At 45.0% G+C, this 144,179-nt stretch overlaps 1 protein-coding gene across 2 annotated transcripts; it reads right to left on the reverse strand.

The window, feature by feature from the left end:
* Window positions 1-47,759: 47,759 nt before the first annotated feature.
* On the reverse strand, window positions 47,760-109,291 carry LOC142803339 (uncharacterized). Of its 2 annotated transcripts, XM_075888454.1 has the most exons (6): window positions 109,206-109,291; window positions 85,087-85,284; window positions 81,535-81,828; window positions 76,634-76,771; window positions 52,643-52,834; window positions 47,760-47,977 (listed from the first exon to the last, which is right to left on the reverse strand). In XM_075888454.1, exons 1-5 carry the CDS (start codon window positions 109,206-109,208, stop codon window positions 52,808-52,810), a joined length of 660 nt encoding a protein of 219 aa, XP_075744569.1. In that variant the 5' UTR covers window positions 109,209-109,291; the 3' UTR covers window positions 47,760-47,977; window positions 52,643-52,807. The 2 variants fall into 2 exon arrangements, with proteins under 2 accessions (XP_075744569.1, XP_075744570.1); XM_075888455.1 differs by lacking the exon at window positions 81,535-81,828.
* Window positions 109,292-144,179: the final 34,888 nt, after the last annotated feature.

The raw sequence follows: 144,179 nt of genomic DNA on the forward strand, positions 1-144,179 counted from the left end.
ACATATACCTAAGCGTAAGCGTATGCACGTTTTCGCATTCCGGCTTTATAAAAATGCTGCGGTGCATGGAACCAGCGAAATTGCGCTCACAATTTCATTTGATTACTGCTGTTATCTATTTTAGCACAATTCGTCTGCAGGTACCAAAGTCGCTCATGTGTCTTGTAATAAGAATATTGTAACAAAGGCTACCTTTGACTATAGGTACAAAACACCCTTACGTTCACCACTATACCGTGCTAGATAGCACCGAATTAGTTAAGTAGCAGCGCAGCTTGAATGAAATGTAAGGTAAGTGGTCGCTTTAAATAAGGGAAGACATTCGAGGCACATTTTCAAACATTGCATGCATCGATTTATGTGTGGTTTCATTTATGTGGTGCACCTGGAGTGTTGTTTACTTGTACTTGGCGAGATAGTGCATGGATTGCTCGGTGGCTTAAGGCCATGAAGCAATTATTTTTTTAGCTACAGTCGTTGATTAAAGGCGAGTGCTTGGCTTTGCACAGTTCACCAAAACGTCTATTACAACGTACGCGGCATCCCGTAAGCGCTGTAGCAGACGCTCGCGGAACTAAAACTTAGATGCAGCAAATCATTGGCTATCATCGTATACTCTCGATGCTAGACGCTTTGCGTGCTACCTTGATATTATCGGCACACACTTCTTTCTTTCCTTGTCGTTTCATCGGCTATCGTCTGTCCTCCTTGCCCTCTTAAGTGCCGAATAAGTTAAATTCATACCCGCGCTATAGTAATCTCTCCAGATAAGAGAATATTTGGCTAAGAAACAGCGTAGCTAAAGAGAAAGCTTTGTGAATTCGGGCCCAGATCTGCTGAAAGATGGAGGACAGATTGTGTTAGAAAAACTAGCCACCCTGTTTACGAGGTGTCTCCTGACGGGAAGGATACCAGAGTCTTGGAAGAACGCTAACATCATCTTAATACATAAGAAAGGAGATGACAAGGACTTGAAGAATTACAGGCCGATCAGCTTGCTCTCAGTAGTGTACAAGCTATTTACAAAGATAATTGCCAACAGAGAAAAGAAGACCTTAGAATTCAATCAACCAAAGGAACAAGCAGGATTTCGAACAGGCTACTCAACAATTGACCACATTCATACTATCAATCAGGTAATAGAGAAATGCTCAGAGTATAACCAACCACTATACATAGCCTTCATAGATTACGAGAAGGCGTTTGATTCAGTAGAAATATCAGCTGTCATGCAGACACTGCGGAATCAGGGCGTAGATTAAGTATATATAAACATTCTCGAAGAAATCTATAGGGGATCAACTGCTACCATAGTGCTACATAAAGAACGCAACAGAATACCAATCAAAAAGGGTGTGAGGCAAGGGGACACAATCTCCCCAATGCTATTTACCGTGTGCTTACAGAAGGTTTTCAGAAGCCTAGAATGGGAACAGTTAGGGATAAGAGTTAATGGAAAATACCTTAGTAACCTGCGCTTCGCCGATGACATTGCATTGATTAGTAACTCAGGGGACGAATTGCAACTCATGATTACGGAGTTACACAGGGAGAGCAGAAAGGTGGGTCTTAAAATTAATTTGCAGAAAACGAAAGTAATGTACAACAACCTCGGAAAGGAACAGCGCTTCGATATAGGTAATAGTGCACTAGAAGTTGTAAAAGACTATGTCTACTTATGGCAGGTAATAACCACAGAGCCTAACCACGAGATTGAAGTAACTAGAAGAATACGAATGGGGTGGAGCACATTCGGCAAGCACTCTCAAATTATGACAGGTAGATTGCCATTATCCCTTAAGAGAAAGATATATAACAGCTGTATCTTGCCGGTACTTAGCTACGGAGCAGAAACCTGGAGACTCACAAAGAGGGTTCAGCTTAAATTGAGGACGACGCAGCGAGCAATGCAAAGAAAATTGGTAGGTGTAACCTTGAGAGATAAGAAGAGAGCGGAGTGGATTAGGGGACAAATGGGGGTTAAGGATATCTTAGTTGAAATAAAGAAGAGGAAATGGACTTGGGCCGGGCCTGTAGCACGTAGACAGGATAACCGCTGGTCATTAAGGGTAACTAACTGGATTGCCAGAGAAGGAAAGCGGGTTAGGGGGAGACAGAAAGTTAGGTAGGCAGATGAAATTAAGAAGTTTACGGGTATAAATTGGCAGCAGCAAGCACAGGACCGGGTTAACTGGCGGAACATGGGAGAGGCCTTTGTCCTGCAGTGGACGTAGCCAGGCTGATGATGATGATGATGATGATGACAATATCGCACTTTCTTAAAAATTTTCGCGTGAGTTCTCCAGTCAAAAGAACGCAGATTAGGCATTTTTCGCGAGTGCGGAGTCCTGAGTTCAACTGTCTCCTGAATTGATGCCCTCCATATACATTCTTATTACCTCCAACTTCACACGCAGATTTTCAAGATTGGTATGCCATAGCCTAACACGTCATAATTTTTGCTCATTATAACATCAGTCAATACGTGAACAATAAAAAAAACTTCATGAGCTGTATTATTTTTAGCTTTAGTGTTACTTCATGTGTGACAATTCTTCCGCCTTCACCTAGAGTGCGTTTAGAAGAAGACAGAGACCTGAGAGTCGCAGAATTTTAGTAAAGAAAAATTGTGTCTCTAAATGAACCCTGAATTGGGTGGTAAGGTACAGCATCAATGGGACGTTTCTCATGATTTCGCTATGTACAAAACAGGCAGTAGTTCTCCATATGTGAGGTCCAACTTCTTTGTATGAGTGGTGTTGTAAAGAGAACGAAGTTCACAGGAAGGTCGAAAAATTAAAGATGTACCAGCACTGGATAACCTAGTTATAGCGATGTCAAGTGTTTTCATCACTAACCAAAATATCCAAAGTGATCGTAACATTTCTTTCTCAAAAGGCACGTGCACTATTTGAACGTTAGCACTATATAAGCAAAACGAAAGAAAAACAAATAGTGTGATCTCACGTGTCTGTTCATATTCCTTTATCCTTGAAGCAAGTTCCTCGTCATGAGGTGGGCTAGCACCAAACAACATAAACAATTTCACATAATTTTGTAGGCTGTGCTCTTCGTCTCCCCACTTCTTTCGCTCTTTACTGAAGTCACGCTGCGGATGAATGAGAATAAATGTATTTCGCTATGGCTCTGAAGTGTACGCACGGAAAAAGTTACATCATAACCCACTAAATGAACCATGTGTGTTAATACGAAGCAGTGGCCGCTAACGCTTACACTGATGGTAGTGCTGACGCTGGCGCTTATCGCGGCTTCACGCAGAATAGAAACCTGGGAAGACGCAAAGCACTCTTGGATCAACCAGTGTTTACTACTGGAACATGGTAATCGCTGCCAATGGGCAATGAAAGATAGAAGACTCTGTTTGGACACAAAGACCCACAGTCCCCTTTTAGTTACCGCACACGCTGCGATATTCAGTGTTCTACAACGCACAAGAGAAATTTCCTACCAGCCCTACCTTGAAGGGTGAGACCCAGTGCCTATATACATACGAGGTGGCCAGTGAGTGGTTGTGCAGCGTGAGCAGTCGGTTTTTTCGACCAAAAAACTCGCTATCATACGCTTCTGTTGGAAAGAATGGCAAACAGCAACTAGTGAAACATTCAAATATTGTTTTAAGATTCGAGAGAGTCTTATGTTCGAGTCAGTGTCCGTTCAGCGGCGTCAGCACCCATGATGCGCAAGTGCAACTCTTCCTCAGTTTCCTCTCCTATGCAAGTGTATGCTCTTTCCTCCTTTCACCTCTTTTCCGCCATAGGTGTGACGCAGTAAATCAATTAATATCATTCTATCTCACACACACACTCTTTCTAAGGGTAAGCCGGTAGGCCGCGCAATAATCGCGGTGCAGTACAAAGTGTGCTTTCACTGTGATAGCGTCATTTTCAATCTGTGCAATGGTGTGCGAAATGCCATGAACAGCGTCAACGTCAGCGCTAATAGCAGCGTCAGCGTCACCATCGTGGAGCACAGGTAGGGTGGGGAAGCCGAACATAAACGTAAACGTCGGCAAGCTGACCCCGTTCTTCGGGCCAGTGAAGCCGAATGCAAGCATCAATGCCGGCTGGAAACTTCTACAGAAGCAACATGAGATCGGTGCACTAAAGTCTGTTAGCAACAACCACCGCGGCGGGGCGTACAATTGCTCCGCAAGTTAACGCTGCTTTTCAATTTTAAGGCCTTCGAACTTAGTGAAAACAAGCATGTTAAAATTCAGCTGTTTGCAGACCACTGCATACTTTACTCAGAAATTCGCAGCGATATAGATCAGGCTGTCCTGAATTGATCTTTATTCGTTATAGCTAAGTGGTGCTTAGAAGGTAATATGAACTTCACCCTAAATAGGCAGCTTCGACGGTTATAATACGCAAAAAGTGTTCGTTACCCTTAGTATATTGTATGAGCGGTCTTAACCTATCATTTGTTACTGAATATAGGCACCATGGCCTAGTGATCACTTCGAACATTCGGTGGAATAGTCATATAGCTCGCATTTAAATAAAGCCATGACAATGCTTGTATATCTGAGTAGAACCATGTTTTATAGCACTAGTAATATAAAATTGTTGGCGTGCGAGACAATCATTATACCAATGTTAGAAGATGTTGCTTCGGTCTGGAGCCCTTGCACCCAGTCAACAGTACGTAAAATTGAGAACGTATAGCAAAAATTAGAGTCATTTTCAATTCTTACCGCCGTCACACTTCTGTTTGTGCTTTCAGGACGCAAGCCCTGAAACTATAAAAATACGACACCATTGAGACGGACTTACAATGTTGTACCAAATTCACTTTGAGCACATCTAAGTAGACAGGGCCTCGTAGATCAAACCGTGTAGCCGGTGCCCTACGCATTCGTACGATTAGGTGAACCTAACTGAATATTCCTGCCCAACCATCTTCTTCAAACAGACTTTTTCTTTCCTCGTGCCATCCACAATTTGAACGCAATGCCTGAATATGTACTGTGGAGCCAATCATATCAATGTTTGTGCACGCTCTCACTAATCTATGATTGAAGGCGTTTCCCTAAATATCGGATGAGTTTCAGATAGCGTTAGATACAACAAAAACCAATAAAGGACATATAGTTTTCGTTACTGAGCGGACCACTGTGTTAGCCTATGCTCTATTACGCACTCTAGTCACTTTTTTGTCATCTATCAGTCGTTATTACTATATACTTATTCTAAAGCAACCTCTATTTGTAATTTCTTATTTTTTGTTACCCGTGTATTTTGTAGCCGGTATCGACGCGTGCAGGGTTTCTTGTGTTTCCAATAATTAATTACTTCTGGTATTTCACATGCTGATAATACTGTTCAAGACAAATCCCACATTCGTTCTTCAGACTTTTTTCTTTTTTTTCAAAGTGTCTTCACAGTTTGTTTCGTTTTCTCTTTTGTGAAACTTGTACCTTTTCTGCAACCCATTCCTGCTTAGGGCTCGCAAATCAAGCTGGCAAAAAGAAATAAATAAATTGACACAATGTGTATTTTCGACCCGAAAGACCATTCCCAATGGGAGCCATGTATTATATACGTTCTCACTTTTACAACTGGGAATTATGAAAGGACTATTCATTTATGTACCTCAATCACCCTTTTCTTGTTCAGAAAGTGCCTCTTGCTGAAAATAATGGAAATCAAAAGCTTCACTCCAAGGTCAATGGAACCACGCACCATCATGTCAACCGCGTTGACTGTGGCCAGTTTTGTCTGATTCAGAAAGTCCAAGTTCAGTAATCTCATCCAATTTGCTAGGTATTGTGTCTGCGAAGAAATTTGGGAAAAATCAAATGTGAATAAATATTGTACAGCGAATTCCCTGTTCTCCCACAAGAGATGTTTCTTCAACATAATAGTAGAGTGAGAGTAAGGAAACGTGCATAATCATTTCACTATCGCAACTACGATGATTTTCAAGAATGCTGCTCGTCTGGAGCTAAAACGTGCATACGTCAGGGAAGCTGCAAAACATTGGTGACCCTCTGGCTTCGCTTTCAAGTGTTCAACCCAATAGCAATATTCTATTACTAGTGCGTACTTCACACACTTAGAGTGCGAAATCTTCTCGAACTTGCTATACACCCACTACGTGGCCTTGAGGGTGTAGCGGCGTGTATGCCACTTGTAGTCCGCGACTGGCTTTAAGCTATGAAGTCATGATAATTCGATGTTCCGACGCCTGATGGAAATGTACGCTTGTCTCAAGCATTATTACGGCAGTGCTTCATGTTGTATTTTGACACATGTACACAGCACGCGTGTGCTTGCAAAGTATGGAAGTTAGGTTCACTGCATTTTTAGGCAGAGAAAGATATGCAGAAGCACTGTATTCACAAGCAAAGACGTGCCTGTGTGGTAGAACACCCGCTTGCCGTACTAACGAACTGAGTTAAGCTCCAACTCAGACCCTGAAATTTTTATTTTTTAGCATCTTTCTCATACTTTCGGTCCCGCGAAAATGGCTGAATTCTAGGTCACGCAAAGATGATGATTTTTCGCTCACAACTAACGACGCCGGCGCAAACATTTCTGCGAAACGAGCTCTTTAACGCTATCGCATTGAAAGTAGCAATGAACATTGGTACCTTTGCAAAGAAGTTACGTGAAAAGCTCTAAACATAAGTTGGAGCATGAAAAGTGTGGCCAACCGCAGTGCCGGAATAATGGTAATGCAGAAAACTGTTAAGCACCGAAGCTCAGTGTTGGGTTCTGAGAGCTGTAACATTTTTCCCAATACGTTATATGGAAGTAAATGTAGTTAGCAACGCACTTCCTCCATCTGTGCTAAATATAACTACAATCATCATAGTGTTACATATCTAACAGGGTATGTAAGAAGCGATTTTGAGGCAAATTGATTAGCACAGCATCAAATGACTTGCCATTGACATGTTCAAAGACTGTCGAGCTCGAGTCGAGACATCGAGTCATAAACCAAACTCGATGTTTACTTCAACAGTTACTTCCACTTTGACGACGTATGGTGTGCTTCCTGGCAGTCGTTTACGTTGTTTGCACTCCTGAAGAAAGTGTTCACACATTAGATGCTAAATCCGGCGTTTCAAAAATTTTCCATTTGCTTTGCTTACGCCCGCTTCACGACAACGACAAGCTTACAGAGGGAGTTGTTATTCTCCCCCAGTAACGCGGAAGCCACTGCGACCGCGCAGATGCTTGCTTTCCCAGCTCTTGGCGCCGTCTGTTCAAGCATTGCGTACAGATGATTGATTGATCGATATGTAAGATTTAACGTCCCAAAACCACCATATGATGAGAGACGCCATAGTGGAGGGCTCCGGAAATTCGGACCACCTAGGGTTTTTTAACGTGCACCCAAATCTGAGCACACGGGCCTACAACATTTCCGCCTCCAACGGAAATGCAGCCGCCGCAGCCGGGATTCGATCCTGTGACCTGTGGGTCAGCCGCCGAGTACCTTGGCCACTAGACCACCGCGGCAGGGCGTTGCGTACAGATGGTCTAAAAAAGTTGTCTATCAACACCACCATTTACGAATGTTAACCTTCGCAAAGCATTAGTACCTAATAATATTACAGTATTCGTGTTCACCTCAGGTTCGTACGACGATGCAAAGTTTAAACAAGCATGGTACATCCCAGCTGCTTTTCGCCACGAATTTTGATTGGATTCTGGTATCAGCGGGACGATGAGACGCATTAGGGTGAAGAGGCGAACGGAATCTTGAGCCTACAAAAACAACCCAAAGTACCAGTTATAGACCCTCTACATAAACTGTTATCCCGCCAACTTTTTGTATTTTATATCGAGAGAGCACAGTAGTATCTCCACGGAAGTGTCTGAATCTGGGGACAACTTTATGCCAGTCGATAAGCTTCTTCACAATGAAGGCAGTACTGATCAATGAACGAACTTTAATCTCGCGCACAGCGAGAGACCGAAATTGGCTTTGTCCGCCTCTTCCTGAGTACTATACGCAACCTGTGGGCTGCTGTGAGCAGCGCTTATAAGACACTCGGTAACCACAGCAGCTGTGTATGACCCACAAGTACACTATCCTTGCAAGAAACCTCACCCGATTAGTGGGCAGCAAGACCATCGCTTTGTTGAGTCGTATACGAAAACATGATAGGCATGTGAACATATTACGTAAGATAAAGGTGCGGCACTAGAAAATTGAACGAAAAGATTATTATGCATTCATTATAGCAGATACATGTTTTGCACTTGTAGAAACGATGAATATAGCCGTCATTCGCGTGAATTTAGGTAAAACATTATTCAGTACAAAAACAGACGCACAGAAGTTGTTGAACCAAACTGGCGTAATGACAGAGTGCTTCTTGGAATTGTCTTCGTCATCATCAGTTGTCTTAAGTGGATTTGATGGTCACCTTTAGAGTCACTACAAAGTCAAACTTTTATTAGGATGTTGGTGTGGGGGCAACCGCTAAGGTCAATTATGATAGAGTAGTAAGTGTACAGAAGTGCGTGCTTCGTATCATAGAAAAATTTAAAAGTCATCATAAGGACCTAGAAACTGAACCGCCTTTTCTCAAGCACGAAATTCTGCCTGTTAGAAAGTACATGATTTTAAACTGATGGAACATGTTCATAAACATAAACTACAGCATCCCTACCCACGAACTATATCAACGAAATATCGTTTCACAAATTTTAGCCGAGAAACCAAGAGAACACGCACAAATTACGGGAAGCAAGACATTCATCACAAAGTTATACAATCGCTAAACTTTCACGAATTGAACATAAAATACACAGTGAAAGCTAGATCACATAAATCTTAAAAAATTGCTTATTTTCTGGACGAACGTAATTGCAGACCCGTAGTCATATACACGTAAAAGTACTTGTAGGCTATGTGTTTATTTTTCTTATTGGTATTCGTTATAAAAATGGGACTGATTTCAACAGTGCTTTTGTTCTCAGTAATGAGTCTATTCCTAATGTATATTATATAAATGCAGAACGAGGTGCGTTTCAAATCGTGTACTTATGTTTTTGTTTGTAGAGGCTGAGAACGCATGTTCTGAATGCATGATGATATTGAATATATAAGATACATGTATTATAGAATGGCTGTATCATGTACCAACGAAATTAGTAAAGTACGTGTGAAATATGTGACCGACGTGTAAGGTGTGTGCCACTCGTGTGTAGTTGTATATGTGACTGATTCAGAGTTCTTTAGATAATAGGGGATGAGACCTCGTTAGAATTTTAGCCTGTGGTTTTTCCTTACCGCTGGGATTGTCTGTATTTTTTCCAGCAAATAAACAATGTTTAATGTTGACAGATGTGAGCTTCCTTTGCCTAAAGAATGTCTATGACCGTCATTCTTTCAACGGGCTGCATATACCTAGTTAAAAGTACTCCGAAGAAGCCGATTCGCCCCACATAAGAAAATATTTAACCGTTTTTCTTGGGTAAAATACTCCAGCATGTACTGCTATAGTTGCACTAGAAAAAAATTTGACAATATAATGTAGAAGAACGGTTTTCAGGCTAAACAGTCCTCTTATTCTCTTTTTCCCGTGCTCGGAGAGTACATATTCTTCTGCAAGCCTGATGTAAGGCAGGCCTTTGAGTGGCCTCTTTTATAAATAGAGCGTCCACAACCGGTTTCGTTCAGTGTCCAGTGACCGACCAACTGACCGACTGACCGACTGGACAAACTTGACTATATATATATATATATATATATATATATATATATATATATATATATATATATATATATATATATAGAGAGAGAGAGAGAGAGAGAGAGAGAGAGAGAGAGAGATCTGGATCCAGAGAAACTGGATCTAAAATGCTAACGCGTAGCGTTCCTGTGAAAAAGGTATAGTGGTGAAAAAAATTCTGCTATTGAATGTGTGCGCCACTTCTTGCGCTTCCGTGTTGGAACATTATGAAGTGCTGTACCCCGTTCTCCAACGAGATAAGCTTTGTTGTAATCAAGCTTCCTCTACCATATCAAGGGCGTATACCAGCGCGAGCACCTAATTGTTGCATGTTGCCAAAATAGTGGCCATGGTAAGTCACCATGAGTATTGAAGGTGACTTTTTTTACAGGAGTTACTAGTAGTTTTGACATTGACAGACAATGCATGAGCACAGAAACAACGTCTTTTATTTGGTCGATAAAGCTTAATTTCACATTTTTTCCTTGAAAACTCCGTCTTGTCATTCATAATGGTAGCGCTAAATTCAGGGGCCAAAGCCAATATGACAAGTAAAATGCTCGTTATGTAATACTTCAAAAGCTGTATATTTTCATTGAAGGATGTAATATTGTGACAGTTGTTTGAAACACTTTCAGCTTTAATGCCAGTGCTTGGGCATATGTGAGCCATGAATTGGGTAAAAATATCATTGTGAGATGCCCACGAGTGTGGATATGTATTTCTTTCCGTATACGACGAGCTAGTGCAAACTCAATCGCATAATACCTGATAGAACTTCGCAACTTTGTTCGAAGTACATTAACATTTTATGGTACGCCGACAGAAATGCACCCGAGCCAGAGGCGTCATTTCTAAAACCCGATATCACGCAGTGGTTATCGAATCCTTCACGCACTGGTATTTTAAGTGCGTTTCTATTGAAGGTGCAGCTAGGTATTACATTTTAGGTTGAAAATATTACCTACAATGCGAACTTGCGCTCATCATAGTTGAACCTTTATGAATCTCTTAATTTTTCCTTCACAAAATCTGAAAACATGTGCTCTGTCGAACCAAATTTTCGACAAGCGCACTTGTCTTACTCGAAGTTAGAACTGTTTTCTTTAATGCTATCTTGTCTACAGTTCGTATCAACTCTTTCATCTTAGCATGAATGAGTTGATAAAAAATGAATTCCTTGCACCTGTCCATCTCCCGCAGCATGTTCTATTTTGCATATGTCGATGACGCCCAGCTTGGCTTTAAGTCATGCAACATGGGATTGTGTGAGAGGCAGGTTCAGTTAGGTTTAAACAAGGTCTCTAAATGGGCAGAAGAAAACAGATTCCGACTGAACCCACAAAAAAGCACGTGTGTCTTGTTCTTCCGAAAGAGAGGCATGCACTCAGAACCCGATATTGAACTGAACGGTCAAAGTCTGTCTGTTAATGCGGAGCATAAATTCTTAGGCTTAATCTTGGACAACAATTTGACCTTCGAACCACACATCAAGAATTAAAAAACAAAATGTTTAAAAGCCATGAATTTTTTAAAAGTGTTGTCACGTATTACGGGGGCTAGTGACAGGTGATATCTCATGAATCTTTATAGAAGCCTCATTCGCACCCGCTTATTTTATGGGGCCGTTGTTTATCAGTCTGCGACTCAAAGTGCTTTGAAGATGCTGGACCCCGTGCACCATTTGGGCATTCGCATTTCTACGGGTGCTTTTCGCAACAGCCCCGTAGAAAGCCTTTACGTTGAGTCAAATGAGTGGTGTCTTCATCTGCAGAGAACTTACATGTCCTTTGTATATTTCCTTAAGATGAAAGCAGAGAAGAAGCACCCCTCATACTCTACTATTATAATTTGTCGAACTCCATTTTGTATCAAAACAGGCCTTCGACGAGGCAGCCCTTCCCTGTTCGCCTGAAGGGTCCAGCTGAGGAAACTAGAGTGTCACTTGAACACAGTTTAATGGCTCCTGTAGCATACCCACCACCATGGCAGTGGCAGACTATAGACTGCGATGTGTCTTTCCTAGAAGTTACAAAACATGCGCCTATTGCCCATATCTGATCATACTTCCTGGAACTTCAACACAAATACACACGTCCTGAGTTCTTTACAGATACCACCAAGTCCAACTCCTCTATGTCCTACGCTGCTGTCTACCCATCCTTTTCGGATGCTGGCCCTCTACATCCAGGCACAAGTATCTTCACAGCGGAAGCTTACGCGATATTTGTGGCGGCTAAACACATCAAACAATTACAAATACAAAAAGCAGTAATTTATGCGGACTCCCTCAGTGTGGTAACGGCTTTGCAAACCCTTTAAAACAAAAAACCCTCTCCTCGTCTCACTTTACTCCATTTTATGCACACTCTACACACTCAAACAACATGTTGTAGTTTGCTGGGTGCCAGGGCCCCGTGAGATCCAATGCAACTTGATGGCGGATAAGCTTGCTGCATTGGTCCACGAAAGCACTGCCACTACACCCATATCGATCCCGGCCCTTGATCTGAAGCCGTCTCTCAAACGAATGCTCAGGGACTACTGAGCATTCAATCGAATGCTCAGGGAAATAGACACAGGCAAAACAAACTACACATTATTCAGCCACACCTTAGCCATTGGCTGCCAGTATCGAAATCACGTCATACAGAGATAATACTAACGAGGCTCAGGATAGGGCACACATACAGGACACACACATATCTTTTGTCCGGTGGCGATCCACCATTGTGTGATAGATGTGGTGAAGCATTAACAATCCTTGACATGTTAATTCAGTGCAAACAGTTAGAAACTCTAAGAAAACAACATTTTCCATTACCCTACCGACAACATATACCGTTACACCCTGCAATTTTCGTCGGTAGGGAACCGCTTTTTAGTCATAAATCATTGTTAGCGTTTTAAAAAAATTCTTAGTTTTCATGTCATATGCCCGGGCATTCCGTAGCACGACCTCTCCAGAGAGGTTTTGGCTGCGGTAGCTGCGCAACAAAGCGCTTGTTTCACGGTCCTTGGACGCAAGGGTATGAACGAGTGAGGCACTTGTGCTAATGCCATACATGTCAATCATCGTTTTTTCTTATCACCAATGTTTATCATCTATTCACACCACACACACCTTTCACGGCGTGGTCATGATTTTATTACTTGTATGTTTTTACCCGCCTTACTGCGAGGAATTTTATGGCCCTTATACAGCTGCTTTTCACAATCATTCTCCATATCCTAATATGATGAACTGGCGCTCTGTGGCCATGAAATAGCCCTTGCGCCACAAAACATCAAACATCATCATCATCGTATGTGGATGGTAGTTATCTGACGGCGTTAGTTGATACGGGAGCTGAAGTGTCCATAATGAGTTCTCATCTGTGCCGCCTGCTCAAAAAAATTGCTCACTCCTGCAGCAACTAAGCCCTCCATGTCGCTGATGGTGGAACTGTGATCATCACTGGAATGTGCACCGCTCGCGTTAGTATTGCCGGCCGCGATGTCCCCGTTTCAATTACGGTGCTTGAAAATCGTCCTCGGCAATCTTCGGCATGGGCTTCCTATCGACGCATTCTGCCCTAATCGATTGTGCCACTGGTACTCTCTCCCTAAAACTTCCTCTTCTCCGGGATTCTCACCCTGAACTCCCGAACAGCCTGCGCACAACTGACTTCTTCCGGATACCACCTAAAGCTCTCACATTCGTTGAATTGGCAACACCCTCTCCAGTTTTCGACGGTGATTATATCTAGACGCCGATTACTGATGTTCTCCTGGCGCGCGACACTACTGTCGCACACTCCGTCGCTACCATGGCCTTTAACCGAACATGTTTACCTGTTATCAATATTGGTTTTATAAAACAAGTGCTACCTCAAGGAATATTGGTCGTCACCCTAAGACCCTTAATTGACGACGACGTCACATGTTTTGCGACAGACGTATGTCCCGATCACCCACGTCCCTCGCAGGATGCCACGTGCCTCGATGCAACCTTAAGCTCCATGATCGCCCTGGACTTCAAAGCTGAGAAGTCGGCCGCGCTCTGCCACCTTCTGGCTTCATACCCCGACATATTTGACATAGAGAGCCGTCCACTCAGCCAGACTTCACTCGTCAAGCACCGCAATAACACAGTTGATTCTCATCCCATTCATCGGCAACCATACCGGGTGTCTGCCACCGAGCGTGAAGTAATTCAACAAGAAGTCATCGAGATGCTAGACAAAGGAAACATTGAAACCTCTTCGAGCATCCCCCATTGTACTCGTTAAAAGAAAGATGGCACCAACATTGTACATGTTGCGCGCTTGAAGCCCTACCACTCTCCTAGTGACGGTGACATTTATATGCGCCGAGACGGCACTTCTGTCGCCGGAGATTATGCTACATGCGTGCATATTCATATTCTAGGTGGTGACGTGCGTGTGTGCTTGACGATGAAGACGAAGGGATGTCTGTGCTTGATCGCTGGTCAACAAGTCATGCCATTACCGCTGGTTTCAAATATATCTAATCCACAACCTAGTCGATATGGCGTCTCTTCTTTTCCGTAACAATAGCAAGATGATGACAAAAACTTCATTTTCGTCCATAAAGTACACAAGGGAGAGCCTGCGCCACCTGGCTAATCCCATAGAGAGACTTCAATGTGCCAGGATTTTTTTTTAGTTTATTTCTCTCCACTTCGATGGGTCTACAAGCTTCTGCTTTGCTTCAAGCTATTCCTTTCTCTTTCTTCCTTTTTAATCCTTTTTTCGCCCCTTTCTACGTCCACGTTTGCTGTAATTAAGTGGAAGAAATTTGAATGAAAGAAATGCCGCCTATAGAAGATGAGCTTGAAACAAAGACTGAAGCATGGGATCTGCAAACGGGAACATGAGTTTAAAAAAAAATGTCGGACAGTTGCACACAGCAAGTGGTACCTTAGTTCAACATGAAAGTGTAGTTCTGGATGCCTAGGTACATGCAGCCATATACAGAATCAGCGACATCGGCTTGGCTTTTATGTTTGAACAGAAGTGCGAGGAACCGTCTTTTGCGTGATTACACATGGTCTCAAAGATAACAACGAGGAAGATTCATTTTTCAGTATTTTTGAGGTTAAAGTGAAATATCGCACACAATCACTGTCACGTCGATGTTGCTTGAATGAGCATTTGAAGGATATTAGCATACAACCAACTCCCTTCAACAAAAGTATTCGAAATGATTGAGTTGTCATTTACACACTAAGGGTAACGTCATCCGTTTGGCACTTGGTTTTTGTATAAAATTAATGCAAATGTGTCGAGGTGCTTTTGATGTGTATTGCACCTCGGGATAATTTTGGTTGTACACTGTTTGTGACAACGTGAAGCAACGATGAGTGTTTAGATGAACTGTGAGGGATTATGCGCTCGGTCACTAGTGCGTTGTTTTTTGCTACGAAGTTGGAATGAGTGTAATTGAAGTGCTCAGGAGAACACATTGTTTTTTTTCCGAGGCGTTAGCGTAGGCAGGTATCTTTCACCTAACGAACATGTTAAAGGCTGGTGTTTGTTCCCCATGTTGCGTTGTCTTCTTTGAAGAAAGATTGAGGGAGTGATAATATGAGCGGATCAATAGGTTTCCCTGACATTGGGGTAGGAGCCACCGTAGTCAATATATATTTAGGTTACAACGTAGACCAAGGTTTCGGGAAATCTAGTGAGCCTAATATCGTAGCACTGGAGGGTGATTGGCGGCCTAAGGCGGCTATTGGTGGCCTATTGGCGGCCTAATATATTGGAAGCATATCTAAATGAACTCAAATATTGGCTGGATGGTTTGATGCTGAACCTGAATAACAAAAACATGTGCTATGTTTGGTTTTACCGCTCAGATCCAGTGCACACATTTGTTAATTATAAGCTCCAAGATAAACCACAAGTACAATAATTCAAATGCCTTGGAGAGCAGATAAAACAAGCTAGGTAGTTCCATGATGTCAAAATCTTGAAAAGCAACACTTGTTTCTTTCGCCAGGTACTAAATTTTGCTCCCAAGATTCGGTCGTGGCAGCGTTGTCACTAATTTTTAGTTTCTGAGTTTCTGCGTTTTATTTATTACTAATTTGGTATAGGTTATGTAGATATCACCCGGCTACACTTTCATGGCTGTGCTAGAACAATATGGGGGCTTTACAGCATGACCAATGCCCGCTCCACTCGCCCAATCACACAAAGTGCATGTTACGATCATAGCTGGCTGGAGCATCAGCAGCTTTGAAAGCACTGCTACTGCGCATGGCAGGCATGTCAGCGCTAGTAACGCTGCACCATATCCGCAGCTATTGTTCACCCTTTAGTCACACTACCTCGCCAAAGTCTATTTCACGACCTAATTCCTCACACGTATGAAGGAGAAAAAAAACCCGTAAAGGCCCTCCCACAAGAATATAAAAAGTAAAGAAATAGCTACATTATATTGGAACTAGAGGTGTGCTAGGGTTGCGGGTGGCCAGAAAGCCCTGGCCCGGCCTGTGGGCCACGCTCGGGTAGGGCAACGTCTTCTCATCTCGGGCCCAGGCTCAGATCAGGCAACTTCATTGAGTGGGCCGCGCCACGTACAAAGCCCATATCAAGTCAATAACCAGGGTAAAAAGCACAAAAGCGTGAATAATAATCTCCAGTGAAGCTGATTTGGGGTGGGCCTCAGCCCCGGTCTAGGCATCAGCCGCAAGCCCATTGACTCAGTCGGCTTCCTCGGCTGGCTGGACGGTCCACAGTTCTAATGCGTGGAAGAGCGGAGACTCAGATAACGTGACAGATGTTCAGTGATAATATGAGCAGGTTTTTTCCTTGAAAACTTGCACAAGGTGGCGAACTTTTTTGTCTTCAGTCATTGAGGAGTCCGCAAGCCTGAAAAGTCAATTTGTAGCGTCATCATCATCGCCATTCATCATCATCGTCATTTTTCTAGCCACCGCGCTGCACCTCTCGTGCAGCTCACGCGACAGCTCGAGGCGCGAGCGGTAGAGAACGAGCACCAGGACTACGCACCGAGAGCTGCGTTCTATTAGCGCCCACGTACAAAGGTTCACCGATGGTGCCAGCCACATGCACAATTTTCGTGACATCAACGGCACGCGACACCTAAGCGACCCCATACTCGACGGCTACCTTGTCACGCACCTCAGAGTCTGGGCACGAGATATTTTCATCCATTACTCGGCACCCGATCCCGGAGCTTCCACAGTCGACATTATCCAATGAACATGATCTTCCGTCAACCTTGGCAATCTGCGCATCCTGCAAGCAGCCACTACCATCTACCTTGACGTCTCCCGAAGATGAAGTTGTTGCCCGCGACATGCTACAGCAGAACTTCCGAGATGCTGCTACAATGACCAAGCACCAGATGACAAATTTGCCAATGCCAGAACAGCAAGCCCACTGCTCCTCGTCAACAGCCATGTCGGTGCCATGTGTGCTGTCGGAGACGCTGCCGCATCCTCTACGTTTCAGTACTCGGTCGTCCTAGTTCCGCTTCAATGCATAGCATCAACTCGCCACCATCACCGACTCGGCCTTTCCGGCGCCCTCCCACGGCTCCACCCGTGGGTACCTTCGTCATACACGCATTCTCGAAGCACCGGGTGCGCTCTCGAGTGATTCCGCCAAGTCATCGTGGGACGCTCGTGTTTATGGCCACAGCGACCCGGCGTTTCCATCTTTGCCCGCTGCGTTTCTCCCAGTGTCGCCCGCCAGAGACCCACTGGCTGCCGATTGTACCTTCCCGTTGACGACCTTGACTGCTCACGGACCCCGTTTCATTTTGCGAACCTAACTCGCTTGTATATACGCTCTCATTATTTTCATTCCGGCTTCATTTCTGCGGGGGGAGTAATCTGTAGCGTCATAATCATCGCCAATCATCAGCATCATCATTTTTCTAGCCACCGCGCTGCGCCTCTCGTGCAGCTCACGCGACAGCTCGAGGCGCGGGCGGTAGAGAACGAGCACCAGGCCTGGCGGTTCGGACGTGGCAACCGCTGCCGCTCCACTCGGCAATCGCCTTTGATAATAAAGTGGCGATAGAACGACACCACCACGTTGGCCGCCGTCCCGTCTTCCTCTCTCGCTACAAATTCATGAGCTCTACTTATCTTGCAGCACTTTCTACTGTACGTTGAACTGTAGCCTCTATCGCAGACTTGTCTCTCTCCTCCCTCATCCACTCGGGCAAAGGTGTTGAGGAAGGGCCAACGAAATTCAGCCCACGACGTTGGCACTGCCTCATGTTGATGAAACCATGTGTCTGCGGAATTTTCAGAACAGCAGTACAAATAGCTCGAATTACGTTTTCAGGTGCAGCCGTCGATAATGGCAACCGTGTTGAAATGCTCCAGCCAGTCGTTGGCATTCTCGTGAAATGCCTTTGCCGTCCTTGTGTGGTTGACGACAAGGTGTGCTGGCACTTGTGCTGTAGTTAGGCATTTGGTTCGCAGTTATCCTGCATTTAGGAAGTCAACCACGCTGTGGCTGGAGGGCCTGTGAACGAAGACCTATGTACATGCTGAGGTTCAAATTCAGTCAAACTACTTGGTGGCTTTGCCCCTTGAAGACCGTATTAGCTACCGTACATAGACCTTTCGACAGAATGTCACTTGGCTAAGGCATAGAAGCATGATGCCAGAGCAACCAGAGTACAAAGTTTGGTCTTTTGTTTGCTCTAAAAAAGTGGCTGACCTTGAGAGCACGCATCCTCCGGCGATGTTTGGAATTTTCTCTCAAGAGGCTAACCTCTGCAGTTGCAAGTCTACTTCACGTCAATAATTTTGAGTATGGTAATTACTGCATCGTGTGAATATTGTGATAGGCAAGTGTGCGTGAAATAAAAAAACGAAAGTGCACATACCATTCCGAGCCCCCCAAAACGTGAGTGCGACTGGCCCGTATGAATACGCGAATGGACGAAGCAAGTCAGTGTACGGTATTTTAAAATCGTTGTAGGCATACGAATAATAAGAGTTGCGGTTAGCCTCGTCGTACAGCGGGGTTGTCTGGTCGGTCCAAATGTACTGTGAATGTAAAGACAGGGCCTTTATCCGTGTTGGGAACAATAGGTCGATCGGCGCATCCGGGTAGGGTTCTGTGGCAGGCGATCAACAAGATTGCGTTACTCAAAGACGGGTCTGTTGCTGTTTACACACTTTAAATACATAGTGAGCAGTGATAGTTGTTTTGTCAAGTCTGCATATTGCAACAATAAAATTGTTCGATAAGCTCTGCAACAGGCCAATAAGTTTTATTATCTGTTACCATTTGCCACATGCAGAAGTTTACATTCAATACACTCCCAGAACGACATGCCGACCTTAGCGTTTGCCCAATTGTGCTGTCTCAGCAGGGCTGCAACGATGGTGGCGGCTTTACTATGAACACGTTTTGCTATCGGCCACAAAAACGGTAACCGCTGTTACTGCTTATCGCTGTCATGACCGGGGCAAGGGAAGCGTGTCGTCCGTGCGCGGAACGTACGGCAGCACTAGAATCATCGTGAACACTGGCATGTAGGCAGGTTTGTCACGTAGTATTCTTGCATTTCGAGGGCGTTTCTAATTAGTAGAAAAACACTATTACCTAAGAGATATAAAGTTCACTACCGTCTATTCGGACGTTTTGCAAATCACTGCACAACTTTGTCATTGAAATTTTTAACCATCTTCGTTTCTTGATTGATTGATTTGTGGGGTTTAACGTCCCAAAACCACCATATGATTATGAGAGACGCCGTAGTGGAGGGCTCCGGAAATTTTGACCACCTGGGGTTCTTTAACGTGCACCCAAATCTGAGCACACGGGCCTCGACATTTCCGCCTCCATCGGAAATGCAGCCGCCGCAGCCGGGATTTGAACCCGCGACCTGCGGGTCAGCAGCCGAGTACCTTAGCCACTAGACCACCGCGGCGGGGTGATCTTCGTTTCTTGAACAATTAGGTAATTAAACATATCTATATAAACAATGGTTGACAGCACAAGAAATAGCAAGATTAACTCAAGGCAACGCTTAGCAACATACTTTTGGTCGCGTCGTGATTGCGTGTGCCGGAATATTTTTAAACTGCGGCTAAATATACCTGCTACACCCTGCACAGCAGCCTACGTGTGGGTTCTGTCATGATCAGCCCCTTCACTTGGAGTACACCAAGTTAGTATGGGAGGGTAAGACGGTTTGACAAATACGATGCGCTGGTCATCACATTAACAATGTCACAATCTCGTCGTGTCCGTTGTCAAACACTTTTTCCAAAAGAGTTACGGCAGGTCCGCAGTTCCTGGGAATCGACGTTTTCCGAAGCATGTGGAGGGATGGTGGCTGTGTTACAATTTTTGATTAAGCTCGCATAGATATATGTTGAAGAGTTCCAGATGTTTATATAACCAGTTGTTTGCACTTGCGCAAAGATGCCCCCTGGAACATGCGTATTAGCAACACCTGGAGCTAATATGAAGCACTGATGCTCGCGAGGATGCTGGCCCTGGACACTGCTACATAAATCAACTTCAGCGCATGGCAACTAACCACAATTGACGTTAACCTGGCGTGACGGCTGTATCAATGAAGTACATATGTAATATTTATGAAATATGGTATCCAGCATCACCACCAGTATTGACGTTTCAGAAACATTTCTATTTGAAAAGAAGTTTCGAGACCTGGCGTAGCTCTGTGGTAAAATGCTTCACTCCCACGCAGAGTACTTGGGTTTGATTCCGGCTGGGACATTGGGTCGACGCTACTGATGTCGGGTAATTGTTAAGACTCACACGTTCAAATTGTCCGTGTGTGTTTTCATCGTTTTTAGGTAGATACCAAGTGTCAATCATCTGCGGCACATACCGCATAACAGCTGCTTGTACCATTGAAGAACCCCAGGTGGTCGAAATTTCCGGAGCCCTCCACTACGGCGTCTCTGATAATCATATGGTGGTTTAGGGACGTTAAACCCTACATATCAATCAAAGCTGCTTATACCCGCATGTGCTTATGTGCCACTGTCTGGCGGGAAGTGTTCGACGATGTGTGCGACGAGATTGGAACATTATTTATATTTTGACCAGGGCGTCATATTCGTCAAACCACCTTACCCTGCCATGCTAATTTAGGTTGACGCCAAGTTAAGGGGGTGAGTACGAGAGCACCCAAACTTAAGCGGCTAGATAGATAGATAGATAGATAGATAGATAGATAGATAGATAGATAGATAGATAGATAGATAGATAGATAGATAGATAGATAGATAGATAGATAGATAGATAGATAGATAGATAGATAGATAGATAGATAGATAGATAGATAGATAGATAGATAGATAGATATGCTCAAAGTCGCCGAAGTTGGCTTATAAATGCTTTACATTTATAGTGGCACATAGCCGGGGCAGCTTTGTGCCACTCGTAAGCGGGTATCGGCTCAAGCTGATAGGCATTTTATATCTATCCAGAAATGGTGAGAACACGAATGGGTGATTTTAACGCTTGAGTTCTCAGAAAAACCTGACAAACTCAGTGTTGACCGGAGGAATACAAATAATTAATTTCAGGGTCCGAGCAAAAATTCAACCCTAGCATTCTGCGTGGAAATCACCTATTCTACCTCAGCGTCATGCCAAGTCTTAGAAACAGACTCTCCTATTTGTGAAACGTCAATTCTGGTTGCAGTGCTGACTATAGATGTTAAAAATGTTACGTATTTACTTTTTAAATACCGCCGTCATCTTGAGTGAACGTCAAAAACAGTGACGCGGCATCCGCTGATGTTGACCTTTGCAGCAGTGTTTGGGTCTGGCCTCCTGGTGAGCCCAAGCCCGTACACCAGTGCTTCCCGTCAGGTGACAAGTTCTGGTGTTGGTAATACCTACGTTGCTGTTGGCAGCGTTGCGCAAGTGCAAACTACTACTAATATAAAGCATATGTGGCTCTTTGTGTATGTGTACGTCCAATTGTGCATATCTGTAGAGCCAATTCATTGCTTCTCGCTAAATAGATGATTTAAACACGTTTACATTGCATCCGATTGCTTCAAATAACATCTACTCCCAAGATGCAGGGAACGTGCCCCCCCCCCCCGTTTTTTTTTTATTTAGGCAACATTGAAAGACAATATAGCTTTTCTGGCATTGCTCCTCAATTCCGTATTCTGTATTCCGCATTCTGTTTGACTTTTATTCTCGTGGAATTTCTCTTCAGAATGTTACTTGGCTTATTCAATAATGCCAAGAAAAAGAGATGTTATGGCCAGAGACGTTGTAATGGTGCCATCTACACTCCTTATACTAAGCACGTCGCACATTTAAACTAATGGTGCGCCTTTAGCAGTGAGCCGAAGACAGGTTTACTGGGGAAAACACAGAGGTAAAGCCGACCAGCTGCCAAGCGGAGTCAACGCGAGAAACAACAACTCTCTTCCTTCTCCTCTTTACCTGGCGTTCCTGCCTGTGTCATATATCAATGCAACAAATTGATCTCTTCTCCCCCACGCACCCCAAAAAAGGAGCCGTCTTAGGGACCTACGGAACGGATAGAACGAGTAGGTCGTAGTGCGGCTTCAATCGATTGACACAACAGCCTCGCAGCCACCACGGCGTCGGTCTGTCGATGGTTTAACCTGCTCAACAAAATAATTAACTGGTGAGGCCTGACGTAAGACTTGGTAGAGGCCATCGTACTTTGGAAGTAGCTTGGTGGAAGGGAACCCGAAGGCATACCAACGTGCCAGGCGAATATGACTGCGAAGACAAGTTTTTGTCGATACGGTCCTTCTGGTACACCTGATCTTGTACGATTAGGGAACGTGCGAGCTGTCTGCATTCTTCCTCATAGATGGCGATTTCAAATAGAGTTGTAGATTGCAAAGAGTCGAGACAATACAAGAAATTGGTGTCCATGATTGAGGAAGGTTCGCGCTCGTAGAGGAAGATGACGGAAATGATCCTTTCTTAGACTGAGTGGCACTGTTGTAAGCGTAAGTTACAAAGGGAAGTATGCGGTCTCAGTTGGTGTGGTCAGCGGACACGTACACGAATAACATGTTGCGCAATGAGCAGTTAAACCTTTCAGTCATTCCACTCATTTACGGTTGGTATGCGCTGGTTGTCCGATGAACAACGTTGATTTAACGAAGAAATACTTGTACGGCTTCGGAAAGGAACGTGTATCCGCGGTAACTGCGTAGTTCACGAGACGTACCATTGCAAAAACAAGATTGCGAAGGATAAATAAGCTAGCTTCACATGATGTGGCCTCTGGCAGTGCAGCAGTTTCAGCATAGCGTGTCAAGTGATCAATGGCGACAATCACACGGCGGTTTCCGTGAGACGTGTAAGAAAGGGGACTATACAAGTCGATACCGATGCGGTCGAAAAGTCGGGAGGAGCAAAGTAATGGCTGCAGTTGTCCATTAACTATGTGCGGTGGGCTTTTGGCTATGTGCGGTGGACGCCTGAATTTCAGCAAAACGAGCACCAACGATATCGCGTTAAAACTGTTTTGTCGCCAAACGTACTCGCCCCGAGACCAAGCGCAGTCGCCGCCTGGTGGCCACAGGCTGAAGCACACCTAGTGTGGATTGCTCCCGGTGTGTTCTGCTATCCACATAGACTAGCACGTGCGTGTACGTCATGCTCGTGCTTAAAAGGCGGTTTGTCCCTCTCTGTTAGCGCAAGAGTAACTGCTTCTTTTTCTCCAGCACTGCCCGCAGAAGCATTTGGCCTTATTCGCCTGTATATGTACCGCAATAAGATGAGGTCCAGCACTTGGTGAGTGACGTGTGTCGTCGTCGTAGCCTCTCTTCGCTTAGGTCATGTAGGTGTAGGTGCCGCTTTTTAGCTCAAGCCCATCGTAAAGTGCACTAGGCGTCGTCCCAAATATGAGAAATAATAAATATTGTGTGAATGCAGCGTTATAGTGACCCAGGAATAAACGAAATTTTTGCATTTTTCTTAAGTGTCTATTTCGAAAAAATTGTGTCATTTTTGCTTATCGGTTATACGAAAAGCTTCAATTGTGCTTCAGATAACCTTGTACTGTACGGTCCTAGTCCCGTTACACTGCTGTATAGTAAATTCTGACACTTTGGTACTTCAATTGAATGACATCGGGCTGATTCAATCTGAGTTGCCGTGCGCATTTTTACCATTGGGCAATATTTACACAGAGACGCCCGCGCTCTTATCAAATTTGAGCACTTGGCAGAAGTCGGCCAGGTTAGAATAGGAATGAGGCAATTAGAAAACTCTAATAAACAATTCTATTCGGAAAACCAACGTTGACTCAAGTATTTTAATACAATTTGTAGTCGGAGTTTTCTAATTGCCTCACACTTGTTCTAAAATTTGGATTCGCATAAAAGAAGCCAGATTGTCAAAATTATTACAGACGGCTTGCCTCACATATGTCGTATGATTTCAAAGAGAGTGTCTCCTTTTTTTTTCACGTTATCTTGAGAACTTTTGTGGCATTGTACTAGACTAATTTGATTGATTTGTGCGTTTTCACGTCCCAAAACCACCATATGATTATGAGCGACGCCGTAGTGGAGGGCTCCAGAAATTTGGACCACCTGGGGTTTTTAACGTGCAGCAAAATCTGAGTTCCTGGGCCCACAACATTTCCGCCTCCATCAAAAATGCAGCCGCCTCAGCCGGGATTCGAACCCGCGACCTGCGGGTCAGCAGCCGATTACCTTAGCCACTAGACCACCGCGGCGGGGCAGACTAACAGAAGGAGAGCACACACATTCGCTTGAAAGAAAAAAAAATTGTTTCATCAATTAATTGAACATTTGCATCACTTTGATGCAGATAATCAGTATAAGAAAGCTGCGGGCAGAACAGTCACCTTTTTATATTGTTATAGGAATAAGAACAAGCACGCTTAAGCACTGTAAATGACGCAGCTTTCATCAATAAACTTTCCTACGTTTATTCTATGAAGGAATGATTAAGACGAAGGGGCGGATTGAGTGATCGCTGTATTTTTGGGTGCATCGCTAAAAATATTGAATTTATTTCTTTTTTTGGGTGGTGGGGGGAGGGGGGTGGTATTCATGACCAGCGTGCATGAAGAATGAACTCAGTCATGCTCAGCAGTGCATATTAGACGGGACCCAAACTCAACACCTAAAATGACAATACAAGGAACGTGACACACTGCTGTGCAATTGGGCAGACAGTCGCCAAGTACGAACATCTATTTTATTGGCAGACTGCGTTGCTGTCACGAGTACAAGTAGCGTTCGGTAAGCTTCGCGCATTAGTTAAGCAATGAACGGCATATATATTACGAGTGGGCAGCACTCAACGCATTTTATTCGCCGACAATAGGCTCACAGCGCTCAGAAAACGCGCCGCTGTCTGCATTGGCATGCGCGCCGCCGGCCGCCTATCCACACTAGCATGGTGACAGTGCTGCCCCCTATAGCCTGATCTCGGGGCGAATAGATTCAAATCACTAGATCGTTGGCACACACTTCTATTAGCCCCGAGAACGAACACTGGCGTCGCTGCGGTCGCGGCGATGTGACGTCACGGTACAGTGTCTAGAAATACCGTGTCGTTCTTCTGAGACGTGTGGTCTACTGAGGAAAAATTGCGTGAGGAAAAGAACTAGTCGTGTTCGTGCGTGGCAGTCTTCTGGCATCGATCATCATCTAGCAGGCAGACCCTACGTGGCAAGATCCTTCGCAAGACCGTTCTAGTCTCGCCTTCAAGCTTGCCCGTGCTAAACCTGCTGGGGTTTTCTTGGTTGAGGATTGAGTGGTTTTAACTTTCTGTCTTAGAGTCCTATTCTATAATTTATCTGTTTCTGAGTCTAACCATATCTCTAGTCTAGTGCTCATGTCGACTACTTCTCCTGGCCAGGCGTGATCCGCTTGGTCAGCGTCCCTGCCGTCTAATGAATTGCCGCTAGACTCCTTTTTCTGCAGTGGTATGGACAGCATTCCCGTGGCACTGGTACCTACAAATGGACCCTTCATCAGGCTTACAAACCCTCAGGCGGTCCAAAAGGAACTAAAAACATCTTCAAATCATTTCCAGACTATCACAGATGTGCGCCCATTTGGGCGAGGAGGTATAGTGTGTAGGTCGCCGGAACAGACCTGCGTGCAGGATCTTCTCAAATGCACCTCGTTTGCTGCTACCCCGGTGAGTGCTTTCATTCCGCCTCACCTTGCATGTACCAAAGGCCTTGTACGGGTAGTCGACTCCAAGCTGAGTCCAGCTGAGACCGTAGAGAGGCTCTCTGGAGCAGGCGTAGTTTCTCTTTACCGGTGTAATCACCTAGTCGACAAAGAGAGAGTACCAACCAAATCTGTCATCGCGACATTTGTGGGCACAAAATGCCCGTCAGAAATAAATAATGGCCGTTGATCTTTCGAGAAGAGCCCCTCGCTTCCCATCCTATTCAGTGCAAAAACTGCTGGAGACTCGGCCACAGTGCGGGAGGATGTAAATCTCACGTTTGTTGTAGCACCTGCGGATAGAGCCATCCTTCAAGCAAGTGTACTGCAACAGCGGAAAAGTGTTTTCTTTGTGGGGGAGTCACTGCGCCGACAACTCTGACTGTTCCGCTCGTTCCCAGGAAGTTCAAATCCTAGAAGTTATTGACCGCCGCCGCTGTTCTCGAAGGGAAGCCATTGACGTAGTTAGAGACAGGGCTTTTGGATACTCTGGCGTTACAGCACGCTACACTTCTAGTATGGACTCAAACATATCGCAGGCTATTGAAACTGCTGTGGAAAAGGCAGTGAGTAAGGCAATGTATAAACTCATTTCTAACCTTTCCGACTGTTTGGTGCAAATTCTTCAAGTCAGATTGGGCAAACAGTACAGACTGGTACAGAAACTGCAGTATCGGACATTACCAGCGATGCCACTCAGCTACGCAATGTAGTGTTGGACGAACTTTCTGCATCTGCAGGCAAGGCTAAGCAGTCAGGAACACATGTGCACTAGGACTGACATACGCCTCAGCCGAGCACAAGTGCTGCTACAGATATGGAACACGATATACGAACTAATAAACGTACCAGATCCCCTATGTTCACCGATCTCAAGTCTAAATGTAAATGGAATGAATCAGCTATTTCGCGTGAAGATGCTAACAAGGGCGCGACATGCGCCTCTGTGATACGCCCAACACCATAGGTCAGTTGAGGGTGCTACAGTGGAACTGCCTTTCTATATTCTCAGCCTCAGCCGACTTACATTACTTTTACAATAATTTTAATCTTGATAATATAATGCTCCAAGAAACTTGGCTCACACCAGATAAATATTTCCATCTTAAAGGTTTTCTTTCTTTTCGATTAGATCGCCCATCACTTAGTGGTGGTTTTATTATCCTTGTATCAAGTAAATTATGCCATAGGGAAAAAGTTTCTTTCAGAATGTTAGACTCGGATTGTGAAATATTAGCATTAGACTTGTGTCTCCCCGGATACCACCCTTTTTCAATTATAAATTGTTACTTCCCCTCTGGTGTGCAAAGTACGCGTTATCTTGACAGTGTTTTGGTAGCATGTAGAAAGGAAACTGTGCTCACAGGAGACTTCAATTCACATCATTTGTCTTGGGGTATAAGGACAGATTCTTGTTGTAGGCGACTGTGGGAATGGATTGTTGATCACAACCTCTCGTGTCTGAATAAAGGTCATGTAACGTTTCTCCAAGGTAAGACTTGCTCAGTATTGGATTCAACGTTTTGCGCCAATGCAATCAAGGTTTTGTCTTGGGCTGTTCTGGATTCAGCATTTACCAGCGGCCATCTTCCTGTAGTTTTTGACATTACTTGTCCAAAAGTAACTTTAAATCAGCCAAAACGCACATACATCAACAATAGCAAATTTAAGCCTGCCTTCGTTCTGCCATTTCCACGCTTAGAAATGCAAGTACTAAGTAGATTGCATCTACGATTGGTTCAATGCTGGAGGGAACTAGAAAAAAAATCCCAATTTTCTATTCCATCGAATAAACGATCCTCCTCTCGTTGTTGGAACGATGAGTGTACGCGGGATTATAGAAGAAGAAAAGCCGCTTGGAAAAACTTCTTCATATTCGGAGCCCAATAAACTGGAAGGACTATCCATTCCTTGCTGGCGTATTTAGGCGTACAATGAACAGCGCGAAAGAAGAATACGACAGTAGACATTTTGATTATCTTTGTAAATAAAAAAATAAGCGTGCTTTGTTCGCTTATCTTCGAACAAGAAAAGAACTGCCAACACCTTTAACGTTGCAGTCATGTGTCTTGACGCCGCAAGAAATGAACATTTTTCTAGAAGACATAGCGCAAGGTTTAGAATGCTGCTTCACTGCTAATCTTTCGGTTATTCGGTCCATCATGATAAACTTGCATGAATTTCCAGAAGTTTCATTAGCTGAATTGAGTCAGACAGAATTATGCTTAAAGAGGACAGCTCCCGGACCAGATGGAATTACGAACTCCATGTTAAAATGTTTACTCCAGGAATCGCCTAATCTTTTGCTAGAACTATTGAATTATTCGTTAGGAAACGCATGGATACCTCCAGAATGGAAACTTGCCAAACTTGTATTGTTGCTAAAACTGAAAATGAAGCATACATGTTGGATAACATATGGCCGATCGCACTGACATCAAACTTTGTAAAATTGGTTGAGAAAATCATCAGTATACGAAATAACAAACTTTTGACCTTTAATGAACTTTGACGAATTAATGAACAATTTGACAGGGGCTTAGAATTGACCTCATGATAATCCATGAGGTCGATTCTAAGCTCTGTCAAATTGGGTTCAGGGTTGGTTGTTCAATTTGGGATCCCCACGTTGATTTAGGAAGTCGGCTTCAATTAGCTCGGCTACGTAAATAATATGCAGCTTTATTTACCTTAGACATCGCTAAAGCATATGATATCGTGGAGCACTGTATTTCGATAGATCGATTAGAATACCTTGATTTTCCATCATACATAGTAGTATGGGTTCACAATTTTCTTGCAGACAGTAAATTTTATTGTTTTAATGATGGGTTTTCTTCATCTACTCATACCCAAACGAGGGGAGTACCGCGAGGCTCAGTGCTTTCCACGGGGCTATTTAATTTACTAATGAGCACCATTCCACGTAAACAGGATATAAGCACTTATGTTTATGCAGCCGATATCGGACTTGTTGCAATGGCAGATAACATTCACACCTTATATGAACTGCGGCCGACTTACCTATATTGGAGAGATGGCTCGATGGCAACTGCTTTCTACTTCATCCGAGTAAATGTGCCCTCCTTGTTTTCCCGCTGCAACACCCTGTGAACATCTCTCTGTCTTACCACCATGAGGATATACCACAGGTGTAATCTGTTATATACTTTGGAGTAATTTATCACACATCGCTTAACTGGTGACCTCATATCAAATATATCACCGGAAAAGGTGTGCGGGCCATTGGCATATTACGTAGGCTAAGCAACTACCGCATGGGTATGAGAAGTGACACATTGGTAATGATATATCACATGTACGTTAGTCCCATTTTGGAATTTAGTCGTGTCCTTTTCTCTGGAGTTCCAGCTTACAAGTTGCGGCCTCTAATTCTTCTCGAAAGAGAAGCTTTGCGCTTATGCCTTGGCCTTCCCAAAACTGTTGCTAACAATGTGTTGTATCTCGAATCGAGGGTTCCTTCACTTTCTTCTAGAATTCGCCTTCTGACTGTTTAGACATTCTTAAGAATTCATGAGTCACAATTACGACATTCAGAAACAGCCTTTGTTTTCACCCCGGAATCATTTTTGTGCTAGATGGCCGCGATTTTACACCCCACAAATTATATTTGTGCCGAATTTACTTGAGCCTCTAAACACACGTATATGCGACATCGTGCCGAGTCGTGACAATTCAGCCCCGGTGGAAATTCACTTTGACGACATTTTTTCTAATAATGCCAAATTACTTCCCCATAATATTTTGGATTGTTTACTACAAGATCACCCACGAAGTAATATAACGAACGTTATCATTGCTACAGACGCATCAAAATATGACGAAAAGTAAGGGGTTGGTATTTTCAGCGCGATTTTAGAGTGGATTTATTCCCTACGACAACCCGATTTCATACCCGTTTTTGTGGCTGAATTTCTGGCAGTAGTGCTCGCCTTACGCAAGTTAGATACAGCAATTACATCAGCTGTCATAATAACAGGTTCCCTATCTCTCTGTGCGCCACTTTTTGTTGGTGCTGATAATCAAGTAACAAAGGCGTTCCGTGCACTAGTACCTGCGCATTTGAAAAAAAGTACGATTAGTTTGGGTGCCTGGACATAAAGGTTTATTTCTAAATGAAATAGCCTATTCCTTAGCTAAGTCGTCAATCAGCGAACCAATTTTACCTCACTCTCCATCATCCGCTTATGTGACTGCTGCTTGATTCCGCATACGTACGCTTATGGAAGTCTTTAAAGGTTCAGCACTAACAAACTCTACAGAATATCGCCATTTATTATATCCCTGGGGAACAGACTTTTGCCGCACCCGTAAACAAGAAGTAGCATCACAAAGCTTCGTTGCCGGTACCAAATCTAAATTTTCATAAACACAGATCTGCTCAGGCACCTTCGCCATAGTGCGCGTTCTGTGATGAATTGGAAACAATAGATTATTTCTTTTTGACCTGCAGGTGGTTTAACACATTACTAAAAACCCGTTTAGAAATACCTTCTCGTGGTATTGGTATGGTCTTATCTGTGCCTGTCATTTCGTCTTTTGGAGCTTCCATTTCTGGTTTCTCTAATGCGACAGTATGCGCGGCCGTCCGGGACTATATTGATGAAACAATTAAGGTGACTAATTAACCAGTTCTGTTATGCTAACATGTCCACATAATTATATACGTATAAAATTAGGTTATTGCTCTGCTCTAAAGATAAATTCGTTTATGTAAATATTTGTATGCATTACATTAGGCACCACACTTTCCTAGGCGATCGGTAACTTTCTGTTATACCTCTATTATTCCAAATCTGAACAGTAATTTCTAAAACCACTTGATTCTTCGCCAATCCTCCATAGTGGGTATGCGCCACTATCAATAGGTGAACAACAACAACAACAAAAACTATATACTGCCTAGTGTGCTGAGCGCGGGCTAGGAGATGGCCCCGCAGCTGATGACTGCTGGCAGCGCCCGCATGATGCACTGCTGTGGGAGTGGGTGCATTTGCGTTCAATCCTTGCGCTCCGCAAGCGCTGCGAAGCCTGCAGGAGGCCGAGCTCTGCGAGGCCAATTAATATTTTTCTGCAATATCGGATTGTTTTTTTTTTTGCATAATACTTTTTTTATAGGAACTACTCAATTGCTTTCACAGTACTTGCGTTTGGCAATACCAAATGAAGATAATTTCGTGGCATGCATTTCGCCATCCGCTACAACCTGCAAAAAAAAAAAACGCAGATCCCACGTAATTTGGAAATCAATGCTATGCAAGGTGGCTGTTGTAATTTTTTCAGTGAAACATTATGAAGTGGTGCTAAATATATGCAATAAATTGAATAGTCAACACTGGAAGCAGCATTGGCGTTTCACGAATATTTGGTTCTTCTTGCAAAGTATTTCGAATACCTTAAGTTAAGGGGGTGATCGTGAGGGCACCCAGACGTAGGTGATTCGATAGATAGATAGATAGATAGATAGATAGATAGATAGATAGATAGATAGATAGATAGATAGATAGATAGATAGATAGACAGATATATAGATAGATATATAGATAGATAGATAGATAGATAGATAGATAGATAGATAGATAGATAGATAGATAGATAGATAGATAGATAGATAGATAGATAGATAGATAGATAGATAGATAGATAGATAGATAGATAGACCGACAGAGAGGCAGGCAGGCAGATGGATGGACGGACAGGCAGACAGATGGACAGACGGACGGACGGACGGACAGATATAAAACCATTGAGAGTATAACCACCGGAGTTATTTTTTAAAATGTGCTTTGTTCTTGAGAGCAAGAATTATCACAGTAGACCCTAGAACCTTTACCTCTGAGCCTGCATTCCTTTAGGATTCGAGTGAAAATAAAGAATGATAACATGCCAATGAATAATCTGACACTCGCCGAATATGATACTCAAAACGTTTTTGGAAAGGGAGTCCGACGTTGATATGAGAGAAAAACAGTGTGAATGAAATTCGAAAGGATATTTTTGATTTTTTAGATAATATCAATATTTGAAATTTTGCCTAAACCGCGATTTTATTCCCGGCACCGTTCACCTTAATCCGAAAAGATAGTTTGGTGGAGTCACTGTCAGAATGCTTTTCTCACACGACAGCCTTCGAATTCAGCCTTCTGTCTGCCCTCTTGATCCAACTTTTTCATTCAGGAAACCCTGCTGGATGCGTTAGGGGGGGGGGGGGACAAGACACCTTTTCCTTGTTCGACCGACAACTTCTTCGACACAGCGGCACAATACACGTCCTTTCTTTGCATTGCCGCTTAGTTTTTAACATGTCAGGATGTTTCAGTGTACATATGGCGCCATCAAACTTCACAATAAATCAGATGGCAGCTGTCACACACTGACTTTAAACGTGACGAGGCTCCGGCAGCAACAGGACGAGAGGAACTTCGCGCGTTCGTGCACCCTCTCGACACGCAGCGCCGCTTGTGGCATCTGAGTGCAGTCGTCACATGCGCGGCCACCCACTATGGTACGGAATGCACGCGCTCGCACACTAGGCAGTATATTTCTAGACACTGTAGTCACGGCACAGACTTGCCTGCTTCGCCGGCGCTTGTCGCCTTTTTCTGCGCCCGCCGTGTACTTGCACTTTAGTGATGCGTTGGTGATTGTTCCTCGATTTCATGACGCAAATTTCTCAACATACAAGGTGCATGATTTGTTAACTAGGAAAAGTTTATAAAAGTTGTATGAAATTCCCATAATTTAGCTTAGGATCGGCAGACTTCTGTCCAAACGGAAGATTTATTGTGAACATGGTGATACAGGAGAAGATGTTCGTTGTTTTTATCTCGAACACCACATAATGGGTGCTAAGAAAATATGCTAAGCGGTACTAACGTTATTACAACTAGGCATAGACATCGGGATTACATCATGTGTGTGCCGAAGTATGAAAAATGAAATGGGGCTTTTTCAATTTACTAATATACAATTCGCTATATACACTTTACCGTGAAAGTTACGCCTGAATCTGGAATGATATAAATGATTTGACAGAGCTGCGTTTTCTCCAGTAAGAGACATTACATGAGCATGACTGACATAGCACTCGCGTAACATATAAAGAAACACAATAATACTGCCGCACAAACAACGATTTCGGAAATAAAAGGATATTTCAGTTCACTGGGAACATATGTACAGAGAGGATGTAGTCCTATACCCTGATTCGCTAAAAATGCTGGAGTGTTCAACGACTGCGTCACAAACGCTAATGCTGGATTCACACGATGGACCAAATCGCGATTCAATACCGGGGATCGCGTGCTACGTCACCATACGTCATGCGTTCCTGCGCTCCTCCTTCGGTCCACGGGGAGCGATTCGTGGAACGGCGGAGACCCAAATCGCAGTTGGGATCACTTGAGATTTTTGGCGAAAGAAACAAACCTCCTGGCGGCGAAACGCTTTCGGGTGGCAACCACCGTTCTTTCCAATCCAATCCATGTCGCTTTTGCTGTGAAGAGCCAACGCCTCCTAGATTTCCCGTGCCTGCCAAATGAGCGCGAAACACCGGTTATCTATGGCATCGCTGCCTACGTTGGGGTGAGGGTTTTGTACTTGGAATTTGAGATCGGCAATTTTGGCGTTTGTTACTATTTTCAGAGGATGCCTTGTATAAAAAACGTTGCTTTGTGAATGACGCGGTTGATAACATAGGGATAATTATAATTACGTTTACGCTTTGTCAAAATTTTTTTACGGTATTTTGGTTGCATAAAAGCCCCTAAAACGTAAAAACCTATTTGAAGACACCCCTACTTAATTGGTGCCACCAACGTAGTTCCAACGACCGCCGCTTCCCAAGTGACCGCCGATAATCCGCCAGGCACGGGAAATCGAAATCTAGGAGGCATTGGAAGAGCGCGTAATACAAAGGCGACGCTACTTTAATCTGAATTGTGCGCGCAGTGCGCGGCTATCACTTCAAATGGACGAGCTCAAGTACAGCGTCACAGGGCCATCGTCGTACAGCTCCAGGCTCAACGACGAGGCCACGTTTTTTTTTTTTTTTTTTTGTCGCAAGTGGAGCAGTTTTCTGCTTTATGGGACCCTAACCGCGACAATTACGCCAACAATATTCTGAGAAGTATTCTCTGACAAAACATTTTCGAGGAAATGCAAAAGCAGTACCCAGATGGCGGGACGTACACTCCCGGTACGCATTGTTAAATATCTGTTTTGTTTATTATCGGAAGCTTGCTAGGTGGCCATGCCAACATTTCGTGGTATAATCGTGCTTGTATTCAGCGTTTATTTTAGGTAATGTGCAACTTCACCTGCGTTATTTGTATTATGAAAGAAGCATATAGATGAACCACGTTAGCAGTTGACAGTGCATTCAAAAATTGTTTAGAGAATCATTACTTTCATGCAGATGCACTGCGGAAATCTTTCAACAATAACAGGCGCATTTACCACAATGAGCGCAAGAAGGTAAACAAAACAAAAGGCGGGCAACCGGCAAACGATGTCTACGCTGGAAAATGAAAATTTTTCACCGTGATAAGTTTTTTGGAAACTACGCAGAGGCCACCTGTTCGACGTACGGTCACCGAGTCTTTCGGTGAAACTGATGCGGTAAGTATCTAATAAAGATAGGCACTCACTAGCGGCAAAAACGTGCGCGACGTTGCATGCGGCAAACGTGTTCGCGGCAGGCGCCTGCGTTCGTGTTCTCATTAATTTATGCTACGCAGCAGTGTTGCATAAAGCAATGACGACAGTCTTGACTTTCGCGGATGCATTCGATACTTCTTGTGAAAACACGCACCCACGCGTGCTCTATATCCCCGATCAGTACACGCGCTTCTCGTCGAGCGTTTCCGTCAGACGCCGATGCACGTTCCGTGCAGCTCACCACGTAAATTCCCGCAGGACGAGGACCGCGTTTGCAAGATTCAATGAAACGTCTCTCGCTAGGAGCCATAAAATTAGTTCACGCACTGCAAGCCAGCTTTGCGTTTTTTTACGAGAGCATTGGTGCCGTTTTTTTTTGCAACTCCTGCCACGCGCGAAAGCATGGCTTGCCGCGCATGACACGTCGCGCGCGTTTTTGTTACTATTGAATGACGCGCCTTGCGAATTTATGATCAGTAAATGTATTTTGAAAACAAGTAATTGAAGTGTTCGTTTTCCCGGAATTACTTCCTTCGATATCGAGTAAAGTGCGCTGAAAAAAAAAAGGCATTGCCTTCTTATGTGAAAATTTCTGAAAATGATCTTATTTTGCTTCTGAGGCCACAACTACTGCATGGTTACTAGCTAAGACACGCAGCACGCCTGGTGACCCTTTCTGCAGGATGGCGACAACAGCACTGCTCATGCTACCGAGCCCTCACAGATGCTGGGAACAATGGGGCTGCCGCATGCGATGGGGCAACGTGCATGCATGGTTCTGAAAATAAAAAAAATTGTGGGAGCTGCAAGTCTGCGTCGATTTTCTGACGTCGAGTAGGTGAACAGATTAGGAAAGAAAAATCACGTGAACACCCGAGCAGCGCATGTACATTATCTCATATCTTTCATCACTTTGCTAGTCGGCGATGCTTCGTTGGGTCTGCGAACGCCGTGTCATCTTGCCAAGGTACTGCCCCTTCCCCATTGAAGTAGTCGCACAGTCCATTGCGCAACGCACTAGCCGCTCCCTTGAACCGGCTTCCACGGACTGGCTGAATAGGGAAAAACGTGTCTCAAAGCAGAGATTCGGAACTTTGTTCTGTTGTACCGGCTCCTGTATCAAGGTCTGGGAAGTTGTGCAGAGCACATGCAGCCGATACGACTGTTGCCACCCCATGCGTTTCAGCGTCCACGAATGTGTGCGCAAAATCGGAAACAATTCGCAAGAATGCCAAACGTATTCTCAACCACACGGCGTGCCCTTGATAATCTGCAACAGCAAACATTAACCATTCATTCTGCATGAATATACCACTTTCAGAGACAACACAATGCTGCATCAAACAATATAAAAACTTGCAACGGTGAATAGTCCTGATACCGAAATCACCATACAGATTTGTGGACTCATTTACCTGTAGTTGAATATTCGCCAATTAAGTGGCAAGTGATGACCTGCATACGGTTTTATCATGGCATCCGACAACGAAAATGCGTCATCACCGACAAATACTGCAGGTCTATGCCGGGTGACATACCTACTTTCACAAGGGCTGGTATTCCGGCCTTCTTCTCTTCAACTGCTTTCTGTAACAGTGTTGTACGCCACACACCTTCATCACCTTCTGAGCCGGAACCACCAACGTAAACGTAGAGAAGCTGATAATTAGAGTTCACTACGGTCAGCAACACAATGCTGAATGTCTTCTTATAATTGAAATAAAGAGAACTAGATTTTTTTTGGCTTTATGATGCACACATGCTTGCCGTCAACGGCGCCGCAACGATTCGGAAATTGCCACTTCTCGCTGAAACGTTCAATTATCGACTGCCACTCAACTTCTGTTTTCGGGGTTTTAAGGAATTTGTGATACAACTCTTGATAAATTGTCGCACATGTCTCCAGGATAATGTTGTTCACTGTGGAATGTTTGAGCCTGAACAGGTGGCTCAGCAAAAACTGGGACTCTCCTAGAAAGAGAAAACACAAAAGGCATTAGGCGCGAACCACACAGATCTTAATCTTTACTACTGAACTTCCTGACATGGTGAAGGTGAGCACATATGCGGACGACAACTGCATCTGGGTTTCTGGGGCTACGTGCCCCCAACTGCGTGCTCGACTACAACGTGCAGTGACCATCACAGCAAGGTACTTACGTCGACAGGGTCTCGCACTGTCAACTGAAAAATGCGCAGTACTTGCATTTATACGAAAACAAATGACAAGATACCCAATAATTGTGAATGGAACAGAAATTCGTGCTGTTGCGCAACACAAATTTCTGGGTGTTATCCTCGACTGGAATCTATCATGGTAAATACACGTCACAGCCTTGTAGTCAAAGCTCAAGCTTTTTGTCTACGTTCTTCGGGTCATGGCCGGAGCAAGATGGCACCCTTCCGAGGCCGCTCTACTGCAACTGTACTAGTCTTTATTCGTAGGGTATTTACGGTACAGCATGCCCGTGCTTTCAAGCATGAAGCCCAGTTTTGCGAGCACGCTAGAAAGCATCCAAGCTCAAGGGTTGTGCACATGTTTGGGCTTGCCTCAATGCACATCAACCAAGGGAACTCTCGCTGAAGCTCGGGCTTGTTCAATCAAAGTATATGTGCTCCGCGAGCCTCTTCGAGTCCACCTTCGCCTGTTAACTCGACAAAGGCAACATCCCCTATCAGCGCTTCCTGCCAGCTACCGAGACTGCAGTTATTCAAGAGCTATATCGCGGCTCAAGAACATTATACTGCCAAGATTCTCTCCCCCACGTGTTCCTCAGACACCTCCGTGGCTCCTGCCTAGACCACTTGTCATACTTCAGATTCCTGGGATTATGAAGAAGTCCCTTGTATCATCGTTCACCCTAAAGCAACTTACACTGCTGCACACTTATACTATGTACGACGGTGTAGCGCACGTATATACTGTTGGATCTACCACGTCGCGTACCTCCAACGCAGCCTTTGTCATCCCGCAGATGAAGATAGCTCGACGTTTCAAGATAGATCAGAAGACCACATCAAAAGCCACGGAACTTGTTCCTATTCGGGAGGCAATACGTTTCATGTCGACAAAACCCGCTCGTAAATGGACGATACTGTGCAATGCCAAAGCTGCTCTTAAAACCATCGATGGCTTCATGATACAAGGTCCATATTAGGCTTTATCGATTGAAATAGCAGAGCTTCTTGGCATTGCTACAAAAATGGGCATTATGTAACATTTCAATAAATACCTGCTCATTGTGGCATAGTGGGCAATGAAGAGGCGGACGCTGAAGCTAAGAGAGCTTTAAATAGTGCCCCGGAAGTGTGCATCGCATTTTCTCGACAAGATACTAACATCTTACTTTGACGCGTAATGCACAACTCCAACTTAGAGAGCTGGCAGAAACCAGAACACCAGCACAAGCGGCTGCACAATTGGGACCCGGAAATGAAGCTCCGTATGCCTCACAAGTTAAAGCGAAGCATCTCATTCATTATTCGCCGCATTTGCCTCGGTGTGGCGCACACGAGACGTTACACCCACTTGATTAGCTGTAATGACACAGGTCTCAATCGTGGTCATTGTCGGTTGCCAGAAACGCTCGAACATATATTTTGCGACTGTCCAGCATATGCAAGCGAACGTCAGCAACTGATATCTTCGATTGTCCGATATATCAGTCGACTATTAACCGATGAGGTTGTGTTAGGTCCTTGGCCTGACGCCAGCAGCACACATGTGGTTATACGAGCCGTCATCGCTTTCTTAGAAGCCACTGGACAGGATGCCCGTCTGTAAAGTTACCAAGCCCAATAAGAACATATCATCTCTCTACCTTACCATCGTCATTCATCACTCTTTCACTCCCCAGCCACTCCTCCACAGTGTAGAGTAGCAGGCCAGAGCAAACTATAGCTGAGGCCGACCTCTGTACCTTTCTGTAAATAAATTCTCTCTCTCTCTTATACTTTACAAATGAACTTCAACGTAAGCAATAAAAAGAAGAAAAAGAAAGTACAGTTTACTATCAAAATAAATAAATAAAATATCATTTTTTACTGTTAATCACGCGTGCATGCGCTCTGGCTTGATGATGAAATATATCACAGAGTGACTACGCCGGGTGAATAGTGTTTTCATCAACAGCAAGATACATGCCGCACTTTGTTGGGCGATCACTGAATAGGTTGCGTAGATCGAGTTTCTTTTTCGAATATACTCACACTAAATTCGAAGAATATAAACATAATAACAATAGTTGTTGAGTGCAAAACAGAAAGCAAAAGTGACATCAACTTGACCAGCGTTCCAAAAACGTGCGCGCACGCACGTCCGTGCTAAAACGAAACATCCAAAGAGCAGTACCCACAAAATCAGAACAGAAAATAAATGCTTACCTGATGCTAGAAACAGAAGCGTCACTTGAAGGCGCGTCTTGGCTGGCACCAAGGAGCGCATCACGGTGTCTTGCCGCACAATTTTCGGCTCAATCAGGGCCAGAAGATGGTTAAATTGCTCGATGTCAAGACGCAGCAAGCACTTGTACTGTTCGGGATCGCTGGTGAGTAGCTCTTCGTAGAGCTGGTTTTGCATACCAAGGGACTTTTTGGTAAGCTATGGCTTAACCCAGACAGCTCCCTTGCACTTCAGAAGTACGCTCTCCTCTTCGTCTTCTGCTGACACTTCGAGAGCAACAGCCATCGCGGCAAGGCGGCGTTTGCGCGCAACGTTCATTTTGCGCAAAGTAACCTCGACAGCAGAGCGGCCGCGGCCGTCTGCGCCGTTTCCAACGCTCCTGGGAGCGAGAGTAGGGCCGATCCGTCCCTGCCGTCTGTTCTGTAGTGTGAATGCGAGCCGCGGAGAAATCCCGAACACACCAAATGTCACGTCACTGATCCGTCCGCGAACACGTCCGTCGAGTGAATCCAGCATAAACCGCTGCTTTTATGCAGCCTTTCTAACATTGCAGGCTGTTCCCTCTTGTCGCTCGCTGTCTTTGTACATTCCACGAATCCCTGGAATAATGTAGACTGCTTGTTGCATGCTAGAGAAACAGCTTGCACAGGGGGTAATGCCGTGTCAAGAAAATAGCCTGAATGCAGGATTACTATTGAAATGCTAAAGGACTCAGATAGATGGACGAATGCTTATCGAGTCCGATCAAAAGGCACGAGGACTTTGATACTGGAGTTATCAAACACGTCATCAAGATATGAATATCGTATCGGAACATACCACTGATCTCATTTTTCTTCAATTCTTTGTCCGTGTTTTGCTATCTTGCCTGAATTTCTCACTTTCTTTGTCCTTATTTCTGTGCTATTTCTGGCTCCGTATTCTCCTCTGTTCCCTCTCGTTGACACCCTATTCATGCCCTCATGGTTTTTTATACCTTGTAAGCTTTTACTTGTTGGGGCGTAGTGAAACTGCGTGCACAAAAAGAGAGAATTTCGAATTTGCACATTCAGACGTCTTATCGTACAACAACAAATGTTTATGTCGAAGTTGGAGAAATCAGTCTCAATATGTCGTTGGAGTGTGAAGTTAGATACAAACTGATACCAGTAAATTGGAATAAATTTAATTGCTTATTTTCTCATTCAGTCAAAATATAGAAAACAATTCCAAGGGTGTGGTCCCAATGGCATTCTTAATGGTTCGTCATAACAAATGGTTTTTTTGGCAAAGCGTAAAAAATGACGTGATTGAGGATGATCGCGTAAAAAAGCATACAAGTTTCCGTAGAGGATCACATAATTATTGCCAGAAGTCGCACTTTTCTGCCGGATTCATAATTTCTCCGGTCACGCAGCTGAACGCCTTCGAGAATTCCGGCATGTTCATCAGGGGCACCATACACCGTGAGCGGTATGATGCATACATTGGCGCTAGGATGGTATGTTCTGCGCAAGACTTCACACAGTGGGCAATAATGAAAAGGCGTTCCGCCGATGAATTCCCGCCGACCAATGTTTGCGTCCGCTTTCGATGGGATAAAGAAGAGAATGCCTTGTAAGCAATTCTGACACCCACGAAATCGGCCAAGTTTTCCGAGTCGACCGTGTCATCCACAGCCTGACGTGCTTTAAGTCGTGTCTGCAAAGAGAGAAGCCGGGAAGCACAGCAAATGTCATTAGGTCGAGCGCCTCCTAAGTCTTACTCACGTGACCTACAAAATGCCGCCAAAAGCTCCACCTTTCTTAAATTCTCTACATTTCTAATACTGTGTTATCGTCAATAAATATTGTCTTATCTGCAATATTCTGCAGAATCACTTCTTATAGATCTTGAAAGTACTGCTGAGTTCAAAGTCAGCAGAGTTGTTTATTTCTAGATTTCATTACCTTTTCTATAGGGGCCGTATTCTTCTCCATGTCTTGACATTTTATGAAACACGTGACTAAAGTCAGCCCAAGATATTAAGTCACTGAGGAGCTTGAGCTTTCCGGATAAAACCTCTGATCCCGCCTTAAATGCAGTCCAAGACGTACAAAAGACAACGAAATCAGGTGATCGCGTACGATAGTGATGCGATGAAAGCGGAATGAACGTGCGAGTGCATCGCAAACAGGGTGGGAGGCAATCGTAAGCATCTAATGACCTTCTTATTTCGACCAGTTCATGACCTATCAAGCTACATGACGCGCTCGTTCAATGCATTTTCAATGGTTCTATGAGACGTACCGTTAAGACATAAGTGCATAGTAGCACGAACAAGTCGTGCTACTATGCATCTATGTATGCTGATGCCAAGGATCTGTGGGATTTATAGGGGAGACGTCAAGAAAACAAAAAATAAAATCTTTTAAAAAATCAGTGCAGTGCTAAAATGAAATTTGCACAGATAAAGACGCTTCATAATAGAGTTAGTCATGCGTAGTAATAACAAAAAAAAACTTAGTGCATACTTTCTATGGTATGATGTTACTCAAAACGTTTTTATTGTAAATTACCCAAATTTAATGGATACAGCTGAATGTGGCTTGTGCCAGTGAAGCTTTTGCATAGGGCTGAATTGTGTGTAATGGGTAGCCTGCTTTAGACTACGAGGAATTATGCACCTGAAAAATTTTCGAAATTTCTATCCACCTACTACGTGGTCTTAAGGGAACACGCGCACCAACGCGTGTACTTTTGTAGTAATTGGCCGGCTTTACACCATGACTAACTTATGATAACCACAAGTTATAACGGACAAATAAATTCTGCACATTTACCACGCATTATTACTGCAATGTTATTTCTATTATGAAACCGGTATATAGAACGCGCGTGTTTTCAAAGCCTGAACATTTTTTTCATCGCTTTTCAATGTAGAAGGAGCTACTTTAACCGCATTTATGAGCAGACATGTGGCTTTGTGGTAGAACGCTTGCTTGCAACGGATTGATTGATTGATTGATATGCGGGGTTTAACGTCCCAAAACCACCATATGAGTATGAGAGACGCCGTAGTGAAGGGCTCCGGAAACTTCGATCACCCGGGGTTCTTTAACGTGAACCCAAACCTAAGCACACGGGCCTACAACATTTCCGCCTCCATCGGAAATGCAGCCGCCGCCGCCGGCATTTGAACGCGTGACCGGCGGGTCAGCAGCCGAGTACCTTAGTTACTAGACCACCACGGCGGAGCTTGCTTGCGACGGACACAATCTGGTGTCGATGGCACTTAATACAAAAATTTTATGATTTGTTTTATTTAGGTCTTATTGATGTGTTCACAACAGGAAACACGTATTTTTGGCTCACAACCAATGACACCAAGACCGTTTTTTTCTTTGAAACAATCTCTTTAACGTTCTTGTGTCCATATAAAGTGTTTCATTGCTTAAATGGAACAAACGTTCATTTCTCACATGGTTGTGAGTCTGCAAGCTTTAGGAGACCCTATCTGTAAGAGTTTATTATTCCACAAACCTTCTGGCAGCAATCGTGTCCCGGGAACGGCAAGCGGTCACTGGTCGTCTACGTTCCAGGCGCAGATTATGTCCTTTCACCTCTCGGCGGAGAGGTTTCCGGGAGCAATGGGTTTGCCAGTGGCTTCTTCCTTGGGCCACGGGCACTAGAGCGGAGCATGCACCAGCGTGTCCGGTGCATCGCAAACTGGGCAGTTCTAGGCGCAGAGCATCGGGTACGAGTGGTGTGAGAGGACGCGGTGGGTGAAAACAATCTGCGGGATGCGGTACTCTTTTTAGCTCTCTTCGGGTGAGTTGGTATTCTTCGGCAACTTTGGGTGAGATGTGATTGTAACGATAATTTCTTTGTTTCAGCTTCAAATTACCACGGTTCTTACGATGTGGCGAAGGAGGATTCGTAGACGTGATGCCGCAGCTACGGGAGTGATCGATCTGTTTTTCTTGCGGCAGGGCAGGGGAATGCGTCCGTCCTTTATAGGCTTGACTGTTCCCACCGAGAGGTGGCCTCTCGTGCAGTGGGTCAACATAGATGGGGAGTCCGTGAGAACTAGAACCTCGTCCGTGTATCTAGTTGTGGCGAGTGCAGTCAGAACTTCTGCCATCTCGGCGTTCTGAACAGTGAACTTGGCACGCAGCAGATCTTTGCCTCTTGAGTCGACCACTCTAAAGGTGTACACGTTTTCACTTGATATTTCGCCGTGTTGATATAGCCGATCGCGCCAGATGCTTTCTTCAGGTTGGCGACTCTAGCGAGCTGACGTTTCCGATGATGATCGGTACCCTGTAGTGCGGTTGTTAAACGATGCTCAGTGTTTTTGTATGTACAGTGGTGTCTTGACTATGTGATTGAAGTGATTAATGTAGGATTCTCCATAGCCAAGACGTGCAAAGGCAGATTTGCAATTATGTTGGAGCTTCAGCTTCTACGTGTGGTTTTTGTGTTGTGCTTCGGCCCTCTCTTGCTCGTTGTTGTACAGGTCCATCCCGTAAATTTGAGTAGTTGAAGTCACGGGTGGTAGTGAAATGGCGAGCTTCGTAGCGCTGCTTAACCTTATTTAACTCTTCAGTGTAATATGTCTGGAGTGTGCCGTACAATGTTTCCTGGTAGAGGATACGCCCAGGGTATTCTCTTTCATGAGATTGTTGCATCGACTCGCTACTGTCCTCATAAGGTATCTCAGTTGTGAAATCATGAATTGTAGCAAAGGGAGCGTGGAAGCACCTGATTCGTCTCAGTAGTGGTGCAACGTGACCAGGCGAAGTAACCCTACATTCAGCATTTGGACTCCATTCAGGGTGACCCACGAGTTGAATCTTGGAATATTGGTGGTATTCCCATTATGCAAGCCTTACGTATGAGTAAATACTGCGCAGTTCATGGGGACCCAGTGAACACCGCAACAGTTGAGGTATCTCTGCATAACTTCAACGGCTCTAGAAGGCTGTCTTTTTTCGTTTTACAAAGTTAATGCCTTGCGTTAACTACGTAGATGTCGTATTGCAGTCCTCGAATAGTTTCGAGAAGTTGGGAAATCTTTCGAAGCGCTACGTCGCATAAGCGGGGTGACACGACGGAGCTTCGCGACGTGCCCTTGTTTTGTTCGTAAATGAATGTAAAAAGGTACAATGCACTATCGACAACTTAAATGCTGATTCAATGCAATAGAGTGGTTCAACTGATAAACCGAGTGGCCTTACAGGAGCGGTGACGAGTGATGCCTCTGACTGGCCCCTCCCATAAGCTACGCGAGAGAAGAAATCTGGTGGTGGTATGCAATGACTGCGATGATGTAGGTAATGAAGTCGGAGATTTTCGCCATATTGGTACATACATCAGTAGCAAAGCTATTTCAATGTCATGGCATACACTAAACGGTGAACGTCTTGAAGTTGGTACTGCGTTAATCAATGCGTATATTTACATACATTCTACTCACGGCAGCTCTGTGTGATCGTCGTAGACACAGCGCCCTCTTTGTGTATTCTCGTTTGAAAGCGGCTGACCTCCAGTTTGACCACTTCGCATTCTCGTCATATTCTATACCTGCCACTTCGTATGCGTGCATCATCTCGTGGCCGATAATCTGGAATTACACAATATTCGTAAGAAGTAAGCATCAGTGCATATAGGCAGAATAAAAAGCACTTGTTTTTTAGCGCAAAGCATAGCGACGCTCTGAAGCATTCTGATGCGGTTTTCCAAAAATTTCATTACACAAAAAAAGCTACCTAAGTGTTAGTTAGATTGGTATGTCTATTTTGCGTGAATTTGTCGACTTGTCAAGGCCCGTCGTGTCAAAAAAGAAGTCTTGCCTACCTGTATAGGTTTTGGCTACTTTTTGTATTCTCAATTTGAAGAAAATTATCAATATTGATTTTACGTCAAAGCTACTGGTTTTATATATGTGCTCTTACACCATGGAGGCGACATATTGCCATCGTCGCTGACAAATGGGAGAGCGAGAACAGGCGTTTATCCCCTCTACAGTGAAGGCACGCCGGTGTTTAGGGTTAATCGTCTCTTCCCCCGTCTCTAAAAATAAACTGGTGTGCGCAAATAAAAACAATCACACTAAAAGAGATGAGACAGGAACAAACACTTGTTCCTAGCTCATCTTTTTTATATCCGTGTCTTTCTTTGGGCACAACGGTTACCTTTAAATGTCTACCATCTCACCCAGCTCTCAGTTTTACTGAACTACTCCTTCCGCCTTACACCAACAAAACTGCCAGATTTAAATAAAGTCGATTTATTCATTCATTCTTGCATTTCGTAAAAGAAAATACTCCAGGATGTGTGGGTTGGATCCTGGGAGAGCTCCTGCGAGCAGCCTAATTTCGCAGGACATGCACTGCTCAACATGGGTATGAACTATATTAAAGTGAATAGGATAACAGAAAGCACTGCACTCGCGGACAGTATAAACAGCATGGCCGACCAACGGTCTGAGTTAATTTCTTTTTTTTAGATTTAGACAGAATGCGTTTTGGGAATATAAATTTTCCCAAATTCATCATTACGCGAGAATCGTTAAACTTGCTACAATGTATGGTTCATTTCCACGAAAATTCATTGCAGCACAGTCAATACAATTATTTTCATTTTCAAACAAGGCTGTAGCCAAAGCTCACTAAAGAAGTAACCGCACAAGCACTGCGTACAGATGGTTAACGAGTGAAGCTATAACGTACGACCAAAGGCGAACTCGAAAGTTGTAGCCGAAGTGAAAGAGCCGTTGGATAAATTGTCGCAGATACCGGGCGTTGGCCTCCGTAGACGTGTTTCACACTATTGACACGTTTATGGTGCTCCGTCCGCAAAGCCGCTTTCTCGTCTCATCGTGATTGCTCGCACAGCCGGTGTTTTGTGTCTCGAGTTGGCTTGGCGCCCTAGTTATGCGCATCCGTACGCAACAGGTCCCTGCGTTCCGCTTCATGATTTAGCGTGACCTGGGAAGCTTCCGGACCTACTGTACGCAGTTGCTGCTTGCGCGCGGTCACCCCCATCTGTACTTGTGCCCGGAGTGCAGCATCGGAATGGCAAGGACGAATTGTCTGAAGGTTTTCGTGTAGGCGCTGTTCTTTTGACACTTGACTGCTGTTCGAGCGGCCGTATGATCCGGAGTTGACTTGTGCGGAAGTTAGTTTTCATTTCTCTAGTTGTGGTTAATATTAAGTGTAACCGAAATTCGGGCTATTCAAATACTAGTTTATTCCTTCATACATGTGGTAGTTGCAGGGTGAAATTACTGCGTGCGATCTCGGCCGGCTAGGCGACATAGCTGCGATGATACGATTGTCACTGATGGCACAGCTCTTGGCGCGCGTGCTTTTGTACTACGTACAAGGAAACGTCCTTTACGGTGCAGCCAAAGGCGCGCAGTTGTCTACGCTGCATAGAACAACGTAAAAGACGGTGCAACCTGTTGAGACTACTCTCGACAAACGCAGCTATCATTTTTTTTTCTTTCTCTGGCACACAAACAGCTTTCACTATAAAAAATTGGCCGCGTATCTGCTTGTTACACCGCTAATGTTGTCGAAAAACGATATTCTTGCGTCTGGAGACAGTGAACAAATTGTTTATATGATGTTCTGCACAAGAAAATCGGTGAATGGTTTTCTGGAGACGCTGCGTTAGAGTGGTTCGAGCATGCAGCGGAGGCAAACGAGCGCATCAAGTCACGTCACACGTGAGACATGAGCGCTATCTGACAGTTATCCTGGAAAGCGGGGCGCGCACCGTGTGTGTGCGTCTCTGAGGTGATACGGTGTAGAACGCAAGGCGACGCGTATAAGTGCCGCCACCATGTCGTCTTAGCAAAGCGTTGGAAACACTTGCCGTTTCGTGCTAGCGTTGCATGGCCAGTGCAGCGTTATAAAGGCTACAATCCTTAAAAATACTTATGTATGTCTTTTGTAGTAAAAAATACACATACATAATATTGACGCAAGGTGTAGGCTGGCAACTATAGTGGCCAGTGTCTGAGGACAATAACGAAGTACTTCTGTGGGCGCATGCTCTGGTGTTCAAGCTTTTGGCCTTTGGTACCCAAACTAAACACTCTGTTTCGTGCCTGCGTCTGTTTCGTCTCCAGGGACTAGAGCCACAGCACGGTTTGCTGCCTGAACGTGAGAGGCCTATGAACAAAACACCCCCTAACGTCACAGCACAAACACCAAGGCACGCACCCACAGAACTGCTTCGTTATCATCCTCAGAGGCTAGCCACTATAGTTGCCAGGCTACCTTGCGCCAATATTGACGTGTTGTTTTGGTGCCTCAGATATGCGCAATAATTGCTTTTTAATTGACAATCGCACAAGTATGAACACTGAACCTTGAGCAATATTGGTGGGCGCTGCGCATGGGGTCGGCCGTTTGGAGTATCGTTTGGTTACTTTGATGCTGTTTAGGGTACCGTTAAGCGCTGACAGACAGACAGACAGACAGACAGACAGACAGACAGACAGACAGACAGACAGACAGACAGACAGACAGACAGACAGACAGACAGAGAGACAGACAGATTGTATTGCAGACGGTGCTTATTTGGGAACTTCAAGAACGTGGCGAAAGAAAACAAATCCTGTTCAACATGTGCTAAAATTGTATGCAACAAGAATGGTACTAATATCTATAGTGTAGAACGAATCCCGACTGAGGTTATTTGCTTGGCGACTATACTTAATACTAGTAGAGGAGCGGCGTTCATGTATGATTTTGCCGCTTCTGTCGAAGGACTTACCGATCCAAGGGCGCCATAATTCAGAGCCTCTGGGGCACGATAGTTATACAAAGGATGCGCGACGATGGCTGTCGGTATGACAATTGTATTTAGATTGGTTTCGTAACGTGCATTTACTTCTGTTTCATCGTAAAGCCACGTTGTCTGGTCGGACCACAAATAGTGTGTAGAAAGCGAGAGAGCCTTGATCCAGGTCGGAAAAAGGCGATCAGGTGGGACGTTTGGGTAAGATTCTGTGTAAAAAAGACATCGAGTATGATTATTCTAGGAATAAAATGATACGTGTGCTTTCTATGGTACAGCGTCCTTATCTGCGATTGACATGAAGAGTAGGTAAAAAAACATCCGTTTATTCAGCACGGCACAATCTTCCTCAAGTGCTCTTCTCGAATCTTGGACCTTGCAAGAAAGTCAGCGTAGCACTTCAATTGCTAAATGACGAGAACTGATCACTAGATGATACCGCAGCGCTGCTCAGTAACCATTTGAGCTTTATTAAACTGATCACGTCATAGAGGCAGATAGACTGCCAGACAGGCAAACGCAGAAATATTTAAAAGAGGTAGTACTTCTAGATGTTTTGAAAACCCTGTGGTTTTACGTGCCAAAACTATGATATAACTATGCGGTACGCCGTAGTGGAAGACACCTGCTGTGTATAGGGCACAAAAAGTGTACAGCATTCGACCAATCGGGGTTCTTCAACGCTGACAGAAATATAAAATATTTATTTTAACTTAACACAGCTAGATTCAGTACTTGTTCGTTAGGTTGGAGAAGAGTTTTCAGAATGATGAATACGGCTACCTTTCGGAACATTTGTTTCTCTAAATATAAATAAATGGACCGGATAAATTATCCAATTCAATAGAGAATTCGGCCTCTATGTCGTCCTGCGGCTCTCGCGCCACCAATTCGGCCCCATAAAACTTAGACCACAATGGCGTGTAAATATGCGAGGCTGGCCCGCCTATACTCACGCAGAAATAATTATATCGTTTATCATAGGCGTGATATCAGTCCACTCATCATGCTACGCCGTAAAGAACAGATAAGGAGGCGTTCTTCATACATATATACTAATATCTGGCATTTTACATCCAGAAATTACGATATGATCATTAGAGACGCTGTAGTGGAGGTCTCCTTGAATTCTACCATCTATTGTTCTTCAACGTTGCAGTCATCGCACAGTACGGGGGCATTTATAATTCGCCTCGGCCGAAATGCGACCTCCACGGCCGGGACCGAACCCTTGACCATCGGATTCGAGCCCGCTAGCCACTGTTCTACTGAGGCGGGCTCACCATACATGAATGAAGACTTAATATATAGCTCATTCACTCAACAGACTAAATGCAACTTTAACTGCTCACGTTACGACTGAAGGCTCAATAAAAAAATCCTCTAATCAAAAATAGGTGTTTTCATCATGCGAATAGGTGTTTGCGTGTGAACCACCACCAATGGTCTCCTTACAAATGTGAGCGGTACTTCTGCATGATAGCGTCGAGCATATCACTCCAGCTAAGTTTCTTACTAACGTTGTGCAGTCCAGGTTACGAATGCAATGCAATATATATATATATATATATATATATATATATATATATATATATATATATATATATATATATATATATATATATATATATATATATATATATATATATATATATTATTTGCCGGAATTAAGCCACTAATTGCAACCGCATTTGCTCACTTATTCAAAGATAAAAAAGCCCATTGCGCTGGTTGTCTTACAGATCTTTCATCAAAAATTTCCCGAAGACAGCCATAGTGAGTAATCTATTCCACGTTCGCACAAATGATTAAAACCTCTTGCAGGTATGCAACTCAATGAAATAACTAAAATGATTCAAAACGACTTTACTGTGAGGTATAATGGTACAATGAAATTTTTTTACCACTATGTGCTCGTACAGCACAATTTAATTTGCGAAAAACTGAAAACGGTCGCTAATATTTCTACTGATTAAACGAAAAAAGAGGTCATCCAGTTCTGTTAAGTTTTGAAAAAAAAAGACTGTTCCACCAATTTTCTTACCACGTTTTCTCTAACCAGTTCATGTTGTGAACAGTCCGAGATTTACCAACTTAGTTCATTTTATATTCATTTTTTTTATTTCAGCGCAAGGTGGCTTTGTCAAAATATCTTCTTGTAAAATCCAGTGAAAACGCTCTACTCTAAACTTAATTTGAATACTTGATAAATGATCTTTGGCTGACTGCGTATATCAAGATTTTTAAAAGCTTTTTATGAGTTCTGACATTAACTCTTGCTTCACAAACTACATCAATGAAATTTTGACGGTAACAAATCAAAGTAAATGGAATATTTCTAAACTAACCCATCGCGTTATCGTAGGTGGACATGATAATTTTCGTCAAGCTCATTCGAGCTTTGCGCAAAATTCTACCTTAAGAACCCCTATTGTTTGATTTACATTGGTTATGTCTCATGGGTTGTATCATTTAAAATTATCGTGTTTACTAATAAATCGCAGAGAAAAGGGTAGTGATAACAACCCAATGTATTGATATCTCCCCTTCACGCTTTCTCGTATTTGCGAGAAAAAGGTCCATTAGATGCAAGTACCAAATTGTGAATTTTATGTTTGTAGCAAGACATTACACTTTCTGACCCCCTTGCTTGCTGATAACGTTCCTCTAGTTTACTCAAAAAAAAGTCTGAAAGGTCACATCAAGCTTAATCTTAAGTAATTGCTACATACGGAATACATTATGAACTATAGGAACCACAAGCTTCTCCGCTTACGACATACCTTTTCACTTTTCATACGGCTTTAACTCGTAGCTTTATGATTCTACAGGCTCCTAACTAAGAAATGATACAGCCATGTGGGACACCAGATATGGCAACCCTTGAGCTTGTCCAAAACAACTCTCTCTGTTTTGTAATCTTTAGTGATAACATCAATTATGAATACTTCTCATGTCATTCCTTCTTCAGCATCTCGCAAAAAACGTTTATTACTGTTCCACGTTCTGTGATGTTAACTCTTTCCAGATGCTACCGAGCAGACAAGCGAATTCCCTTCACAATAAAAGCCCGAAAGATGCAAAAACATCGTGAATTTTCTCATTCTTGAATATACTTTTATGTACAAATAAAAATGTCCCACAAAAACAATGAAGAGTTCAAAAAATTACACAATCGTTAGGAACGGAGTAAATGTGCGCAAATATAAACGAAATCACACGGCTACATTTTATTATTGTCGCTAGGGCGGTCTCTATTCGTTTGAAGGCACAATTACCAGCGCATGATTAACGTTGCTTGCTGCTTTTGGCAAAGTTTTTTTTTTCACTCCCACACTCAAGCACGAGGAAGGTGGTCATAGCGGACGCAACCATTTCCCATAAATTACGTTAGTAGTGCAAGGGGGTAGGAGCACTGCGATGAAGACTCCTCGATGAAGGACCCTGCATACGTCTTTGCAATCAACTACTCAATGTCACCGATAAACACGCGTGAGGAACGTGGTTATCAGTGAAATAGCTGTTTGCTGAAAATGCAAATGAACAGCAAACGCCACAAGTGAGACGGAAAATGTAGAAGCGACTCGGCAAAACAAAAGAAGGCCATCTCTGCATTTATAAGCGGAACTTGCAACTCTGGTGATGTTTCACGATTATTTTTTCCATGGCAAAGTACTTATTGATCCAAAGCACATATGTCGCCACACCTAATACTATCACTAATTGATGCAACACAAAGAGTGTCTTTTGTACATCCTCGCTTTGGCGTCAGAGGACTAGAAAAGACTTACTTGTCACATTGTTATTATGATGACGTCTTGGTTCAGACGATGCTTATTTGAGGAAACGTCTCGCAAACCAACGGGCAGACCACGCACGTGTACAATAACGATTATAATAACACGCGGTGACGATAAATACAGAGAAAAAAAGATGATGGTGATTGTTATCGTGCGAAAGTGAGCTAGAAGTAAATAAGAAATGGCCACACTGCAGCTTCAATGATAACCGCTTGTCGCGCAACGCATTATATAACATTGTAAGACACTGTTCGGAGAAGTATTAGTTAACAGTGTACCGTTCAAGTTTTGCTTGTGTATGACTGAAGGGAATTTACAGCTATTCCTAATATTGCGAAACACCCCGCTCCCAACGGTAATGGTATTTGCTTGCAAGTGTGCAATATATATATATATATATAAATATATATATATATATATATATATATATATATATATATATATATATATATATATATATATAAATATATATATATATATATATATATATATATATATATATATATATATATATATATATATATATATATGCGCACGTGTTTTTATGGGACATTGCAGGCAATCCGCAGCTGTAAATGACGCCATGTGAGCAAACAGCTACCTTTCTTCTTTCACCAGCTTGAAACATCGATTTTTTTTTGTTTGTGTTTATCATGCACACCATTTCTTGAAATACTGTGGCACACGTTTCTATCCAAGATGCACGATTTTCTTAAATAATATTTTGAAAGTTCAATGAGTCCAAGTATTTTTTCCCGCAACCCAGTTGGTACAATGACGAGAGATATGCGCATCAGTTGTTACCCCAATAGGATGTTTCACTGAATGAACAGAGCAAAGCTGTGACAAATTCGTCAGGTTAAAGTGCAGACCCTGAATTTCGTTATCGTACAAGGCACCATGTAGCTACGATCCTACCTTGCTGGCTACGCAGAGAGGTTTTTTTAAGTGGGCTATATTCTGTACCGTGGCAATAACTATTTTCTCAATATCAACCACCAACTTTCTAATAAACTCCATAAGATCAGATGTATTCCTAGTGATTGTACGCTGTAGAACGTTCAAAGTACTGACTGTGAAGCTCTTCCACAAACTGAGGTTCGAGGCGTCGCCCGGGACTTCCCACGAAGGTCTTCATGTTGTCTAGCTTTTGGAGGACAGTGCTTCGATCATGTCCTGTGACCCAACTTGATTCAAGTGTGCTACGGAAGGCCTTTCGTACATTCGACACCATCGTTTTCAAGGCTTGTAGCATATCAGGCGCCACTGTGTAACAAAAACAAAAATTAAACAGAATTAGAAGAAAAGTATTGCGTTCACCGCAAGAACAACGTGGCGTAACAGTACACGCTCTTTAGAATGTTCGAGCAAGTAACGTTATGCCTAAGCGTAGCGCGAAGAAAACAAAACAGCTTAATAAACACACAGTAGAGGCGCTATCTGTAAACTAAAGATAACTGGAGAGATATCGGCGTCTCATAGTCAGGAACGACGACGCCGATGTGAGGTAACATGAAACTCCTCGTTCACAGTATACTCTATTAGGGTTTTTTTTTTTTGGCTTCTGAAGGTTTTAATGGACGTTCATGTGTCCTCATATAAGCGTCGCCTTTGCTGACTATAAAAGGTGGGTTTTTATGATTAATATTCAGTTTCTATTTAGTTTTTGTATTGTGTGTTATTAACTCTTTTGCTCGCGCTACAATTTGACATGATCCAGCTCACTCAGTACTCCACGCTATGGTGCAAGGCTTGCGCTGCCTGCCCCTCCAGCCACAAATAAACTGGCGGACCCTGCGAGTTCATTTAAATGCATTATGCATGAAAAGCAGCTCGATATTCAGGACCACGAAAGACATGTGTCTGTAATATATTTCTTGGTCCCGTCTTCCGCAGTATGATGAGTAAAAGGGCATGAGGGAGGTTCCGAAGGTGCAAAGATTCAAATTTCAAATTTATTCTTTGCTATTGCACGTACAAAAAAACTGGTTACACAACACATACAGAATCAGGATGTACTAAAGTAGGAAACTGTTCAGGGGATTTCCTATCTTTTACTGTGTGCACAAATATAAAAAGAACAATCAATATTGAACAGTGTATACTAAATAAAGAGAGAAAAACACTATATATCCATGGAGCGAAAGATGATTAGTGAAGCGAGGCGTCCATCAGTCCATTCGTGCATCCGGACGAACGAACAGACAGAGGCATGGACGAACGGATGGATGGAAGCACAGACGAAAGCACGGACGGAGGTACAGATGGAAAGACAGACAGAAGCACGACGGGCAGACAGACGAATAGACGAACGGACGGAAACATGAACGAACGGAAGCAAGCAAGGGCAGAATGCGGACGAATGGACGGAAGGAAGCACAAACGGACGGACAGACAGAAGCATGAACAGATGGATGGACGGGCGACCGGATGAACGCACTACGGATGGAGACACAAACGGAAAGATGAGCACTTTACCCCAGTCATCATTGTTCATTTCGTGGATATGCTATGAAAACCACTTACATCATCTAGTTATAATATTCGAATGTATATACACATACAACATAAGGCATAATCTATTGAGCAACTGATAAATTGGTGGTGGCTACATACTACTAATACGACTACAGTGGAGGAAACGACCCACGACCTAAAAAGCTTTGCCCCTAAAAAAATTGACAGATCCCACGTACAGTGGGAATCAATGACACGCTAAAGCACGAATAGGGAAGGTTGAATTGTCCCTTTACAATCAGCACAACGTTACAGGGCGGAGGTAAATTATGCCGTGCATGATTTACATGTCAGGGTTATCATGTTTGGAAGTATTATTTACCTTCATCATTTATTCACGTCACCTGATACCACATTTGTTAGATGGGGAGCTAGCGAAACGGCCAAGACCGTGTTATGAGCGTAGCATGTAGTCATGTTTTACATGACAAGCATTTTGTGATTATTATGTTTGGACGTCTCATTTACCCTACTTCGTGTATCCACGTCACGTGAACTAAATTTGGTACATGTGGAGCTAGCGAAGTAGCCGCAAGCTCATCAAAAGCGTGGTATGTTGTCATGTTCTTACATGGCATGCGTGTCATGATTACCATGCTTGCACCAGTCCTATACCCTCGTCATCCATTGACGTACCGTAATACCAAATTTGGGATATGCGAAGCTAGCGAAACAGCCGCGAGCACAGCATAAGTGTGGCATGTAGTGATGTTGTTACATGACATGCATCTCGAGCATTATTTTTATGTTAGAATCGGTCGCCTGTGTTCGCCATGCAATCTTGCCATACCATACACATTTCGCAACATGTCATGTGAACAAAACCACAACAAGAGCTGCAGGACTATGAGATGTAAATCATGACATTCATGAAAAACATGTCATAATTTTCATGTTATGACTAATCATATATGTTCTTCATATACTCATTTTATGCCACACCAAGGTTGATATTGATACCATTATCGAAACGGCCAGGAGAGCTAGAAGTCGTAGGCGGCTAGATAGATAGATAGATAGATAGATAGATAGATAGATAGATAGATAGATAGATAGATAGATAGATAGATAGATAGATAGATAGATAGATAGATAGATAGATAGATAGATAGATAGATAGATAGATAGATAGATAGATAGATAGATACGCTCAAAGTTGCCGAACTTCGCTAAGAGATGTTTCTCATTAATAATTTATTTATTTGGAAGAAACCATACAGGTATTGTCGGGCATTGTGTAAGGGAGGCATTGATACAATAATAGTAAAATACAACAGAAACCACTTGAAAATTATTCAACACATCATCACCTTAGCAGCACTATAATTGTTTATTATACACCTATATGAATACAAAAGGATGATCTGATGATGAAAATAAATTTATAACAGATAAAGAAAAGACATAGTTTAACAGTATGTTTATCATGATATGTGTAAAGTATCTAGTGTCACAGGTCACTTAAGATGAACAAATATCTGATTCCAAAGCTGAATATCAGAGTGGCGAGCTGTGTGTCTGCCGTAGGTCGATCTTATTTACGCAAAAGGAAATGATTATTGTCTTCAAACTTGGTATGATTCTTCATGATCAGAACATGACAACAAACGCCAACAAATCATATTTCACAATGAATGAGTTGGCATAAAATAAACGGCAATTTGTGATGAAACGTCGCCTGAAAGAGCGAGATGCAAAGCTGGTGATACATATATAGAGAATGAGCTAACGCAATTTTATCACCTAGTTTTGAGGACAAGGAAGTGGTTCGCGTTGATTAGTGTGCGTAGCCCCATTATTGGAAGTTGTAAGCAGTATGGTAAATGGCTATTGATTATGAAGGGAGATTAGAGTGTGAGGTTGAAAAAGATGAGTGTTTTGAAGACAATGAGGATATCAAAGTTGAACTTTTTTATTAGCGAGTTCGTATGAATATTGTAATGAAGGTGTTTATCGATAGTAATTAAAATAGATATAGCATACCCAGATGCCGGTGAAATAGCATAGAAGATGGTGCAGTAGACCTAATTTGACGACGGTCATTTCTGCGCGATCAATGAACGCGTTAAGAAATTGCAGTAGGTGTGTCTTCAAATGCGGTTACTAATAAACTCGATGAACAAAAGGTCATGTCTTTAGCCTACAGTGAACAGTTGGAAGAGGGAAGGGTATTGTTTAATTCATTTAAGAATAGTAAACGCAATAAAGGGCTTAATAAAGAGCCTCGGGGACACCACATTAATTACATTTAGCTGATGTAAGTTGGCCATAAAAATATACTAGTTGTAGTCAGTGGACAAGTGTTTGTGAAATAAGTTTAGTGGTGGGCCATAAATACAACAAAACAGCTGATCTAAAGGAGTATAATGTACCAGTGCGTCAAATTATTTTATTAGGTCAATCAGTATGGCTTCTAAAGCAAGCCCTTCATAAATAAAGTGCCTAATATTATTCAAAAAAGTATTTATGGCCTGTTAGGTTGAACGAACATTCTTTATGCCAAACAGGTGTAGAAAGAGAGAGAGAGAGATTAAATTTCTTTAGATTGTGCATTTGAAAAGTGTTCAGCTGATTTTCAATGGCTTTACCAAAAAATTCGGCAAATCGCACGCACCTTGGGGATCGACGATATGCGAAGCATGCGGAGGAAAATTCATCATGTTGTAATTTTTGTTATTTAGCCACATTTAGGCGCATTTTGTTATTTAGCCGTCATTTTACCGAATGACGCTCAATATTTGAAAATATGCTGTAAGCATATACTAATGTTCAGAAGTCGCGAATGTTCTGTGTAATTGGCTAGGCCAAATAGTAATTTAGTGATTGGCAAAGCCAATCAGTAAATCACGAAAATTCAGTGAAGGGCTAGGTCAATCACTTAGTATTCACGTTAACCAGTGATGAGAATAAGTTTTTAACAGATAACTACAAGGCATCGTTTAACAGTATGTTTTTGTGGTGTGTGTAAATGATAGAAATGTCTCAGGTGGCATAACATGAACAACTATGTGATCACAAAGATGAATACCACAGAGGCGAGCTGTAAATCTGCCATAGGTTGATCTTAGTTAGGTAACGAAAATTCATTATTATCTTAAAACCTGTTATTATTCTTGTTGATGAGAATATCACAAGCAATGCCGGGTGCTGAAGCTGCTCGCTGAAGCTCCACTGCACCCTATGGTGGCATGGTGGATTGAGGGCGTTCTTAAGGTTGCCACCGGCACCCATGCAGCTACATGCAGCACAGTTTCCGCTCTACTAGCTCGAAGTATACTTGTCGACGCTGCCGTATTACTGCAGCTTCTCGAGCTCTGAGATCAAAGTTGAATTTGCAGAGTTGCGCACCGAGCCGCTGCAGGGTGTGCCTTACGTTGGCTCTTTTCTATGACGGAGGCACCAACGCGGGGAGCGCGCGCCTATAAAAGCGGCCTGTAGTGACCTTGTGCTGCAATAGAGCGGACATTTGGGGTCGTTTTTTTCACGCTGCACCACACATGGCACACCTGCGTTTCAAGTGTCCACAATGGCACGCACGAATCCGAGGCAGATGCACACTTTGATGTGTTAAGAGGCTTCGCCTCTTAAAATTGTGAAGCTTGCAGTAAGTAGCGCTTGGCTTAACACAGCGGAGCTCGTCTATATGGGGTTTCACAAGCAATATGTAACCTGCAGGAAGTCACAATACGTTATAAAACTAGGCATAGTGAAGTTTGAACAATCAATAAAAGGCAATACTTAACAAGACCTAGAAAAAGAAGCCTCGACATAGGAAGATATAGTGAGGCCAAGTGAGATGCAGGAATACCAAGTGCAATTTAGTAAAAACCTGTGAGGCAAATTCAGACGTTCCATAACTCAGTAAACCCAAGGAGGATATAGCAAACCCCAGCAAAACTATTTCAAGCTTCAACTTGTCCAGCTCTGTGCGTAGACTTTGTCTTGGGCCGTCGAGTATGCGCTAAAAAATTGTTGCTCCGTTATGCCGTGCCTGATGTAGCGCGAGCATCGCTATTGAGGTTTTTCGCTCACGAAGGATGACAAAAGCGTTTCTGCTCGTTATGTTTTAACACTAACTTTCCCTAAAATTGAAGGCGCAGGCGAAGAGCCATAAGCCTCATAAGTCAATAGCCTAGGCAAATACTGTCCTGTACACTAGCGAAATGATAGAGTGATGAAAAATTAACTTCGTGGTTTAAGAAACGTGCCATAAAAGAGGAATGGGCAAACAAAACGGTAAAAAAAACTGCAGTACAGAGACGTCACGAGTTCATATATATCACTGAACTCGTGCTGTATGTGACAAATTTCACCTGTTAAAACTACACGCAAAAACACAATACTTATATTCCCGTTATGTGCAACACTTTGCACAATACATTTCAAAGCATTCATTGATTTGAGCTCTATCGAGTCCAGCAGCTTGAAAATTACCTCAACAGTGAGTTCAATTTGCGAAAAAAAAATTATAACATACCTTTCTGCAAAAAGGGATGAGATGAAAAGGGATGAGATGGCGCTCTTCAGCCACGACTAGACTTGTTAGGAATGATAATAAATATTACAGACGAACTCGCAGTGGTGATTGGAGACAGCAGTCAAGAAACAAAGACAAAAAGAAATTATAAAAGATATTTAGAAGGCAAGTATACGCTAATTATCATTTGTATGGTCGAAGAAAAGAAGAGTTGCAGAGTAAATAACTGGACATTGCGTAAGAGTTTTTTAATAAGTAGTCAGATGCTTGAGGCATGCACTTTTATTTAGATGCACGCTAAATAAACACCGGTGGTTGAAATTTTCAGTGCTCTCTAATATGGCTTTACCCATAATTATTTCGCGGTTGTGGGACGTTAGACTTAAGTTATTATTATTATTATTATTATTATTATTATTATTATTATTATTATTATTATTATTATTATTATTATTATTATTATTATTATTATTATTATTATTATTATTATTATTATTATTATTGGGGGGTGAGAACTTAGTCAAGCGGATAATCGCTTTTATTCTCACCCCCTCCATCAACTGTGTATTGGTGGAAATAAAAACCATTATTATTATTATTATTATTATTATTATTGTACTGAAGAGGAGGGGCCTCAGCGTGGATGAACTCTTGGATCTTGGAGAGAAGAGGGGCATAGTCTTCTCCTTTGCCAAGGGTGGACAGACTCGACAAAAAGTCGTCGAGCACCGAGGGTCGTCGGGTGGAAAGACGTTGCCTGCGCAACTCGTCAAAACTCTGGCATAACTCGGTCAGTTCTAGGACAGTGCGAGGACTCTTACAAAGCAACATTTGGAAAGCGTCGTCCTCAATGCCCTTCATGATGCGCTTGATCTTAAGCTCTTCGAACATCGACTCGTTGACTCGCTTGCAAAGGTCCAGAACATCCTCAATATAGTTTGTAAACTTTTCACTAAGCTGCTGGGACCGAGTATGCAAGCATTGTTCGGCTCGGCGTTTGCGTACCTCCAGCCGTCCGAAAACTTGTGTGAGGCTCGTTTTGAAGACCGACCATGTAGGGAGTTCCGCTTCGTGGTTTATAAACCTCAGCTTGGCCACGTCCGACAGGTAGAAGAAGACGTAGGCCAACTTGGCGGCGTCATCCCATTTGTTTTGAGTACTCACTCGCTCGTACGTTGAAATCCAGTCGTCAACGTCCTTGTCTTGTGTACCTGAGAAAACAGGGGGATCTCGCAGACGCAGAGAACCGGCGCAGAGAACAGTAGGCGGTGCCTGTGGAGGAGTTTGAGCGGCGCTCGCGTCGGTAGGCGTAATGGATGGTAAAATGCGATTTAGAAGCTCCAGGGTGATCGAAAACCAGCAGACTCCACCACTTGTAACGGGGTTAATTTGCAGAGCAGAACGCAGAAGGTGAAGCATTCAGCAGCGTCCGGCCAAGCACAGCAAGCACGAGCTTATGCTGATGGCGATGACCCTGAGGCGCCGAGAAATGCCGCTGAGGCCCCTCTTCTTCACTACATTATTATTATTATTATTATTATTATTGTAAAGGGGGTTTATTGAAGGACTGAGCAAGCGGGTGGTAGCTCTATAGGAACGCAGGCGAAATCAGATGACGGTGCTTGATCGCCGATCTCGTGCCTTCTTTTTGTGCTGATGATAGCTGACCTGATGGTATCAACGTCTTTCTTATTCACTACAATTACCCCCGGCGAAAACGTTGAAGCCATCCTGGCGATCTAACACGTGGGGACAAGCGGGTCAAAGTACGGCTTCAGACGGTTTACGTGAACGATATCACGTCCACGCCGACGACGGTCGCTCGGTGGCGTGAGGGGTTCAATGGCGTAGTTCACGGGTGAAGTACGCTCGACCACGCGGTAGGGACCACGATAATTGGAGAGTAGCTTGGGTGATACACTAGGGGCGCAGGGCGGTACATGAAGCCATACAAGTGCTCCAGGAACGAACGTTGGTGCAGAACGATGGTCGTCGTCACGGATCTCCTTCTGGCGCTGTTGGTCGGATGTAGTAAGCCGCTTGGCTAGCTTGCGGCACTCTTCTGCGTAACGAGCGGCTTCCGAGACAGGCTTGTATTCGGAGGGATCTGGCGAGTATGGGAGTAAAGTGTCGATGGTGTGTGATGGTTCGCGACCGTACAGGAGAAAAAATGGGGAAAACCCTTTAGTGACTTGCGTAGCGGTGTTATACGCGTATGTCACAAATGGGAGAATGAGGTTCCAGTTTGTTTGATCAGAAGCGACATGCGTAGCGAGCATGTCCCCCAGAGTACGATTAAACCGCTCAGTCAAGCCGTTCGTCTGTGGGTGGTAGGCTGTACTCTTCCGGTGAGCCATTTGGCACTGTTGAAGAACTGCTTGTATTACATCGGAGAGGAAAACACGTCCTCGGTCACTGAGGAGTTCTCGAGGAGGACCATGACGAAGCACAAAACGATTGAGTATGAAAGTTGCGACGTCTTGTGCTGCAGCTGTGGGGAGAGCAGCAGTTTCAGCGTACCGTGTTAGATGATCCACTGCCACGATAGCCCATCGGTTGCCTGCCGTTGTTAATGGTAGTGGTCCGTAGAGGTCAATTCCTACACGGTCGAAAGGGCGGTCTGGGCATGGAAGTGGCTGCAATAAACCTGTTGCAGGATGTGGCGGGCTTTTCCGCCGCTGACATTCGTGGCAGCCGCGAATGAACTGGCGGACGAAGGTAAACATTCCGCGCCAGTAATACCTTTTTCGTAGGCGCTCGTAGGTCTTGAAAACACCGGCGTGAGCACATTGCGGGTCGGAATGAAACGACGCGCAGATGGTAGAGCGCAGCGTTCGGGGAATGAGTAGTAGCCATTTCCTACCATCTGCTGAATAGTTGCGCCGGTACAAAAGGCCATCCCGAATACTGAAGTGCGGAGCCTGGCGGCGCAGGGTTCGAGTGGTTGGAAGTGTCGGTGCCTCGGATAACGCGTCAAGAAGCGAAGAGATCCATGGATCATTGCGTTGTGCAGAAGAGATGGTGTCCTCGTCAAGCGCTGATGACGTGTTGTCCGAGGAAACAGATGCGATGTCAGAGGATAGGGGAGATCGTGACAGTGCATCAGCATCGGCATGCTTGTGGCCGGAACGATATAACACGCGAATGTCATATTCTTGAAGCCGAAGAGCCCAACGGGCAAGACGACCTGATGGGTCCTTAAGTGACGATAACCAGCATAATGCGTGGTGGTCCGTTACTACATCAAAAGCACGGCCATAAAGGTATGGGCGGAACTTGACAAGCGCCCAAACAATTGCCAAGCATTCCTTCTCGGTGACGCTGTAGTTTGATTCAGCCTTGGTAAGAGTTCTGCTGGCGTAGGCGACGACATACTCGGCGAATCCAGGCTTGCGTTGCGCGAGAACCGCACCGAGGCCGACACCACTGGCGTCGGTGTGGACCTCAGTTGCTGCCGTAGGATCGTAGTGACGCAGTATTGGTGGCGAAGTGAGGAGACGACGAAGGGTACAGAAGGCTTGGTCACACTCAGAAGGCCATGCCGAAATATCAGTGGTGCTGCCTATAAGTTCGGTCAAAGGCGCAATGATAGAGGCGAAGTTGCGCACGAACCGGCGAAAGTAGGAGCATAACCCCACGAAGCTCCGTAACTGCTTCATAGTCGTTGGTTTGGGGAAGTCGGCGAGAGCACGTAACTTAGCCGGGTCTGGAAGTATACCATCCTTTGATACGACGTGCCCGAGAATCGTAAGTTGGCGAGCAGCAAAGTGACACTTCTTGAGGTTGAGTTGGAGCTGAGCATTCTTCAGGCACGTGAGGACGTGTTTGAGGCGCTCGAGATGTGTCCCAAAGTCTGGCGCAAAGACGACTATATCGTCGAGATAGCAGAGACAGATTTGCCATTTCAAACCCCGAAGAACCGAGTCCATCATGCGCTCGAAGTTGGCAGGCGCATTGCAGAGGCCGAAGGGCATGACATTAAACTCATACAGACCGTCCGGTGTCACGAAGGCTGTTTTTGGTCGATCGGCATCGGCAAGGGGGACCTGCCAGTACCCTGAGCGCAAATCTAATGATGAAAAAAACTCGGCACCTTGTAAAGTATCGAGGGCATCGTCAATCCTGGGCAAAGGATACACGTCTCTTCGAGTGATCTTATTTAGGCGCCGGTAATCCACGCAGAAGCGAACGGAACCATCCTTTTTTTAACGAGCACCACAGGTGAGGCCCATGGACTTTGTGAAGGTTGAATGACGCCACGTTGCAGCATATCGTTCACCTGTTCGGTAATAACTTGGCGTTCCGTCACAGAAACACGATATGGTCGCTGTCGTAGTGGCGCATGGGAGCCGGTATCGATGTAATGTAGAGTGGTAGAAGTGCGGCCAAGTGAAGGTTGAACAACATCGAAAGATTCGCGGTACTGGTACAGCAGTTGGAGGAGTTCAGATCGTTCAGATGGTGACAGTCCGTCTGCGATCGCCGAATCGAACACTTTTGAAGCGTGTAGATGAGAGTGGTTAAGAGCACTAACGGCGGCGAGGTCACTTTGGGATGATTCTTGCGGCACGGTAAAAATTTGTTCGTTATCAATGGGCTGTACGCATCCAAGAGACTCGCCTTTAAACAGTTTGATGGTATGCGGAAAGGGATTGGTAAGGCAGAGAGCACTGGCTCCATTAGAAATTGAGAGGGCTGAATAAGGGAGCAGAAGTGGTTTCCGACTTAGAAAGAGGCGTGATGGCTCGAAAAATGCTACTTGATCACCCATGCCGTCGGAGACCACAGGGAGCAAAACAGCTGTTGTCGGTGGAATGTCAGTGTCTTCTTTGACAACTAGCTTGTGCGCGGCTTGATTAGTGTGGTCGTAGGGCTGCTCGAAGAACGGAAGCAGTTCAAGTTCGGAACAGGCACAATCTATAACGGCACGATTACGGGATAGGAAATCCCAGCCAAGTAAGATGTCATGAGAGCACGAGGAAAGGACGATAAACTCAACAATGTAGTGGTCCTCCGCAATTTTGAGTCGGGCAGTGCAGGCGGCTATAGGTCGAACAGGTTCTCCATTTGCTGCACGTAAGAACATATCAAGCGGCGTGGTCACCTTTCGGAGCTTGCGGCAAAGTTTGGCGTCTATAACAGACACAGCGGCCCCGGTATCCACAAGAGCATATGCATGGGCGCCGTCTACAAAAACTTCGACGATATTTGACGGCAAGGTGCGAGCACTTGAACATTTCGATAGCGCAGTTCTTGCCCCTTGAACTGCGACGGCTAGTTTCTCTCATTTTGAGGGGCTGGTCGTCGACGCATGGGTGACAAGGAGCGTCGATTGGGTGAAGGTGAGCGACGAGACGAAGTTGCCGGATAGTCACGGGAAGACGTGTTTGACTGACGATCCGAACTTTCATAACCAAAAGGTGGTCGGTCCATGTAATTGCTTCGTGGTCGGACGTCTGTGTAGGCGGGCACGCGACGACGGCAGTATCGGGAGATATGGCCAGGTCCGCCGCACGCAAAACAAATCGGCCGGTTATCGCGCGTTCGCCAGGCATTTGCAGCAAGGGGCGCCGCCCACGCGGCATACGGCTGAGTCGAGGCTGTGGTAGCGAGGGGAGGAGCCCATGCGACGGAAGACTGAGTAGGAGCGGTGACATGCGGCAGTCTATTGAACGGCGAGGGCTGGTGTGGCTGCTGCCTCTTTACTGCGTCAGCATAAGTAAGAGGCGCGGCGACAACTTGCTGCTGAAAGGGCACTGGCATAGCCTCGGCAATCTGGTCCTGAAGTGCATGTCGGAGCATGGGAGCTAACGGTGTCGGTGGTTGCTCTTGCTGCTGCTGCGGGAGCTCTTGGCGCTGACAAAACGGCAGGAGGGAAAGCTGACGTGCGACCTCCTCACGCACAAAGTCTTTCATTTGTGCTAGAAGGCGGGAGTGGTCAGGTACGACGTCTAGGGCAGCGAGTGGTTGGTTAGGCTGAAATGGACGACGGGTGAGAGCTCGTTGCCGTCGCAATTCGTCGTAGTTCTGGCACAGAGTTACCACTTCAGACACCGTGCCAGGAGACTTCGCCAGGAGCATTTGAAAGACGTCGTCATCAACACCTTTCATAATGTGCTGGATCTTGGCACTTTCGCTCATTGCGGCATCGACGCGCTTGCAGAGATCGAGTATATCTTCAATATAGGCGGTAAACGTTTCGCCAGGTTCTTGTGCCCGTGAGCGCAGGCGTTGTTCGGCGCGCAACTTCCGCACGGCAGGGCGACTGAAAACCGAGGATATTGCCTGCTTGAAAGTGGCCCAGTTCTCGAACTCGGATTCGTGGTTTGTATACCACAGTTTCGCCACATTAGCCAAGTAAAAGTTAACGGTGCTCAACTTAGCAGCGTCATCCCACCTGTTTGGTCCACTGACTTTTTCGTACGACGACAGCCAGTCCTCGACGTCCTGGTCTTCGGCGCCCGAAAAGATCGGGGGGTCTCGCTGGTGAACCGGGCCAGGGCAAGTAGGAGCCGCGAAAGGTGCTGTCTGTTGGGCAGCGTCAGCTTGCATGGTCGACGGCAGCGTGCGGGATTGGAGTTCCAGGGTGTAGGTGATGCAGTTACCCAGCACGATCCACCAAATGTAAAGGGGGTTTATTGAAGGACTGAGCAAGCGGGTGGTAGCTCTAAAGGAACGCAGGCGAACCCAGATGACGGTGCTTGATCGCCGATCTCGTGCCTTCTTTTTGTGCTGATGATAGCTGACCTGATGGTATCAACGTCTTTCTTATTCACTACAATATTATTATTATTATTATTATTATTATTATTATTATTATTATTATTATTATTATTATTATTATTATTATTATTATTATTATTATTATTATTTAGACGACTTGGGTGCTTTTCCCTGAAAGCAAATGAATATCGAGCACGACCATTGAGTGGGTGCACTTTGATCATGTCATGAACAAAGTGGCCGGTAACTTCACCTTCGTGTAGAAAAACGGGTTTGTTTGTTCAGTGGTGGAGGCAATCCATGATCGCACTTTTGCCGTATAGGCGTAGCCGCACCAGCGTTGCATAAGTTGAATATGGCTCATGTCAAGTAGAAACTTCTGGGGCAACTCACAAAAAAATAAATGCATCGAGAAAAAACTTTGGGTGAAATAAAATTCGGAGGCAGTAAAAATTATGACAAAAACGCAGCAGGTAGTCATAAAGAGAGCACAGTACATGCGTTGCATATTTCCGGACAAGCATACGTTGCGGGAATTTGGAGGAAACTAAGAAAACTTGGCAAGAATTTGGGATTGCGTGGCGCTCGATAAAAACACCGGTGGCACACGGCATAGACTCTATTTGAAGCATGAAGGAGATGAGGAAGTGGTGGAATGAAGAGCAAATAAAGAATAATGCTGTGGATGGCAGCCGAGAGCAAGTTGGGGTGATTAGAATATGACGTTTGCCTTAATGAAGCAGAGTTGGTTGCCTTATAATGAGTGAACTAAAGACATTGGGACAGGACTCTTCCACATTAAACATGATATATACCGAATATGTGGATAAAGACAGCACAATAAAATTAGAACTTGTAGTAGTAATTAGGTAATTCAAAGCGGCCAGAGAGATTGTGTCGATAAATGCCATTGTAAATTGCCTTAAGTGAACGATTATAGCATAAGCAGAAATTTTTTCTGAAATAACGTTTTTTATGTGCTTAAACAATTATAGAACTGGGAATAAGATAGTGAACATGGGTGAAGCGACAAAAGCAGTTCATGCTGACTACTTAGTTCACCAACTGCTCCTATGAGTGAGAGCTTTAATCAGTAAGTGTAGTGCGTAAATTTCTGTCTCTTAATTTTCTTGTAATAAAGGCTGCTTTCACAGCTACATAAGAGCATAGCAGGCCATAATAGCTCAGATACACGCACCTTTATTGATGTACGGTCTTACGAACTTCAGAGGGATGTAATCAATTGCAACAAATCTGGGTTCTTTTTCGGAATGCCTCTGGATAATGTTTCGTACTGCCAAACAGGAAAGACAAAGCTTTTAAATTCAGATTTACAGAATACAAATATATTTGTTGTTCTGTAATAAATTTTTCAGTAACTACAGTTCGTGCTGGCTAAAACAAAACTAATATCCATAGGAATTTATATGCGCACTTTATATGCGCATAAATTGGTCTTTCCATCGTCCTCACCATCGTGTCACACCGCCTAATGCAAATATCTTTCTCCCACTCCTGCTATATATGGCTACGGTATATTGGTTCCTCTTCATGATATCATGCAAGCTTTAGGTATGCTACTCCCCAATTCTCTCCATTTTCACCCTCCTTACTCTGACTTTCCTCTACGCACCCTCACTATGCTATGCTTTATATGATTTTGCATGCCTGATGTCTTAAATGGCTACAGAACAGCATACGACAGTACGAGTTGTAGCATACATGACAGCATATGACAACGCGGGCTGCTAAGCTACTTCACACTAAAGACAGAATTCCTCTATCTGACACATCTATTTTGCCTAGCTATGCATGAACCATAATCGCGATCGGCTTTTTGCCAAGGCCGATCGCGCATGCCCAGCATCTCGCCCAGGCTTGTGTTACACCTCGCATGCCAAGTAACAGCGCCAGAAGACTTTTTACACCCTGCACTAAAGCTTGAGCGTACCGACGGTGCTCCAATGTGTTACTCGGCGCGCTGTGCGGGGTGCTCCACCGCCTTTGAGTAACTACCGAAAGGGCAAAAATGAAATAAGGAGGGAGGCATTTTACGATAATTCAAGGGGAAGCGCTTTACTGTTTGAAGCGAGATCGGGTTGCCTTAGAACGCGTAGTTATAAAGCAAGATTCAGTAAAGAAGAAGAACAATGTACATGCTGCGGGAAAGATAAGGAAACGGCGGAGCATGTTCTGATTGAATGTGGAGATATCCACCCAGGTGTACGTTTGGGCACGAGCCTACAGGAAGCCTTGGGTTTTAGGGACGACAATGGAAAGCTGAACACACCCGCGATTGAAATAAGTAAGAGACGGTTAGAGTATTGGTGGCAGAAAATTAGAGAGAAAGGACAAAATCAAATATTGGAAAAATAAAATATGGACAGTGTGCCGTAAATGGCAGAGAACTTAAGCTGAAAATTTACCTTTTTTTCCATTAAGATAGAATTTATCGAAGTAGAGGCATTAGGCCAACATAAAAAAAGAAAAAAGGTTTTTTTTTTGTCGAGCCTGGTGGCATACTTGTCACCACCCCCGTTATAAAGGGGACGCTCATAGCATCCATCCATCCATCCATGTAGCAAGGAGGTCCTCCTGCACTACACTCACTGCGGCTGGAAGGAGAGAGTTCTGCCTGCACGCTTGGTCGCACAGACACGGTTTGCCCTAGACACAGCTTCGTTGTCAAAAGAAAAAAAATCTTAGTAAACTATGCAATTTGACGCATCCCACCGGATGGCTTTGCGCAATCCTCGTGCACTCCACTCAGGATTGCCATTCGAAGAAATCAAGAGCCGAAATGCCCTCACCTTCTTTCTCGTAACCAACAAGTTTCGCTGCAATCTGAGCGTCACGGCGGCGCTGGACACCATACCAGCTGAGTAACTTGGCGTGATCATTCCTATTATAGCTGTCGCTACGTCGGAGCCGGTCGTTAAGCCACTCTTTTTCTTTTTGACTGAAGTTAAGCTGCCGAAAATTAAAAAAAAAAACAGAAGTTATTGTCTCATTGTTCTTGCCTATGACTGAAACAATAGTGCACGTTCTGGATTGCTCCACAACATAGCACCTATATTCAGAACACAAGGTGCGAACATTTCAAACTTGAAGAAGTGTGTTAAGAACATCAGGGTGGGGTAAAGGAGAACAGGCAAGAGGTGACATTATTCTCCAATAAAAGTACGCAACAGCAAGTACTGTCACTTTAGATGAGCGTATATTTCGTGAATACAGTAATGCGTTATGTTCCTCAAACGATCGACTACAGCCAGCCATGAATATTCGAAGGAATGTACGGCCTAGCTATTTACACACGATTGATCAATCTGCATGTGCACATGTGAGGTACACTTGGGTTGTGTATGGTGCGTCAGTGGATTCCAGTGCGTGCATATCAAGCGGCTCGTGGACTATTAGGAACTTTTCGTAGGAAACGGCAGATTGTGGGTATCAGTATCATGCGCGTTGTGTTCACCATCTGCACTTGTGCCCGTCGTGCAGACAATTTCAGCCCTAAAATTTCACTCTTGATTAGGACATCTACAGCAGGTATCAATACAGGTAAAATGGGCCGGTCTCTTTGCAACATTTGCGATGGTAAAATATATTCGTGAAGGGGGTCGCCTGGTGCATTCAGCCATTCACAGTTATAATGAGGGAGAAACAAGAGCTATGCATTCTTAACCTTGCCAGAAAAAGCGAAAGATCACAAAGTTCTCTTGTTGCATTGCCATGTTCTTGAACACCTATCTTTCATGATTTGCAAGATTTTGTTTGGCGATGCGCAGCGTCGGCTTACGCATGCTTTATTTTCCAAAACATTACGTCACATTGCTTTGAATACCTTTTGGAACAATATATTTACTCGTTATGATATAGTGATTACATAAGTGCTGCATATAAAAATAAAACGCCAGCCATGCGTGGAACGCACACCAGAGTCACAGCGAAAGCTGGAAGAGCGGCCTTGGAGAGCCTTTTTAAAACCCTCTTTGGGCAACTGCTGCTACTTTCTGGGTATTCACTACGCCATTATATACACGATTTTTGTGTAGTGGGCCGACATTCACTATGGTATCCTTCCTCATTCTTCGGAGAAGCGTGGTATTCCCTATACACTTGGTAAGAGCTTTGTGCAATTCTTTATGCAGTGGCTGACGAAGATGAATAAATATGCCTTAAGTGGTATGCATCCCTGTTAATAAGGTGAATAGAACACGTTTTCCAATGAGTTGAAGCATTAAACGACAAACTCATCATGCAATGTGCATTGTGTGATGCCTGAATGTTCCTATTATTTCTAAAACGCTTAATTACGCATTAACGCGATTCTATTCTCGACATCAAGCTTGCCTAAGGCCAGTTTAGAAACCAGTTCAAAGCAACGGCGTGGCTCAGTAGAAGCATTGCTGAAGCACAATTTTACTGCATTACTAGAAGCGGTGGCAAAATCACCAGGAAGGTTCACGGACGATACTTGCAAGGCTAGGTAGAATACTGTATTGGCACGCAGTGGGCATGGGTTCGAATCCAGTTGTGACCTTGGTGTTTTTTTACTGAGTTTCTTCATATTTTTTACGATACTGGTGACGGACACCGGCAGTGACACCAGTGGACAATTTCAGTGCTGCACGTGACCCGTGTTCTGCTCTTATAACAGCTTTGGCTGTAAAGGCACCACAGGCAGGCCATTGTTACCAACCGTTTTCCATGAAGAGACCCTGTTGGCAAATTCCCTCAGTGAGAGCAAACACAAAATCATCTGTGAGTAGTCTTCAGGTTTGGCTAAATGACACGCTTATTTTTCAAATACGTCGCACTTATTTCATACTGTTTGATACTCCTTTGCGCGAAGATAGTACGAATAATCGGTGTACAGGCAGGGACTACCTAGGAGGTGGTAGATAGAAGTGAAGCTTTATTTATAAGTATGAATTAGTGTATTTGTAAATGATACTGCTATAGTGGCGTTTTAGCTAAATACAAGTGCAGAACTACATTAGACCATATTAGCCTATTCACTTTAACTTTCTTTGTTATCGCGGTTTGTTACACTTCGAATCAATCTAAATATTTTTATATGTTCTGGAGAGGTAAGTACATCTGCACTTGTGGTTACTTCATAAAAAATATTCGCGTTACAAATAACACCTAGCAGTCATATTGCACTTAATATACAAAATTATTTTGCCACGTAGAGCAAACATCCGTCACTGTTAAATACTAGAGCCTTCTTCGATAGGAAGTGCGCAATAAATTTTGGATGTTTGTAAACAGTCAAAAAACGCTATAATATGAATGAACTGTGATGTGCCTTTTCTACATAAAATTGCTATCACGAAACAACGTGCTCACCTTCATAACTCTCTTTTTCATGAAGAATTCATGGTCATGCAGTTCTAAGGAAAGTATAGCCGGGACTCCAAAGTCGAGAGAGCAGCGCACAATCATATCGAATGGTTCAATTATCAAAAGCCTTCCCTCGTCGTTTAAGTCCAGGTCCCAAGATCTCATCCACGTCGTGAGATCTGAAGTCTGCCCATAACATATGCAAAGAAATTCTCATGGGAAACATCAATGCGACACAAAGTATGGCAAATGTTTTCAAGAGTATTTACATTGTCCCAACTTGATAATTGAAGAATTAGACACAGCATGCTACGAGAATTTTAGAACGTGTTTTTGCCCAGATGATTTTTTCAATCAATTAAGAAATGTTGCCATCAGGCAGGCTGTTATCGTGGTACAGAAGGTTGGAGGTCGTATAGCATCCTTGGGTTTTTAAGCAACTATCTGCGCAAACTAGTCCCGCACCTACGCTACATCACACTTCTTCAAAGGCAAATAGTGCTTTTAAAATATAGCCCCGCCGCGGTGGTCTAGTGGCTAAGGTACTCGGCTCCTGACCCGCAGGGCGCGGGTTCGAATCCCGGCTGCGGCGGCTGCATTTCCGATGGAGGCGGAAATGTTGTAGGCCCGTGTACTCAGATTTGGGTGCACGTTAAAGAACCCCAGGTGGTCTAAATTTCCGGAGCCCTCCACTACGGCGTCTCTCATAATCATATGGTGGTTTTGGGACGTTAAACCCCACATATCAATCAATGCTTTTAAAATATACGTCGTGGCTTCTTCTGCGACGGTGAAACCGTTGTTTAGGTACTTTGTAGCCAAACTGCATAGGCGACTCTAGTTTAAAGTGGACCCCTGTAGACACTCTTTCATTCCACATAACTAAAGCTGTTAGGTAAAAATGTTTATTATGGTAAAGTCATATCTTTAAAAAGCAATCAAGAATAATCAGATCTCGCGTCAAGAATATGCCATAGCTTAAGGATTTTGTAAATAAACATTCGTTTGAGCTGTTGAGTGTTGCACAAATAACTTTCACAGCTTTGCGTTTGTTCTTTTTTCTCCATTTACTACCATTTGTCAAATGTATCTCCTTGCGCTGAAGAGAGTAGCTGTTACATTTCGGCCTCGTTATTGGATTAGTTCCAACATCTAGTTTTTGTCGGTATTCACAGTTCATCATTTACAAATAAACGTTTCTCGCCTCGGAGGGTACATTGAACAGAGCTACTCCTCAACTATAGGTTACCTTTGTAGCATTTTCAGCAGCGGTACAAAAATTATTCGAGCTAAATGCATATACTCCTGCTGTTGGTCAGTTACTACCGTTTCGCAGGAAAGTTTTCGCAATCAATGAATAAATGGCGAAAAGCGGTCTAGTTGGTACGCCATCCGTTGAAACTGAAACAGGACGAAGACGGCACAATTGAACAATAACACGCTGAAAGGCACTCATTTCAAAAGGTCGGCACTGGCGCGACGTGACCCAGCTTTGCAGAGGCTACATCTTCAAAATTGTGGTGGAAAAAGGTAATACTATAACGCAAGCTTATCGTTAGAGGGTGTCAATCCCTGAGCGGATGCCCCATGACGTTCGCCAAGTCCCGGCGTAAATTATCTCCTCAGTTTCACATCCTGATGGTTGTGTTTTTATAGTATGAAACAACACGTATCAACTAGAACATATAATGCACGTGGTAATATTTATTTTAGAGACAAACACTCCCAGAAATGGGTCCTTCATTTGAAACACCTAAAATATAACTTATGCGACATACATGGCGTGTTATTCTTCTAAAATACGCAAAATGGGCAGTGCTTTTGTTCATAAGTTCAAAGAAGACATCAGAAAAATAGCACTGTAGGAAAGTGAACATTGCCATACAAATTTATGTCAACATAAATAGTACCCATGTGGCTCAACATTAGCTTACGAACTATGCGCCATGCAATGCTCCTATTATTGCACTTTCTTATATCTTCTTGCGACATATACTTTCTAAATGCGAGAACGGTGTGCTTTGTGCAGTTACGCATATATTTAGGGGGGCTGGAGGGGTTCTCGCCGTCAGGTCAAACGATGGAATACAACGCTGCCTCAATAATTTCAAAACCACTTTTCTGTAAAGGGAACAATCAACAGTTAGGTTCACAACTGAAAGTCTTCATGGCCACGCATGTCTTTCACCGTTCAACCTACGGCACGCCGGTGCCGCTATCCACGCACGCGCACACCACGCCAATCTCCACGCAAATGTTGTCAGCTGGTCACGTTGTAGCTGATCTGTGGGACGCACGCGCCTCAACTGCCCAGCACATGTCACCGTGTGGCGATACGTGTGATTCTCGCACGTTCCCTCCCCCAGAAAAAGTTCGTTGCGAATGGTTATCTTTGACGTATTCTCCGAAATCATTTGCGTTTGTCACCATTGCCGACCTCGGTAATGTTGCTTTCATTGGCATCGACGCCGCCTTGAGCTATTTGTCATAGTCGCAGTGGTCGCAGGGGCTCAGGCGGCCGCCGCGGCAGCTTGCGTCCACGTTTCGGACTTTCGCAGGCTTCCGCCAAACTAGTGCTACGGATGCCTGATGAAGTCGTAACGGTGTGCGCCGGGAGCTTTCTTTGTAACGGCAGGCGTGGTGGGCATTACACTGCTAGGCCTACGCCGCACTGCCTTCAGGTTACCCGTCCGAGTTGTTACGGTCAGGTTAATAACACACAGGTTGTAGAAGGGCTCGCTAGCCCTGGCCACCTCTGTTGTCATCCTCGTAGTTATGCCGGCAGTCTTCCTTCGCGCAATGGCTTTCTTGTTGACATTTTCTGCGGTCTACGTCGCCACCAATTTAGACCTTTTCGCAAACGGGCTGTCGTAGCCGGCACCCTCAGCATCTTGCGGCGTCTTCATACGAACACACAATACCACCGCACTGGGCTGGTTCTTGCCCGCCGCGCCCATATTATAGTGGTAGTTGTCTTAGAAGGCACGGTCAAGGGTGCCCTAGGTTTATTGGTGGCATCTCAGTTTCTTGTTGCCCCAGCTTCCTCAGCATTTTCGTTTTAATTGCCCCTGCCATGTCCGACGGTGGCCTCCTTATCCATGGAACTCATGTCTCCAAACTCTAGGTATTCACTACGCCATAAATAATCGTAATTTTTGTGTCATCACGAAGCCATCCCCTGCAGCCATGGTGATAACTTCGTTTACAGATAGCTCCACAACTGGAGCCGCCCGGTAGGTAGGAATGTCACCTCCTGTCTCGTCGTCTTCAGGCAGTGTACGTTCCCGAGAAACATTCTCACCATCCTCGAAAGTCAGTAGTCAAGACCACAATACCCTTTCTCGCACAATAGGTCACGGACTCGGCGTGTCCCCTTGCTGCGCAGTGCACTGCGGAGTGAATGTCAAGCCGCTCCATTATCTTGAGGAGGCGATTCAACGCCGCCTTCATCTCGCTGGTCAGACGTATACGCACTTGCGCGTTCGGCGCTCCTTGTGGGGTTATCGCCATCTTGTTAAACGATGCAATGCAACGCTGCCTCAAAACTTCCGAAAACGTTTATTAGTAAAGGGAGCAATCAACAGTCAAGTGTACAACTAAAAGACATGGCCACTTAGTCATTCACTGTTCAGCCTACGCCCCGCTGGTGCTGCGATCCACGCGCGCGCACACCACGCCCGTCTGTCCCCAACTCTCCGCGGATCTTGTCGGCTGGCGCTTTCGTACCTGATCTGTGGGACACGCGTACCTCGACTGCACAGCACATGTTGTCACCGTGAGGTAATGAGCGTGGTTTCCACAAATTTAAGATGTGAACGTGACTCTATGTGAGCGTGGTAAATAATATTATCGTAAGCTTGAGTAACTGAAAGATGTCGAAAATCACATGCGTACTTAGGCAAATGGGTAGTTCTCTCAACCAACTAACAGTTACCGTTTGCCATAAAAGAATGGCTGCTTCACGGCCTCTAAAAGTAATGAACTTGGTAGTGGAATGCGTTTAAAGGTAAATTACACGGACTTGTAATATTATTTTGAGCTTAAAAGACACGTGGGAGAGCCGTATTGAGGTGACAATAATACAACTTTTCTAAACGCCTAAGACAAGCGAGAAGTAAAAGATCACAATTGTTAGCCGGAGCACAGGTAAGATATAGTGTGACAAGGTGTTACAGGGGTGAAATATATATGGAGCTGGTGTGCTTTTGAATTCGTAGCATAGCATAACTACAAAAGAGTCATAGCGTCTTCATCATCTTCATGCTAGCACATCTTTGTGGGTCCGACTAGCAGTAAAGTTCCTTGTGTCGATACAGGTAGGGTGAATTCAATGAAATCAACTATTTACTTCATTATGTGAAAACTTCTATAAACTGGCAGTGTTCATTTTTGCCAGACGAATGCTTGAGTGATGCGGCAGTATGGAAAATGAATATCAAGAATTGAAAAAAAAATTACCTGGAACCTGAGATCGGGCTACCACGACGCAATGTGTTGCTAGCGAAGTCCTTCCTCTCTAAAGTAGCTAAACGTCATGTGTGAAGCCGAAATGAACACAGGTTGAACGTACTGTGGCAATATGAAGAAAACGAACTGTTATCACGCCTGTTCAGCTGCTGTGGATTGTCATCAGCACTTCAGATGTGGACAGGGGTGGCGCCACGCCAATGATATGCTGTTCATCCAACCAACCCATTTGTTGGCATCTGCTTCGATGAAATCACAACATGTAAAACTTTATTCAAGTCGAAGAACTAAAAGAGCGGCTGTCTGAAATTGCATGCAAACATGGCGACAACTTCAAATCTCGGCCCACACATTTGTAGCATTGGGGATGCGGATGAAGTTCGTTCTACATTGTTTTCCTGCTATGTTAATTTTGGTGTGTTACAAATACTGGTGATCACAAGGTTAACGTGTGGGCGTAGGCTGCTAGACCAACGAAAAGACAGACAGACAAACATATTTATAGATAGCTAAATAGATAGATAGATAGATAGATAGATAGATAGATAGATAGATAGATAGATAGATAGATAGATAGATAGATAGATAGATAGATAGATAGATAGATAGATAGATAGATAGATATGCCTAAAGTGCATTGAAGTGTTTCGCATTGACCATCATTTCATGTAGCTTTTTTGACTGAGTACCTTGAGAATGCGTCCTTTTTGATAATCGACAACGCGTTAGTGCTGGTAGCTGTCTGGCTATTCGTCAAAGTTTTTAGTAAGTTGTTGTGTTTCTGCTTGAAATTATGTGCAATGAATTTAGAGACGAAGTATACGTTTTAAATGCGAATGCATTTCTTAGTCGAGCTATGTCAGGCGTCCATCAGGATCCGTGTACCGCCCTCTTCCATAGCAACAGCTATGGGTGCGCACATCCCCAGCAATTAGAGCCCCCACCATGTCCCGCTTCGGCATGGTCAGCTGTCAGCGACATCTGTGGGCGTTCGTGCTTATTTTACCAGTACATGCTAGCTACTTGAGCTGGAAACGCATATTGCCTTTCTCACGACAGAAAAACGCCATGGGCAGCAAATGGTGCCGCCCATGGGTTGAGGGTGTAAGGGAAAAAAGAAAGCAATATTTTTCTAACGCTGGCTGCTCACGGGCGAAACGCTGTTATAGACGCAACGCCATGCATTCGCAAATATATATTATCTAAGGTTGTGCTTTACTAGCTGTATAGAGGAAAAGAGCGTATACATATTGATGACCCCCACTGTCTAAATTTTATGACGTTAGATTTAAAGATTCATACGGTGTGTTTTGTGTGCACGGCTCAGCAACAAGTAAATATTGTGCGTAATGTATGGTGAGGTTTGAAATGTCATTGCTTTCACCTGATTTTCAAAAAAAAGCTAATTGTTCGATACCTCGTCCCTCTGTTTTACGCCGTCTTATGATTTCAACAGATTTTCGCATACGCATTTTAGTTTACGTGCAGAACATTTATTGTGAATAACGCGAAATATCTGAGTCTGTACGTACCTCTGTTCTGTTGGACTTCACAAAAGAAATGCAGGTCTGTAAGAGGCCGGCTGCTTTCTGCCATGAAAGTTGATGCGTGCGTGGCACTTTCTGTTTCATCAGGAATTGCTGATTTTGCTGGTGCAAGGTTGCTGCAATCTGGAAACACCGAACACAAGATTATGAACGTCGTTAGGGCAGGCTGGTTCTCTTTACTTGGTGCTCCAAGAAGTGTGTTCAAAAATCCTGAGAAATCAGGAAATAGCGATACACTCAACTTATTGACCATTACTTCTCCTGCAGCCACAGGCATCTTAAGAGAGCTTAAAACATGAAGTGGGATAGTAACAAAGAAATAAAAAAGAAAGTTGATCTCTACATCCTATAAATTGGTATCACCCGACAGCAAATAATTACTTTACAGAAGTACCTGATCGTTAGCTGTACATTGATACACACACAAATTTTGTTGCACAATGTGTGTTGGTGTTAAGCAGCTATAGGGCCGTTTCATGAGAATTTAACGTATATGAATTATTAAACAGAGGTTGTAGCTCTGTTAGTTAACAGTGAGATCTGAATCATAGGGTGTAGCGTGGCGGCCAGAAGAGCATTGCTGACTAGAGTCAGGAAATTAGGGAGTCTGGTCATATAGGCCCCCTACAGAACTTCGGGCAACAAAGGGCGCAATGCAGTGGCAATATAAAAAAGTTAGGAGAAAAGTAGTGCCGCACTAGAGGGAAACGCGATGCACGTCACCCCCCCCCCCCCCCCTCTGAGCGAGCCGCAAATTCTCTCGGGTTTATCCTAAGCGGGGAATACCAGGCTGGTCAATTGAGGAAAGCGAGCGGAACGGAGCTATTTTTAGCACAGATAGATGATGTGGGTGGGGCCGCTGCTTGTGCTAAACCGCAATCTAGCGGTGCCTGTTAAGTCAATGAAAAAGTTCCCCTTGTGTTGGAAATGCGCCTAGCGGGAGGAACGCGTAGCAACGATGCAGTGCTAGATGGGATCGCGGATGTTACGGTCATGATAGATTACTTCACTTTACCGCACCCAAGCAGTGAAACTACAATGCCGACCAAATACACAGCGGGAAAAATTGTGAAGAATAAAATGTGGTTTCGCGAGGCCGTTGGAGCCTATGATGGGTACATCATCGACAGCGGGTCAGACATCTATTATGATGAATGGAGAAAGTGTGTGTTGACTCCATTAAAGTTTTTTTTTGCCATCTGATTGTGTGCATTTCTGACGCCATTACCGGCAAGGAAATGCGTCTCTCAGGTCTTAGTGAACCCAAACATAAAATAATTTCATTTAAAAAATTAACGCCTTAGGCATTTGAGATAGGAGGTTAGGTCAAATGGGAGAATTCAACTCTTCCTTGCGAAGACTGATTGCATTACTGAGATTCCAAAATGGCCTCTAGTAATTACTGGGACGTAGTTAAATTCAACCAACATCGTCAGCTAAACCAACACAAGAGAACGGTGTAGCACTACTGCCATATTTTTCTGTTCCCTCGAGAATGAGGGAGCATTGGTTTATTAACCTTCTACAGAACTCACTGTGTGACCTTGATGCCACCGCTTCCAATTGTAGCACGCATGGTTAACGGACATACGTTGAAAAATATGGACGAAACACACCTTATTGTGTTCTTGAAAAGTCGCTTCATTATGATCGTCAACTTTTGGGGGCGAAGCTTCCTATGCTGTGGGTCGTGCGTCCGCGATGTGTGCAAAAATCATTGTAGTAGTAGGTAGCCACCTCCATGGTCGTAACAGAGGATCGGGACGCGTGTATCTTTTTTAGTTGAAGAGGACACCCACGAATAATAATCATAAATAAAAAGATAGTTGTTTCTGATGAATTAACTTAGAGATACGAGAAGTTTGCCTTGAATTTGAGGCTTACAAACAAGTATCAGAAAGAGGCACTTTGAGCACTATCTGACCATAATGGGTTGCCACGTTAAACGCACTGGGTGTAACCTCCTTGGTTTTAGCAAGGCTTAGCGAGGGTTGGGCCACAGTGCCATAAAAATAGTGAACCAGTATATAGCCATTTACTAGAGGTGGTAAAATGTGGGAAGTAGACACGAAGCTCCGGCCAGAAGAAGGGGCGCGAGTGCCACCTATCCTTCAGTCCTTGGAATATCCGCGGAAAGGCGGTACTTGTATATGTAGAATATATAATAAAAAGATGCGAGACAGTCGTACTTGGAGTGTTCCCAAGATTAACGGACGGATGGACGAATGCACAGACTGACAGATGCACGGATGGACGCACAGATGGGTAGACAGACGGATGAACGCATAGATGAATGGACGCATGGACGGACGCAGGGAACGACGCACGGACGAACGCAGGGGCGTACGCACAGACGGACGCATGAACGGACGCACGGACGGTCGCACAGATGACACTCGGACAAACGGAAGCAAGAACGAACGGACGGACGAATGCTTCACCCCTTTCATCAACAAGCACTCTGTGATAGGCTGATTTTTTTCGCATTTGTTGCTGTTTCGGTTTCAGCCTCCTCTTTAAATTCGCTTCAGTTTTTTAACGTCACAATTTTTAGTATTGACACTACTATTTTATCTGAAAGCTGCGACGGGCTCTTGGAGGAATGCCTTCAAGAAAAAAGGAATTGTGAATACAGTGAGTGTGTATGCATAGTTTTCTTATTTTTGATGCTTTCGAACACATTTCTTGAGACATCTCTTAGTGCACAGCACTTTCATCCTGCTTCTACTACTATGTTGCAATTATAATTTGTCATCTGTTGATACTCCCAAAACCGCTGTCTTAGTTCATTTTTTCTTCAATATCTTACGGTCATGAGAAGCATTCAGTTGTGCCTAGCCAAACGCACCTATATTTTCGCATTTTCGAAAATGAAAGACTGATTGTGAAGAAAGCACAAACAGATGACTAGAAACTTTTCTAACACGTTGCGCAACTTCGTATTCGCCACAATATTTAAGTCTGGCAATCACGCATCCACAGTACGGTATTTAGTTATTTGAAATGTCTGATTGAGCTTTTAGGACTTATGTTCAAACTTTTTTGTGGTCCAACAATTTCCTTGAAATAGTTTTCAGCATGGTAGGTTGTGAGTCAATATTTAGTGCACTCACGAACAACAGGCTCAAGAGTTCTCGGTACTTCCGCTTTGACTCATTAGACTCTTTGCACTTGATTTGATCGATCGATTGATTTGTGGGGTTTAACGTCCCAAAACCACCACATGATTATGAGAGACGCCGTAGTGAAGGGCTCCAGAAGTTTTTACCACCTGGGGTTCTTTAACGTGCACCCAAATCTGAGCACACGGGCCTACAACATTTCCGCCTCCATCGGAAATGCAGCCGCTGAAGCCGGGATTTGATCCCACAGCCTGCGGGTCAACAGCCGAGTACCTTAGCCACTGGACCACCGCGGCGGGGCAGACTCTTTGCACTTGACACATTAGGCCGTCCCGAAATTAGGACGAGGTGATCGAATGCAGCTGCTTTGGTAAAGCTCAATATTTCACATTGCTGTTTTGTTACCTTTGCATTTCTGAATCTTTTCACATAGAATAATTGGTTTGCGTCCCTCATAATGATGAAACGTACTGTCATCTTGTTAGAAGATTATGATCCTCATATTCACTTATAGCTACCTTTGAGCCGTTGTGTGACATTCTCCTATCAGAGGGTACCTGATATGGCTTAAGATGCAATTGACAATAAGTGAGTATTGTAAATTTTGTTGCTGCTACAAGAGTATGGTAAATGCGTTCACCGAAGAAATCACCGCACGTGTTCGTTCGTTTAATGTGGTCACTGAACCAATGCATAGCCAATATGTGAATCTTCTCTAGAGGAGCTTGACAAGAGATTACAAAGACCGTATCCTAAATTAGGGTGTAAATAATCATTCAACGTTTAATAAACGCTGTTGTCAACTTTCGGGTAACATTTTAACACGGAAAGCGATAGTAGAAGCAGTTTGTGCAGCTATATTCATTTTTCTGGACTCCCGCTTGATGCTGGAGCCTCCCGTCAGCCATTTATACAAGCGCTCGCTGTTGTTCGGCGTAGTGCCACGAAGTTAGCACTCACTTGTCGCGGTGCTTGCGCACACGCACGCATTCACCATGAAGTTAGGTAGAGTGTTTTCAGATCAATTTATCTTTCTTGGGAAGCGCCGCAGTTATCCATTCATCCCCGACCAAATCAAAACCCAAATAACAGCCGAGTAAAAATAGTGTCGAGAAGGCGCAGCTCCAAACTCCTCGACTGTGACATTTTTTCAATAGCAAGCTTCAACTGCCGAAGTCAGTTATAATGATACATTCACAGAAGCTGGATAATAATTAACCTTTGTTTGCACTGATCGTTATCCTTCAAGGTCACATATTGATGAATATTGTCGTGATGCGGTATTTCGGCGATCACAGTGCAGTTCACTGTAAGTGCTAATTGTGAGCGGCGTTAAGCAACTGTTGCATTGCATGTTTTTTTTTCTCGGGATGCTGCGGTATCGCTTCGCGGTATATTGTGAATCAGCAGGACAATATTAACTGTTGCATTGCTCACAACAAACAAAACCTATGCAAATTGAATGCGCAATTTGTAACTTTTTGATATCATACCAGCCTGAGGATAAACATCACAATCAATTGCGATTGTCATTTCGCATAGCCGGGTGATCCCGGAACATAGAGGGTTATGAGACCTTAGCAGATCTTGTTACAGTATATCAATAATTATCACGCTGGCAGTGTTTCCGAAAAAATATGACTTTTTTGCTTATCAATAATACATCACAAAACGAAGAAGGCTACTTCATAGCGACGTCTTCTCTTCCTGATATTGAAACGTCAGCATGCGGTGGCATGTTTGAAGTAAGCAACTACAACTTACTTGGCGTAACTGACTATGCCCCCTGTGTGTTGCGCAGACGTAGGCGTAGAAGTCCTTGCAGGGTTCTTTGAAGTTGTCAATTTTCGACCTTAGCCACTGGGCGACGAAGCGACAAAGTGTGTTTGAGCATACACCTTCACGTGAGCTTCGTTGTGGTCGCAGATAATGGGAAGGACTAAAACGTTCATTTGTCGCAGGCGCCGGCGTTGTCAGAGGTTCAGGTATTGATGATGAGGGTCGTGTCATATCAGACCCAGGACCCAGGTGAGCATAGAGTCCAGGCAATTCGCTCGCCTATAATAACGTTAGATAATTAGATAAGAAGGTTATATTTGTCCTTCCATTTTTATAGTGAGTGAGAAAGGTTTGATGCTGTCTTCTAAGCCAAGCAGAAAAAACAGAATGTTGTATGCACATGAAAGGATGCAAAACAAAATTATAAAAATCATGAAACTTGAACGCCAGATACCAGACGAATAAAGAGCGAACGTATGCGAAGATTTACGCCTGTGTAGGCTCTCGATTCCTTTGTCTCATGCATTTTGCGCTCTAAGTGAAACCCCTCCGTCTTTAACCAGTCTGATTTCATTTCCTTAAAACTCGCAGGGCGCTTGACTTCATAAAAACGGAAATTTATTTTAAATCAAGAGTAGTTCCTCAAAGTGACCAGACCTCTCAACTTGCCTGGATAAATTGCTAAGAAATTATACTAGAACAGATAATTGCGCAACTTCATAATATTTCATAGTGGTACTTGGAAGCCCAGAATACTCAATATACAAAAGCAAAGCTGTCATGTTTCCTAGTTTTCAGGTGTATCTTCCTTTAAATGCACATGAAACTGCCAGAATGGTTCAGAAGATTGGATTGGTATAAAATAGCGATGATTACTAACCTATAACAGCTTAGTAACTTGACGTTTTCGGATAACATAGCGTAACTGAGCAATGGCGGTGGCAAATTACAAAAATTGAAAAACTATTGGAGGCCTACACTAGAGAAATACTTGTGTAGGGCAGAGGAGAATTCGTTTTGGTGACTGTGCCACCTGGGACCCCCGCGTTGAGGCACGCACAACTGCACCTGTAGCGAGCATCCTACCTTAGGTAAAAAAAGAGAACGAAGAAGTATTCCTTGTATGCCGAGCGAAAGAATTTCAGCTGAAGAAGCGCTGCAGTATAGCCGAGTCCACATCTGTGTAGACTGTGTGAGCAGCCGGCTTTCGCTCTTTGAGGTTAACACCTTGCGGCAGTTTCAGACTGTGGCGTAAAGAGTCAGCAGCATGCCCGGCCTAACAGACGTCTGCTGACGCAACTGCTACAGTCTGTCGCCCCACAGAGCATAAAGCATCTAACATGTGTGCTCTACAAAGGCAAGAGTAGCAACGTGGGCTTCTTGGTAATGCATCTGATTGATTTAATAATACATCGATTGATTGATATGTGGGGTTTAACGTCCCAAAACCACCTTACGATTGTGAGAGACGCAGTAGTGGAGAGCTATGGAAATTTGAACCACCTTGGGTTCTTTAAAGTGGACCTAAATCTGAGCACACGGGCCTACAGAATTTCCACCTCCATCGAAAATGCAGCTGCCGCATGCGGGATTCGATCCCGCGACCTGCAGGTCAGCAGCCAAGTACCTTAGCCACTAGACCACAAAGGCGGGGACTTGATGCATTTGAAACAATCCTATTAGCCTATCGCCTCCTGCTCCCACATTTTGCCTCGCGCTACTAAACATTCTTTCAACACCGACGTGGGCGCAGTGGTACTTTGAAAGAGGGAAGTCCTTTCCTACCCAGGATAGCGTTGAGCCACAGGTTTATTAGATCATGAACACGCGGACTTAATTATAGGGCATTGCTATCCTGAGTCCACAATGGCCACCAAGCTATATTAGATGCGGAGCATCTAATACTCGAGGCTTGTAGTGCGGCGCCGTCCGCAAGCTTCCTCCTCTACACACCGCGCGCGCTTCACTCCTCCACCATCTGTGCACCCTTCCTCCTCTACACACCGCGTGCGCTTCTCCTCTTCACGAACATTCGCTAGCTGTATAATGTAGCGCGCATGTGCCGTCACGCTTCGAGAACATCGGCAGCTGACGCGCGCGCATGCGCCGTCGCGCTTCGAGAACATCGGCAGCTGATGCGCGCGCATGCGCCGTTGCGCTTCTCCCCCTTCTCGAACATTCGACAGCTGACAGTGCATGCGCCGTCGCGCTGTATATATACTCAAGGTCGGCGCTCGCTCGCTCAGCTGCCGCTCGTCGGTTGGTTTGTACGGCGCGTCGACGTCCAAGGTCGCGGTGAAATGAATTCCAACGAATCCACAAACACAATGATCGACGTCCCTTCGACCAGCGCCGCCCTTTCGCATACGTGTGTACGTGTTCACTCATTTAACACCCCCTCCTACAACCACGTTAACCAATTTAGCCATCGACCCAAGTAAGTCGCAATATAACACCCCATTTCACAACCACGTTAACCAATTTAGCCATCGACCCAAGTAAGTCGCACTTTAACACCCCGTTAACCAATTATATGCTCCGCATCCTCCTCAGTGTTCCCCCGAGGGAAGCTGCGGGCAATTTTTTTTTCAAGTTTCAAGTTTTCAATTTTCAAATTTTAAAAACATGATAAATAAGAAGAAAAACATATTAAATTAAGAAGCACGAAGGCTAAAAGTTTATTTAAGCGATTCATGCTTTCTCTAGCTTCTGATAAAAAATTTATTTTGACAACAAGCTCCTGACATCAAGTTTACGACAACAAGCTGCCGACAACAAGCTTCTTGCAACAAGCTATTTTGTTCAACGATTTTTTAATTCAAAGGCAATTTTAAGTGGTCTCTTCAAGCTAGTGGACGTGCAGTTTCACTATGCTGTTTCCTTGGTTCCCTCACATCTCATTTCATGCCTGTAAGTGTTCAAACCAGAACTTTTTTTCGCACCAAACAAACTTTGTAATGCATTGTGGTCTGTTTATCGGACACATTGATATTAGCCAACGGAAAGTGGCAAGCGACACAAAAAAAAACGACATGCTGTACCACCTAACTACCACCAATCTTACTGATCTAGCAAATAAAATTCGGCGAAAGTAACCAACGTCCTAAACTAACTGGATAACGTGAGGTTTAGAAACTCGGTGTTTTATAAACACCAAGATTACACAGGGTGCGCCCGCGCTTGCTCATATTTATTCTGGTCAGTATGAGAAATACCACTCGGCAGACTTCAAAACGACTCAAAAGTTGAATTCAAAGTGATTCGTGTACGACAATTCAATGATCTACCAAGTTGGACGTACTAACATCCTACTCCAGATGACATATGCTTGATAGGCGTGTTCATTACATTAAATGTGAATTTCTACTCTGTTAGTGCATGACGCTCCGTAATCCTGTATATCTACTACCAGTTCATTTCATAGAGGGTGGCCGTGGACCTGGCCAAAACAGGATTCTTGTTTTGTCGAAACTTTTGCTTCCCAGGATCATTGGCTCGGTGGTGCACATGCAACGTCCATTTTTGAGCGGTCCTCACCGGGCGTGTGGTGTCGTCCCTGGACTTTGCATACTGTAGAAAAATTCCAAGCAGCAAGAAGGACACTACTCCAGGCAGAACAGCAAGCAGGCCCAATGTGAACATAGTCTTCCATTCCTTATCTCTTCTGCTCCTCAGCTGTTTGAAAGTGTCCACTAGACGGAGTACTTCCTTGCTCCGCCTAGGAGCAGCGAGGCCCTGGTCAGATAAAAAAACACATAGCTCAATAATGGTGTAAGCAAAAGGCAGAGCTTTCATGCGAGCAGTCGCAAAAGATGACACAAAACTGCGCCCACAATTGAATGAGGGAACCTTAATTTTCGTTAAAAAGCATTCTCTAGAAAAAAGTTTTAGTGAAGGAAATACGAATACAGACGGGAAAAAATTTGTGCCGTGTTCGGGCCTTTGTCACATATGTATTTCGTGGTACCAAGTCCCTTCATACCTTCTTAATACCCGGTTATAGGAAGTTTGTCTAATATATTGAACAATCTAAGACAGCACACCCCAGCTTTCGAACCTGCTTCTGGAAAGCATTATCTCGGCTGCTTCTGCGGCCCGTTATGCCATCTAGTGAATATGATCAAAACCGGTGTGTCCCGCCTCTTAGGAGCATTCTGAATGGTGGGATTGAGCACGAATGATATTTACTACTGCCGCCTAAGAAATAGATGAATTATGTCCTAAAGCGCATTCAACAATTAACTTGCGTTTGTAAGAGGTTGAGGCACACAAGGCACACAATGTCCAATATAATATTCATTTGGTCGCAGTGATCATAGATACACGACAGTATACGCTCAGGCGCCCTTTTGGCGCTTTACAGAGAGCACTGCGTTTTTCGCTGCAGTCCACATCTCATTACACCTAAACTTCACGTATTGTCTTTTGTCGGTAAAATACCCCCATCGAGCAATGCCGCGACTGACAAAAAATTGGAGAAAACTATTCCTAATGTGCAACGTTAAGAAACAAGAAGAAAGTAGAGTGGTTCAGAGGCTCAGCGTACAAAGAGAGGTTCAGAATATGACAGTTGGAATCAACAAGAAGAAACTGTAGCATTGATATTTGGCACAGGCCGGAACGCCAGCTGAAGAAGAGAAGGAAGAGTGTTGTTGCTGCTCGCGCTCGCTCCGCTTGACAGCTGGTCGGTTCTACCGCTACGTTTTCCACAAAGTAAACGTCTCTTCTGCTCACCACTAAAGGTGTACTATCAAGTGGTGGAGAGTGCTGGGTACCTTTTTCTATCCTGGAACTCCGCAACCGAACTCTACCTTCGCCATCAACAATGTCCATCGACGCTGCACAGCAGACGGCTCCTACATCTCCACCTGTCCACTGTCCCGGCGTCCCGAGAGAGCGAGATCCAGACATCTTCAACGGCACCGATGAGCAGGACGTCGAGGACTGGCTCTCTTCGTTCGAACGAGTAAGCGTCAACAACAGGTGGGACGAAAACGACAAACTGGGCCGCGTCCACTTTTACCTCAGAGGAGTAGCAGAGCTCTGGCTCAACAACCACGAAGCCGAGCTTACCGACTGGGCCACTTTCAAGACCACCTTCGCGGACGTGTTTGGCCGACCGACAGTGCGCAAGCTCCGTGCAGAACAGCGCTTGCGGGATCGCGCCCAACTGTCGGGAGAGGGTTTCACGTCCTACATTGAGGACGTCGTAGGCCTCTGCCGTCGCTTTGATCCTGACATGTCGGAAACCGCCAAGGTAAAACACATTATGAAGGGCATCGAGGACGATGCCTTCCACATGCTGGTGGCTAAAGACCCGCAAACAGTTTCGGAAGTCATCCAACACTGCCAAAGTTTCGATGAGTTGCGAAAACAGCGCATTTCAACGCGACGGCCTACTTTCGACATGACCAGCACGCCAGCATTGACCGTTGGTGCAATATCTCCAGAACAGACTGTATTGACCCCGCAAATCCAGCAATTTATCCGAGAGGAAGTGGCACGCCAGTTGTCCCTTGCCCCCTTGCTTCCCAGCAATACGCATGGGCTGACCTCGTCACTGCGCCAAACCATCGAAGAGCAAGTCTGCGAGGCACTTCCCCCCACGTACCAGCCACCACCTGTATCCGCTCCCCAGAATTGACGACGCTCTCGACTGTTTGCAAGGTGCAGAATTCTTTTCTTCGCTGGATCTTCGATCGGGATACTGGCAGGTACCCATGGATGAAGCTGACCGCGCCAAGACTGCGTTTGTAACTCCGGACGGCTTGTACGAGTTTAACGTGATGCCGTTCGGCCTTTGTAACGCCCCAGCCACCTTCGAGCGTCTGATGGACAACATACTTCGAGGCCTTAAATGGCAGACGTGTCTTTGCTATTTGGACGACGTCGTCGTTTTTTCAAAAGACTTCGATACCCATCTTCTGCGCCTCGCAAGTGTCCTGCATTGCCTTACACATGCTGGGCTCCAACTAAATTTGAAAAAGTGCCATTTTGCCGCCCGGAAGCTCACCATCTTAGGGCATGTTGTCAGCAAGGACGGCGTTCTACCTGATCCTGGAAAACTCCGTGCTGTCGCCCAGTTTCCGAAGCCATCGACACTTAAGGAACTCCGGAGCTTTATCGGCTTATGTTCATACTTTCGCCGATTTGTCCGTAATTTTGCATCTGTCATGGCCCCTTTAACACGGCTACTTTCTGACACCGAGGGCATTTCGGCGTGGTCTTCCAATTGCGATAAGGCATTCGCGAAACTACGTCAATTGCTGACATCTCCACCGATTCTCCGTCACTTTGATCCTGATGCCCCTACAGAAATACACACCGACGCAAGTGGAGTCGGACTTGGCGCTATTCTTGCTCAACGCAAGTCTGGATACGACGAGTACGTCGTTTCTTATGCCAGTCGCACTCTTACTAGGGCTGAACAGAATTATTCAGTCACAGAAAAAGAATGTCTAGCCATCGTCTGGGCAATCACAAAATTTCGACCCTACGTCTATGGCCGTCCATTTGACGTCGTGACTGATCACCACGCCCTCTGCTGGTTATCGTCACTAAAAGACCCATCTGGCCGTCTCGCTCGTTGGGCGTTACGCCTCCAAGACTATGATATCCGTGTCGTCTACAGGTCAGGCCGCAAACATTCAGATGCCGACGCTCTCTCCCGCTCTCCACTTCCCCATGAACACGGAAGTACTTCTGTATCCAGCCTCGATGCTGTGGCACTTTCGTACGCGGACATGCCCTATGAACAGCGCCAAGACGCTTGGATAGCCTCTATGATAGAGTTACTGTCTCGGCCGTCCCAAGTTACGCCCAATCGTTCACTGCAGCGCACAGCTCGACACTTTACCATCCGCGATGGACTCCTGTACCGTCGCAACTACCTTTCTGACGGCCGCAAGTGGTTGCTTGTGATTCCTCGCCACCTACGTGCCGACATTTGCGACTCTTTTCACGCGGATCCTCAATGCGGCCACGCCGGTGTGATAAAAACGTATGCACGTCTCCGGCTGCGGTACTATTGGCGCGGAATGTACCGCTTTGTCCGACAGTACGTGCGTTCGTGCTCCAAATGTCAACGCCGAAAAAGCCCACCACACATAGCCAATGGACAACTGCAGCCGTTGCCTTGCCCCTCCCGCCCTTTCGACCGCATCGGAATTGACTTGTACGGTCCCCTTCCCTATACGCCTAACGGGAACCGCTGGGTGATTGTCGCCATTGATCACTTGACACGCTATGCTGAAACTGCTGCGCTGCCAGAGGCCACATCACGTGAAGTTGGCTTATTTATCCTTCACAATCTCATTCTACGCCATGGCGCGCCTCGTGAGCTACTCAGTGACCGCGGCCGTACGTTCCTCTCCGAAGCGGTACAAGCCCTTCTTCGCGAATGCAACGTTGTGCATCGGACAACCAGCGCATACCATCCGCAAACGAATGGAATGACCGAACGGTTTAACCGCTCACTGGGCGACATGCTATCCATGTACGTGTCCGCTGATCACACCAACTGGGACCGCATACTACCCTTTGTAACTTACGCTTACAACAGCGCCACTCAGTCTACGACAGGATTCTCTCCGTTCTTCCTCCTTTACGGGCGCGAACCTTCCTCATTCATGGACACCATTCTCTTGTATCATCCAGACGCTTCGGAATCCACAACTCTATCTGAAGTCGCCACCTATGCAGAAGAATGCAGGCAACTCGCGCGTTCCTTAACCGCCCAAGATCAAGCGTACCAGAAGAACCGTCACGACGAAAACCTGTCTTCGCAGTCATACTCGCCTGGCGCCTTGGTATGGCTTCGGGTTCCCTCATCTGTTCCTGGTCTTTCCACCAAGCTACTGCCGAAGTACGAAGGCCCCTACCGAGTCCTACGTCAGGCCTCACCGGTTAACTATATTGTTGAGCCGGTTCAACCATCAACAGACCGACGGCATCGAGGCCGCGAGACTGTTCACGTAGATCGATTGAAGCCGCACTACGACCCACCCGTCGTACCCGTTCCATAGGTCGCCAGGATGGCTCCTTTTCTGAGGGGGGAGTGATTTGTAGCATTGATATTTGGCACAGGCCGGAACGCCAGCTGAAGAAGAGAAGGAAGAGTGTTGTTGCTGCTCGCGCTCGCTCCGCTTGACAGCTGGTCGGTTCTACCGCTACGTTTTCCACAAAGTAAACGTCTCTTCTGCTCACCACTAAAGGTGTACTATCAAAACGAACATGGGTCGGGAAAGTAGAAAGTAGGCACAATAACCACTGGTCATTAGGGGAACTGAGGGAAGTTCCAGAGAAGGCGAATGCACGTAGGGAAGACAGAAAAATTAGTGGGCTGATTAGATTGAAAAGATAGCAGCTACAACGTGGCAGCAGAAAGCAAAAGACCGGGTTTATTCGCGGATAATATGAGAGGCCTTAGCCCTGCAGTGGGCGTAGTCAGGCTGATGATGGTGATGAATCTTTGCCTTTAAGAGTTGAACGCGATAGTGATATCTCGTCGCCAATGCATGCTGTCTAAGAGGTAGGGTGATTCACACTACGAGTAATTATGCGCGTGAAATGTTTTCAAACTTGCTTGAACCCTGTACATGGTCACAAGGGAATACGCACCGTAACTGGCGTGCCTTTTGTAGTGGGTGGCTGGTTTAAACATGAGGTAGTTATGAACACTTGTTCTGACGCGTGATGGCAATGTGCCTGTATCACGCATTATTACTGTAATAATACATGTTGCATTGTTAAGTGTGCACACAGAACGGGTATCTTTATTTAGCGTGAATGTTATTTTCACTGCAATTCTAAGCAGAAAGTTATTTTTGTTGTACATATAAGCAGACCCTTGGTCATGTGGTAGACCACCTCCTTGCGCAAACGGCCCGGGTTGGATCTTTATTTCGACCATGAAAATTTAAGATTTGTACTGTTTATATCTTTCTCGTTTTTTTTGCCATGGACAAGATGATTTGTCGCTCGCTCACAACCATTGACGGTGACGCCATATTGTTTCAGAGACGAGCTATTTAACGTTAATATTCCCTTTATTGTTTCCGTTATCGATGTGGAAGCAGCAAATAATAATATATTTGCACAGTCACATGTATTTTTGGTCACTTATTTCAACTACACCCAATTCTGGATTCTCCCAAAAGGCCCCCATAGAGTCCCAATGCCCAATACATTAGACAGCGTTCTGCGTGCAAGTAGCATCATATTTTGAAACACTGCATCACACTTTTCACCTTTGCACTCAGAAAAAGCAGTTCTGAAATATTACCGAAAATCCATGACCCTAAACTCACTCTGGCTTTCTGGAGAGAGAATATTTTTCTGAATAGGCATGCAAGCCGAGTGTAATTTTAGAGAGCGTCATTTTTGCAATTGAAACATGAATGTTGGAAAAACTAACTTTCACATTACATAAAAAAACTAGAACTGCTGCCCATGTTCCCTCAACTATCACCATGGCGCGATGTAAAATATAAATTCGTAGTTTGAATAACTTGCCTCGGTTGTTGCCTTTTCAAACTTTGCTACTCAAAACGCTTACGCGTTAGACATCTCAAAAAAGAAATCCGTAGCTTAATGTGGGTGAAGAAGGTATGTCGAGTGATAACTAAGAAGTACATGCGTCTGGAGAAGATGAGGAGAACATTGCTCTGCAGGGATTTCACTTGATTTAGTTGTCTTCTTTTAGCAAAATACAGCAAGACTTCTACGTACTTTGACTAACTCCATGACAAGAGAGGCAGTGTCTTGCACCAGAACACAACATACAGATTTTACTACTTATCATCGGCTCTTTCAGCATTTCCGTGCAGTAAATTCGCATACAGCCAACGCTGCTGGCGGGAGCGGCACCCAACACTCAACTCTTGGACCGGTAAACGACCCCTGAAAACATCTGGAACGAAAGAATTGTTTCCCCATGTTTTTCTAGTATTTTCCGCTCGATTAGGAAGGGCGACAGCCTGTTTACTTGGTGATTGGTTGATTGATATGTAGAGTTTGACGTCCCAAAACCGCTATATAATTATGAGAAACGCCGTAGTGGAGGATTCCGGAAATTTTGACCACCTTGGGTTCTTTAACGTTCACCCAAATCTGAGCACATGGGCCTAAAGCATTTTCATCTCCATCGAAAATACAGCCGCTGAAGCCTGTATTTGATCCCGCGACCTGCGGGTGAGCAGCCGAGTTGCTTAGCCACTAGACCACCGTGGCGGGGCTGTTTACGTGACGTCCTGCAAAAGTAAGCTCTCGATTGAACAAGGGCAAAGAATATTTGTCGCAATGATTTTTCTAGCCTCATTGGCCATGCAATCGCACGGCCGTTCTGTCTGAGGTCGCGTGGCTATTGTGGGCAAACAATTTGACTTCACTTCGTTTTGTGCGTTTTTTACTGTGCGAGAAGAGATGACACAGTGTCGCCAAGAGTGCGATAGATTTATGTGCCCTTTAGCATGCTGTCATTTTAGTGAATAGCCATTTTCATCTTTATTTAAGATCTGTTACCAGCGCTCAAACTTTATTAGCTTGAAGGTGAAAGGCACGTGGAAGGGCGTCTTCCAGGTTTCAACCAGAAGCAGTAGAGCTACCACTCCGTTAAATCGCAATCATCCTCATTGTCATCTTGCACAAAATGTCTCTTCAGTCCATGGAGGAATCAATCTTCAATAGCTGCAAAGATGTTCACAGACTGGTCTACCAGTAAGTTTTATACGCCGAGTGACCCTCTTAGCATGTAAAATGCATCTTCTTGACACTTAAGTGCATTTTTCGCCACAAATAAAACAGACAACACCTGCTGCAAAAAGTTTGACGATATAAGCATCAATCCGAGGCCCCAGAGTACATACGAAAACGTAGCCTACAAGTGGTGCTAAACACACACACACACACACACACACACACACACACACACACACACACACACACACACACACACACACACACACACACCGGAGCATGTACCGGAGCATACTGGCGTCAGCTGATTTCCAGCGTGACAGAAGACGTTGATGTCCGTGTGGCTTGTGCTTACCGGGTTCCTGTCTGAACCAGCTTGTTGCAGCTAACGTTTTTTGAGTAATAACAACTGTTTACACGTGATCTCGCTCGTTGAATTTGATATAGGTGCTGGGTAACGTCCTGGAGCTCCCCAGCAGTAAGCTACCATCAGATTTCGCAATGACCAAGTGCGTCGACCTCCCACAAGCCTTTTCAACGCCGCCGCCTGTCATGTGCCCTGGTGTGCTTCGTCTGCGTGACCCACCAGTCTACAATGGCACTGAAGATCATGATGTTCAGGACTGGCTGGCAGAGTACGAGCGTGCCAGCGTGATTAACAAGTAGGATGGCCCTGTGGAGCTGACTTACGTCTTCTGCTACCTGACAGATTTCGTTAAACTATAGTTCACCAACCACCAAGCCGACATCGCCACCTGGTTGGTTATCAAAGAGACCATGACCTGGTTTTTCAGTCGTCCAGATATGCGGAAGCTTCGCGCTGGACTTGGCCTGCAGGGACAATTTCAGCGAAGTGGTGAGAGCTTCACGAGCTACATTGAGGATGTGATCGGCCTTTGTAGGCGAGTGGATGCGAGGGATGACGGAGGCTGACAGAATAAAGCATATATTGAAAGGCATTGATGACGACCTTTTTCCTATGCTTGTGGCCAAAGACCCACTGACTGTCACGGCCGTAATTCAGCTCTGTCAAAGTTTTGATTAGCTCCGAAAGCACCGAATTTCTACACGTCGCGCTAATACGCAAACAGCGAATATTTCGGCTTTGGAATGCTAAAGCAGTGTCCCCCACTGCAGCGTATTGATGTTCCAAATTCAACACCTCATCCGGGAGGAAGTTGCTCACTAGCTCTCTTGTGGCCACTATGTACGAGACCCCTAAGCACTGGACTACTCACTTCGCCGTGCTATTCCGACGCAAGTTGCCGAGGCCCTCCCTTCAACCGCATCCACAATATCAATTACTGCACCGCTGACTTTTGCAGAAGCCGTCCGCCGACCTCCTGCCCAACCACCGCTCCCTTCATACAGTCCAGCCACCAACTACTACAGGTCACCAGTTTCAGTTTATCCGGTAAATTGACCCTTATCGCCATCTGGAGCACCTGTAAACCCTTGGCATACTCTGGATAACTAACCCATCTGCTACAACTGCGGTATTCCAGGGAATGTTGCGCGATACTGTCTTCACCGTAGATTCTATATTTATTGACGCTCAGCATTTCGGCAACATTCATTGGCAACCAGAATTGCATGTTACACGTGATGCACCTGACCCCCGCTCACGTCGAGCAGACTTCAGCCCAGGTCGATGTCTTTCCCCCTGCCTTCGGTCTCCTTCACCCATGCTTCGCCATTCCTATCACGCCGTGGAGAAAAAAACTAACAGCCGCAGTTCCTGAGGCAAGAACTGTGCCACCAACGAAATTTTCAAGGCCTTATCTTTCATCTCTTAACGAGATTGCCGTGTTTGTGAACGGTTTCGCCACAACTACTCTTGTCGACACAGGTGCGCCCCGCTATTTGTGTAATCATTAAAGCGTTATGACGCAAACTGAACAAAATGACGGCTCTACTGGTTGACGTATCTTTACGCATAGACAGTTCGCAGCACGTCCAGCGTTCTGCTACATGCACTGCTCGTGTTGTGATTCAATGAGTGCTTTACATTGTTGAATTTGTTGTCCTTCCGCATGCGTCTCAGAAAATCATCCTGGGATGGAACTTACTTTCCGCTAAACATGCAGCTGTCGACTGTGCTCATGCACAACCCATTTTATTTCCATTCAGCACGACATTCATAGATCTCCCTGGCTCACACTAAAAGGGGATCGTTGCCGCTGACGCCGTCATCTCTGCTTTTTCTGTCACCGTGGCGTCTATTTTCTGCAACTACATCCTTGGTTCAACTGCCCTCTTTAATCCCTTGCAAAAATGCGCTAATCGCCGGAACCTTGTCGTCCCGTTTGCTGTCATAACGTTTGCCGATAGTTCCAGTGCCGTGTACGTGTGCAATCCGTTCCCTTGTCTCGCTACCTTATTGCAAGGCGAATGTATTGGGTGTCTTGACGCTTATTATGACATCTTTTCTTTCGATGCCACTTCTGATATGACGCCAATGTCCGTGGATGCTGTCACAGCTGCTGCTACACCCTCACTACCTGACGAAGACGTTCTGTTGCGCAGCGTGGGCACCGGGCTAACGAAAGACCAGCGCAATCAGCTAGTTCAGCTACTTGACCGTTTACACGCCTCCTTCGACCACGGCCAACCTCCCTTGAGACGCACGGCAGTTGTCGCTCAACATATGGACATTGGTCCCGTTGGTCCTCATAATCCGCTTCGTCAGCACCCCTACCATGTCTCGCAGGCTGAGCGTGACGTCATCACTCAACACGTCGAGATGCTGCAACGTGGTGTCATTCAACACACACACAGTCCTTGGGCTTCACCAGTGGTCCTCGAGCAAAAAGAAAGGATGGCTCTATTACGTTTTGCATAGATTATCGGTGACTATACAATATCACACGCAAGGATGTTTATCCCCTGCCACGCGTTGATGACACCTTTGACTGCCTTCAAGGTGCAGAGTTTTTCTCTTCAGCGGATCTGCGCTCTGGATATTGGCAAGTGCCAATGACCGAAGCAAACCATCCAAAAACGGCGTTTGTGACGCCTGTCGGCTTATAAAAATTTATGTAGTGCCCTTCGGTCTTTGCAATGCGCCTGCGACTTTTAAAAGGATGATGGACAGTGTCCTTAGGGGACTTAAATGGCACATATGCCTTTACTCATATTTTCCGTCTGGAACAAGTTCTCCTGTGCCTTACGGCAGCCGGGTTGCAACAGAACTTCAAGAAATGTCATTTTACCACCCACAAACTCGCCATTCTCGGCCACGTCGTCTCAAAAAAAAAGGAATATTGCCAAACTGCTAAACTGCTTACCGTCACCGAGTACACCAAGCCTACTAGCCTAAAAGGGCTTCGTAGTTTTGTAGGCTTGTGCTAGTCTTTTCGGCGTTTTATCCACATTTTTGCCTCTATAATGGCCTCCCGGACTCAGCTTCTTTCAAGTAGCGCGAACCTCTCGGGCTGGAATTCTCATTGTGATGACGCATTCACGACGCTGCGCCGGCTACTAACGTATCCGCCAATTCTCCACCACTTCGATCCTAATGCACCTACTGAAATTCACACGGACGCTAGCGGTGTCAGCCTCGGTGCCATTCTCACTCAACGCAAGGATGGCTGTGACGAGCACGTTGTCGCCTATGCCAGCCGTGCCCTAACGAAGGCAGCGTCCAACTATTACGTCTCGAAAAAGGAGTGATTGGCTATCATTTGGGCTATAGAAATGTTTCGCACTTACCTTTACGGACGCCAGTGTGATGTCACAGATCACCATGTCAACTGCTGTCTGGCATTCACGAAAGACTCTACTGGCCGCCTCGCTCGTTGGGCTTTACGCCTTCAGGAATGTGACATCCGTTCGATTTATCACTAAGGACGCAGACATTCAGACGCCAACGCCCTGTCGCGTTCTCCGCTGCCTCCTGACCTTACCTGCTTACCAACTGCGATCTGCGATTCGTCATCGTTGAGCATCACCGACATGCCATCCGAGCACCGCAAGGATCCCTGAATTAATTTTCTGCTCGACGTCCTCTCTTACAGTTTATCAGAATCGACTTCACGTTCCCTCTATCGTCAAGCAAGACACTTTGCTGTCCATGAAGGCTTGTTGTAGAGCCGCAATTACGTGACGGATAGGAGTAGGCTGCTCCTTGTCATCCCTCATCATTTGAGTTCGGACATCTGCGCTGCCTTTCACGATGACCCCCAGTGTGGTGACGCTGGAGTATTTAAGACTTACTCTCGCCTTCGTCTAAGATAATACTGGCGCGGCATGTATCGGCACGTTCGCCAGTACGTTCGGTCATGCACCACGTGTCAACGACGCAGGACGCCTTCTCACAGCACTGCTGGCCCTTTGCAACCCTTAACGTGCCCAGCGAGACCATTCTACCGCGTCAAAATTGATGGTCCTTTACCCAACTCTCTTCGAGGCAACCGGTGGATTATCGTCGCCGTGGATCATTTGACACGCTACGCTGAAACATCTGCGCTGCCCGCTACCACTGCGAAAGACGTTGCGTCCTTTCTTCTTCACCATCTCATTTTGCGACACGGTGCACCTCGAGAATAACTGAGTGACCATGGATGCGTGTTTCTCTCGAACGCCGCCGACGAGCTGCTCAAGGAATGTGGCATTGTGCAACGGAAAACCTCGGCAAACCAACCTCAAACCAATGGAATGCCAGAACGCATTAATCGTACCCTTGGAGATGTACTCGCCATATGCGCGTCTGAGGACCACACTAATTGGAACCAAGGGCTCTTTCTTGCACGTACGCGTACAACTCTGCGCCAAAAACAAGCACTGGCTTTTCTCCTTTCTTCCTCCTGCACGGACGTGAACCATCATGCTCCATGAACACCATTCTCCCTTACAGACATGTTTCCGAAGCGATGCATATTTCCGAAGCAGCTGCTTATGCCGAAGAGTGTCGTGAACTCGCTCGCTCGTTTACCGCGCAAGACCAATGGCACCAGAAAACTGACCACGATGCCTCTGCGTCTAGTGCCCACTATAACCCAGGAATGTTGGTTTGGCTCTGGGTCCCGTCTACCCATCCCGGTCTTTCCCTGAAGCTTTCGTCGAAATACCATGGCCCCTACCATGTGGTGCAACAAACATCTCCCGTCAACTATTAGGTTGAGCCCATGGATCCACCTTCAGAACAACGCTACCATGGACGTGAAACAGTACACGTATCGCGCCTCAAACCGTGCTATAACCCCTCTCCCCCTTGTCATGTTATTTACTTAGGTCGCAAGGTTGGCTCCTTTCTGAGCGGGGAGTAATTGTACCGCAGCATACTGGTGCCAGCCAGCTCTGTGCCAGCGTGAAAGAAGACGTCGAAGACATTGACGTCCGTATGGCTCGTGCTTGCCGGGTCGCTGCCTGAACCAGCCTGTTCCGGCTAACGCTTCTTGAGTAATAAGAAGTGTTTATACGTAAACTCGCTCGTTGTAATATATATATACATATATATATATATATATATATATATATATATATATATTTATTTATATTTATATATATATATATATATCATCATCATCATCAGCAGCCTGACTACGTCCACTGCAGGACAAAGGCCTCCCCAATGTTCCGCCAGTTAACCCGGTCCTGTGCTTGCTGCTGCCAATTTATACCCGCAAACTTCTTAATCCCGTCTGCCCACCTAACCTTCTGTCTCCCCCTAACCCGCTTCCCTTCTCTGGGAATCCAGTTAGTTACCCTTAATGACCAGCGGTTATCCTGTCTACGTGCTACATGCCCGGCCCATGTCCATTTCCTCTTCTTTATTTCAACTATGATATCCTTAACCCCCGTTTGTCTCCTAATCCACTCTGCTCTCTTCTTGTCTCTTAAGGTTACACCTACCAATTTTCTTTCCATTGCTCGCTGCGTCGTCCTCAATTTAAGCTAAACCCTCTTTGTAAGTCTCCAGGTTTCTGCTCCGTAGCTAAGTACCGGCAAGATACAGCTGTTATATACTTTCCTCTTGAGGGATACTGGCAATCTACCTGTCATAATTTGAGAGTGCTTGCCGAATGTACTCCACCCCATTCTTATTCTTCTCGTTACTTCAATCTCGTGGTTAGGCTCTGCGGTTATTACCTGCCCTAAGTAGACATAGTCTCTTACAACTTCAAATGCACTATCACCTATCTCGAAGCGCTGCTCCTTTCCGCGGTTGTCGTACATTACGTTCGTTTTCTGCAGATTAATTTTAAGCTTTGGAGAGCATGCAAAGAGGCAAAACTGCTGGTGAGGATCAGGTAACATCAGATCTGCTGAAAGATGGAGGACAGATTGTGTTAGAAAAACTAGCCACCCTGTTTACGAGGTGTCTCCTGACGGGAAGGGTACCAGAGTCTTGGAAGAACGCTAACATCATCTTAATACATAGGAAAGGAGATGACAAGGACTTGAAGAATTACAGGCCGATCAGCTTGCTCTCTGTAGTATACAAGCTATTTACAAAGGTAATTGCTAACAGAGTAAAGAAAACATTAGAATTCAATCAACCAAAGGAACAAGCAGGATTTCGAACAGGCTACTCAACAATTGACCACATTCATACTATCAATCAGGTAATAGAGAAATGCTCAGAGTATAACCAACCACTATACATAGCCTTCATAGATTACGAGAAGGAGTTTGATTCAGTAGAAATATCAGCCGTCATGCAGGCACTGCGGAATCAGGGCGTAGATGAAGTATATATAAACATTCTGGAATAATTCTACAGGGGATCAACTGCTACCATAGTGCTTCATAAAGAAAGCAACAGAATACCAATCAAGAAGGGTGTAAGGCAGGGGGACCCAATCTCCCCAATGCTATTTACCGCGTGCTTACAGGAGGTTTTCAGAAGCCTAGAATGGGAACAGTTAGGTATAAGAGTTAATGGAGAATACCTTAGTAACCTGCGCTTCGCCGATGACATTGCATTGCTGAGTAACTCAGGGGGCGAATTGCAACTCATGATTACGGAGTTAGACAAGGATATATATATATATATATATATATATATATATATATATATATATATATATATATACGGTACAAGCTCAAAAAATTCGAAATACCATATTTCTGAAATGTATAGAAAGGTCATGCTCAATACTAAACTATTCAAACCTTTCTCAGAACTCATAGCGTTCAAGTTATTATTGCTCCACTATACATGAATGAGACAAATGTATCTCAAGAAAGCGGCATATATTTCATTCAAAATTATTCACCGAGGCTTCATTCTTTGTCACCCTTTCTGCACATCGTATAGGAGTGTTTGTGTGCGTGTGTGTATGTATGTGTGGGCTTTTTTGGCCCTTGTGTATAAATATAACTGAAAAAAAACTGACGTGGCCTGTGCTACTATATAACGGGCTCAAGCCAACCTAACATAAATGAGGAGGGAAAGTGTGTGCGTGTTTGTACGCGCGTCCGAGCTTATGTGTTTGTGCCACTATCTCGCAAGAGAAATGCATGCTATAGCTGCACCTTGCCGCTATGCAGTGGAAGTCTGGATGCTTACAGAGAGAATTCAACTTAAATTGACGATGGCTCAGCGAGCGACAGAAAGAAAATGTATTGGCGTCGAGTACATATCTTTGCGCCACCTACGTGACGACGTCGCTCAGAGGCTGCCGCACAGTGTTGTCTGCTAGACCACCGCATTTCCTACGCTTTTGCTGTGGACACTGTGAGCACTTTTCTTTGTTTTGAAATTCACAGCTTAAGGAAGCGGTAAGACCTCATACTACGGGCTGTAAACTGTGCAATGAACGAGATTTGGTTCCGCTGAACAGGCGGAAATTTATCGCGACGTTGAGAGAAGCCGTAGGTTTGTAGTCAATATGAATGGTGCAGTGTTGCGCTTCGAGAACGAGCCGCACTGCTTCGTATATTGCCAGAACTTCTCTGTAGTAAGCTGGCGAACTCGTGCGAGCAGCGGTCGTGGTTTTGTTGATGGAACTGGCTATTGAAGGGCTCACCTTCTGAGCTGAGAGTTTCCTTGAAAAAAATGCCAAGGGGTGCCATATTTTGTCCACGCGTTGCATTGAGGTGGCGCCGACGGCGAAGCCAGAGGCGTCCGTGAAGAGTCTCAAGGGAGCGTTTAGGACGGGATGGGAGAGGATCGTGGGGATGTGGAGAGCATTCTTGCATTCCTCAAGAACTTCAACCAAACTTGGTGTCCACGTAACGGGTTGGTTTTCACGTAGACGAGCCAGGACATCATGAAGGAGTGCCTGATAGTCGGCGGCGTGCGGTAAGAAGCGACTATATAAGTTCAGCATGCCGAGGAAACGGTGAAGGTCTCTAGCGGTGGTGGGTTGAGGGTACTTTTGCAAGTCAGAGATACGATCAGGCAGGACTCGAGTTCACTCTGACCAAACTTCGTGGCAGAGAAAATGGACGGTGGAAGCGCCAAGCGTGCTCTTCTGGACGTTGACGAGCAGGCCGGGGTCGTGAAGGCGTTGGAGCTGGTGGGTGTTCCTCGGCATCACGTGAGAAGACCAATATGTCGTCAAGATGAACAAAGCCGAAGTCGAGCCGAAGTCGAAGTGCTGAAAGGTTCGCCCAGCGTTCCCAAAGCCAAAAGTCATGAAGGGAAACTCGAACAAGCGAAACGGGGGAATTATTGCAGTTTTCTTGACGTCGTTCGGACTGACGGGTATGAGCATGTAAGCCTTCACCAAGTCTAGCACGCAGAAGACGTGGCAGCCATAAATGGCAGCCATAAAAGTCCTGTATGTGGTGGACAGGATACCTGTCTGTTATATTGCGTGCGGTGAGGGCGCCGTAGTCCTCACATGGGCGTAAGCCAGTGGTCTTCTTCGGGACAAGGTGAAGTGATGAGGCCCGTGGGCCTTTGGAGCGACGGGCGATGCCTTCTCGGAGCATCGCTTTCAACTCTGTTTCGGCTATGCGCATGTGGTCTGGGGGAGGCGACGGGCACGGCGAAAAACCGGGGGTTTAGAGAGGTCCTGATGTAGTGCACGGTGGTGTGCTGCATATTGCGTGGAACTCTGCTTGGGCGTTTCAAGCCGGGAAACTCGGCGAGGATAGCATAGTACGGCGAGCGATCATCCACACTGAGGACCTTGATGTTTGGCTGTTGGTCGGTTGTTCGCTGGCCTGGTGTGGGGCGTCCCTTTGTCGAGTCGACGAGACAGTCGCTGTGGCAGTCTGGAAGGATGTTGTAGTGAGCCAGGAAGTCTGAGCCGATGATTGGCTCGGCAGCGTTAGCGATGACAAAGTTCCAGTGAAGGTCGTGGAGTGAGTTCTTGAGCTGAATGTTCCAGTGCAGTGAGCCGTACGTGTCGATTGTGGACCGATTTACGACGCTGAGCTCGAAAGATATCGGTGGGTGAGGTCCTAGAAGGTCATATCGCGGGTAGCAACAAATGTCAGTACCGCTGTCGACCAGGTAACGCTGCTTCGCGATCTGGTCGATGACGAAGATGCGACGGCCTCCGGGTTGTCAGCTTCCAACCATCTCTACGAGGTGCCATTGTCGTTTCCCGAATGTCCCATGAAACAAGGTGGTCGACATTGCCGGGCTTTGTCGCTGAAGCGTCGGTGGTAGTAACACAGACCGTTGATGTCAAGTTGCGGCAATGAGGTGGTGTTACGGTCACGACTTGGCGAATAGTGGCGTTGCCGCATCGGTCGACGTTCACCAAGGTGTTGTTGAATGGGGTGAGCCGTCAATCGATGTCGTCGATACGGCGCGCAAGCTCCGCGGTGTTCAGCGGTGCGGCGACAGCCTGGGTGGTGGGCGACAACAGCGGTAAGGAGGCCTCGACGACGCGATCTTCCGCAAGTTCGCCTAGAGGTAGCCTGACCTGTGCCAGCAGAATTCTATGGGCGTGCGGCGGGAGCCGTTGCAGCCACTATAATTGCAGGAAAGAATTCTGTACGTGCATGTTGCCTATGTGCGCACGCATGTAGTGAAGGAGCTGTGAAGGGGTTGCGCTCAGCGAGCTCAGCGGACTGCAAATGTATCTTCTGTTCTTCTGAGAGGGATAAGCGACCAATAAGTGCGGTCTTTAAGTGTTCGTAGTCGTAGAAGGTCCGGTCTAGTTAATGTGCGCCTGGGCGAACTGGGCCTGTACCGGGTCAAACCAGACCTCGGCTGACTCGCCCAAAACGGCGGAAGCTTGACAGCAACACGCCAGAAAGCAGCGTGCGGGGTGGCTTCTGTAGGACTTCTGACGTCCTCAGCGGGGCCGGTGGGCACATCTTTCTTTGTGGAAGCGTTGCGAGCTTGCTGCTGTTGCTTGGTTAGTTGTTCTTGTTGGAGTTGTTGCACCTTACGGCGGAGAGCGGTGAGGTATTCTGAGTCGGCCATAGTGGTGTGGTTAGGTCGATTTCTAGGTCACCAAATGTAAAATGTGGAGTCGGTGGAGGACGGAACGCAACATAAAATGAACCGATGTTAATTAACGTAATAGCAACAGCAGGGCACGCATACCGATGCTGCACTTCAGATGGTTTGAGAAACAGAACATGAAACGAAGCTTGGTAACTTGGGTTATATAGCCAGTAGTGGTGACGTAAGCCTCCGGTGAAACTGCGTGGCAGAGTCTTTTATCGGAAGCGTGTAGCAGCGATTAGCTGTGTGGTGCCGGGCTAAACAGTGACGAGGTGGAGGCTGCGTAGGTTTGTGTGCCGTGGTCACCACAGCATCAAGGTGATAAATAGCTGTAAATTCAGGCATTTAAAGCCGAAAGAAAGACACTTTATTCGCTCATGGGCAGTGAAAACAGAATGCACAGAGATTATCTCAGTTTACGATCGAAGTTTGTATACTTTTGAGTACATCTCATATGGAAAGATTAGGATGAGATATTGTTACGGGAAGGAGACTGACTCAGAGGGGTAGTCACCGATGTATTTACAGCCTGTTAGGCGAGCAGCGCCAGCCATACAGATTAGCTCGTGCCAGTCTATCTGCTTTGTCTTCTTCAGCTCAATGCACTGGCACGTAGCAAGACCCCCGGTGGCGGAGGCACCGTCCCGGTGCTTTAAAGGTCGTTATCTGACGCATTATTGTAGGGCTTGATCCGCGAGACGTGTACGACATCACTGGGCTGCATAGTAGATGATGATGGACAGATGCGGCTGATCTCGAAGGTGACAGGTGTTACTTGACGCAATATACGGTAGGGTCCCATGTAATGAGACAGAATTTTTTCGGATAGGCCCAGCCGACGATGAGGGGACCAGAGTAAAACGAGGGTACTAGAAGCGAAATGTACGTCTCTATGTTCCGCATCGTACCGACGGCATTGGTTGGTTTGCGACGCCATCAGCCGAGCGCGAGCGAACTGACGGGCATGATCGGCTCGCGCAATCGCGTCGCGGGCATACTCGCTTGTGGACGAGGTGTGAGCTGAGATGACTGTGTCCAGTGGCAAAGTCGGCTCTCTTACGTACAATAAGTAGAATGGCGAAAATCCCGCTGTGTCGTGACGGGATGAATTATACGCCAAAGTTGCGTAGGGTAAGGCAAGGTCCCAGTCTCGGTGGTCGGGCGACACGTACATAGCGAGCATGATTGTTAAAGTGCGGGTAAATTGTTCCGTGAGGCTGTTTGTTTGAGGGTGGTAAGCGGTTGTCAGTGTGTGTTGCGTGGAACAAGAACGCAGAATATCGGCGATGACTTGGGATAGAAATGTACGGCCATGGTCTGTGAGAAGCTGTCTCAGAGCGCCGTGAATCAATATAACGTCCCGTAACAAGAAGTCAGCGACGTCGGTTGCACAGCTGGTCGGTAGAGCTGGCGTAATAGCGTAGCGTGTAGCGTAGTCTGTAATAACGGCTATCCATTTGTTTCCCAATGTTGATGTGGGAAAAGGACCAAGCAGGTCTAACCCAACACGGTAAAATGGTTCCGCGGGTATGTCAATTGGTTGAAGATGGCCAGCGGGTAGCAGCGACGGTGTTTTACGACATTGGCATAGGTCACACGCGGCAACGTATCGGCGTACCGAACGAGCAAGGCCTGACCAGAAAAAACGGCGCCGGACGCGCTCGTACGTGCGGGATACGCCAAGGTGTCCAGCCGTGGGAGCGTCGTGAAGTTCGGTGAGAACACAGCGGCGCAAATGCTTAGGCACAACAATGAGAAGGTCGGGCCCGTCTAGTCAGAAATTGCGACAGTATAGCACACCCTTTTGAATGACAAAGTAGTGGACGGAAGCATCATTTGTGGAGGATTCTATACGGCTGATGATGTCAAGCAGCTCTGGATCACGCTTCTGTTCTTCCCCACTATTAAGGAAGTCGGACACTGACAAGATAGAGTTCTCCGTGGGCTTGTCAGTGTACTCAGGATCGTCGACAGGGTACCGGGAGAGGCAATTGGCATCACGGTGTAGGCGGCCAGATTTGTAGACCACCGAATAGGAAAACTCTTGCAGGTGCAAAGCCCAGCGACCAAGGTGGCCTGATGGATCTTTCAGAGAGTTGAGCCAGCAGAGTGCGTGGTGGTCGGTAACTACCGAAAATGGGCGTCCGTATAGATAAGGTCGAAATTTCGCCACCGCCCGTACAAGGACCAAGCACTCACGCTCTGTTATCGAATAGTTACGTTCAGGGACGGATAGGAGGCGGCTGGCATATGCAATAACGCAATCATGGCCATGTTGTTTCTGAGCCAGCACATCCCCAATGCCATGCCCACTTGCATCTGTATGGATTTCCGTAGGGGCAGCAGGGTTGAAGTGTGCCAGAATCGGAGGGGTAGTGAGAAGAGCGACGAGAGTCGAGAACGCAGAAGCCTCTTCGGAGCCCCATAAAAACGAGACTTCTTTCTTGAGGAGCTGCGTAAGCGGCCTCGCTGTGTGCGCAAAATTTTTCACGAAGCGTTGGAAGTAGGAGCATAGTCCGATAAAGCTGCGTACATCCTTCGCAGATTGTGGTACAGGAAAGATTTTGACGGCGCTGATATTTGCCGGGTCTTGTTGTACACCGTTGGCGTCTACTAAATGGCCAAGCGCTGTGATTTGATGGCGTCCAAAGTGACATTTGGACGAGTTGAGCTCCAGGCCAGCGCGACGAAAGATTCCCAGGATGGCTGAGAGGCGCTCTATGTGAGTTTCAAATGTTGGTGAAAAGACGACGACGTCATCCAAGTAGCACAAACAGGTGGACCATTTGAATCTTCTGAGCAGGGAGTCCATCATTCGTTCGAAGGTGGCTGGTGCGTTACAAAGGCCGAAGGGCATGCCCTTGAACTGATATAGGCCATCGGGGGTGATGAATGCCGTCTTTTCACGGTCCATTTCATCTACCTCTATCTGCCAGTAGCCGGAACGAAGGTCTCTGGAAGAAAAATAGTGGGACCCATAGAGGCAATCAAGCGCATCATCTGTTCGTGGCAGAGGGTAGACGTCTTTTTTGGTAATTTTGTTTAGGTGTCGATAATCCACACAGAAACGCCATGCACCGTCTTTCTTGCGAACTAGCACTACAGGAGAAGCCCAAGGACTGCAGGATGGCTCAATGATGTCCTTGGCGAGCATATTGTCGACCTCACTTTGGATGATGTGACGCTCGGCCACCGACATCCAATATGGACGCCTATGAATAGGATGCTCATTACCAGTGTTTATGCGGTGGCTCATACCGGTAGCTTTCCCCAACGGATGGCCACTGATGTCAAAAACGTCGATGTAGGACAGCAGAACCCGGTGGAGCTCATCAGTCTGGTGCGTCGTTAAGTTGGAAGCGATCTTCGAATTAATAGCGCTGTCGGAGCGAGTGGTAGATTGATGTTGAGCGTGGGGGTCAGAAGGGGCGGCTATCGCGAAAGCATCTACCGCATTGTCTTCTAAGGTGCAGAGCAACGCGAAAGAGATCCCTTGTGGCAAAACTTGAGGTGTCAAGCTGAAATTGACATCTGGGAGGCACGTAGGATTTCCTTCGACGGACAGAATGGTGTGTGGTAATGTGTTGCCACGGCTTATGAGGACATCAGTGATAGGGGTCAGAACATAGTCACCATGGGGAACTGGTTGTATTGAGACGAGCTCTATGTAGGTCAGTGTCTGTGAAGGGAGGCGCGCGTGTCCCGTTGTGCAGAGGCGACTCGGCCGTTTTGTAAGAGGTTCTGTTGCGGGCAAGTGTAGATAGAGCGTACTGGTCGAACATTCTATGAGGGCAGAATGCGCGGACAGCAAGTTGAGGCCTAAGATTACGTCGTGGGGGCATTTATCAAGGACGGCGAAGAGAACAACTGTGTCTCGATCCGCAATGCTCACACGAGCGGAGCACATTCCAACGATAGATGCTATACCACCATTCGCAACACGGACGAACTGAGTGGTTGCAGGTGTGAGAATCGTCTTGAGCTTGCGGTGAAAATTACTCGTCATCATGGAAATTTGGGCGCTGGTGTCGACAAGAGCAGTGACATCTACGCCGTCTACTTGTACATCTATGAGGTTCCGTTTTGTCGGCATCGTCAAAAGAGAATTTTCAGTCAGTCCGAGCGATGCAGCGCCACCTCCGGGGGCTGCAACGCTTAGTTTTCCTTCGGGGAACCTCGTGGGAAGGCGGGGGAATATGGTCGGCGGGGCTGCGTAGCACGAGACTGGCGATGTTGGGGGGGGGGGGGGGAGAGCGGGAGTAGCGGTGTTCAGAAGCAGGTTCCTGGGCAAAATGGTCGCGGCTGGTCTCATGGCGATAGGCAGGACGTGCATAGAAGGGACGAGAGGACGGTTGTGCAGGAGGACCCCAGCGACTTCTGCAATGGCGAGAAATGTGCCCGATTCTGTGACGCGAGAAGCATATCGGCTTGTCATCGTGTGTTCGCCATGCGGACGGATTACAGAACGTTGAGGGAGAGCCGGTCGGGAAGGAACGTGCAGGCGTGTATCGGGCTGGTAGTCGGTGTGGGGAGGCGGTGAGATAGAGTGAATTCCCAAGCTGGCGATTTCCTCCTGGACGACTGCTTGAATGAGAGGCAACGTAATTGGCGGAGAGGGGTCAGGGGACGTTGGTCCCACCTTAGCTGGAGCAGCCGCTTCAAGCTCCCGCCTGACGACTCGCGTCAAGTTGTCACAGTTGTCTGGTGGATGATATGTGTCGAGACACAAGGACGTCGCAGTGGTGTTCGGAAGGCGCTGTAACTGATGGGAGATGCGTCTGCTTTTAGCTTGTTGGAACCGGCGGCATTCTTGAATGATCGCATCAACAGATGACACATTGTTGAATACCAACAAGTTGAACGCATTGTCGGCGATACCCTTTAGGATATGCGCAACTTTTTCAGGTTCCGACATATTTTCGTCAGCTTGGCGGCATAGTGAAAGGACAGCCTGAATATAACCGATGTAGGGCTCCGTGAAAGATTGTGCATGAGTCAACAACTCATTTTTCACAGCTTCACGACGACCAGAGATGTTGCCAAAAAGCTCAGGGATCTTTGCCTTGAAGCTGTCCCAGCTTGTTATTTCGTGCTCGTGGTTATCAAACTTAACACGAGGGGTTCCGTCGAGATAAAAGATGACGTTTGCGAGCATAAGAGTGGGATCCCACTTGTAAGTGGCGCTTACGCGTTCGTAGAGGCGTAGCCACTGGTCGACGTCGGAACCCTCGCTGCCCAAGAACACGCCGGGGTCTTTGAGCGCGGGAAGCGTCACGAAAGTTGTTGCGGGTGCTTGGTTGACAGGTCGGGCAGAAGGGGGAGCGACTGGAGAGGATGTAGCCGAGTCTTGAGTGGTCATGTTGTAAGCCGCGAGGGAGCGTCCGCTTCGGAGTTCCGTGGCGAGGACGGGGATCACACAACTTCACCAAATATGTTACGGGAAGGAGACTGACTCAGAGGGATAGTCATCGATGTATTTACAGCCGGTTAGACGAGCAGCGCCAGCCACACAGATTAGCTCGTGCCAGTCTATCTGCTTTGTCTTCTTCAGCTCCATGCACTGGCACGTAGCAATATGATTCCAATATTTGCATGGTGCATTAGCATTACTATTGCATATAGCCTCTTCATGTGCACGATTAGCTGTATTTCTAATTCCTAACAACCTGGCTTTTGCTTTCCAAAAATGCTATCAAAACAGATACTTCTATGTAATATATGAGCAGAACATCGGCATATACGACATTCAGGAAAGCAAAAAGTGCGCGATTCAGCCGAATGTCTTCGAAATGCTACACGTTTGAGCTAACCTGAAATTTGCGGCTACAATGTACCAGAATAAGGGGAGTGCCCAGACCAAGCTCCGAAAATAAAGCCCAAACAGGGTCGATCCGCTTGTGGCACTGCAATTGGCAGTCTGCATTGTGTCATCGTTTTAAGAGCCGTGCGCCGCTTCACCGAAGTGGTCTAGGGGTAGAATGCTTGCTTCCAACTCAAAATACCCAGGCTCTAATCGCAGCTGTGGACAACAGATTTTCTTTTTTCAAATTTTACTTCCACAGCTGTATTGTTTAGCTTTTTTTTAAATTCTGGCTTCAGTTGCCACATATTGCTACAAAACTCACGTGAAATATGAAATAAAGAATGAAAAACATGACAATAAGCACCTTTATTTGCAGCGTCACCACACGGAATTCAACAAAAACTTCAAAGCATGGCTTCCGAAATTTCGACGAATAAGAGAGACATTGTGCTTTTACTTGCCTGCTATGAAAGCACATCGTCATCTTTCGAGCGACGTTTTGTAGCAATATGCCGCAATTGAACCCAGATTAGAAAAAAACACCAACCAGTACACCTGTGCAAGTAAAATTAAGAAAAAGAAAATCTATCGTCTACAGCTGTGATTCAAACCTGGGTCTTTTGAGTATGAAGCGAGCATTCTCCCCCTCGACTACTAAAACGACGGTGCATTGCAGACTACCAATCACAGCGCACATGCAAATTGACTCTGTTTGGGCTTCACTTTTAATGCTTTACTTTAACTCCCTTGTTCTAGTACACTCTACTACAGCGAAACAGCATTTAACAATATTCACTTTACCATGATTTGGTTCACTGGTACTGCAGGATCCCTTGAAATCTAGGAAGGACCGTGTATCGCACTGCTGGCTCTGCTATAGGTGTCCGTTGGTCGTGATGATGATGACTCCCCCAAAAATGGCACAACCCTTTACGAGGCATCGTCCACCAACAATGCAGCAGTTGATTTTGACAAATGAATTAAGAAATATAGAAGAAAATTTACGATAAGCTACGCCTTTAGGAGTTGAACGCGATAGCGATATCTTGTCCTAGTGCGTACTTTGAAAACTTGGTGAACAAATTATTTTCTAACTTGCTATGCACCGACTACGTGACCTTTAGGGAATAGGCACAGTAACGTGTCCGGTTTTGTAGTGGGCGCCTGTCTTTAAGCGATTCTAATAATAACATTTCCTCTGTACGCTTTCACCCCGTATTATTACTGCTATAATTCATGTTTTACGGTAAAACATGTGCAGGATTGGATTTTCGTTTTTGGATCTTGTTTTTGTTTACCTTCGCTTGTAGCTCATACAACTTTGGGGGATTAGCCGATAACTGGGGGGCCTCTTCGCATAATATTCAGTTTTAAATAAAAGAATTTACAAAATGCAAACTTTGCACATTGCAGAACAAAATTTTGATGGTTTCTGAAGTATACTTACTATAATGTTTGCCGAAATTTCTCTGAAACGAGCTACTTAACCCTATCGCGTTAAACACAGAAAGGTATGCGAAAAAGATATTCCATAATAAAGCGAAAGTACTTCTGATAGTTTTAGTGTCTTTTAGTAAATGCTGCTCCATGTAAGGTAAAACTTGATTATAAATAAATAATAGAGATAATATATGAAATACATAAAATATATCTCAGATATTGCAAAACTTCATCTGATGATGCTCCTATATGGCTCAACTGCGCACTCTGTTTGAACGACAGGCTTTAGATCAGTGCTTAATATTTCCTAATTCAAACTATTAGCTAGTGATAAAGAAGCTCTATTGCCAGAACATAAATGAGGAAAAACTGGAAAGCGTAAAAGTGCGAACCGCGTTCGAGTGATCAAAAACTGAAATAGATTCGACACATTTTAAGCAAAAAGAAAGTCCGTCCAAGCAAATCACCCATGTCTTGGGTATATTAACATCTGTTGGGTATATTAAGAAAGCTAGACGTATTTCACACGCAGAACTAGTACAAAATTTTGAGGGATAACGATTCATGTATTAGGATCTTTATTATATATAGATCATAGATATGTGGGGTTTAATGTCCCAAAACCACCATATAATTATGAGGGACGCCGTAGTGCAGGGCTACGGATTTTTCGACCACCTTGGGTTCTTTAACGCGCTTCGAAATCTGAGCACATTTTTTGATAGACGGATAGTGAAAATTTCGTTTCATTTGGTTTAAAAAGTTTTCTAGACTTCCCTGCAATATAAACCGAGGAGTAGGCAGCTCTCATATACAATATTAAGGTATAGTACTGTTCATACAGTGTGGTAAAGTCGGGTAAGTAATGAATTGTGGCATCAACCATTATACGACTGCCGAGTGGTTACTATGTCCCAGATATTACTGGATCTGGCCTCAGTACTCTACTCTGAGTCATTAGTGACACTACATTACAATTTGTTAATCTATCATATGCCATGGCTTCTACCAATGATGTCAATTTACCTTATTTTGTAAGAGCCAATTGTATTTTTCTAGGGCAACCTCAAATATTATCACCACATCTAACCATCGGCCGTCTCTAGCTTCATTTGCTACATTGCCTCAACTGACCTGTTAAATCTACAAACTTATAAACACAGTACATGCTCCAGTTACGAAATGCGAAGTTCTCCGTTCAATTACAATAAAGCAGCATCGCTTGCCTATTCATTTATCGTTCTCGCTTTCTGTCTGGCCACTCCCCGTCTAAGACGCGACAGAATCATAACCATCATTCGAAATGTTTTTGCAACGTGCTATCAAGAAATTCGGCCAAAAAGACTCCGCAGAATAGCCGAGTTTGAAGCGAGGCAGCAGAATGCTTGAGCTGTTCTTAAAAATAACCACTCTAACAGCAGCTTTAGTGTGTATGTTGTACCTTTCCTTTGTAATACGTTGTTTTGGCTGGAAGGGCATTTATTGGGTCGCGTTTTGCACGTCACGCACGTAGATTTTGGTGCTCAAAATAAAACTTCACTCTTAATTTTCTGCCCTAATAATGAACTGACTGCACTGAATCCTATGGCATCAAGTTTCTCAGAGTTCAGTTTCACAATCTAAACCAAGCCATTTTTCCTCTGTAGTGTCCGTTTAAGAGGTGACGTCTTCTCTAAAACTGTGTATGGGCCTAGGAACCGATGCTGGTGTTTGCCACACAAATGAGCAGAGCGAATGGGTGTCAACAGCAAATTTGGCACCTGGTCTGCATATTACAGCACAATAAGGTGTTCCGGGCACCGTAATTCTTTACGGCAATCAAAATTCATTAGTACCATTTCAGTAATAAAATTGAAATTTATTTACCTGGAACAATTATAACACGATGTCTTATTATTATATGCATGATTACGGGCACAAAAGTGCACTGTGAAACGGTGGCCATTATTAACAAAATTAGCACCTGTTCGCACAAAGTCTGGGACACTACAGAGTTGGTGGGTGGCTATCTGGTGCCGACTTTGACCTTTGCCCTTTCACCTGTCTCATTTTCATCCATTGCTTTCCTGTACTGCAAAAAGGGTTCGCTTGCTCTTTTTTCATTGTGCGTCTTTTCGACAATTTCACTCTGTCAATTTTTTTTCACCATTTTTTATCTCTTTTTGCCTGTATTCCCTTTACCGCTATTTTTACGAGTCATTCTCTTCCCTTTCAGGCTTTCTGTAGTTGCTTTTACGCGTTACATCTTTTCTACTCAATCTCTTCTTTCTATCTGTCTCTCTCTCCTATTATTTCCAGCTCTTATCGGTGACACAAGAAAACATCTACCACGAAAGCTCTACTGGAAAATATTTAGAGTGCGTATGTGCCACAGAGATCAGGAAAATTCTACTAGTCTTCGCCGTTGTGGAGCAAAATAACAAGAAAACAAATGGGTGATAAACACCAAGGCATGTCCCAGCTTCTTTTTTTAACTTTCTGTACCGAGTACATGGCCGCTCATGGAGCGCATGCCTGTTCATGGTGATGATACTCGGCAATCGAAGACCACCGAAAACACCACGTGTCCACAGTTCTTCTGTAGAGAGATTGTGTTTCTAGTCACGCTAACACTTCTCAATTGTCTCCACAGATTTGCTGTAGATGCATGTTTTCCTTTGTGCTGCTACGAGGTATCACAACGTCTTTAAGTTCCATGAAAAGACGATTTCATTATTCTTTCTTCATGTACATGACTTACTTGAAACGTTTGTTACGTTACCTTGGTACTTTGCCTTTCTTTACTGTGATGTAATTGTTTTCTGAGACATTTACGATGGAGAACTGTTTCAAATTTGTTTTAACCCGTCATTAATTTTGATATTCGACACAATCAAAATAACTTTTCCGTCATTACGAGATAAGTGCAAATCGAAATTGAAAAGCATTCTAATGTTTACAGAAACAGACACAAATATTGTAGATGTGGAATGACGTGCTAGCGCACTTAGTAGATAGAATAATGTTTTTATTGTACAGATGTTGAAAGTTCGGTCCTAACCAAAAACAACTTCTTTATCCGTTACTTTTATACCCATGTATTCATGTCAAATTTCGGCGATTCAAAAAGGTAATTGTGTTTTCATATGTTTTCTTTCGCTTCATTACCGATTAGGTTTGTAGGCTACTGCTTAAAATGAAAGATATAATCCGATAAACTTTTGCATGGCAAGCTGAATGTTTACATTTGATGAACGTTATTGGTCAATCCCCGTCTAAAAAACGAATTTCAGGTGATTATCTTCAATTGCTGAATTCGTGCTGAAATGCAAAATATATTTGGCTGCGTTATTTTTATTGGTAATATTTAAGCATATGATGTGAACTTCAACAACGCTCTGGGTCAAAACACCAGAGTAAAATCAGACAGGATGATTGATTGATATGTAGCGTTTAACGTCCCAAAACTACCATATGATTATGAGAGACGCTGTAGTGGAGGGCTGCAGAAATTTTGATTACCTGGGGTTCTTTAACGTGCACCCAAATTTGAGCACACGGGCCTACAACACTTCCACTGCGGGACCGAATCCATACTTCCAGCCGGGATTGGGTCCCGCAACCTGCGGGTCAGTAGCCGATTACCTTAGCCACTAAACCACCGCGGCGGGGCAGACAGGATGAACACATCATTCGTTCTTTCTACTTCTACTGAAGTGTCTCGACAAAAGCATTATTCAAGTTGTCATATTATGCCATGGAAATTAGCCCCTACAACACAAGCTCCATTAAAATACAGTACATGGATCACAATCAATCACTATTTGGCGCAACAACGTGGTAAAGGTGTTTAATTATACGTAAGTAAATGACTAAGACCACGATGATACTTTAAGAAACTGTGTACCCTAGTGGAAATGTGATAAATAGAACGAGATGACTTTAATACGGAATGAAATTGTCAAGATGAAATATCCCATACGAATGATTTTTTAAGATATTTATGTTTAATGATAACTGGGCGGCTGAAGGAGACTTTATTCGAAAATTTTTGCTTGAAATTTCATGACAAATAATTAGGCAACTAATAACAACTGCTAGTATACTTCAAACAACGTCAGCGTACGTTGAATTTCTATCTTTAGAAATTTTATTTTGGTCATGCCAATATTTCAAATATCTGGTTTTTTCGGCAACTTCCACAAGGTGTGATTTCTATAAGCGAGAGAATCACTTGGATGTAACGATGTAAGAAATGAAACTAGTTCTCAGAATACTTGTTTAATGTTCCCAAAATTTGTGGACACTTCTCCTGCAGACGTCAGTGCAGGATGTTTCTTAGAGACGCGGAAACAGTCCTCGTGTCCTCTCGCGTGTTGCTGTAGTGTTTCTAATCAATGCAAAATTGAAGACAAGTTGTGCTCATATTCTTACGATTGTTTATTAACTTCTCCAAACAATTTTCGCGTGTTGCGGAACATACATACATAAGCATCGAACTATAGGCAAATTACCTTCATTTTACGCCCAGAATCCGCATCTTTCTGCGGGATTCATGAGGTCTCCTGCAGAGCACTCAAAGGCCTTTGAGAATTCCGGCATGTTCATCAAAGGAACGATGCACCGGGACCGGTCTGGAGCGTATCGTCCCGATCCAAATTGAACCTCTCTGCACCACTTCACACAATGAGAAATAAAGTACAGACGTTCTGCTGTGATGTTCGTGCCGCTCAAAATACGCGTCCGCTGGCTCCCCGGCAATGAAGAGAAGCCGTCGTACGCTATTTTCACGCCAACGAGGTCGGCCAGGTTTTCAGAGTCGTAGAAGTTGCTCAACTCCTGACGAGCCTTCTGTCGTTCCTGCGCATTGTGACCACAGCACAAATCACCTGTCTCGTAAGTGAACGCCACAGGTAGAGTGAGCTAAACCAAATACGCTTAATTTCGTTAGCTGGTGCAACGGCGCAGCACGATCATTTTTATGGTGCGCTACATTGCCATAAACACAGCTCCCTGGTTACCTAGAATATAACTAACTGCAACAAAATTACTGAAGAAAGGGCAAAAACCGTCTGCACACTGTAAGAAGTACAGTTTTCTTAATCGAAGTCTTGTGACTGAAGTGATGTCCTGGTCATCGTTGTGTTACGTAGATTTGTTAAAGTTCACGCCGTTTTCATGAAGTCAAGCTAACACGTGTATCTATAATTTTCCGCGAGTACAACAAAATGAAGGGACTCAATTAAAAAGGAGCTTGGTAAGCTGCTCAATAATTGTTATAGTGTGTAAGCACAGCACGGTAAAAAAAAACAGGAAGGTGAAAAGAACAACACCTGTTTTTATTATTTAGTTTTCTTTTTTCATGCGTGCCGCAATGCTTCGCTCACTAGTTATGAAGGAAACGTCCCCTAGAGATTCATACATGCTGCTACTTGATCCAAACCAGAAGCGTTCGCCAGCAAACGAGCAGAACACGTGGGAAAATTTCAGCAGTTATATCAATGCTGTCAACAGGCGCAGGTGTGCAAACGGTTTCCTTAACTAAAAAAAGAAATTCTAAAAGCCATTCAATAGAATTGACGATAATGGTCTTGAAATAATGTTAGTGAAGAAACCCGACAACAGTTGCGGATGCTATCTAGCTTGTGCCCGTTTTATGAGCAGTTACGCAAGTATTTAGCTCTAAGGAGACAAGCCTCCACCCCCAATGTTGGGTCTTGCTAGACTGAATATCATGTGTGCTCTTCAAATGGGATGACCACAGGAAGAAGAGCAGACTCTGGTCGACATCTTTTGTACAAATACAAATACTTCCGTTACTGCTGTGCCTCACGCGTAATATATATATATATATATATATATATATATATATATATATATATATATATATATATATATATATATATATATATATATATATATATATATATATATATATATATATATAGAGTCAAGTAGATTTTCAGTGAGCTGACACAACGCGATTCATTTCGACGTTTCGGCCTAGAGTCTGGCCTTCATTATCCTGAAGAAGGCCAGACTCTCGGCTCTCGGCCGAATCGTCAAAATAAACCACGTTGTGACCGTCTACGGAGGATCTATTTGACTGCTTTCAAAGCTAAGGCCCCTCAACCACCATTCCTGCTGTAATATATATATATATCTTGTGACGGGGTTTATTTGCAGCGCAGAACGCAGAAAGCGAAGCAGTCAGCAGCGTCTGGCCAAGCACAGCAAGCACGAGCTTATGCTGATGGTGATGCCCCTGATGCGCCGAGAAATGCCGCTGAAGCTCCTCTTCTTCACTACAATCGCCCTCCGCACAAAAAGACGCCATCCTGGCGGATTAGGGAGAACAAACGACTAATGGGTCGTAAAATGGCTTGAGACGAGAGACGTGGAATGTGTCGCGGCCGCGGTAGCGTAGGTCTGTGGATGGGATGATGGGCTCCACGATATAGTTGACGAGTGACGTTTGCTCTACAACGCGATATGGCCCGATGTATTTGGGAAGAAGTTTTGCGGAGCGGCCATGCGCGGTAGCAGGTGCCCGAAGCCATACCAATGAACCAGGTGGAAAGTTTGGAGCCGAACGGTCCCCAGTCTGGCGGGATTGCTGCTGCCACTGGTCCTCGGTAGAAAAAGAGCGGGCAAGCTGGCGGCATTCTTCAGCATATCGGGCAGCTTCGGACAGAGTTGTACTTTCGGACTCATAAGGTTTATATGGAAGAATAGTGTCTACTGTATTTGAAGGTTCTCGTCCGTACAAAAGAAAGTATGGCGAAAACCCAGTAGTAGCTTGTACGGCAGTATTATACGCGTAGGTGACGAACGGGAGAACTTGGTCCCAGTTTGAATGATCAGAGGCGACGTACATCGACAGCATACTGCCAAGAGTACGGTTGAAGCGCTCCGTCATGCCATTCGTCTGAGGGTGGTACGCTCTACTTGTGCGGTGCACGATTCGGCATTCGTTGAGTAATGCCTTCAAGGCGTCAGAAAGGAAGGCACGGCCTCTGTCACTTAAGAGCTCGCGAGGGGCACCATGACGCAGAACGAAACGTTGCAACAGAAACGTTCCAACGTCACGGGCTGTGGCAGTCGGCAGCGCGGCTGTTTCGGCATAGCGTGTCAGATGATCTATCGCAACAATAATTGATATGTGGGGTTTAACGTCCCAAAACCACTACATGATTATGAGAGACGCCGTAGTGGAGGGCTCCGGAAATTTAGACCACCTGGGGTTCTTTAACGTGCACCCAAATCTGAGCACACGGGCCTACAACATTTCCGCCTCCATCGGAAATGCAGCCGCCGCAGCCGGGATTCGAACCCGCGCCCTGCGGGTCAGCAGCCGAGTACCTTAGCCACTAGACCACCGCGGCGGGGCTATCGCAACAATAATCCAGCGATTACCAGCTATAGTCGATGGTAGTGGTCTCTAAATGTCAATGCCGACGCGATCAAAAGGTCGACTAGGACAAGAAAGAGGTTGTGACAGGTAGACTTGCCCGGGAGGTAACTTTTGTCGTTGCCACTGAGCACACGAGCGAATGAATTTCCGCGCGTAGTTATACATGCCACGCCAATAAAATCTGAGTCGAAGCCTAGCGTATGTCTTGAAGAGGCCTGCGTGGGCGCACTGTGGGTCCGCGTAAAAAGCTTCGCAGATAGCAGCTCGAAGATGGTGGGGTATCACAAGGAGACACTTGCGACCGTCAGAAAGGTAGTTGCGTCGATAAAGAAGATCATCCCTTAGGCAAAAGTTGCTAGTCTGGCGGCAGAGAGCGCGAGACGGCGAAGGAGTGAGAGTATCCGAATGAATGCTTATGAGGCCACTGATCCAGGGATTCTTTCGTTGTTCCACCGTCATGTTGCGCAAGGCGGATGACGCAAGTGCAGGCTCGAGGGAAGAGAGGCAAACACCTTCATCCGTTATGGGTGAGCGAGAAAGGGCGTCGGCGTCCGTGTGCTTACGGTCAGATCTGTAAATAACGCGGATGTCGTATTCCTGAAGTTTTAGCGCTCAGCGAGCAAGTCGTCCGGAAGGGTCTTTAAGTGTGGATAGCCAACAAAGGGCGTGGTGGTCAGTGACGACATCGAATGCGTGACCATACAGGTAGGGGCGAAACTTTCCAAGAGCCCAAATAATAGCTAAACACTCTTTTTCGGTCACGGAGTAGTTAGCCTCGGCTTTCGTTAAAGTTCGGCTTGCGTAGGCGACGACATATTCATCAAACCCAGCCTTTCGTTGCGCGAGCACAGCGCCAATTCCAACACCGCTGGCATCAGTATGAACCTCCGTGGGACCGGCAGGATCCTAGTGGCGGAGGATGGGTGGTGAAGTCAGCAGATGGCGTAATTTGGTGAATGCATCATCGCATGCTGGTGACCAGGTGGAAATGTCATTGTCGCCGCTAAGAAGGTCCATAAGGGGCGCACATACAGAAGCAAAATTTCTAATAAAGCGTTGAAAGTATGACGACAAGCCGACAAAACTTCAAAGTTCCTTCAAGTTCTTTGGCTTCGGAAAATCGGCGACTGCTCGAAGCTTGGCGGGGTCAGGAAGTATGCCATCCCGCGATACGACGTGGCCAAGAATGGTGAGCTGCCGGGCACCAAAACGACACTTCTTGAGGTTGAGTGGAAGGCCGGCGTCGGTGAGACGTGTGAGGACGTGCTCGAGACGATTTAAATGGGTGTCGAAATCGGTAGAAAAGACAACTACGTCGTCGAGGTAGCATAAACATGTGTTCCACTTGAGGCCTCGTAAAATAGTGTCCATCATTCTTTCAACAGCGGCTGGAGCGTTACAAAGGCTGAAAGGCATAACGGTAAACTCGTATAACCCATCAGGTGTGACAAATGCTGTTTTCGGTCGGTCAGATGCTTCCGTAGGAACTTGCCAGTATCCAGACCATAAATCCAGCGAAGAGAAGTATTCTGCTCCCTGAAAACAGTCAAGGGCGTCGTCTATTCGCGGTAACGGGTAAACGTCCTTGCGGGTGATCTTGTTTAAACGTTGATAGTCCACACAGAACCGAATGGAGCCGTCCTTTTTCTTAACAAGAACGACCGGTGACGCCCAGGGACTGTTAGAAGGCTTTACAACACCCCGCTGGAGCATGTCAGCAACCTGGTCGTCAATGACACGGCGCTCCGACGCTGAGACTCGGTAGGGGCGCTGCCGTAGAGGCCTATGGCTTCCTGTGTCAATCTTGTGAGATATGTTCGATGTGCGACTGAGGCCAGAAGCGTGGCTGTCAAAAGAAGTACGAAACTTTTGCAGCAGGTTCACTAACTGGCTTCGTTCTGAAGAAGACGTTGCGACATCGATGGAGCAGTGGAAAGCGTCAAGGAGTGACTGGTCAACAACAGAGTCAGAAATGAGTGCGCTGAGGTCCGTAGAAAGCAAACTAGATTGAGCGTCAAAAATTCGACGGGCGTCGATCGGATGCACGTGACCGAGACATTCACCATAGAATAAAGGTAAAGGCCCTTCCAGCGTATTGAACACGAGCATCTTCGTGACGCCATGGTGGAGAGTAAGGATAGCAATGGGCAGTGGAGAACATTTGCGTTGAATGAACAGGGTAGAGGGCGTAAATAAAACATCACCGTCGGAAATAGCGTCACACGACACAGTCACCAGCAGAGAAGAGCGCGGTGGTACGGTGGTGTCGTCGGAAACAAACAGTTTATAACACTACAGGGAGGCTTCGAAAGCGTCTACATCAGGAAGTTCAGATAGCTCAAGTTCAGCGTGACAGCAGTCAATGACGGCATTATTATTCGCAAGGAAGTCCCAGCCGAGTATCATGTCATGGGAACACGAGGGCAGCACTACGAATTCGACGATATACACAATCCCTTCGATGACGACTCGTGTGGTACAGGCTGCGAGAGGTGTTACACTTTGTGCGTTAGCCGTTCTAAGAGAGAGGCCGGATAATGGCATCAGAACTTTGCGGAGTTTGCGGCACAGGTTGATGGAAACGACGGATAGAGCGGCTCCAGTGTCGACAGCGCCATGACGACGATACCATCGACTGACACTTCAATGACGTTAGCTTGACAGGGGCGAGGACTTGTGCATGGCGACGGGGACGCAGTTCGTGCCTCGGGAACTGCGGCCGTTAGTTTTCCTGGTCGGTGGGTCCGGAACGACGACGCATAGGGGAAAGTGAACGTCGACGTGGAGATGGGGAGCGGCGGGTCGGGCCGTGTGGACGATCAGAAGGAAAGAAAGAGGAAGGAGGGCTTGAAGGCGTAGAAGAAAACTGAGGGTCGAAAGAGGGCATTCGTCAAAGTTCTGAGCAGCCTGGCGACGACGACATTAACGTGCCACGTGGCCAACACCACCACAAGCAAAACATATGGGACGGTTGTCGTAGGTCCTCCATTGGTCGGAGTAGACTCCGACTTGCTGCTGGGGGGCAGAAAACTGCGGCCGAGGTGGTATCGGCATAGGCGGCGGTGAATAGGTCGGTGGCGAAAAGGGCGGCGGAAAATACATAGGCGCTGGCTGGAACGCAGGCTGTCGAGGTCGAGCAACGGCCTCGGCGTACGTGAGAGGTGCGGCGACTGGGGGCGGTTAACGGGCGGGAGGAAGAACTTGTGCGACCTGGTCTTGAATGAAGTCGCGGAGTGTAGATGTCAATCTGCGTGGTTGATCGGGTACGCAGGACATCAAAGAGAGCTGACGAGCGACCTCAGCGCGGATGAAATCTTGGATCTTGGAGAGAAGAGGGGCATGGTCTTCTCCTATGCCAAGTGTGGAAAGGCTGGATGAAGAGTCGTCGAGCACCGAGAGACGTCGGGTGGAAAGACGTTGCCTGCGCAACTCGTCAAAACTCTGGCATAACTCGGTCAGTTCTAGGACAATGCAAGGACTCTTAGAAAGCAACATTTGGAAAGCGTCGTCCTCAATTCCCTTCATGATATGCTTGATCTTAAGCTCTTCGGACATCGACTCGTTGACTCGCTTGCAAAGGTCCAGAACGTCCTCAATATAGCTTGTGAAATTCTCACCAAGCTGCTGGGACCGAGTATGTAAGCGTTGTTTGGCACGGCGTTTGCGTACCTCAGGCCGCCCGAAAACTTGTGTGAGGCTCGTTTTGAAAACCGACCATGTAGGGAGTTCCGCTTCGTGATTTATAAACCACAGCTTGGCCACGTCCGACAGGTAGAAGAAGACGTAGGCCAACTTGGCGGCGTCATTCCATTTGTTGTGAGTACTCACTCGCTCGTACATTGAAATCCAGTCGTCAACGTCCTTGTCTTCTGTGCCTGAGAAAACAGGGGGATCTCGCAGACGCAGAGAACTGGCGCAGAGAACAGTAGGTGGTGCCGGTGGAAGAGTTGGAGTAGCGCTTGCGTCGGTAGGCATAATGGATGGTAAAATGCGATTCCGAAGCTCCAGGGTGATCGAAGCCCAGCAGAATCCACCACTTGTAACGGGGTTTATTTGCAGCGCAGAACGCAGAAAGCGTAGCAGTCAGCAGCGTCCGGCCAAGCACAGCAAGCACGAGGTTATGCTGATGGCGATGCCCCTGATGCGCCGAAAAATGCCGCTGAAGCTCCTCTTCTTCACTACAATATATATATATATATATATATATATATATATATATATATATATATATATATATATATATATATATATATATCACTCTTACAGACAAAAGAAACGTTGCTAAACTTGAGAAAATTCAAACATCCGAGGTCCGATTTATGTATACTTATTACAAACGCAGAGACAGTCTGGCTGATGCACTGAGCTCCATTAGTCTAGTTATACTTAGAGCTAGACGCACCTAAAACAGATTAAATAACTTATATTTGATACATATATTGCATTACAATAACAATCATCTTTGTATTACGCACCACGCAATGCACACTAGTGATTGTTTTCGTAACGGAACAATGATACAGGCATACAGCTGATCAATCGATACATTTAGGTATTCTTTTTTTTTCAAGAACGACAAGCGCCTGGAACAAAATACCGAAGAAAGTTCTGTAGCGTACTTTCCCCCAAGTAGAAGCGAAAACAACACACCTACGTTTCTTGAAGCTTGGGACAAGACTACTAAAAACAAGAGAGGTTAACTATTTCATGCGGTATTATTTTGCGACGAGTGCGGAAAGCAAAATAGAGTGCTTTTCACATTGTTGCTGCAATTAGTGAAACGATTGTATGATGCTAATGAAATGAGTAGAAGAACGGGCCCGTTGAACAAAAGGTAAATCTCAAAAGCTTTGTGGCTCGGGCGCTTCACTGTCAACAATTTATTGTTTAGAACTACAATCTTTTCTACCTTCCCTTCACTTTCATCTCATGAGACAACGCGTTGTGCTTGCCAAAAAAAGGTGTTCTTAAGCTATTGCATAGAGCACCCATTCTTAGCACTTTGTTTTTATCCAGTCTAAGTACTGCCTTGTGTACAACGTTAACTAACACCTCAGGGTTGAAAGCAGTTTGTTTTGTCCATGATTTCCTGTTTTTATTTGACTGTGCACCTTTTGACTTAGAAGCGAAGGTCGACAAAGTGTTACCTGCGATTAGGGATAATCTCGCACTCCTTAAATTTACTTGCGAACTTCCTACATGTTCGCAAGTCTCTATCTGGTTTTTGCATACTCGGTTGTTTTTTATAGGAAAGCACACTTGCTGGTCGTATGAGTCCCGGATAAATATACCTCTTCTTTCTTTTGTTTCGGGGCATTCAAAGCTGAAAAAGAGAGGAATAGAAAACTTCTGTTTTAGAAATGCCCTGAGCAAATCGTGGCACCACAAGATGGCGTCCAGTTTTAAGACTCGGGGCACACGTCTCACCGAAGCAGGGTACGCAGTTATGCTGCAGGTCTCTGTAGCTGATCGCATCCTGAAAGTTTCACACCAAGGCAGGCAGGAAGCGTTGGAGTGTTTGGGCAGCAGATTAGGTGTAATCCTGTAAATGCACACTATCTTTCTTAACTTCATGAAAGTGCCCCAGCGGGCTAACGTAGTCGTGGTATTTTAGCTCTTTTCATCCCCAAAACTAGAAGAGCTTAGCAAGTTGACCTGCCCAAATAATGACATTCGCTTGGTCTGTGATAAGAGACACCAGGTTAGATATGTAGATTTTGCGGGCTACGTTGTGTACATGTTTTCCTTATCGTGTGGAAAGTATATAGTATATGCGACAGACCTAGCGCTGTCTTAATGATGGACAACGTGAACATGACTACAACGCAATAAAAACTTTCAGGGGGAGGTTTCCATGCGGCGCACTGTAGCGCTTGTGCGTGTTACCCTGATCTGTACAGCTGCACTAATATAGATTGGTCTCACAATCAGCTGACACGCAAAATCAAAGAAGCTGAAGCTATAGCAGAAATAGGAAACTCGCGTGCGAGTTCACCATTGATTGCACCGATGGAAAAAAAATGACGTTTCTTGGTGTGACACGACGTCCAAGATGAGTTGTGTTTTTATGCATATATAAGGTGGATGTCAAGGGCATGAAATGAACAGGTGGAAGTTCACTGCCTACTTTTGTAAACGTCTTTGTCGACTTTCCCCTTTCATTTCTATATGTGCCGCATTATTACGAGCTAAGTTCAAGGAGGCCAAAAGGTGTTGTCAAGGCTCTCTTTGGAATCACGGTTGGTTTTATTGGAATCTGGTGATAAGTGGCCATCAGATCCAGCTTACAAAATATGGTCATTCCCACGAGGTGAGCGCTCAAATCATGGATGTGATGGAGAGGATAATGGTCTGCTGTTGTCACAGCATTGAGTGCCCGATAATCGCCACAAGGCCGCTAGTCACCAGGCTGCTAGTCTATCAGCCCAATGTGCAGCGCTGATGACCAGTTGCTGGTAGAAGGCCGGATAATGCTGAGTTGCAGCATGTGATAGAACCCCCGGCGGGAGACTTCGCGTCTTTGTCCAGTGAGCGTCCTAGGTGTAGCGTTGACGGGTGGTGACAATGTGATGCATCCCGTTGTGCTTGATTGGCAGTTCGGTGTTCTGAAGTTTGTTGATATCCGGGAATTCCGCCAGAATATTTTGAAAGCGTGACGCTGGTTTGTAAGTGCAAATGCCGCTTGAGAATAGGTCAGATTTCAGTCCGAACACTGGGAGCGTAGTGACCTTGTCTTTGAGACGATGCTCCTGAACGCTAACGTCGAGATTGAAATGGCTCATAACGTCCGCGCACAGAATGGCAAATCTGACATCAGCCATAACGAAGAGCCAATGAAATTTTTTCCCGAGTCCGATGTCTATAGTCATCAACTGCACTTCATATGATGCGGTAGCAGTATTATTGACTGCAATTAGGCTGGAAATGGACTTGCCAGGTCGGCGATGTTGAGTTGTTGCCGGTAGGATGGATAGCTCAGCTCCGGTATGAACAAGTAGGCGAATCACAGTGATGCGGTCGACCACGAAGAAGAGGTGGCTTGAGCGATGTCCCGTGTCGCACTCCGCCATTAGCGACTGTCAGGTGCATTTGCCGTCCACAAGTATGGTTGGGTGCAGCAAGTGGCTGGCTCTCTGAAACGGCGATGGTACCAGCAGACACTCTGCTATGTCTCTCTTGAGTAGTCGCGGTGCTGCGGACATTGAGCACGTGAGGATTAACCCTGCCATGCAGTACGATGTTTGTACGACAGGGCAAGGTTTTGAATTGCTGCTGCCAGTCTGTCCACTCTGTCCTCTAAGCGACGTATTCGGTCCACATGTTCGGACATTTCTACAGCCAGATTAGGCGTTTGTGATTGGTCGGTGCTGACGGTGATGCGGTCGGCAAGTTGAGCCAGACGCTCAAGGGTCACGCCGTCCGGGCCGGCGAGTATCATCCGTGTTGACTGTGGTAGTCTCTGCAAAAAACAACTCTCGAAGCAATGGTTGTTGCTGCTACTCTGACGCTGGTTGGCTGAATAGCTAGAGCATTTGGTTAAGTAGTTAAGATGAACGCTGGTCGCCGAGCTCTTCTTGAGACAGGAGTTGTTGCATCATGCTCTGTTCGAACACCTCAAGACGGTTCAGGATGGTGCTCTTAAGGTCATCATAAGCCTTTTCAAATAGAGTGGAGGCGAGCACATCGCCTATAGCGTCAGCGATGTCAGGTGGCAGAGCTGCTACAACTTGGGAGTATTTCATCTCCTGTGATGTGATGCGGCGAAGCTGGAAGCGGGCCTTGACTTGGCTGAACCAGACCTTGGGGTTTTTTAAGCCAGAAATGAGGAATTTTTAACTCTGGGGCGTTGGTTGCGAATGAGCTTGAAGTGCCAGCCTCGGCTTTCATGAATGCTGTTTTTTTCTAACGTCCGGGTCACGACTTTGTAGCGTACATGCTCTAAGTAGGAGCAAAAAAAAACACACTCACATTTCTTGAAGCTTGGCACAAGACAACTTTATTTGTCACAGAAAACAAGAATATAAAAGAAGATAACACAAAAAGGGGCGTTGCTGCGTATGTATTACGGCAAGCCGGAGATAACGTGAGGGTTGACGGCGCACGCGCCGTGCGCCTCGGCATTTGAATCGTTACCCGCACACAGCAAAAAACAAATGCTGCCAACGGCATTCACTGCCGCTATAGTTTGACTGTACAGGTTGTTATATCGAAACTGCGAGAAATACTTTCATAATAGCATCCTTATATTGTTGTATTTTAATTGCACTGTTGCATGTGTTGATTTTTTGTCAACGGGCGTGTAATGACTTGTATGTGTGCTTTTGATGTGATGATACTTGTGTTCACTCTGGCTTTCAGTCAAGTGACTGTGCAATATGCCTAAATAATATATATATATATATATATATATATATATATATTCAAATTCGTGCGCCTAAGCTTCGGCCTTTTCTCACACGCTAATTTTATCGTGGAATGTGGTCTATATTGATTTAAATGGCCACATCCCGTGGCCTGCCTTCGCAATACATGCAATGCCCATTAATATTTCTTCCTCATTTCGGCTTAAATGACCATAACACTATTTGACTCCTGACCCCACTTCTCTCGCTATTCCAGAGTTCATGTTACAATCGTAGTTTTTTTTGCCTTCAGCTATTATTCTCTATAGTACTAAACGCTGCTTGATTGATTGATTTGTGGGGTTTAACGTCCCAAAACCACCATATGATTATGAGAGACGCCGTAGTGGAGGGCTCCGGAAATTTCGACCACCTGGGGTTCTTTAACGTGCGCCCAAATCTGAGCACACGGGCCTACAACATTTCCGCCTCCATCGGAAATGCAGCCGCCGCAGCCGGGAATCGAACCCGCGACCTGCGGGTCAGCAGCCGAGTACCTTAGCCACTAGACCACCACGGCGGGGCTACTAAACGCTGCTGTGCAGACCAAACTGTCCAGGTGCTTTTTATACTTACGACGCTTCTGTGCATTTGTCGTAGACACATGGCCCTCTTAGTGTATTCCTTCATGAACGCGGCTGAAGCCCATCGCGCATATTTACGCTGGTCGTTGTATCGCAGCCCTTGAATGTCGAATGCATGCATCATTTCATGCCCAACGATCTGGAAGGTGGTAACGTTTCTTTTGTTTTATTTGCGAATATATTTGCATGACGATGAAATCAATATTGTTCTAGATTAGCAGTTGATAGTTCAGCATCCCCTTGAAGTGAGCTTACGAGGGAATACTATAAAGAAATTGTTGAAGCGTAATGTCCCAAACCATCATATGAATATGACAAAAGCCGTAATCGAGGACATCAAAACTTTGTACCACTTAAGGTGTTTATTGTGCACCTAAATCTAGATACACGAGTCTCAAGCATTTTCTCTTCTATCTAGAATGCTGCTTCCGCGACCAGAACTCGATTCTGGTAGCTGTGGGGCTGAAGTTGAGCACGTTAGGTACCCGACCACCCTGGAGGGTCTGAATAAAAGGTTACATCGCGTTGAAACGTCAAGCATCACTGAACATGCAGGGCATTCTTTACAGAGCGTGTGAGCGTTACTGACCATAAAACGTAGAACTCATCCCCTTGTGGTTGTTTTCGAATAAGGAGACACGTCAACTAAGTTTTACAATGTGAAGGAAATAGTTTTATGCATATATATAAATATATGCATATATGCATATATATATATATATATATATATATATATATATATATATATACAAATATTTATATATATATACATATATATATATATATATATATGCTGGGAGATGATTTAGACTCCAATCAAAAGTTTTGAAGAAACCCGACGTTTCGGAACCGACTTGCTTCCTTCCTCAAGGGTTACTGTGGAGGCTACGTAGCAGCGGCATCTTCAAAACACTCGCGGGGTAGATAATGACCCCCCCCCCCCCTCTTTCTCTCTCGTTTTGCCGTGAAAGCGCAGTCCGTGTGTATACACAGGGGGAAGGGTTCCGAGAGAGCGGTTGATGTTACGGGCTGCCCTCTGTATGTGCCACGACTCGACTAACAACCTCCTCCCCCAGTACGGCTCGCTTTCAAAAATGGCCGTCGCTTTGAAATTCAATCGAACGTCTCAGCATGTTCGGCGACTGCGCTGCGCTCTTTGTAGAACTTCCGCACATCGTTCTTAGTAGTAGAATTTCCGCACATCGCATATATACTGCTTCGTCACATAAACAGTGACCTCTTGAAACGCTTCAAGCAGAAAAACACATTTCCTCACGTATTTATCGCTACATGAGATATTGAAATATTGCGTTAACCTATTAGGTTTCACTACAAGCTAATCAGTGACACTTGGAACAATAAACCTGAATATTACGAAATCAACCTCTTTCTCTTAAATTTAGATTTGAACAACCTATGGAAGCAAGTGAGTTCTTTCACTAAAAGCACGGCAACATTAAATATAGTGGGATGCAATGCTGCCCTTAGTGACACTCGCTTATAAAACTGCTCCTCAACGCACTACCGGCTTTCCTCATTCATGACCACTCACCGAGCCTCAGTCTGGACGTCTCTTTTCATTTGGTCCCCGCACCCTCCACACCTCCTTTCTCTGAACAATTTTTATCTCATCTCGCACACTGACGTCACCTGGGTCACGTTAACACCGGCCTCTCTTAGGAAAGTAGGAGGTCTCGCTACGACTCGTCTCACCGTGTTGTGACTTTTTCGCTGGTGACGACGTTGAGCTCATGGCTCCACTTCACGTCCTCAGCTTATGCGACAAGTTTATCAGTCGCTTTATGGCTCCGTACACAGTGGTCGAACAGATATCTCCTACCAATTACGGTGTTTATCCCCTTAGCACTAAACTTGGTCACCGATGCCGAGAGAGATAGTACATGTATCTCGTTTAAAGCCTTATACGCGACGCATTTTATGATACTCTCAGGGAGCCAGGTGGCTGCTTCCACCATGCGGGGCAATTAGTGTGAGCATGACAAGTGAATGAGTCTTCATTCTCTTTACATATCATTAAGACCTGTACATCTGCGTCATCTGCACATATCATCATCAGCGTGATTTAGCTAGAGCTTGGTTGAATAAACTGGTTGCTCACGATACTGACACAACAAAGAGTTAGTGATATCAATATAAACGACACAAAACTGGCGAATGCGTTTAACGAATACTTTCTAAATGTGGCTCTTAGCGACGAAAAGGCAATGCGATTTGAAAATTAGGCAAGTGATTCTAAGACCTCTCTTAATACACAATGTATTACCAGATAGAGTTTTCATATATGTATAAAATAAATGAAGACAAACATTTCGAGTGCTTCTGATGACATAAAGGTGGCTCCAGTTAGAGCCATCGCATCTGCACTCAGCCCTAAAATAGCGTATCTTATAAACTATTCCGTTCTGACCAGAAGCCTACCCACCAAACTTAGGGTGGCCAAAGTTACAACATTTTCTATGGATGACAACGCTGGTGAATTGACTACACCCGATATTCGTAATACCTGTCGTTTCAACAATTTATGAAACAATTGTAAACACACTCATCATCAAGTATTTTTGAGAAATATATAATGTTGTCGCCGCATCAGTATGGTTTTTGCAAAAATAAGAAAACGGAAGAGGCACTAAATAACATAAGAAGTCGTATAATCAAAAATATTGAATGTAACATTTACACTTAGGGTGTCTTTCTTCACTTTCGCAAAGCGCTTTACCCTGTTTACTACCATCTCTTACTGCTGAAATTAAGCCGTTTTGGAATTTGGAGAGAATTCGGAAAGCTACTTATCATGTATATTTCTATTTGTCGGTATGTATATACCGTGAAAAGTCCGAATACCTAAAAAAAAAGGGGACTTCGACAGGGTCCTTTTTGGGCCCCATGCTCTTTCTTTAGATATAGGTGATATTACACAAGCTCAACACAGGCCGAAAATTAATGTGTTCGCTGACGACACAAGTATCTTGTTCACAGGCTGTCCTTTAGGCAATAGAAGGTTAAAGAAATCTATATTTGTAAAAACTGCCGGTTTGGCTAACAAAAAAAAAAGACTAAGACTGAGAATAGACCACGGCATATGATGCCATAGGCCGTGCCACTGTTTTTTACCTCGGTTTGGTTATAGGTCGAACTACTATTTTCGATTATTTGCACACATCCAAAAACTTGTTAAGCGACACTGACGTCGCAAATTTAGTTCGACGGGCTCTTTAATGCTACTCCGCTTTTCAGATTGCAAAGCCAACATTACATATTTGGGGCTTTTTTTCACACGCTCTGCTTCGCTGTTACACTGTGCGTGGCTACCCACAATGGAACAAAAGTGCTTGAAGCGATGGAGTTTCTGGAGCCGATCCCCCAAATCACCACGTTTTTTTGTTTGTACAACAAAAAGTTATTGAAGTCATACATTGGTTCACAAGGCAGTGAGTGGCATGTGTGCACAAAAAAAAAGTTAGGTTAATTATAAATGAGAAGAAACTTAAGCATGTGAGAAGCGGTCACCATTATGTTTGCTGTCAAAAGACAGCCCTGCAACTAGCGAGAAACCTGAGGTTTTTGTCAAACAGTGCAACAACAACAAAAAACGAGGATACTGCAAGAAGACAACACAAATGCTATACTTCAGCAAACAAAAAAAAGGTCAGTCGAAGGTTAGCGCCCGCGTTCTCGTCTTGCTGTCTTGTGTTTTTTATTTGCGCTATTTTACAATGTATCCCCTACGAGCTCGGCTTTCTGTACTGCTGATGTTTTTGTGCGCGAGGAAGCCAGATTGTTAAACTGAGGGAAGACATCGAAAGGAGATTCGAAATAAACGCATGGTGGGGACAAAACGACAAAATTAGTTAAGACTGCTAACTTCTCCGCAGTATATGTGCAAGCACATTTAAGCAGTGTGTCACGGACCACAATTTCTGTGACCCGGTGTCACGCCAAGTTAACAGGCGCCGCGCTTTTCTCAGCGACCATGAGAGCGCTTGGGCATCGAAAGAGTTTGTAATTGTGCCGCGGGTGTGTTCATATCGGACGTAAACCGCTTATAGGATTAACGCTTTGTGTCTGTGTCAACGAGAAGCAGCCACCAAAAATCCCGAACTAAAGTTTGGGCAACCGAATGCGCCAGCTGGGAATCGAGGCAAGCGTCCCTTCCCAAGGTATACAATCAATACGCCGGCGAAATGTAGGCGATCACCTCACAAGTTTGTCCCTCTCGCTCAGCTGAGAACACGGACCTTTTATGCAAAAGGGCGTGATTGTAATATATTTTTAAGGTGGAGTTTGAACAATGTCATGCGCATGACTGGGCCGATTTTGATGGCCCTCGTTTCCCCCTAGTAGAGAATGAGGGGCAGAAAGGCGATTCGAGCGCAGGATATTGCCCTGCTAATCAGTCTGCGGCTGCTTGTACAAAATGAGGTAGAAGACTACAATCCGGTATCTCGATTCTAGAAGCTTCTAGTGTAGCTTTGTATCAGCTGGCCACCTGAACATAGCCCTTTGTCTAGTTGAGACGCGTAATGAACGTCTGCCACGTAGACGTCGGAGTTTCAACTTAGGTTAGCTGAACCTGCTTTTGTTCACCGTCAAGCTCCAGCTTACGGAACGTCAGCGTTGCAACGCCACCGGCATGCATCTCAGTCATGCCAGAACTCTTCGGAACTCCTCGAATCCGATCGTCGCGGACTCAACGCTGCCGTTCATCGCGCATATACCATCATCTGCTTATACTTCTGAGCTTCTACGTCTTCAGCTTATCCATTGCATCAGCTTATGTTGAGTACATGTATTAAACTGTTTATTTTATTGTGTGCTATTTTAATATCTGTTAATACTGCTGACATGCAAGCTCAAATGCTGTTTTTTCCTATGCATGTTTGTTATAGTTGTTTGAAGCACTGCATTCGTTGTGTCGCATACTAGTGTATTGATTCTATCGTTTCGTTGTGCCACACACATCTCTGATCTCTGCACTGCTGTCCTTGCGTACACAATGAACTAATCTTCTGTCATTACCGTCCCCGACTTCGCGCCGGCGACGCTAGAGGGTCAGCTTGTAATTCAGTGGCAACTTGAAATTCAGCTGAAAATTCTCTTCCCTTCTGATCATAAATGGACGGAAGAAACTCAGGAATTTCTCGTAGACACAAAGAATCACAAAGCAAACAAATTTTAAATTACTACCCAGCCGATTTGTAAAACACACGTCACTAAATTAATTGTTTGTGAAAGGACAAATCAGAAAGAGATTTATTATCAATATAATGCGTAAACACTTACCGCACCAAGCCCACCATAATTGAGAGCATCTATGCTGTCGTGAAAATACAACGGACGTGCGATAATGGCCGAGGCTATTGAGAGTGTGTTGTGGCCAGGTGCGTAATACGCACAAGAGAAGGCACATAGACACAACACAGCGCTAACTTTCAACAACAGTTTATTACACGCAGATCTCCGTGGTGTATGCGATCCACCACGCCAACGTCGCACGTGCGTAGCTCTAAAAACCATCAAATATAACCAACGCGCGTGTTCCAATACTTTACAATTTTATATTTTTCAATCTTTTTTTACTTTTTCTTTCTTCCTTTTATCCCATGTTACCACAAACCCTATCGCGAATACATGTAATCAAGTTCCTTATCTGTCAACACCACAGATGGGCTGCTCACACACGTGTCACCTAGCTCTGCAATTCTGCCGGCCTCCAATACCAACCGCGTCATCTCGTGCCTACTTCTATTGATTATAACCGTTTCCTTGAATTTCGGTGTGCACTTACATCTCTGGCAATGAAGGGAAAGAAAACCATCAGGAACAACACTATTTACTTTGTTATTGTGCTCGCGCAAGCGATCGTTTATGCATCTACTGGTCTGACCGATATAACACTTTCCACAAGTAAGTGGAATGAGGTATACAACACACATGATGCACTCCACAAATAGGTTTCTATGTTTCTTTTGGCATACATTTGATTTTCCCTTGTCTGGTCTTGTGCTTCTGCAAAGACTCACCAACTTATTGGGTGCCGAGAAAACTACGTTAGTGCCACATTTTTCCGCAATCTTTTTTATCCTGTGAGAAACCTTATGCATGTATGGAATTACGGCAAAACTTTCCTTTCTTGAGCTCACCCTATCCATCCCTTCACATCTTTTCTCCAGCACTTTTCTGTGCAATCCTTCAGCAACGGACACGACGAGGCTCTTGGGGTACCCGGCATTGCTTAGCCTCGAGACCTGTTGTCTGAAGCTTTCATTCATGAGGCACCGGCAGGACTTCTTTAGTGCCTCACTCAAGCACATCTTCGCAATGCCTCGTTTTACCAGTTTAGTATGCGCTGAGTGAAACTGTAGTAAAGGCTTACTTGCTCTGGGCTCGTAACACCAGCATGTCTTTTCATCTGAGAATTGAAAGTTAATGTCAAGAAATCTGAGCCTTCCGTCACATGGCATTTCAAAAGTCACTTCAAGTGGGTTAAGCCCCTCACGAAAAACGCTACACACGCTATTACATTGAGTAGCAAAATCTGCAGTTCTGTCATTGATAAACACTAAAAAGTCATCGACGTACCTAAATACGTGCACAACATTGTATTCATTTAGACGTCCTGATAGCCTCCTGTCCATTTCAGCCAAAAACAAATTACTTAAAACTGGTGCTAAGCACGAGCCAATGCATACTCCTTGTTTTTGCAGATACAGGGTACCATTGTTTTCAATAAACGTTGACGACAAGTAAAACCTAAGTAATTCTAAGAAATTGTCGACGGACGTACCTGCTTGTGAGCTAAATCTAACGGCACCGTACTCATCGATGCATTCGCCAACACTTGTTAATACTGCTGATTGTGGCAGAGAATAGTACAGATCTTTTATGTCAGCCGAAAACGCTTTTAACCCTATGTTTTTTCGTTCCCTGACGAAACTTATCACCTGTTCCGAATTTTTTGTCAGGAAGGGGTCATTTATGTCAAGCAAGTTTAATGTTCTTTGCAGATACACAGCTACAGCTTTTTGCCACGTGTCCTTCTCCGACACTATCACTCTGAACGGTACTCCTTCCTTATGCGTTTTAGCACTAAAGAACACATCCAGACTGTCATTTTTACTTTTTCTGATACCGCTAAGCACACCTTCTAGATTCATCCTCTTACAAAGTTCTATTGCTTTTCCCCTCACTTTTTCAATCGAAATACTTTTCTTTTCGCTGAACACTGCCGTAATAGCACTTTTAGCCTTTTCTTTAAATTCATCATGCGAGAAAACCGCAAACCCTCCTTCTTTATCGACTGGAAGTACACTCAGAGCATGCTGTGTCAAGTAAGTTTCCACGCGTTTGAGAGGCAAACTGCGGCATGGAGGCCTACACAATTTTAAAGCGTCCACACCTTCGTTGATGATCCTGGTGGCTTGATCCTCGGGAACCCGCTTCGACACTTGACGTACAATTGATACGAGTTCCGGCTTGTTCTTTTGAGGTTGCACGGCAAACTTTGGCCCAAGTCCCAATACTTCTAGTACAAAGTCCGGTAGGCAGATGCCTTCTGCCACATGAACGTTGGAGGTTGCACTCACGCGCACTTTGTCCACCAAATCACGTAACAGTCGTAATTGAAGCTTCCAGTGGAATTCTATCATTTGGTCTGCCATACGTAGATGCTTTCGAAAGTGAATCTCCGCTGCATATGACTCGTAAGTTCGATGCATCTGCGCCCGTAGGTAGGCTCTGAAAAGGCGTACCTGTCGAAGCCATTCTGAGCGCTGAATTTTCATGATCCTCGTTCTGTGCCCATCTGAAGGGGTACACCCTCCGAAGAGCGCTCGAACATCCTCTGGTAGAATCTTGTTCCTTATGGAAAAACTGAGCGTTCTTGCCTTGCACACGGCGTTGACGATGAGGGCTACAACACCCGAAGGATCTCGCAGTACATGAACGAAAGAGCCCGTTGAACGAGAAATGAAGTCAATGAGGGTGGCGATTTGGGCTTGTTGGTATGGTTGCATGATGATGGATGGTAGCGCAGACAACGAACACGGACAAGAGAAGGCACATAGACACAACACAGCGCTAACTTTCAACAACAGTTTATTACACGCAGATCTCCGTGGTGTATGCGATCCACCACGCCAACGTCGCACGTGCGTAGCTCTAAAAACCATCAAATATAACCAACGCGCGTGTTCCAATACTTTACAATTTTATATTTTTCAATCTTTTTTTACTTTTTCTTTCTTCCTTTTATCCCATGTTACCACAAACCCTATCGCGAATACATGTAATCAAGTTCCTTATCTGTCAACACCACAGATGGGCTGCTCACACACGTGTCACCTAGCTCTGCAATTCTGCCGGCCTCCAATACCAACCGCGTCATCTCGTGCCTACTTCTATTGATTATAACCGTTTCCTTGAATTTCGGTGTGCACTTACATCTCTGGCAATGAAGGGAAAGAAAACCATCAGGAACAACACTATTTACTTTGTTATTGTGCTCGCGCAAGCGATCGTTTATGCATCTACTGGTCTGACCGATATAACACTTTCCACAAGTAAGTGGAATGAGGTATACAACACACATGATGCACTCCACAAATAGGTTTCTATGTTTCTTTTGGCATACATTTGATTTTCCCTTGTCTGGTCTTGTGCTTCTGCAAAGACTCACCAACTTATTGGGTGCCGAGAAAACTACGTTAGTGCCACATTTTTCCGCAATCTTTTTTATCCTGTGAGAAACCTTATGCATGTATGGAATTACGGCAAAACTTTCCTTTCTTGAGCTCACCCTATCCATCCCTTCACATCTTTTCTCCAGCACTTTTCTGTGCAATCCTTCAGCAACGGACACGACGAGGCTCTTGGGGTACCCGGCATTGCTTAGCCTCGAGACCTGTTGTCTGAAGCTTTCATTCATGAGGCACCGGCAGGACTTCTTTAGTGCCTCACTCAAGCACATCTTCGCAATGCCTCGTTTTACCAGTTTAGTATGCGCTGAGTGAAACTGTAGTAAAGGCTTACTTGCTCTGGGCTCGTAACACCAGCATGTCTTTTCATCTGAGAATTGAAAGTTAATGTCAAGAAATCTGAGCCTTCCGTCACATGGCATTTCAAAAGTCACTTCAAGTGGGTTAAGCCCCTCACGAAAAACGCTACACACGCTATTACATTGAGTAGCAAAATCTGCAGTTCTGTCATTGATAAACACTAAAAAGTCATCGACGTACCTAAATACGTGCACAACATTGTATTCATTTAGGCGTCCTGATAGCCTCCTGTCCATTTCAGCCAAAAACAAATTACTTAAAACTGGTGCTAAGCACGAGCCAATGCATACTCCTTGTTTTTGCAGATACAGGGTACCATTGTTTTCAATAAACGTTGACGACAAGTAAAACCTAAGTAATTCTAAGAAATTGTCGACGGACGTACCTGCTTGTGAGCTAAATCTAACGGCACCGTACTCATCGATGCATTCGCCAACACTTGTTAATACTGCTGATTGTGGCAGAGAATAGTACAGATCTTTTATGTCAGCCGAAAACGCTTTTAACCCTATGTTTTTTCGTTCCCTGACGAAACTTATCACCTGTTCCGAATTTTTTGTCAGGAAGGGGTCATTTATGTCAAGCAAGTTTAATGTTCTTTGCAGATACACAGCTACAGCTTTTTGCCACGTGTCCTTCTCCGACACTATCACTCTGAACGGTACTCCTTCCTTATGCGTTTTAGCACTAAAGAACACATCCAGACTGTCATTTTTACTTTTTCTGATACCGCTAAGCACACCTTCTAGATTCATCCTCTTACAAATGGCTTCGACAGGTACGCCTTTTCAGAGCCTACCTACGGGCGCAGATGCATCGAACTTACGAGTCATATGCAGCGGAGATTCACTTTCGAAAGCATCTACGTATGGCAGACCAAATGATAGAATTCCACTGGAAGCTTCAATTACGACTGTTACGTGATTTGGTGGACAAAGTGCGCGTGAGTGCAACCTCCAACGTTCATGTGGCAGAAGGCATCTGCCTACCGGACTTTGTACTAGAAGTATTGGGACTTGGGCCAAAGTTTGCCGTGCAACCTCAAAAGAACAAGCCGGAACTCGTATCAATTGTACGTCAAGTGTCGAAGCGGGTTCCCGAGGATCAAGCCACCAGGATCATCAACGAAGGTGTGGACGCTTTAAAATTGTGTAGGCCTCCATGCCGCAGTTTGCCTCTCAAACGCGTGGAAACTTACTTGACACAGCATGCTCTGAGTGTACTTCCAGTCGATAAAGAAGGAGGGTTTGCGGTTTTCTCGCATGATGAATTTAAAGAAAAGGCTAAAAGTGCTATTACGGCAGTGTTCAGCGAAAAGAAAAGTATTTCGATTGAAAAAGTGAGGGGAAAAGCAATAGAACTTTGTAAGAGGATGAATCTAGAAGGTGTGCTTAGCGGTATCAGAAAAAGTAAAAATGACAGTCTGGATGTGTTCTTTAGTGCTAAAACGCATAAGGAAGGAGTACCGTTCAGAGTGATAGTGTCGGAGAAGGACACGTGGCAAAAAGCTGTAGCTGTGTATCTGCAAAGAACATTAAACTTGCTTGACATAAATGACCCCTTCCTGACAAAAAATTCGGAACAGGTGATAAGTTTCGTCAGGGAACGAAAAAACATAGGGTTAAAAGCGTTTTCGGCTGACATAAAAGATCTGTACTATTCTCTGCCACAATCAGCAGTATTAACAAGTGTTGGCGAATGCATCGATGAGTACGGTGCCGTTAGATTTAGCTCACAAGCAGGTACGTCCGTCGACAATTTCTTAGAATTACTTAGGTTTTACTTGTCGTCAACGTTTATTGAAAACAATGGTACCCTGTATCTGCAAAAACAAGGAGTATGCATTGGCTCGTGCTTAGCACCAGTTTTAAGTAATTTGTTTTTGGCTGAAATGGACAGGAGGCTATCAGGACGCCTAAATGAATACAATGTTGTGCACGTATTTAGGTACGTCGATGACTTTTTAGTGTTTATCAATGACAGAACTGCAGATTTTGCTACTCAATGTAATAGCGTGTGTAGCGTTTTTCGTGAGGGGCTTAACCCACTTGAAGTGACTTTTGAAATGCCATGTGACGGAAGGCTCAGATTTCTTGACATTAACTTTCAATTCTCAGATGAAAAGACATGCTGGTGTTACGAGCCCAGAGCAAGTAAGCCTTTACTACAGTTTCACTCAGCGCATACTAAACTGGTAAAACGAGGCATTGCGAAGATGTGCTTGAGTGAGGCACTAAAGAAGTCCTGCCGGTGCCTCATGAATGAAAGCTTCAGACAACAGGTCTCGAGGCTAAGCAATGCCGGGTACCCCAAGAGCCTCGTCGTGTCCGTTGCTGAAGGATTGCACAGAAAAGTGCTGGAGAAAAGATGTGAAGGGATGGATAGGGTGAGCTCAAGAAAGGAAAGTTTTGCCGTAATTCCATACATGCATAAGGTTTCTCACAGGATAAAAAAGATTGCGGAAAAATGTGGCACTAACGTAGTTTTCTCGGCACCCAATAAGTTGGTGAGTCTTTGCAGAAGCACAAGACCAGACAAGGGAAAATCAAATGTATGCCAAAAGAAACATAGAAACCTATTTGTGGAGTGCATCATGTGTGTTGTATACCTCATTCCACTTACTTGTGGAAAGTGTTATATCGGTCAGACCAGTAGATGCATAAACGATCGCTTGCGCGAGCACAATAACAAAGTAAATAGTGTTGTTCCTGATGGTTTTCTTTCCCTTCATTGCCAGAGATGTAAGTGCACACCGAAATTCAAGGAAACGGTTATAATCAATAGAAGTAGGCACGAGATGACGCGGTTGGTATTGGAGGCCGGCAGAATTGCAGAGCTAGGTGACACGTGTGTGAGCAGCCCATCTGTGGTGTTGACAGATAAGGAACTTGATTACATGTATTCGCGATAGGGTTTGTGGTAACATGGGATAAAAGGAAGAAAGAAAAAGTAAAAAAAGATTGAAAAATATAAAATTGTAAAGTATTGGAACACGCGCGTTGGTTATATTTGATGGTTTTTAGAGCTACGCACGTGCGACGTTGGCGTGGTGGATCGCATACACCACGGAGATCTGCGTGTAATAAACTGTTGTTGAAAGTTAGCGCTGTGTTGTGTCTATGTGCCTTCTCTTGTCCGTGTTCGTTGTCTGCGCTACCATCCATCATCATGCAACCATACCAACAAGCCCAAATCGCCACCCTCATTGACTTCATTTCTCGTTCAACGGGCTCTTTCGTTCATGTACTGCGAGATCCTTCGGGTGTTGTAGCCCTCATCGTCAACGCCGTGTGCAAGGCAAGAACGCTCAGTTTTTCCATAAGGAACAAGATTCTACCAGAGGATGTTCGAGCGCTCTTCGGAGGGTGTACCCCTTCAGATGGGCACAGAACGAGGATCATGAAAATTCAGCGCTCAGAATGGCTTCGACAGGTACGCCTTTTCAGAGCCTACCTACGGGCGCAGATGCATCGAACTTACGAGTCATATGCAGCGGAGATTCACTTTCGAAAGCATCTACGTATGGCAGACCAAATGATAGAATTCCACTGGAAGCTTCAATTACGACTGTTACGTGATTTGGTGGACAAAGTGCGCGTGAGTGCAACCTCCAACGTTCATGTGGCAGAAGGCATCTGCCTACCGGACTTTGTACTAGAAGTATTGGGACTTGGGCCAAAGTTTGCCGTGCAACCTCAAAAGAACAAGCCGGAACTCGTATCAATTGTACGTCAAGTGTCGAAGCGGGTTCCCGAGGATCAAGCCACCAGGATCATCAACGAAGGTGTGGACGCTTTAAAATTGTGTAGGCCTCCATGCCGCAGTTTGCCTCTCAAACGCGTGGAAACTTACTTGACACAGCATGCTCTGAGTGTACTTCCAGTCGATAAAGAAGGAGGGTTTGCGGTTTTCTCGCATGATGAATTTAAAGAAAAGGCTAAAAGTGCTATTACGGCAGTGTTCAGCGAAAAGAAAAGTATTTCGATTGAAAAAGTGAGGGGAAAAGCAATAGAACTTTGTAAGAGGATGAATCTAGAAGGTGTGCTTAGCGGTATCAGAAAAAGTAAAAATGACAGTCTGGATGTGTTCTTTAGTGCTAAAACGCATAAGGAAGGAGTACCGTTCAGAGTGATAGTGTCGGAGAAGGACACGTGGCAAAAAGCTGTAGCTGTGTATCTGCAAAGAACATTAAACTTGCTTGACATAAATGACCCCTTCCTGACAAAAAATTCGGAACAGGTGATAAGTTTCGTCAGGGAACGAAAAAACATAGGGTTAAAAGCGTTTTCGGCTGACATAAAAGATCTGTACTATTCTCTGCCACAATCAGCAGTATTAACAAGTGTTGGCGAATGCATCGATGAGTACGGTGCCGTTAGATTTAGCTCACAAGCAGGTACGTCCGTCGACAATTTCTTAGAATTACTTAGGTTTTACTTGTCGTCAACGTTTATTGAAAACAATGGTACCCTGTATCTGCAAAAACAAGGAGTATGCATTGGCTCGTGCTTAGCACCAGTTTTAAGTAATTTGTTTTTGGCTGAAATGGACAGGAGGCTATCAGGACGCCTAAATGAATACAATGTTGTGCACGTATTTAGGTACGTCGATGACTTTTTAGTGTTTATCAATGACAGAACTGCAGATTTTGCTACTCAATGTAATAGCGTGTGTAGCGTTTTTCGTGAGGGGCTTAACCCACTTGAAGTGACTTTTGAAATGCCATGTGACGGAAGGCTCAGATTTCTTGACATTAACTTTCAATTCTCAGATGAAAAGACATGCTGGTGTTACGAGCCCAGAGCAAGTAAGCCTTTACTACAGTTTCACTCAGCGCATACTAAACTGGTAAAACGAGGCATTGCGAAGATGTGCTTGAGTGAGGCACTAAAGAAGTCCTGCCGGTGCCTCATGAATGAAAGCTTCAGACAACAGGTCTCGAGGCTAAGCAATGCCGGGTACCCCAAGAGCCTCGTCGTGTCCGTTGCTGAAGGATTGCACAGAAAAGTGCTGGAGAAAAGATGTGAAGGGATGGATAGGGTGAGCTCAAGAAAGGAAAGTTTTGCCGTAATTCCATACATGCATAAGGTTTCTCACAGGATAAAAAAGATTGCGGAAAAATGTGGCACTAACGTAGTTTTCTCGGCACCCAATAAGTTGGTGAGTCTTTGCAGAAGCACAAGACCAGACAAGGGAAAATCAAATGTATGCCAAAAGAAACATAGAAACCTATTTGTGGAGTGCATCATGTGTGTTGTATACCTCATTCCACTTACTTGTGGAAAGTGTTATATCGGTCAGACCAGTAGATGCATAAACGATCGCTTGCGCGAGCACAATAACAAAGTAAATAGTGTTGTTCCTGATGGTTTTCTTTCCCTTCATTGCCAGAGATGTAAGTGCACACCGAAATTCAAGGAAACGGTTATAATCAATAGAAGTAGGCACGAGATGACGCGGTTGGTATTGGAGGCCGGCAGAATTGCAGAGCTAGGTGACACGTGTGTGAGCAGCCCATCTGTGGTGTTGACAGATAAGGAACTTGATTACATGTATTCGCGATAGGGTTTGTGGTAACATGGGATAAAAGGAAGAAAGAAAAAGTAAAAAAAGATTGAAAAATATAAAATTGTAAAGTATTGGAACACGCGCGTTGGTTATATTTGATGGTTTTTAGAGCTACGCACGTGCGACGTTGGCGTGGTGGATCGCATACACCACGGAGATCTGCGTGTAATAAACTGTTGTTGAAAGTTAGCGCTGTGTTGTGTCTATGTGCCTTCTCTTGTCCGTGTTCGTTGTCTGCGCTACCATCCATCATCATGCAACCATACCAACAAGCCCAAATCGCCACCCTCATTGGCGTAATACGCGTTCACTTCCGTCTCGTCGTAAATCCATGTTTCTTGGTCGACCCAAAGCTGTTGTGCTGAAATCCCGATAGCCTTAATCCATGACGGGAAAAGGCTGTCGGTTGGCACGGCGGGGTATGATACTGCGCAATTGGAAAGAGAGAAGTTAAGTAATAAGCAATTGTGTTCATCCGAACCACTTTCTCGTGCCCTAAACAGTGAGGTATGTAAAATCAACACAACATTTTAAAAAAGTATATACAAGCGTACATTAAGAGGTCATTGATTTCTAAACGTGCCCTACAACACATTTTCAGCAACATCAGAAGAAGAAGTGGTGATTTCTCCGGCCATTATGGGAGCCAAATACCATAGCACAGCACACGGCCTCAGGTTAACGATTCTCAGTCAGCTAGAAATGATCTAGATTCTGGCAGGGACGCTGCCTCCACAATCAGTTCCGGCAGCGCAGCTGCCGCACTTGAGTTTACATCAGGACTTGCTCATTACCGAAGGTCAAACTCCCACGTCTTCACAGGTCGCCCTTGGACGCATGCGCACTGCTCTTTGAGCATTCTTAAAATCTAGTTTCTACTTCACCTGTTATATTATCAATTTTTCCCTTGTGTGCAATCACAGTCACCTATAGGCTGCGCTTTTGAAAAAATACAAAAAAACTGGCAGAACCCACGTACAGTGGAATCGATGATATTCGAAGCACGAAGGATGAATGTGGATATGTTACTTTAAAATCAGCTCTACATTACGAGGTGGAGGTAAATGATGCAGTACATGCCTTCCGTGTCATGATTATCCTGTTTGAATGCGTCGTTTATTTTTGCCATCTATTCACGTCACGTGATACCAAATTTAGTATATGACGAGCTAGCGAAACAGCCGCAAGCACGCTAAGAGCTAGGTATGTTGTCACGTTTCTACATGACACGCGTGTCAGGATTATCATGTTTGCACCAGTCTTACGTTTCGCCATCCATTGACGTCACGTAACACCAAATTTGGTATATGTGGAGCAAGCAAAACGGCCGCGAGCACATCATGAAGGGCCCAATGTACTACAATGTAGCGTTGACGCGCACGCACGCTCGACTCAGTGACGCAACGTTAGCAAAACGCAAGCACTCTATAGTCTGACGCCAGGTGCGATCAGCGTCCATCAGCGCGGCCCTACGGCAACCGACGCGAAATGCGACATGCTGCATTTCGCGCCCGTGCGTTACCCAGACAACACCACGTCTCCCTCTTTTCGTGACGCGGGGACGCTGGACGTGCTGAAACACGCATGCGTCAAAGCAAGGCAGCGCGGCGCTTGCTTGCTACTGCATGGCAGGACTAGCGCCTGTCATACAATACCAAATTTGGCATATGTGAAGTAATACCAAATTTGAACATAATACCGAATTTGGCATATGTGAAGCAAGCGAAAAGGCCGCGAGCGCGTCAACAGTGAGGTTGTTACGTGACACGCATGTCGTGATTATCATGTTTGGGTGTGACATTTACCTATGTCGTGCGTTCGCGCCGCATAATACCGAGTTTGGTACGTGTGAAGGTAGCGAAACGACCACGAGCACATCATGAGCGTAGCATATAGTCATGTTGTTACATTACACGCATCTCATGATTATCATGTTTGCATTAGTCACATACTTTCATCATTTATTCGCGTACTGTAATAACAAATTTTGTACATGTGACGCTAGCTAAACGGCCGTGAGCGCACCATGAATGTGGCATGTGGTCATGTTGTTACATGACACGCCTGTCCTGATTTTCATGCTAGGGTCTGTCACTTGTGTTTGCCATGCAATCATGCCATACCATACAAGTTTTGCAACATGCCATGTGCCCTGAATCACCACAACATCTGCAGGACCATGAATTGTAAATCATGACATTGATGACATACATGTCATGACTTTCATGTTATGACTAGTGAAATATGTTTTTCATGCAGTCAAGTTACGCCATACCAAGTTAGGAATCGATACCATAATTGCATCAGCCAGGAGAGCTAAAAGTCGTAGGCGGCTAGATAGATAGATAGATAGATAGATAGATAGATAGATAGATAGATAGATAGATAGATAGATAGATAGATAGATAGATAGATAGATAGATAGATAGATAGATAGATAGATAGATAGATAGATAGATAGATAGATAGATAGATAGATAGATAGATAGATAGATAGATAGATAGATAGATAGATAGATAGATAGATAGATAGATAGATAGATAGATAGATAGATAGATAGATAGATAGATAGATAGATAGATAGATAGATACGCTCAAGGTCGCCAAAGTTCGCTAAGAAATGCTTCGCGTTTAAAATTTGCGGAGCTGGCTCTAAGCTGCGCAAGCCTTGAAACAGTGAAGCTAGGTAGTTGCTCCGAGTAAAAATATGGTTGTTTCGAGCTTGTTTAAACGTCATTGCAAGGTTTGGGCTATGTGATCTTACATTGTTCCTACGTTATTTTTCAGCGCAGAGACCTTTAGGGTAAACTACAGTCAGATGAAGATAAGGCGCGGAAAAGTCGTCATTAGCATGGTCTTTTCATCGCTTCGGCGTCTCCTCACAACCAGCATTGCACAGTTCCCTATAATTGCATTCTAAATACTGGGGCCATTCGGCTGACCGCCTTGGTTTCAAACTCATTTGTTCAGTTCACCGTTGCTTTCTTTTTTAGTAAAATTTGGGTGTTGATACGTTTACTCGATTCTTGTGCCACATACCCATATATAATGATGGCAGATTTTTGGCACGAGGTCAATAAGCAATTATTTCATTTATTGCTGATCTACTGCTGTATGGTCGCTGAGGGGCGGCCAAGCTGCTGCTGTTTGCATAAGTAAGGGCGAGAATTCCTGTTGCGGACGAAAATTGCGAATAAAACATCTTGCGGGCCACCGCAAGTGATGCACCGACTCAGTTTCTCGAAGACCAATATAAGTGGCCGCCCTATTTTGTCAAAAGTGAAGTAATTATGTGGTGAATAAAGTCAATGGT

This window comes from Rhipicephalus microplus, chromosome 3, assembly GCF_043290135.1.
Source record: "Rhipicephalus microplus isolate Deutch F79 chromosome 3, USDA_Rmic, whole genome shotgun sequence".
Classification (NCBI taxonomy): domain Eukaryota; kingdom Metazoa; phylum Arthropoda; class Arachnida; order Ixodida; family Ixodidae; genus Rhipicephalus; species Rhipicephalus microplus.

Excerpts from the sequence above, each read along its gene's own strand:
- LOC142803339 (XM_075888454.1), bottom strand. Across the intron at positions 81,829-85,086 it reads GGGACGACACCACACGCCCG|GCGAGCGAATTGCCTGGACT; the intron begins GTGAGGACCGCT and ends ACGTTATTATAG. Across the intron at positions 52,835-76,633 it reads TGAAGTCCAACAGAACAGAG|TGGCGCCTGATATGCTACAA; the intron begins GTACGTACAGAC and ends TTTGTTACACAG.